Below are 144,179 nucleotides of genomic sequence, written 5' to 3' on the forward strand. Positions count from 1 at the left end.
CCATGATTAGCTCCTTCGGGGTCTCACCTAATGATTACCTTTAAGGATAAAAATTAAGGTAACCAAGCCAGGCATGGTGGCTCACGCTTGTAATCCCAGTACTTTGGGAGGCCAAGGTGGGTGGATGATTTGAGGTCAGAAGTCTGAGACCAGCCTGGTCAACATGGTGAAACCCCTTGTTTACTAAAAATACTGAAAATTAGCTGGCTGTAATCCCAGTTACTTGGAAGGCTGAGGCAGGAGAATCGCTTGAACCCGGGAGGTGGAGGTAGCAGTGAGCCAAGATCGTGCCATTGCACTCCAGCCTGGGCTGAGGCAGGAGAATCGCTTGAACCCGGGAGGTGGAGGTAGCAGTGAGCCAAGATCATGCCATTGCACTCCAGCCTGGGCTGAGGCAGGAGAATCGCTTGAACCCGGGAGGTGGAGGTAGCAGTGAGCTGAGATCATGCCATTGCCTCCAGCCTGGGCTGAGGCAGGAGAATCGCTTGAACCCGGGAGGTGGAGGTAGCAGTGAGCCGAGATGGTGCCATTGCCTCCAGCCTGGGCTGGAGTGAGTGAGACTTCATCTCAAAAAAAAAAAAAAAAAAAAAAAGATCATAAATGCCTTGAAGCAGGCCTGCATAGCAAAAAGACATGAGACCTTTTTACATTTTTATAATTCATGTAATGTTGTCATTTAACTGCATTTGCTCACAATTTCATGTTCTCTTCCAGGGAACAAGGCTCCTTTGTCTTTGATTTTCCAATCAAACAAGAATGTTTGCGTTCCAAACCAGAATGCCTCTTCTCCTCCAAAGGATCACAACTCCTTGCCAGCAAAGGAGAAAAACTGGACAGAGAACAAATTTAACGAATTGACAGAAGTAGGCTTCAGAAGGTGGATAATAACAAACTACTTCGAACTAAAGGAGCATGTTCTAACCTAATGCAAGGAAGCTAAGAACCTTGACAAAAGGTTAGAGAAATTGCTAACTAGAATAACCAGTTTAGAGGGGAACATAAATGACCTGATGGAGCTGAAAAACACAGCACAAGAGCTGGTGAAGCATACACAAGTATCAATAGCCAAATGGATCAAGCAGAAGAAAGGATATCACAGATTGAAGATCAACTTAATGGAATAAAGCATGAATACAAGATTAGAGAAAAAAGAATGAAAAGGAATGAAAAAAGCCTCCAAGAAATATGGAACTATGCAAAAAGACCAAACCTGAGTTTGATTGGTATACCTGAAAGTGACGCAGAAAATGGAACCAAGTTGGAAAACATTCTTCAGGATATTATCCAGGAGAACTTCCCCAACCTAGCAAGACATGCCAACACTCAAATTCAGGAAATACAGAGAACACCACAAAGATACTCCTTGAGAAGAGCAACCCCAATACAGCAAGCACTTAATAAATGTCTTTTGAAGGAATACTCGTAACAGGATAGAATGGAGACGAGGAACCAATTTAAAATAAAAGTACCTGTCTGTGATTCCCAGCGTGTTTCCCAAGACCATGGTTTCTCATTCTATATCCAGACCCTTCCAGGGACAGGACTATTCTCAAAGCAAAGAGTCATTTTTCTCTAGCTTCTTTTCAGTGATGGATAAAAGCCACTGTGGAACTCATTCTATACTCTCAGTAGTGAAGAAATGTCACTAGAAATGTAAGACACATAACTGGCTAGATTTTTCTATAAACTCAACTAAAATTTTCTCTCATCCTCCTATTCAGTGGAAGAGATTTAAACCCAGTCAATTCCAGTTTTCTTCTTTCTTTCTTGCTCCGTCATTGTGTCTACAGCATTGTGGGAGCTGGGGTTCATCTAGTCCTTGGATATCACATTTCCAAGCCACATCCCTGAGAGACCCATCATCTTGCCTAGCCTTGGCCACCAGGTGCACAGTCCATGTGTGCCGTGCTCCATTGCCATCTGGGCAATTCCCTCTGATGCAGTGCTCTTTCTGCTCTGTCCCTCCTCCCTCCAGGCACCCAGAATCGACTCCGTCCTCTATGTTCCGCCATCTTCCCTTCCGTGAAGCAGTAGGCATGACTGTCCTAGGTGCTTTATGACATCCTAAACATGTGAATGAAACTAGTTAATATTCCAGAATTATTCTGCTACATAGATTATTCAAATTCAGATTAACTGGCCAGGTGCTGTGACTCACTTCTATAATCCCAGCACTTTGGGAGGCTGAGGTGCGCGGATCACTTGAGGTCAGGAGTTCAAGACAAGCCTGGGCAAAATGACAAAACCCCTTCTCTACCAAAAATACAAAAATCAGCTGGGTGTGGTGGTGCATGCCTGGAATCCCAAATACTCATGAGGCTGAGGCAGGAGAATAGCTTGAATGCAGGAGGCAGAAGTGACAGTAAACTGAGATCACGCCATCACATTCCAGCCTGGGTGACAGAGTGAAACTCCATCTCAAAAAATTAACATAATTAGTTAATTAAGATTAACTGGGCAAGGGGAATGTACACCTGTGTACAAACAGCCTATGTGACTCCCAGACACAATTTTGGGCCAAAGGATAGAAGACATTGGGACATAGATTGGGCTTGCCAGATAAAACAAACAAACAAATAGCCAAAACAAAAGAACTTGAAGCAATTAAAGTTGTCCAGAAATAAAAGTAGCTGCCTCTTTAGCTAGTGGTTTACTGGGCAGAAAATATTCAGCTGCAGTTTAGTGCTTGCTTACGCAGATGCTAGAGAAGACATTTATGGCTAAGGGTTGGAATAAATTATCTTTAATACTTTCTCAAATATAGAAGTTCTGCGATTTCTTAGGAAGGGTGTGTGTGTGTATACTGAGAGAAAGAGAGACAAATTGACTCGTGCAATCATGGAGGCTTAGTAAACTCAAAATCTTCAGAGAAGGCTAGCAGGCTGGAGACACAGGGAAGAATTGCTGCTGAAGTTCAAAGGCAGAACTCCCATCTTGCCTTGGGAGAGGTCAGTCTCTTATTCCATTCTGGCTTTTCACTGACTGGATGAGCCCTACCCACATCACAGAGGGTAATCTGCTATACTCAAAGTCCGCCAATTTAAATGTTGATCTAGGCCAGGTGCGGTGGCTAACGCCTGTAATCCTGGCACTTTGCCAGGCCAAGATGGGTGGAGCCCTTGAGGTCAGGAGTTTGAGACCAGCCTGGCCAACATGGTGAAACCCCATCTCTACTAAAAATACAAAAATCAGCCAGGCGTGGTGGCGAGTGCCTGTAATCCCAGCTACTTAGGAGGCTGAGGCAAGAGAATTGCTTGAACCCGGGAGGTAGAGGTTGCAGTGAGCAGAGGTCACGCCACTCACTTCAGCCTGGGCAACAGAAGGAGACTGCCTCAAAAGAAAAAAAAAATATTGATCTTATCCAAAAAACACCTTCACAGAAGAAACATCCAGGATGACATTTGACCAAATACCCGCGTGCCCCACAGTCCAGCCAAACTGATATATAAAATTAACCATCACCCTGTGGCTCTCCACCATAACTCATTCCAGGTCCTACTTAGTTTTCCATGTCCTATCCACCCAGTAATGTTCAATGAGTCTGATCCAGAAAACAGCTTTTGAGATTCTGAGATAAAAGGTGCTGTATCATTACCCAGGCTTTCTGCTTCCTTCTTCTCCACTCTCCCCATGCCCACTTTCTTTCCTTCTTTTTTTCTCTCCACCTCCCTTTTTGCTGGGCAGAGAAAGAGGTTAGAGAAAGAAAGATAAGTTTCAACAGCAATAGTTTTGCAACAGTGATACGGTAGCATGTTGCAACACTATTATGCCTGAGGCAAGTGTATCTAAAAGACAAGCTTTATTTTTAGATGCATGTTAACTATATAATAAATCAGCACTTATGGATCTTAGAACTTTGATGTCTTTATAGAGATTTCTCCCTTCTCAGGTAGGCAATTTTTAAAATGAAGTCGAGTTTGATGTATTAAAGTTTGGCTCCCAATTTCCTATAGGTAAAGTTTAAAAACCTTTTGCATATGATTACTTACATCATAGCTTTATTGCAAAAGGGACTACTGGATCTCAGGCAATTGTCCTGCTCTCTTCTGAGCCCTTCGGCTAAGAACAGCTTTGCTGGTTCAGATGTGGACAAGAACCAGGGTTCTCTTCTCTACATGGAAAGTCACAGGCCTGGAATGACAAGTGCAGAAAGAGGGACACCTTTTGGAACATCTAGGACAAGGGCTGTCCTCGTAATGAGTGTATTTTAGAATGAAGGCATTAGCTGAAAGGGCAGAAGAAAATTCTTTAATTTCAAATCAAACTAAGAGCGCAATTGCTAACTCTTACATGAGTAAGTTTTGATATGTTGCTTGATAAAACAAGGTTGATTTAATTTAACAACAACAAAAAAACACTTTCAAAGTAAATTTTTGTTTTAAATTGCCAAACCCCATGAACAACTCAGCTGTCCACCAGTTGGCAAATGGATAAACAAATTTGTTTCATCCACATGAAGAAAATACCATGTAACAATAAAAAGGAGCCAGGTGCGGTGGCTCATGCCTGTAATCCCAGCACTTTGGGAGGCCAAGGCAGGTGGATCACTCGAGGTCAGGAGTTCAAGACCAGCCTAGCCAACTCGGTGAACCCTGTCTTTACTAAGAATACAAAAATTAGCCGGGCATGGTGGCATGCACCTGTAATCCCAGCTAATGAGGAGGCTGAGGCAGGAGAATCACTTGAACCTGGGGGGCGGAGGTTGCAGTCAGCCGAGATCGCGCCATTACACTCTAGCCTGGGTGACAAGAGCAAAACTCTGTCTCAAAAAAATTAAAATTGAAACAATAAAAAGAAACAAAGCATGACTACTTGTAACAACTGGATAAATTTCAAAAGCCTTATGCTAGGTGAAAGAAGCCGGACTTAAAATACTACACATCACGTGACTCTATTTATATAACTTTTTGGAAGAAGCAAAACCGTAGGAACAGAAATCAGACCAGCAATTGCCAGGGACTTGTGACGGCAGGATGGGGTTGTCTACAAGGGGTATGAGGGATTTTTTAGGGGTTATGAGAATATTCTGTATTTTGATTGTGGTGGTGGTTACATGACTGCTTGTTTGTCAAAATTTATAAAACAGTAACATCTAAAAGGATAAATTTACTGAATATGAATTATACCTCAATAAAGGTGACCTCTGAAACATGATATAGGATGATGCAAAAGTCTGCAAAGAGAGACAATGATTTCTAGCAAATGGTTTCAGCAGGGAAAAGATGACAATTATGAATTACCAACCCCTCATGCTCTCCTGGGACTCCATTCAACAAGGAAGGGCGCTGAGCAACTGGAAGTAACAGAGCACAACCCTGTTCTCTGTGCAATTCTAGACCCTTCTGCTAAGATTTGCTTGTGCTGCTGTTTCTTCATCAAACACTTACCCTATCTTTTTTTGCTCTGTCACCCAGGCTGGAGTGCAATGGTATGATCTCCGCTCACTGTAACCTCTGCCTCCCGGGTTCAAGCGATTCTCCGGTCTCAGCGTCCCTAGTAGCTGGGATTATAGGCATGTGCCAGTACACCTGGCTAACTTTTGTATTTTTAGTAGAGACATGGTTTTGCCATGTTGGCCAGGCTGGTCTTGAACCCCTGAGCTCAAGTGATTCACCCGCCTTAGCCTCCCAAAGTGTTGAGATTACAGACGTGAGCCACCACGCCTGGCCTCACTTGCCCTATTTGAAGGTTGAAAACATATGCAACAATTTAAAGCTTATTGGTGTATGAAGGTGATGGAGAGGTGATCCCCCGAGAAGAGAAGCCGCGTTCTGTTCCAGTTGGTGCACTTTCTTCATGGGTGTATTAAGTGGAGTTAGTTGTGTTTCCTTCTTTCTGTTTCTGGACTGTGCCTTTTGGTGGCATATAAGAAAAAAGAAAAAAGAAAAAAATATATATATATATATATTTTTGAGTCGGAGTCTCACTCTGTCGCCCAGGCTGGAGTGCAGTGGCTGGATCTCAGCTCACTGCAAGCTCCGCCTCCCGGGTTCACGCCATTCTCCTGCCTCAGCCTCCCCAGTAGCTGGGACTACAGGCGCCCGCCACCTTGCCCGGCTAGTTTTTCATATTTTTTAGTAGAGACGGGGTTTCACCGTGTTAGCCAGGATGGTCTCGATCTCCTGACCTAGTGATCGGCCCGTCTCGGCCTCCCAAAGTGCTGGGATTACAGGCTTGAGCCACCGTGCCTGGCCTATATATGTATATATTTTAAAGGAGTCTTTTATTTGCCTTGAAGAGCTAACCAAAAATAGGGGGAGGGTGCCAGAATAAGTCAGCACAGGAATTTCGGAGCAGTGCTGTGCCACTAAAAGTGCCAGCTGGTGTTTCCTGTGAACTCAAAGCCAGCGACAGATAGCAGAAAGAGCATGACTGAATCCTAACTGTCATCAGAAGGGGAGGAGTAGTGAAACAGAAGCTTTGATGGGTGAGAAGAGAGAGTTAAAAGAAAAAGAGGGCCAGGCACAGTGGCTCCCACCTGTAATCCCAGCACTTTGGAAGGCCGAGGCAGGCAGATCACCCGAGGTCAGGAATTCGAGAACAGCCTGGCTAACATGGTGAGGACCCCGTCTCTACTAAAAATCCAAAAATTAGCCAGGCGTGGTGGTGCACGCCTGTAATCCCAGCTACTTGGGAGGCTGAAGCAGGAGAATTGCTTGAGCCATGGAGGCGGGGGTTGCAGTGAGCAGAGATAATGCCACCGCACTCCAGCCTGGGAGACAGAAAAAAAGAGAGAGAGAGAGAGAGAGAAGAGAATGTAGGTCTTAATAGATTGAAGTAGGCATCTCAAATTGCATCCACCAGTGACTTGAACTACTGAGCTATCTCCAAGGTATACTGTATCATTTAAACATCTCCTTTCCTAGTGCCATATGCCCTGATTTCCTAGAGCCTTAAATCTGTTTTCTTCTCTGCAAAATACGGTCATTAATGCATGCTCTGCATTCTCCCCACAGGGGAATGTTGGAAAGCCATTTGTGCCGCCCAGACATACTGCTGACTTGCACTGGAATTGGTGTCTGTACCTTAGCTCAAGATCCTCTGAAAGATACACCACATCATTACTGCCAGCTTGCTTATCAGCTCCGTCTTGCATTGGGCATAAGCTGCAGATCTCTGCCTTCTGCAAGCTCTGTGCTTTTTCTCTTCCCTCACCTGAGACCACTCATTGTGCACACCTGTGTTAATCAGACAGCGAGCATTCGAGCCCTGTGCTAGATGCTGCAGGAGAGATGGAAACATTATCAGAGTAACCGACAGAGAATAACCCCAGGTGAAGAAATCAGTTGGGGCCATGGAGAGTTCTACTGTTATCAGTAAGTCTAGCTTCCCAGGAATTGTCTGCTTGTCCTGCCTCTCCTTTCCTAGGATGCTTCCCCATAACTTGACTCTTCAGGAATATCTTTTGAGCCCACCAGCAACCTTCGGTGTAGAGACATAAAGAATATATACTCTTCATAATAGCTAAAACTTACTTGCTATGTTCATATGGTGCTAGGTGCTTTCCATGTATTATTTTATTTACTATTAAAAACAGTCCTGGCCTGGCGCAGTGGTTCACACCTATAATCCTAGCACTTTGGGAGGCCGAGGTGGGCAGATCACCTGAGGTCAGGAGTTTGAGACCAGCCTGGCCAACATGGAGAAACCCCGTCTCTCCTAAAGACATAAAAATTAGCTGGGCATGGTGGCACGCGCCTGTAGTCCCAGCTACTTCATAGGCTGAGGCAGGAGAATCACTTCAACCTGGGAGGCGGTGATTGCAGTGAGCCGAAATTGCACCACTGCACTCCAGCCTGGGCAACGGAGCGAGACTCTGTCTCAAAATATAAAAAAATAAAAAATAAAAACAGTCCTGTAAGGAAGGTGCTATTAGCACTTCCGTTTTCCCAATAAGAACACAGAGACCTAGAGAAGTGAAGGTATTTATTGAAAGGCATTCAGCTACTTAGAGGGCAGAGCTGATATTTAGCCTGTGCATTGACAAGACTAGAGTTCTTATCCATTCAGCAAAGACTACTCCATCCTTGTAAAGTCAAGCTGGTTTTTTTTTTTTTCTCTGAAGTCATGGGCATCTCTAAACTTGGCCTTTTATCTTTCAAAATATGAAGGATTTATGATTAGGGGCTATAAGATCCTGCGAGAAAGGGATATAGCATCACTTTGGCCTAGATTCAAATCCTGGCTCAACAACTTAATGGTTGTGTAAACACAAGTGAGTTGCTTGTTCTTCCAGCTGTATCAACTGTAAAATTAGAATAACAATGCTTATCTCATAGAATCATTTAAGAGTTTGATTGTGGTAGTATGTGTGAAATTAACTCAACAAATGGTACTTTTTCTCCCAAGAATAATACCATTCCCTAAAAGTCAAATTATTTTCTACTCCCAGTCATTGTACATAGACATGCCTGGACATGTGTAAAGCAACGCATGTTTTTCAAACTTTTAAAGGTTGCAGAATGCCTAAAACCCTGGTGTATGTATTGAGTTGTGCATTGGATGTGAAGGCAGCAACAAAATTAGTATTGTATTGTCTTCTGCATGGCTACCATCTTTTCAGAAAGAATTCCTAGAATGAAGACATCAAGACTGATTGGGAGCAAGACTTTCCCCTTCCCATACACAGACCCGCAAATCCTGCCCTTGTATAAAATCTTGATTCATCTGAAGCTGGAATTCTATTTGTTTACAGCTGCCATATCTCATGAAAGATATAAATGAATTGGAAATCATCACAGGTTTAAAGAACCTTGGAGTCAGATTAATTTATGTGTGTCATTAGGGAGCGTTTAAGTTTTAGTTACATGCAATGTAGGAATCTCTTCCATTATATCTCAATTAATTATCTGAACTCAAATCTTTATATCTTAGTAGAGTTGGAGCTCACTCGCTGTGTTCCTTCAGTAATAAGGAACAGCTCCTTCAATTTTTAAACACGTTGAGGCTTTCTGTAACCTACCCTTACGAGTTCTAGCTTTCATATAAACTAAGTCTCACTTCCACGTGGGTGGATGAAAATGCAAGGTCCAGCCGGGTGCGGTGGCTCCCACCTGTAATCCCAGCACTTTGGGAGGCCGAGGCGGGTGGATCACGAGGTCAGGAGATCGAGACCATCCTGGCTAACACGGTGAAACCCCATCTCTACTAAAAAATACGAAAAAAGTAGCCGGGCGTGGTGGCGGCACCTGTAGCCCCAGCTACTCTGGAGGCTGAGGCAGGAGAATGGCGTGAACCCGGGAGGCGGAGCTTGCAGTGAGCTGAGATCCAGCCACCGCACTCCAGCCTGGGCGACAGAGCGAGACTCTGTCTCAAAAAAAAAAAAAAAAAAAGAAAAAAGAAAATACAAGGTCCATCTCCATCTCCAGCCATCTTTTCTGGGTGAAACAGCTTCCAGTTCCTTACTGCTTCCTACCAACAGTGTCCAGTCTCCTGGCTATATCCATTACCTCATCCATCAGCTCGACACCCAACATTATAATGAGGCTAAGATTGTATTCACTTATTTTAGGTACCCATCACCTTGTTGTTGGCTTACCGCTGAGCCTGTAATGATAGAAATTGCATCAAAACAAAAAATATGGTCCCGTGACTCAGAAAAGTGGTGATGAGAGCCTGGTGTGTGTGGTGAGTCTGACTAAGACAGAGGACCCAGACTGTATTGGCACTCTGAAGGTCAGGAATGCTGTCGGTGGGAGGATGAGCCTGTGAGACTCATACAGTCTACAAAAATCAGTTAGCAATGAGTAATAACCAGCTGCTTCAGCCAGAAATGGCTCCAATTCAACACAAATATTTATTTTCCCTTCTATCACACAAAGTTAAAATGAAATTCTTGGTCTATGCCTCCGTGAAATCTGTCAATGTTCTATATAACGCATCATTTTCACCCACCAACATGATCATCCATTGAACTCCTTTCCTGCAACTTCATACTGAAACAACCAGCTTCCATAGTTATCTCACATGTCCTTGTGTGCACAAACAGCAATACAAGTGATCCGAGTGGGAAATGAACTTGACAAGAGGATCAACTTGAACTCAATGTCTTGACAAAGATTGACAGGGAAACATCAAAGAGTAATACGTGGCCCGTTGTGCAGCTCACCTCTACAGGTTAAAAGGGACACAAAATGAGTTGTAAATCAGGATTTCTGACCTCTGGGCTCTTATTGTTGAGACAAGAGCGAGAGAGAAACCTGTAAAATGGTTATGAACAATAAAAGAAGGTAGACAAGTAAACATTACAGAATCAATGTAGGCTGGGTGCGGTGGCTCACGCCTGTAATCCCAGCACTTTGGGAGGCCAGGGCGGGTGGATCACCTGAGGTCGGGAGTTCGAGACCAGCCTGGCCAACATGGAGAAACCCCGTCTCTACTAAAAATAGAAAATTAGCCAGGCGTGGTGGCATACACTTGTAATCCCAACTACTCAGGAGGCTGAGGTAGAAGAATGGTTTGAACTTGGGAGGAGGAGGTTGCAGTGAGCCAAGATCAGGCCACTGCACTCCAGCCTGGGCAACAAGACTGACACTCCGTCTAAAAAAACAATTAATTAATTAATTAATGTAAATGGTATAAACGTTCAGAATGCATTGGGCCAAGGGGGAAAGAAGGGGAAGAAAGGACCTAAGATGAACTTTGAAGGATGAATAAAATTAAGTGGGATGGTGTGTGTGTGTGTGTGTGTGTGTGTGTGAAAATAACTCTAAAGGTAGAACTGACTAAAATAGAAAATGTGGAAGAAATACCCATTGGTGAGGGTAAATGCATTCCGTCAATGGTGATGGGTTTAAGGGGGTGTTATTAGAATGTAGTGAAACTTAGAAGAGAACAAGAGAGATTTGAGGAAATCTTACAGAAGCAGTCAGAGAATATGAGTTGCTTCCCTGGACCCCAAAGAGGAAGCAGGATTACCCTTTGAAGGTTGAAAAAGACAGCATTTGGATTAAGTAAAATTCAATAATACTTTGCAAAGTAGGTGGAAACCTTATAGTACTTCTTAACCTATTTATTTTCTTTTTATTACTATGATTCTTTTTCTTTTCTTTTTGTTTTTGTTTTTTGTTTTTTTTTCTCCGTCGCCCAGGCTGGAGTGCAGTGGCATAATCTTGGCTCACTGCAACCTCCACCTCCCGGGTCAAGCAATTCTCCTGTCTCAGCCTCCCGAGTAGCTGTGACTACAGGCGTGCACCACCACGCCCAGCAAATTTTTGTATTTTTAGTAGAGATGGGGTTTCTCCATGTTGGCAAGGCTGGTCTCAAACTCCTGACCTCAGTTGATCCACCTGCCTCGGCCTCCCAAAGTGCTGGGATTACAGGTGTGAGCCACCGTTTATGGCCTTTTTTTCTTTTTTATTAGGCTGTAAATTCTAAAAGCTTCTTAACCTTAAAAGATACAGACTACATATTTATTTTTCCAAAAAGTATAAATATAAACTCATGGTTCATACACACCTGATAGTATACCCTGACTCATGTAAGCATCACAAAGATTAGCAACACCTTTTCTTAAATTACCCCTGGAGGTTACTAACCCCAGTGAGAAGACCCCATGGAGTCATTCTTGAGTTATGTCTTAAACTAGGGTTCCATGGAACAGAGATTGCATTTCTGAAAAGAAAGGTTTTCTAATGGCCTAGCACCCAAAAAGGGTCACTTGATCCTTCAAAAGTGCCCAGTTTTCTTTGAAGTAATTTGTGTACCAATGCAAACTGACCGTATTGCCTCTCTTTATATATATATATATGTTTTTTTTTTTTTTTTAATACGGAGTCTCACTCTGTCGCCCACCGCAAGCTCCGCCTCCCGGATTTTACGCCATTCTCCTGCCTCAGCCTCCGGAGTAGCTGGGACTACAGGCGCCCGCCACCTCGCCCGGCTAGTTTTTTGTATTTTTTAGTAGAGACAGGGTTTCACTGTGTTAGCCAGGATGGTCTCGATCTCCTGACCTCGTGATCCACCCGCCTCAGCCTCCCAAAGTGCTGGGATTATAGGCGTGAGCCACCGCGCCCAGCCCCCTTGTTGTCTCTCTTGATTGCCTTGTAAATCTCACTTTCTAATCTGTACATTTCTACACTAGTGAGACAGAGCCTCGCTCTGTCACCCAGGCTGGAGTGCAGTGGTGTGATCTCAGCTCACTGCAACCTCTGCCTCCTGGGTTCAAGCAATTCTCCTGCCTCAGCCTCCCGAGTAGCTGGCATTACAGGTATGAATCACCATACTCGGCTAATTTTGTATGTTTAGTAGAGACAGGGTTTTACCATGTTAGCCAGGCTGGTCTCGAACTCCTGACCTCAGGTAATCCGGAAGCTTCGGCCTCCCAAAGTGCTGGGATGACAGGTGTGAGCCACCGTGCCAGGCCTAGAAAAGTCTTAAACAATAGAATTTGGGATAAGTGTTGAAAAGATTGTTTTACTGTAGATTTGGCTAAAAATAAGTGTACCATTAATATGCTGTCCTTTTAGATAATTTACCCTTCTATGTAGTAGCATATCAGAGTATCTTAATTTTGGTTACTTGCTTTCTATTTCTTCTCCACTAACTTTCGCTTTCAACAGCAAGAGCCCAAGGGCTGTCACTATTTATCACTAATAAGAGGATTCAATGTGACTCGCGAGCCTCTATTCCACTGAAAAAGTGGATTCCACATTTTTAAACTTTTGTTTTATCAAATGAGGGATTTTATGTTGATGTTGATGTTTGGACTTTCTGGTGTTGAGGATACCAACATTTTATGCAGAAAATATTTAAATTCCAATAGAACTTCAAAGCACAATTTTTACCATGATTCCTTTCTTCTAATAGAAAACCGGAGATTAAAAACTCCGGGGCCCTTAATACCTCATTTAACTGGCAACACATTTAAATTCTTTACAAAAGCATTAACAGAAAACTTGTGTGCGGGTGGCAGAGGCTGGCAGGAAAACACATGCTGGCATGAAGAACGGTGTCTTTGGTCGCTATGGCTTAGGGATTAAGGAAATGCCAAAAGGCCTTCGGGAAAAGTATATTTGTTTTGTATCTGGAGCAGCCAGAAGAAGATTTGGCACAAGTCATAAAAGGGCAAGACATTGTCTGGTATCCTGGAGCCCCTAATTTCAGCCAGGTGACTGAACTTGCTGTATGGCCTTGGTGCAAAGCGAATGGTTTATTTGCTTCGTGTTTTTGCCAAGCTCTTACCTATAGGCTCAAAACAATAACATGGAAATGCTTAAGGGAATGGCGCTCAGCAGAGCACCTCCATCGCGGCTGCTTTTGGAGCTGCAAGGATATTAGAGCTAATGACTCAGAACGGTTTTGAACTCTCGGAGGTGTTCAGGTCTCCATGGCTTGGCCTGCACTTGGCACAGATAATGAAACATTGGCTGAAATAAGCATTATAATGATAGGGCGGAGAAGTCCCATGTTTCTCCTAGCAATTGCCCTTACAGCAGGATGGTGACAGAATGCTTTACTGGTGGTGGCTCTGACATGGATTTTAATGTTCTAGAAATGATTAAATTGGACATATTCCAAAGGGAAAAGACTATGGAGAAAATTAAGGATTTTTTCTCTTATTTTATCCTTTATGTTTCTTTCTTTCCTTCCTCTCTTACTTTACCTTTCTTTCTCTCTTTCTCTTCTTTTTTCTTTTCTTCTGTTGAGGAGGTACTATTCCATAATATTATGCTTTATTTAGACCTGAGACAGAGTTTCACTCTTGTTACCCAGGCTGGAGTGCAGTGGCCCGATCTCGGCTCACCTCAACCTCCGCCTCCCGGGTTCAAGCAATTCTCCTGCCTCAGCCTCCTGAGTAGGTGGGATGACAGGCATGCGCCACCACACCCGGTGAATTTTGTATTTTTAGTAGAGAGACGGGGTTTCTCTATGTTGGTCAGGCTGGTCTCGAACTCCCGACCTCAGGTGATCCACCTACCTCGGCCTCCCAAAGTGCTGGGATTACAGGTGTGAGCCACCGTGCCCAGCCAGCAGTTGTTCTCTTAAAGCTTTCCGTTTTACAGACCAGCCATGTGGTATAGTCAGGAGACCTAGAATAAACAGGCCTAGATTTTAGTCTAAGTGTCACCGCCTACTAGGTGTATATCTTGGGTAAATACACAATCTTTGTGAACTCGTTTTTTTTTTTTTTTTTTTTTTTTTTTTGTTTGTTTGTTTGTTTGTTTGTTTCATCTGTAAAATAGGAATGCTAGCCAGGGACAGAATTCTGCTCTCCTGACTCTCAGCCCAGTGCCCCTTGGCCACTTTGCTCCACTATTCCACCGGCATCTTCCTACTTACCTCCATAGTCCTCCAGCCACGTGTCCTCCCCGCAGACCCCTAACCTTCTCCCTGGTGCTGTCTGTGTCCCCTCCAAACCCATCCCTGTGATGCCAGAGGATATCTACTCACATACTAGAAAAAGCACTGGAATTCAGTTCTTCCAAGTTCACGGGCATCAATATTTTGATCCTCTAGGAGTATGAAATTAACAGACCAGACACCCTTGCCCATTTTCTGCTTCTTTCCCATGTCTCATCCTCCAAGGGGTCAACTCTGATTTTTCGAATCTCAACTCCAATGTCCATTGATAGGGAAAACTGCCTTGACTTCCTAGAATACAAAGCCCCCTGGTCTATGACCTTATAGTGCACTGGCCTTTCGGAGCACCTGTCACAATGTGTCATCAGATATGCATGGGTGGCCAGGTGCGATGACTTGCACCTGTAATCCCAGCACTTTGGGAGGTCAAGGCCAGTGGATCACCTGAGGTCAGGAGTTCGAGACCAGCCTGGCCAACATGGTGAAACCCTGTCTCTACTAAAAATACAAAAATTAGCTGGGCGTGGTGGCACACGCCTGTGATTCCAGCTACTCGGGAGGCTGAGCCAGGAGAATGGCTTGAACCTGGGAGGCAGAGGTTGCAGTGAGCCGAGATAGTGCCATTACATTGCAGCCTGGGAGACAGAGCAAGACTCCATCTCAAAACAAAACAAAAACAAAAAAGAAATGCACAGGGGCATCTGGCTCTGTCCCTATCTCTCGCTATGCTGTCCCATTCAGAAAATCAGGAAGCATATCTGTTGGGCTTGTCACCGCATCATTGAGGCTTTGCTCAGAGCCTGGCACAAGGTGTTTCCTGGATCAAAGGCTGCTGGTAAGTGAAGGAATGGATTTCACTTTCTGATGAATGCCCTAACACCATCATTTATTGAGAGCACAGGATATGCCAGGTTCTGAACTGGGCACTTTACATAACTTAGCTTATGTAACTTCCAAAACAATCCTCTAACGAAGGCGTCACTAACTGCATTTTATATAAAAGGAAACTGAAGCTAACGACAGCACCAAGAAAAAGCATCCGGCCAGGTTTGTTGGCTCATGCCTCTAATCCCAGCACTTTGGGAAGCCGAGGCTAGCAGATCACTTGAGCCCAGGAGTTCAAGGCCAGCCTCTGCAACATAATGAAATCTCGTCTCTTCCAAAAAAATTTTTTAAATTATCCAAATGTGGCGTTGCATGCCTGTAGTCCTAGCTCCTTGGGAGGCTGAGGTGGGAGGTTCACGGAGCCCAGGAGGTCGGGGTTGCAGTGATCCGTGATTGTACCACTGCACTTCAACCTGGGCAACAGAGAAAGACAAGAAAGAGAGAGAGACAGAGAGAGCAAGAAAGGGAGAAGGGGAGAAGGAGAGAGAGAAAGGAAAGAAAGAAGAAAGAAAAAGAAAGAAAGAAAAAGAAAGAAAGAAAGAAAGAAAGGAAAGGAAAGGAAAGGAAAGGAAAGGAAAGGAAAGGAAAGGAAAGGAAAGGAAAGGCAAGACAAAAGAAAAGAAAAATCAAAAGAAAAGGAAAAGCATCCAACTCAGTTTCCAGAGTCAGGAAGGCGTTTCAAAGGAGGTGACAGTGATGACACCTTTGCCTAATTCCTTCCAAGTCCTGCTGAAATAAAATTCAAGTGTTCACCTTATCTGGTAACGAAGCTATCTCAGTGGGAATTTAATATATATAAACTGATCACACAATTGCTATTTACCAAGGCTCTATTCGCTGTGGGAAATATCAATGAATACGAGACATAGCCATCTGGAATGGATCTGGTCTAAGCTGATTGACCATGGGAGGTATGGGGATTTTTTTTCTTTGCTCCCTCACTTCCACCCCAACCAAACATAGCTCCTTGGAACCAAGAACTATGCCCTCTGGCTCTCTTAAGATACTGATGCCAATCTGTCGAGCACAGATTTCACCGTTTTAGAGCCCCAGAGATGTGTATCTCTTGTAGTACAATAGCATTGTAATGCCTGTTCTTTAACTGAATTGCAAACAAAGCAACACTGTGCGTTGATATGAAAAGTCACATTCATTTTCATTTTCGGACACCAGCTCTGTGGAATCTCGCAAGTGAATGTTGCTGTCATCCCCACTAGGGCTTAATCAGCTGAGCTGGAAGAGATTTTGTGTTTGTTTTATTTATTTATTTATTTTAAAAAGAAGGGAGATTAGTGAATACATGTCTGTTTGAAAGCAAATTCCATTTTGATCAAAACACCAGCTCCATGCCCTGGCAATGAGTCCTCTTTCATGCATCTTGTGATGCTGACCTAGGGTTGAGAATATTAGATAATGAAAGAGTCATTTAAAGGAGACTCCTGAGATAAAACCAAATGCACATTTTTCTTTTCCTTTTATGCTCTTGTGCTACATCTTTTTGGAAGCTGTTTTCTCATTCATACAACCCCTACTGGGTAAGCCTGTCCGCAAGAGCCGCAGGTGTCCCCGCAGCCCAGCTTACAAAGCCTGTTTGTCAATCAGTCCCATCACATGTCTTTTGACCGCCTTCCTACCCAGCTTTCTCCATCTCTCTCTCCCAGCCAACCACTGCTACTACTTCTAAAAGAGAAAAAACCAAACAGCCAGTCAAAAGGGCTATTATCCTAAAGACTCCTTAACAAGGCCTGTGGCTTTCCAGTAAATTAGTTCAAGTTTTGCTCCCCTCCTCCTTACTCGACACGGTGCCCCCTACTCCCATTCATTGGTGGCTGCAAAACTTGTTGACCCTGCTATGTTCTGTGACCACTGGACATGCTACCAAGTCTCCCTCCGGAAGCCTCTCAGCCGCCATTATTGTATGGTGTGGCCATGCGATCATGTATGGCCATTATTGTACGGCTTCCCCAGCAGAACCAGTTAGGAATATAAATCCACAAGATCATCCTTTGACTAAACAAAGCCCAACAGTCGTGACACTTTGCAGTGCCTTTACGGAGTTTCAATAGGAGATCTGGAAGACAAATAAGTCGCTTTCTTCTAATCTTCTATGTTTGATAACTGACTGGTTTGACTCTATTTGTCTTCCCGCCTCAGTTTCCTGAGATGCAAAATGAGAATGTTAATTCTATGCACCGTGACTGGGGAAGAAGTAATTTGCTAATAAGAGCCAGTGTTTGTAGAAGGCTCTGGGGTTGGCATAGGTAGGGTCATAACTAATCTATGTCAATTAGGTACTGTGGATCTGAAATTGAAGGAAGACTGCATATATTCACAGGCCCTAAAGGGGGGGTTTATTTGTTCCCCTCTATCACCTCGTCCCACTCCACCCCATGTGGATCAGACACCTGTCTCGTGACTGAATTAGTGCTCTCAGAAACTCAAAAAGAGGAAGCAAGGAAGCAAATTATGTCTTTTGGGGGGTTTTGCCATGTGGTGTACTATGCAGAGAAATAAGTTTTCTCAGAGTTACTTGTGCTGGATCAAAATGGGATTTCCTCAATGCTTTTTATTAGCAAAATGCTCCAAGAGTCCAAAAGATTGTCTTAAAATCCTTTCATGGCCTGTAATCCCAGCACTTTGGGAGGCGAAGTGGGTGGATCATCTGAGCTCAGGAGTTTGAGATCACCCTGGGCAACATGGTGAAACCCCGTCTCTACTAAAATACAAAAAACTAGGTGGTTGTGGTGGCGTGTGCCTGTAGTTCCCACTACTTAGGAGGCTGAGGCACAAGAATCGCTTGAGCCCCGGAGGCGGAGGTTGCAGTGAGCCGAGATTGCACCACTGCACTCCAGGTTGGGCTACAGAGTGAGACCCTATCTCAAAAAAAAAAAAAAAAAATTTTTGTTTTATGGCTATATTTTTTATAAGAACCATAAGGGGGAAAAAAGGGAAAGAGAGAAGGCCACTCCATTTCAAGGATGAATAGGTCAAAGAAACACCATTTTTCAACAGGTTTATAAAACTATTAAAAATGGCAAATGACACATTCTTTTTAGATAAATAGAAACTTTCCTTTTCCTGCCACTGAACAGGCCTCAGGAAAACTTGATTTAGAGCATCGGTTTACCTTTGCAAGTAAAACACTCTAAGAGATGGCCCATGTCATGACATTTTCACAGCTGGATTTTGGCACATGTGGGTCTCAGAGGTAACATCACACAGAAGCCTTCTGGTAGAAGTCAACAAAAACCACCCAGAGGTCAGGACGGACTGAAGCCTACTGACCTAGTACAACCAAAAATACACAGCTGCCTCCGGAGGGACAGATGAAAAAGCAACATTCAGGGATGGGACTGTGGAGCCACAAGAAAACATGTGACAATTTTTCATCCAGGGTTTATCAAGCAGCCATAGGTCTCAACTTTAAAAATTTCACTGAGAGAAAACATATGTGGCCACTCTCTCTGCAATTATAGTTCAATTGTATTAACTACAATTATAACTAATTATAATTATGTGTGCATGCATGTGTATATAATATAATAAAATTCATCATTTTAACCATTTAAGTGCACAGTACATTGGTGCATTCATTAGTACATGCAACCATCACCAGAACACTTATCATCTTCTCAAACGGCAATTCTAGTACCCACTAAACATGAACCCCCCACTCACCATTCACCTCTCCTCCAGCCTCTGGCTACCAACATTCTGTCTCTATACATTTGTCAACTCTAGGTCCTTCCTTTAGGTGGAATTATACAGTATGTGTTCTTTTGTGACTGACTTATTTCACTTGGCATATTCTTAAGGTTCATCCATGTTGTAGCATATTAAGCATGAATAATATTCCTTTTCCTTCCTTCTTTCCTTCCTTCCTTCCTTCCTTCCTTCCTTCCTTCCTTCCTTCCTTCCTTCCTTCCTTCCTTCCTTCTTTCCTTCCTCCCTTCTCCCCTCCCCTCCCCTCCCTCTTCCCTTCCCTCCCCTCCCCTTCCTCTTCGTTTCCCTTCCCTTCCCTTCCCTTCCCTTCCCTTCCCTTCCCTTCCCTTCCCTTCCCTCCCCTCCCCTCCTCTCCCCTCCATGGTCACCCCTGTTGCCAGGCTGGAGTACAGTGTTATAATCAGGGCTCACTGCAGCTGGGCTCAAGCGATCCTCCCACCTCAGTCTCCCAAGTAGCTGAGACTATAGGTGAGCACCATCACTCTAGGCTAATTTTTGCATTTTTTGTAGAGACGGCGTTTCATCATGTTGCCCAGGATGGGTGCAAGCGATCCTCCCACCTTGGATTCCCAAAGTGCTGGGATTACAGGCATGAGCCACTGTGCCTGGCCCCATTCTCTCTCTTTTTATAAACAGTGTTATTGAAATATAATTTACATATAAACTAAGTACAACCATTTTAAGTGTACAATTCAATACTTTTTAGTAAGTTTGCCAAGTTCTGTAATCATTGTCACAATCCAGTTTTAGGACATTTTTATTCTCCAGTAGGATCCCTTATGTTCATCTCCAGCCCCATATCCCTTTACCACTGCCAGCCCTAGGAAACCACTACTCTACTTTCTAGATTTGTCTTTTCTGGATATTTCATATAAATGGAATAATACCATAAGTAGTCTTTTGTGTCTGGTTTCATTTATTTATTTATTTATTTATTTATTTATTTATTTATTTATTTTGAGATGAAGTTTCACTCTTGTTGCCCAGGCTGGAGTGCAATGGCACGATCTCGGCTCACTGCAGTCTCCGCCTCCCGGGTTCAAGCAATTCTCCTGCCTCAACCTCCCAAGTAGCTGGGATTACAGGCATGTGCCACCATGCCCGGCTAATTTTGTATTTTTAGTGGAGACGGGGTTTCTCCATGTTGGTCGGGCTGGTCTCGAACTCCTGACCTCAGGTGATCTGCGCGCCTCAGCCTCCCAAAGTGCTGGGAGTACAGACATGAGCCACCGTGCCCGGCTGTGTCTGGCTTCTTTCACTTAGCGTAAGGCTTTTGAGGTTTATCTATGCTGTAGCATGGATCAGTATTTCATTATTTGCTATTGCTGAACAGCATTCCATTGTGTGCGTACATCACATATTGTTTATTCATTCACACCAATCGATGGACATTTGGATTGCTTCCATTCTTTGGCTATTATAAATAATGTGGCACGAATATTTGTGTGCAAGTCTCAGTGTGGACATGCTTTCATTTCTCTTAGGTAGATACCCAGGAGTGGGGTTGCAGGGTCAGACCACAAATTTCTCTTTAACCTTTACGAAACTGTCCAACTGCTTTTCCAAAATGGCTGTACCATGGAGAGGTTTCCTTTGGGGTAACTGAACAGATTCTTCAGATGGATTAGTTTTTCCCTTTGGGACCCTTCCTAAGGTGAAATACTTTGCTTCTTTTAGACTCTGACCTCAGCTCAGTCAGAAAGCCAAGCAGTGGGAGTCATGAATTAATTCCTCAAATATTTCTTATTTTCATATTCTTAACTCATTGCTGAGTTCATATTAAAACCAAACAACCTTGAAAGCTCTGAAGAACAGTGTTGTGAAGGTGAAGGATCAGGGCCAGGCACCGTGGCTCATGCCTGTAATCCCAGCACTTTGGGAGGCCAAGGCAGGGAGATCACCTGAGGTCAGGAGTTCAAGACCAGCCTGGCCAACATGGCGAAACCCCTGTCTCCACTAAAAAGAAAATACAAAAATTAGCTGGCAGTGGTGGTGGGAACCTGTAATCCCAGGTATTCAGGAGGCTGAGGCAGGAGAATCACTTGAACCTAGGAGGCAGAGGTTGCAGTGAGCCAAGATCACGCCACTGCACTCCAGCCTGGGTGACAGAGCAAGACTCTATCTCACAAACACATTTAAATTTAAATTTAAAAATAAAAAAGTGAAGGATCAGACCTAGATGATCCCTAATGTTCCCACCATCCATTAATGCATCTCTAGTAGTGTCTCTAGAAGTGTTTGTGAACCAAGAGTAGTCTCTTGATGGGCTTTGAGCTATGTCTCACTCCATACTCTCTGAATGTAGAGGTAGAGTTTCTAATCACGCACATGTCCATTCAGCTAAGGAACCAGCCCTTTCTCCTGACCATAGACCCTAAAATTTGAGAAGGAGGGAGCTGTAGATAAAAGGATGACCATTCTCATTGTAGGCCAGATCAAAGTCCCCATAGAGAGAATGAAGGGACATCCCACCTTCCTACTGCAGTGAACTGCCTGGCATTGCATCCACAGCAGTCACTAACATGTCTCCTGTATGCTACATTCTTATGAGTTGATTTTTGGAAAAATACTAACTTTCTAACTAAGAGCATTGGTGTATATCAATCATTGGCATACTTTAATTTTTTTTTTTTTTTTTTTTTTAGGCGGAGTCTTGCTCTGTCGCCCAGGGTGGAGTGCAGTGGTGCAATCTCAGCTCACTGCAAACTCTGCCTCCTGGGTTCACACCATTTTCCTGCCTCAGCCTCCAGAGTAGCTGGGACTACAGGCACCCGCCACCATGCCTGGCTAATTTTTTTGTATTTTTTGGTAGGGACGGAGTTTTGCCGTGTTAGCCAGGATGGTCTCGATCTCCTGACCTCGTGATCCACCCGCCCCAACCTCCCAAAGTGCTGGGATTACAGGTGTGAGCCACCGTGCCCGGCTGGCATACTTTAGTTTTAGTATCTTTACTCCTTTACTAGGTTTTTTTTTTTTTTTTTCTTAAACAAGGTCTCACTCTATTGTCCAGGCTGGAGTGTAGTGGTGCGATCTCAGCTCCCTGAAACCTCCACCTTCTCAACTCCCTGCAACCTCCACCTCCCTGGCTCAAGTGATTCTCCTACTTCAGCCTACCAAGTAGCTGGGACCACAGGCAGTGCCACCACGCCTGGTTGGCTAACTTTTTTTTGGATTTTTGGTAGAGATGGGGTTTCACCATGTTGCCCAGGCTGGTCTCAAACTCCTGGACTCAAGCAATCCACCTGCTTCAGCCTCCCAAAGCACTGAAATTATAGGCATGAGCCACTATGCCCAGACCCCTTTATTAGTTTTTTAGGGCTACCATAACAATGTACCAAAAACTGCGTGGCTTAAAACAAGATAAATTGTCTTGGAGTTCTGCGGATTAAAAGTCCCAGATCAATGTGTCAGCGGGGCCAGGCTCCCTTTGCCGACCCTAGAGGAGAAGCCTTCCTTGCCTCTCCTAGCTTTTGGTGTTTGCTGGCAGTCCTTGGTGCTCCTTGGCTTGTAGCTGCATCACTCCCCTCACATGGCTGTCTTCATCTCTCTCTACAGATGAACACCAGTCATTGGATTAGGGCCCATCCTAATGACCTCATTTCAACCTGATTACATCTGTAAAGACCCTACTTCTAAGAGGTCGCATTCTGTAGCATTAGGGGTTAGGACTTCAAGATATATTTTTGGGGGGATTACACAGGGGGAGCCACACAATTTAGCCCATAACAGTAACATTTTGAAAAAATGAGGTTTGCAAAAATTTAACAATGTATCTGTCACTGAACGCACACCTACCTATAGCTATATATTGATATGACTTGGCTGTGTTCCCATCCAAGTCTCATCCTGAATTGTTTCTCCCATAATTCCCACATGTCGTGGGAGGGACCCAGTGGGAGGTAATCGAATCACGGGGATGGGTCTTTCTCATGCTGTTCTCCTGATAGTGAATAAGTCTCATGAGATCCGATGACTTTTCTTTGTTTTTCAGACTGAGGATTCTTGCTCTGTCACCCAGGCTGGAATGCAGTGGCGCAATCTCAGCTCACTGCAACCTCTGCCTCCCAGGTTCAAATGATTCTCCTGTCTCAGCCTCCTGAGTAGCTGGGATTATAGGCGCCCACCAGAACGCCTGGTGTTTTAGTAGAGACAAGGTTTCATCATGTTGGCCAGGCTGGTCTCGAACTCCCGGCCTCAGGTGATCCACCCACCTCGGCCTCCCAAAGTGCTGGAATTACAGGCGTGAGTCACCGGGCCTGGCCCTGATGGTTTCATAAAGGGGAGCTTCCTACACAAGCTCTCTTTGCCTGCTGCCATGTAAGTTATGACTTTGCTCCTCATTTGCCTTCTGCCATGATTATGAGGGCTCCCCAGCCCCATGCGGAACTGTGAGTCCATGAAACCTCTCCTTTTTAAATCGCCCAGTCTCAGGCATGTCTTTATTAGCAGTGAGAGAGCAGACTAATACATATATCAAAGGAGAGAGCAGACTAATACATGTATCAAAGGGGAAAGAAGTGTTTTCCTTCTTCAGCACTGACATCTGTGCTCTGTTGTGCTTGAGCACAACAGAAAGATCATAACAACCTCGAACCTTTGGCTCTCAGTCCTGTGTGGTTTGAGATTCTGACATCTGCAGTTATTATTTAAATAATAGCTTTCAGTTTGGGCAAAAAAATAATCTATTCAGTGCTTGGAATATGATACTCTAAATTATTTAGAATGTTTTATCTTGTGTAGTGCTGCCTAGAACTAACGTCTGAGAAGAATGGGATGTTGGATATGTTTTTCTTAGAAAAGGTGGGACACGAGGATGTGATCCCGTAATCACAGGACAGGGATTAACTGATAAGATATGTGAATTTCCACACCTCAAAGAAGAAAGAGATAGCTTTGCGGTGGCAAATGAAAGAGCCGATTATCACTCTGAGAGGAAAGAGAGGAGTGGGGCTGTGCGCGTTTGTTAGACCAAGCTCTAACTGGCTTACTGAGAATGTTATCTTCTAGCAGGACAGAAGGAAGCCAGAAGGACTCATCACAGCAAGTTTTTGAAAGATCTTTTTCCTTTTCTTCCTACCCAGTCCTCTCCATGGTGGTTTTGGGACCCAAATTGCCACAAGGGCAGGCTCAGCTTCAAGCCTGGTTTTCAGGGAGCAGATGCCCAGGACTTCCAGGGCACCAACCTCTCCCAGCTGCAGTGACTCTCCTCCCCTTGTGAAATACTCCCTTTTGTTTTGTTTTGCTTTGTTTTTTGGAGTCAGGGTCTCACCCTTGCCCAGGTTGCAGTGCAGAGGCACAATCATAGCTCACTGCAGCCTCAACCTCCCAGGCTCAAGCAACTCTCCTGCCTCAGCCTCCTGAATAGCTGGGACTACAGGCACACGCCACCACACCTGGCTAATTTTTTAATTTAATGGAGACAGGGTCTCACCGTGTTGACCAGGCTGGTCTTGAACTCCTGAGCTCAAGCAATCCTTCCACCTTGTCCTCCCAAAGTGCTGGGATTCCAGACATGAGCCACGGCACCTGGCCAGAATACTTTTATCTATCGGCATCCCTATCAAGCTTACCTTATCCATTCCATTTGTCCTCCCATCTAATTCTTTTCTTCCGTGGGGTCCTTTGGAACCTCCTGCTGCTATAAACAAAGTCACTAAGAGCTTAAGCTTGTCTCAGACACTCCCTGGCTCATGCAATTAACTGGAAGGTGGAATTCCTGCGATAACATCTCTTTCCTTTTTGTCCTGCCCAAGAGATCTCTCTTTAGACTGCTCTGCGTTTTAAAAAGTCTGGAAGCGAAGGGCCATGCTTCTTCTTTTTTTATTTTTTTATTTTCCTCATGGCCTCTTTTATATTCCTATATTCTATATTCTTCTACATTCCTGGGTCCCCCAATTCTTCACCTCTTCCTATCGCTTTTGCTCCTTCTTCACAATACTCCTCCAACTCCTTCATTTGTTCTGGGGGCTCCAAACACCACTTCTGGCAGGATGACTTCATTCACCAAATGGTGGCTACACACTTCCAACCCAAGAGACCACAAAGTGAATTCTGTGACTTTCCTGTTTGTAAGAATGATACCATTGTGCCACAGGTCTCTAGGGGTTAAAATTCTACTGGTCACCTTTGATTCCTTCCTGTCCCTCAGTAATAGCACCTACCCCAGTGTTTCTGTGAGGCTTACATGAGAAAAGCCAGGTACATCATTGAGCACACAGGGCCTGATGCTGAGTAAGTGCTCCATAATGTAAGCCATTGTTCGTTAATAGATTATTGCCCACAGTGAATCCGTGAAGTAACCAATCCTCATTTCTCCCTCTTCATGTCTCTCAAAACTACACACACGATCCATTCTTTCTGTTTCCCTTGCCATGTTCCTTATCAAAACACATCAACTGCCATCTGGACCAGGGATAGGAATGCTAAGCCAGACTCCTCGTCTCCGATCTCTTCTCCCACTTCCTAATCCATCTGGGATACAAGATCCAGAGAAAGCTAATGAAAAACTGCCTTCGTGATATCATTCTGCTGCTCGGAAATGTCAACACTTTCTTGATGGCTCACCTGGAAACCAAGTTCTTCCCTTCTAGTGCCACACTCCGTTTCCAGGCCTGTCTCCAATAACCATGATCCAGCCAGGCTAGAATGCAAAACCTCTGAAAAGTCTTCCGCCTCTCCCACGTCCATTCCTTTGCAGATACCATTGTCTCAGTCTGGAAAGTCCCCATCGTCCACAGATTGAAATCATTCTCATCTTTTAAAGCTCCCCTCCTCTGTAAAGTCACTTTCTGTGTTTCTTCTGTCTGTTTCTCCCTTGAACCCCCACTGCCCCGGCTTATCTTCCTCTCATAGAGCTTATTTTCCTTGGCTCTTACTTGTCTTTCTTTTCCCAATAGGACCTCATGCAGTGCTTATAAGTAGAAGGTACTCAATACATATTCATTGAGAAAACCGAACATCTTTCTCACTTTTAGGTAAGATGCACGTCTCTATTATTTGAGATGTATTCTCTGGCTGGGGAGATAACATGTGTGGGATTTCTTCAGCTCCATCTTCATACTCTCTGACCCCTCTCGAAAACCCCAGCTTGTATTTTTGCAGTATAATGTAATGGCATGCCCTTCCTAATCCTGCCATTTTGCCTAATTCCAAACTACCTTGCTTTACTCACCCCAAAGCACTCCCAGCCTTAACCTCTTGTCCCAATTTCCTAAAATATAACTGCTCTTGTACAGAATGGTGCTGCTGGACTAAAACGCTGACAGGGAATTGCTCTTCTTCAAGGTCTGGTCTGTATCAAGGAACCCACGCCATGCAGTTAAAAGTGTCATGAAAATGGACTGATAAGTAGCTAGAAGCAGAATGCTGTGTCTACACAAATTACACTGCATTGCAGGGTACAGTTTGGAAGTTCAAGCAAGAATTGTTTATGAAAATGCATGAGCTTACCGTAGCTTGACTGAGGATATCATATACTTAACACTCACTGGTAGAGCACTGCATAAGAGTATGGGTATTTTATGTGCATCTCAGTGGCTCCTTTGAAGTGTTTTTTGATTCTTTTCATTAGGCAAGATGAAGCCGTCTCTATGGCCATGTTGCTGGCTTTTAAGAAGATGCACATTATATGTCAGCAACTACAGTATAATGCATTTATTTTGTGTGAGCACAGCAAACCACTTGAGAACAGAGTTTATTTTGTAGACACAGTGAATTAACCCTTCAAGTACTGCCCCATGCCACAGAACTACAAGTCTTGCCACAATATGGCTTTCTCTTCTTAAAATTATGCTCTCTAGCCTGTTCATATATTAAGAATAAATCCGGGGTTGGGCGCGGTGGCTCACACTTGTAATCCTAGCACTTTGGGAGGCCGAGGCAGGCAGATCACTTGAGGTCAGGAGTTCAAGACCAGCCCGGCCAACATGGTGAAACCCTGTCTCTACTAAAAACAGAAAAATTAGCAAGGCATGGTGGTGGGCGCCCATAATCCCAGCTACTCAGGAGGCTGAGGCAGGAGAAAGGCTTGAACCCGGGGAGTGGAGGCTGCAGTGAACCAAGATCTTGCCACTTCACTCCAGCATGATTGAAAGAGTGAAACTCCATCTCAAAAAAAAAAAAAAAAAAGAATAAATTAGGTAAAGAGAAGAAAATAAAGTGCAAAAGTAAGTGCCTCTTTTATGTATTCAGCATGGCCTTTATTCTGTGAGGTCAGTGTCTCTCTTACAGAGGAAGAAGTGAAACATTTAGCCTGAATCCTGAGAACCAGGAGCTTCTCAAACATCTTAGTTTGCCCTCTCCCAGTGTAAATGAATTGTACACTTTCTGAAGTCACTTTTGTATTTCTCCAGTGCAGACCACTTTGTACCTACCTTTTATCAACACCTTCCCCTCTGAGTCTTGGTAGGGTCTGGATCCTTCAGCTCTATCGGATGCTGATGAAGTGTAACCAAAGTTTTCCTTTTCTTTTTTTTGGGGGGGGACAGGATCTTGCTCTGTCACCCAAGCTGGAGTATAGTGGCGTGATCTCGGCTCATTGCAACCTCCACCTCCTGGGTTCAAGCGAGTCTCCTGGCTCAGCCTCCCAAATAGCCAGGATTACAGGCACTCATCACCACACTAGACTAATTTTTGTATTTTTAATAGAGATGGGGTTTCACTATGTTGCCCAGGCTAGTCTTGAACTCCTGACCTCAGGTGATCTGCCCACCTTGGCCTCCCAAAGTGCTGGGATTACAGGTGTGAGCCACCGCGCCTGGCCAGTATTTGCTCAAATGATTTCTCTTCACTTAGGAAGAGAGAAAAATAGGGCTGGACTACCTGCACTTGGCGAGGGTGGAGTGGCAGAGTAGACTTGCCTACCAGCGAAGCCAGACAGGCTTTGGTTCCAATCTTAGTACTACTACTTTTCAACTGAGGAACCCTGGCAAATTGTGCGGCCTCCTGAGCCTGTTTTCCTGTCTATAGAATGGGGATAATGATGCTCTCCTCATAGGGTTGCTTAGCACTGGGTAGGTCCCTAAGGAATGTCTATTGCATTCCCATCCCTCTACAGCTTCCCCCAGATTCTATCCTCTTAGGAGGAATGGATGTCACTGGAACATGAGGAAGCATTCCCTGGATCTTTTTTTCCCTTTCCTCACACAGAAGCCAAACCTCAAATACACATCTTCCCTCTCTGTCCACATCCACTGCAGCAAAGAGGAGAGCCAGGGATCTGGGGGTGGGGGCTCATCTTCTTCCTCTCAGCAGGTGAAGGCTCGCAGGCTGACTGGCAGAGGACCTTCATTAGAGTCACAATAAACTGCCTTTCTGGGGAGGGGTGAAAGGGCGAGAGAAGCCGCTGGTGTTGCGTTTTTTGGGGGAGGTGGGGTCCTCTTCCTGTTCCATTTCACTGAATTCTACCCACCCGGCATGGCCCTGGGAGGTGACCGTAGCCCTGGCTCCCCGAGTAAACACTCAGGTCAAGCTACAGGACTGACTGGGTCTTAAGCTATTATACTCCCAGTTAAAAGATTTTTTAGCTCGCAGACTATCTCGAACTCGTTCTATCTCAGTCTCACTTACTGGAAACGGTGTAAACACAGGTGTATTACTGGGCTGCGGAAGACTTGGATGTCCCAGCATGGTAGAAGGCCAGCTCCCTGCAGTGCAGCGCTTGCATTCTACATCCAGAAAACTAAAGTTCAAAGAGGTCAAGCAATTTGCCAGAGGCCTGCAGTCCAGGGACTGAGCGGAACCTGGAACCCGCTACCAGGACTCCCAGCCCTGCTCCCTCCAGCGCCACCCTCTTCCCAGGAGTAGGGGGAGCTGAGGCTCGCTGTGGTCACGTGGCTTTCAGAGCCCGCCTCGGACCCTGACCTGGTATTCCACTCCCGACCCCTCACTTCCTCGTTTCGCCTTCCTTCTCCCTCTCTTCCCAGGGTCCCGCAGGGCCGGCTGAATGAAGCGATGCCGGGCACCTATACATGCATGGTGGCAAAAGGAGGATTGGAACGCTAGAGCTCGCCTCTGCAGGGCTGTGCAGGGTCCCCACTGAGGAGCGGGTGCAAACGGGTGCTGGGCTCGGGGGTCAGCCAGCACCAAGTCTGGGGCTGGGGCGGAGCCTGTCGGTCGGGGGCTGGAGGGTGGGCAAGAGAGGGAGGCCCGGGGCGTGGAGACTTTGAAGGAGTCGGGGCCCTGGGGGTAGGAGCCCGCCGGGTGGAAGCGGCGGGCGCGAGCCGAGCGGCGGGGCGCGCGGGCCAGGCGGGGCCGGGCGGCGGCAGGGACGGCGGAGGTGCGGCGAGAGCCGGGGCGGGCGGCGTCACCGGAGGCGGAGGGGGCGGAGCCGCGCTCGCAGCTGCCACCCGGCCGCCGGGCCCAGGCAGACGCCACCCGCCAGCGGCCGGGCACGCACCGCGCGCAGACCTTCAGCGAACAATGCTCCGGCCGGGCGGCGGGCGGCTTGGAGATCGACGGAGGGGCCGAGGAAGCGCAGCCCCGAGGTGAGCCCGCCACGCGCTCTCCAAATTCGGCCTCTTTTTGTCTGGCGAGCGTGGTCGCAGAGGGGAGCTTTGGAGGGGCGCTGCGATCGGCGAGCAGGCGACCCCTGGGGTGACAGGCGGCCGCTCGGGGAGTGGGTAGCGCCGGGGCCGCGTGAGCCCGGGGTGGTGCCCCCGGTGCAGGGAGGCGCCCGGCCGGGAGGACGGAGGAGCTGGAGGGTGTTTTCGATCCATTCGAGAATCGCGCTCTTGAAAACGGGGAAACTTTCCTGCGAGTTCCAGGAGGGAGGACCGACTTGTTAGGATGGTTTCTCTGGTCTCGCTGCTCTGTTTGCGGCGGGAGACTGAAGCGCTTTGAGGACTGCTTTCCACCGATAGAGTATTGTCAAGGGGCAGAGACGGAAGGCCGCCTGGCTGCTGGGACCAGGACCCGGGGGGATGGTTTGGGGGTCCAGGGTAGCTCCCAGGTATGCAGCAGCGGGGCTCCAGAGGCAACGAGATGATGCCCTTTCCCTCAAGCCCTGGCTGAGCCCTCCGAACGCATGCTGTGAGCACGTTCTCAACCTTTGCTGGTATCCGGGGACATACACACTTAGAACGCAGAATCCTCTGCTGGGCATGGAGGCGGCCGGGCATTCGCAGCGGAGAGCGCCAGCTCACGGTGTGTGCGTTTCTCTCAAGTAAGCTCACCCTGCTCATGGTTTTGCAGAGCCGACAGCAAAACCCAATGGTCTAGGGACGAGGAGTTTTGCGATGCCTTCAGTCCGGAGTCAGGTTCAGAAGCCTTTCCTGATCACTGGCCTGAACTATCCTGAACAACTTCTCTCCCCCTTCCCTTTCTGAGAAGGAAATTTGACAGGAAGCCCTAGGGAATTCCGCAGTTACTTTGCTCTCCTGAGGTCTGGTTGGTTTGGACTGTAGTGGGTGCAAAACCGCATTCTTCCCTCTGAGATTAGATTCCACAGCACTGGAGGAAGAAAAAAGAAAAGGAAAAGTTGGGTGAATATCATAATTTGCCCTCTGTGTGAGTGGGGAGGCAGGGGGCTAGCGGGTGGTAAAGTTGTCACTTTCTCCTTTCTGCCTGGCCAACCCTGGCCAGTGGAGTGTGCTGAAGTTCAGACACTTTCCACATACATTTCTTTCCTTTTTCTGGTGTTGCATTCATTTAACTGTAAATACAGAAAAAAAAAATTTAGGTGAATGTTTTCTGGAATTCTGTCACTCCAGGATAAGGCATAAGCAACTTCTGATGTAAGTCTGAGCAGGTATTTTGGGCCAAAATATTTAATCTTATAGATCTGGCCACCTTGATTCTTCAGATTCTTTTTTGAAATGAGGTGGGAGTGTATCTGACAGCTTCAGTCTTGCAAACTGTAGCCACAAATCTAGTGCAGAAGTTTGCAGAGGCAAAGACATTTTTTTCATGACTTGGATCAGAAAGAATGCTGAGCTCTTTTTTCTAATCTGACACTGCAGCCTCCTACTGAAATGGGGGGATTTGCATAATTCTGGGGATCGCCTCCCCTCAGAGGTAAGGAATGTGGGCTGGGAAGTGCCTTCCCCACGCTGTGGAGAGCTGGCACTGCTGCACCAGGCAAGGCGAGGCAAGGCTTTGTGGGTGCCACTTGTGTTTCTCACCATCTTTTACTTAAAACAAATAGGGGATAATTCCAAGCAAGCACAGAAGTGCAACGGTCTTTTTTTTTTTTTTTTTTTTTTTGACTGCATGCAGTGGTAAATTCTGTTTGCTATGACTGAGAAACCAGTTTTAACAGGATGCAGTGAGTCAATGACAGTGGGAAGCCCAGGGCTTCGTTTGTTCTCTTCTTATTCAATGACTTCCCTTTAAAAATCTTTGCGTCTGTCCCCAGCAGTCGTGTGATGAAAGTTGCGTGTCTAAACATCCAAGAGTTTCAGAGCTGAGGATGGGAGCAAAGAGTGCTCGTAAACTGGTGAGACATTCTCAAGGAAACTTCCCCCATGCTAGCAATCCAGATCCTTCCACACTCCCAGGGCTGTGCAAAGGTTGGGGAAACTTAGAAAGTAGGGCCTGTGGTACCAATGTCACCCCTTCCCCAATAACAAGTTTGTGTTCTTACTTGCCTGTTGAGAAGGCAACATGTCGCCAAGCAAAACTGCTGCTTTGTGAATCTGTGGTAGCCCCTGAGGAAGTGGTTGGGCACCCCCCTCCTCAGATAGCCCTGTGTCAGGAGGAGCTGTGGGAACTTGCAGAGCCCACACAGGGCTGGTTTCCAAGCTGTCTTCCTCCATCCCATGGAGCAGGCATGGGAGCCTCTGCCTGCAGTGGAGGTGGGCTGGACAGTGTCCTTTCTGTGGCCTGGAAGGTGTAGGCAGCCTTCACTCATCAGCTTCCCAGGAAGGAACCTACTGCCTGCCTGTTCCTGAAGGCCAGAATACTTCCTCTGCTTTTTCCCCCTCCCAAAACTTAGCAACAAGCCTATAGTTCTCTGTGGCCTGAGATTATAAAACCTGGCTGTTTCCTCAGCTTGTTGAAGCCCAGTGACCTCTTCTGGAGAACTTGGCAAAGAAGGAATCTGCTACTTGGGCGTGTTCAGAGGAGGAGAAGAACCTAGCTAACAGTCTTCTTAAAGAAAAGAACCTGTGAGACCCTAACAATGATTGCTAAAAGATACTTTTCTTTTATTTCAGATGATGTATTTAGCTTAAAGATGCAGCGGGCTTTATTCTTAACTTTTGTTTTGTGTTTTAGACAGGGTCTCACTCTTGTCACCCAGGCCGGAGTACAGTGGTGTGATCAGGGCTCACTGCAGCCTTGACCTCCTGGGCTCAGGCAATCCTCCTACTTCAGTCTCCCTAGTAACTGGGACCATAGGCATGCACTCCAACACCTGGATAATTTTTTTTTATAATTATTATTTTTGTAAAGACAGAGTATCTCTGTGTTGCCCAGGCTGGTCTCAAACTCCTGGGCTCAAGCGATCCTCCTGCCTCAGCCTCCTAAAGTGGTGGGGTTATAGGTGTGAGCCACCACTTCCAACCCATTTTTTTTTTTTTTTTTTTTGAGACAGAGGTTTCACTCTTGTTGTCCAGGCTGGAGTGCAGTGGCGCAATCTTGGCTCACGACGACCTCTGCCTCCTGAGTTCAAGCGATTCTCCTGCCTTGATTCTCCTGCCTCAACCTCCCGAGTAGCTGAGATTACAGGCATGCGCCACTACGCCCAGCATTTTTAGTAGAGATGGGGTTTCTCCATGTAGGTCAGGCTGGTCTTGAACTTCTGACCTCAGGTGATCCGCCCACCTTGGCCTCCCAAAGTGCTGGGATTACAGGCGTGAGCCACCACGCCCGGCCCCAACCCATTTTTCACTTTGGAGGGAAAAGAGGCACATATAGCTTCAGCACTTGTTGAATGAACACCCCCGTGTGTGAGCGTGGAGATAAGAGAGAACACTTCCCACAAACACTCTGGAATGACTTTGGGGTTACCAGGCTCATTCCACTTGCTTAGTCCTGTTGACAGTTTAGAGATTATCAAACTTCAGGCAGATCCTTATGGGAGGAAAGTGGAGAGCAAACCCTGAGGCAAAATGCTCCCTATTTAATGAGAAACTATTTAACTTATGTTCTTAAGGAGGATTTTTCTCTTGAACATTCTCCTTACGGGAAGTCAGTTCATTTTAAATAGGCTAAGAAGAGCCAGGAGCAACGCGCAGATCACCACTGCAGTGAGGAGTCGCCTGCAAAGTTGGCTTCTGTTTCCAGAACAGGCAAACTCTCTGTGTCTATGGGCTGGTGCAAGTTCTTGTTTTTGTCATCGTTTCCCCACCTGTAAAATGGGGACAACAACTGCCTGATGGGATGATTTCAAGGTAATCGGTTAATGGCTGCAACCCTTTGAGCTCCTTCTCAATGGTGGATTTACAGGGGACCATGGTGCAAACCGGCACTTGCAGTTTTACTCTCAGAAGCAATGAACTCTTTGAGCAAGGCAATCGCCTTCTCTCCAAAGCCATCACTGGGAAATAGCTCTTCGTTAATCTCTTCTCTCTCTTATCATCTATCCAGTCACCTTTGACCATGAGTGTGTCTTGCTATTGGTTTGCTCCTTTGGCCTATAGCACCCAGCGTTGTGGACCTCAGCAGCACAGGGTCAAGTAATGTATATGAAGCAAGGGATATTTCTCAAGATGCCAGACTTCTCCACAAGGTCTGGAGGACAGGCCAGCACCCCACTTCTCCCCTTTCCCAACCTTTCCTATCTCCACCTGGTTGGAAGTCTGGATTACAATGCATATTTCAGGGCCTAGACCTGCCTCCCCTCTCACACAGTTCTTGTTCAAAAATTGTGGGTTATTTTCCATAAGCCATTGTTTTTATTTGCTGTACTACTTGATAGTTCTTGTTTCTCTGGGTCAGCGTCCCAGACTCTAGGCCCCTGGTGGCAGGGGAATACATGGATGAGGTACCAGCTTCTCATCTTAAACCCTATGTGATTTCTTCCCATAACTGCCCCAAACCTCCAAGGATGTTAGGGGACTACTCACCCAGGATTTTAGGGGACTGAAATGTCTTTTATGTACTCTTTTAAAGCAACAAGGCTGTGTTTAGTTTTTACAGCTTCTGATGAGGCTACACCACCAGAGAATGTCTAAGAGCCTTGTGACAGATGGGTAAGGGCCACAAAATAAATGGATCCTAATCTTTACCCTTTTCTCCTCCTTCTCCTCCCTGATCAAATAATGAGACTCTAATCGATAATGCACCCATTGTCTGACATGGCAAATCTCTAATCAGGAAAGTGTCCTGCCTTTCTAGGAAGCCACTCTGTGACCCACCTCTGAATCCCACAACACCACACCAGAGAGCCGGGCGCAAGATGAACCAGCACCCTGTCGGCTCAAGATGCACCAGACCCTCCGCCTGAAACCCGAGAGCCTGAAAATGTCTGCGTGCAGTGACTTTGTGGAGCACATCTGGAAACCCGGGTCCTGCAAGAACTGCTTCTGCCTGCGGAGCGACCACCAGCTGGTGGCCGGCCCTCCCCAGCCTAGAGCGGGCAGCCTGCCGCCTCCACCTCGCCTGCCTCCCAGGCCTGAGAACTGCCGCCTGGAAGATGAAGGTGTGAACAGCTCACCTTACTCCAAGCCCACCATTGCCGTGAAGCCCACCATGATGAGCTCCGAGGCCTCTGATGTGTGGACAGAGGCCAGCCTGAGTGCCGAAGTCTCCCAGGTGAGGCTGACTAACACTTGTGGTATTTTTACAGGGGCTGCTCCTGTTTAAACGCTTGGTGACTGGCTGGCAGCCAGGGAGGGCTGTTCCAGCAACAAACCTGCAGGATGGCTTCCTGTCAGCTTGCCCTGAGATGGCTTTTGCCTGGGATTCGCTGTAGCTGCGCTCCTTTCTCTCTGTCCCTTTAGGCTCAGAACCATTAATCCAGTCCCCCAGAATTTCCTCCTGTGATTTGCAGATTGCGTAGGGTAGACAAAAAATGAAGCTTTTTAAAAAAAGTTTTAAATTTTCTTAATTGATCATTTTAAATATGTACACAAGTAGCGGTTATTGCAAAGTGAATCACAGGCACTCAATACCCTTCAATATGAACTTCAGCAACCATCAACTCATGACCAATATCATTTCACCTCCCCCGCACTGATCCCTCTTCCTTATGATTTTAAAGCAAACCCCAGATATCACATCATTTCAATACATACCTTTCAAAGATAAAGTCTTTATGAAAAGCATAACCACAATACCATCATCACACTTAATTTTTTTTTTTTGTTTTTGAGATGGAGTCTTGCTCTGTCACCCAGGCTGGAGTGTAGTGGCGTGATCTCTGCTCACCGCAACTTCCAACTCCCTAGTTCAAGCGATTCTCCTGCCTCAGCCTCCTGAGTAGCTAGGATTACAGGTGCCTGCCACCATGCCCTGCTAATTTTTGTGTTTTTAGTAGAGCTAGGTTTCACCATGTTGGCCTCGATCTCTTGACCTCGTGATCTGCCCACCTCGGCCTCCCAAAGTGCTGTAATTATAGACGTGAGTCTATAATCCACTAATTTTTTTCTGTCACCCAGGTTGGAATGCAATGATGTGATCTCAGCTCACTGCACCTTCCACCTCTAGATTTCAAGCGATTCTCCTGCCTCACCCTCCCAAGCAACTGGGGCTATGGGCGCATACCTCCATGCCCAACTAATTTTTGTATTTTTAGTAGAAACGAGGTTTCACCATGTTGGTTAGTTGGTTAGACTGGTGTCTAACTCCTGACCTCAAGTGATCCACCCACCTCGGACTCCCAAAGTGTTGCGATTACAGGCATGAGCTGCCACACCTGGCCTGTTTTTTTTAGTTTTTAATTTTTATTTTATTATTATTATTTTTTTGAGACAGTCTCACTGTTGCTCAGGCTGAAGTGCAGCATTGAGATCTTGGGTCACTGCAATCTCCACCTCCCAGGCTCAAGTGATCCTCCTGCCTCAGCCTCCTAGAAAGCTGAGACTAGAGGTGCATGCCACCATGCTTGGCTACTTTTTTTTTTTTTTTGGTGGAGATCGGGTCTTGCTATGTTGCCCAGGCTGGTCTTAAATTCCTGGTCTCGAACTCCTAGGCTCAAGTAATCCATCTGCCTCAGCCTACCATAGTGCTGGGATTATAGGCATAAGCCACCATACCTGGCCCCACACTTCGAAATATTAGCAGTAATTCCTTAATATTATCTAATACCCAGCCAGTACTCCTGTTTCCCATTTTGAAGCTTGGATTTTACCAGTTTTTTTTCCTAGGGTCAGAGGGCACATAAGCCAGGGATGCTGGCATCTGCTGTCTTTAGACACATTTAGGAAGCTATGTGGCTAAGACATGTTCTAGGAATTGCTTGCTACCTGTTTCACCTCTTTGCCTGTTCTAGTTTTCTTGACCAATATGGTGAGCAGGTCAGGAAGGCTGTGTGAGTGTAGATGAAAGCTAATGTCAATCCTAAATCAGGAGACGCTTCATTAAGGAAAGACATTTCCTTTGGTTGCAATGAACTTGATGTCCCCTTCCAGGCTGCTCTGTTTTTTCCTAAACTGATGACACCCATTTTCCAGGCCATTCTCAATACCTTCACCCTTCACCAACTGAAGCCAAGGACTCTTTAAGCTCAGAACCACCTGGGAAAGAAGCCAGAGGCAGGCCCTGCTTGGAGGTTGCTTCTAAAAGTGGGGGTGAGGGAGGACTTTAGACCAGAAGGAGGAAAAGGTGACTTCAGCGGTGGTATGGACCAGTCCACATCTTTGTCTCATAGCCCAATGAGTCCAACCACTCGCACAGGCTCAGGCTGAGGTCACTGCTGTAGGTGGGAGAAAGAGGACCTCTGGCATAGTTGGAAGCAAAGCACAGAAAGAAGCGAGGAAGCCCAGATCCAGTTCAGAAGCCACCCCTCACCCGGATCCAGTTCAGAAATCACCCCTCACTCTCCTGTCCTGCACACACACACACCCCCAATGTGTTTCTTTTTTCCTTTTTTTTTTTTTTTTTTGAGACAGAGTCTGGCTCTGTCGCCCAGGCTGGCATGTGGTGGCGTGATTTGGGTCACTGCAACCTCCACCTCCTGGGCTCAAGCCATCCTTCCGCCTCAGCCTCCAAAGTAGCTGGGACTACAGGCACACACCACCACGCCCGGCAAGTTTTTGTATTTTTTTTGTAGAGATGGGATTTTGCCATGTTGCCCAGGCTCATCTTGAACTCCTGGGCTCAAGCAATCTGCCCTCCTCAGCCTCCCATAGTGCTGGGATTACAGGTGTGAGCCACGGCGCCTGGCTCCAGTGTGTTCCGCGTGTTTTAAAAACACTTAATGACTTCGATTTCTTCAGGCATGCACTGTGATTGGGTTATCAAAAAACTCACACACTCAAAGCAAAAATTAAACAAAACCCCAAGCTCCATTTTCCAATCCTGTGGAACAACTTCTCTCACCCAGTGAGAGAAGTTGCAAGGGAGGAAGAAGGCAAAGTGTTCTTTTTCAAAGTTATATTTTTCTTTTCCTACTTCACAGACTTAAGCCAAAAGCATTACAATCCATGGGTGGGAAGCACAGCTCAGTGTCTGGGAAGACAAATGGCTCAGCTGGTGCCCCAGCAATGATCACAGGGCCCTGGAGAGATCAGAAGGTGGGCGTGCATTGAGTCCCTGGCCCCAGCGCCCCTGCACTGCACTACAGAAGACAATCTACAGTATCATTGCCCTTCCCTCTCACTTTTCCTCTCTCTCTTTTTTCTATGACAAGTTCTAATGTAAGTCTTTTTGCGTTGGGCTTGTGTGTAGGTCATCTGGAGACGAGCGCCCGGCAAGCTCCCCCTCCCGAAGCAGGAGGATGCCCCCGTCGTCTACCTGGGCAGCTTCCGAGGTGTACAGAAGCCTGCTGGTCCCTCTGCCTCCCCCGATGGCAACTCCCCTCGCTGTCCCCCAGCTTACACCATGGTTGGCCTGCACAACCTTGAGCCCCGTGGCGAGAGGAACATTGCTTTCCACCCAGTGAGCTTCCCTGACGAGAAGGCTGGGCACAAAGAAAAACCCTCATTTCCTTACCAAGACCGGCCCTCCACCCAGGAGAGCTTCCGCCAGAAACTGGCTGCCTTTGCTGGGACCACATCTGGCTGTCATCAGGGTCCTGGGCCCCTGCGGGAATCCCTGCCCTCGGAGGATGACAGTGATCAAAGGTGCTCACCCTCCGGGGACAGCGAGGGTGGAGAGTACTGCTCCATCCTGGATTGCTGCCCTGGGAGCCCTGTTGCCAAGGCTGCCTCCCAGGCTGCAGGCTCCCGGGGCAGGCATAGTGGCAGGGATGGCTCACCCACGTGCTGGGAGCAGGGGAAGTGTGCAGGGCCCACAGAGCAGGAGAAGCGGGGCCTGAGCTTCCCCAAGGAGTGCTGTAGCCAGGGCCCCACTGCCCACCCATCCTGCCTGGGCCCCAAGAAAGCATCCTTCACCTCGGAGGCTGCCACTTCTTCTGACGGCCTCTCTTGTGGCAGTGGCAGCGGCGCCAGCAAACCCTTCGTCCCCCATCTCGAGAGTGATTACTGCTCCCTCATGAAGGAACCTGCCCCAGAGAAGCAGCAGGACCTTGGCTGCCCAGGGGTGGCCTCTAGCAGATGCCTTGGGCTGACGGGGGAGCCGCAGCCCCCAGCCCACCCCAGGGAGGCTACACAGCCTGAACCCATCTATGCTGAGAGTACCAAGAGGAAGAAGGCAGCTCTGGTGCCTTCCAAGCCACAGGCCAAGACAGAACATGCAGCAGCTGCCCAGGGCCAAGGTCACAGTCAAGGCCAGGGCCAGGTATGGACAGGTAATGCCTGGACCCAGAAAACAGCATCTGGCTGGGGCCAGGACAGCCCAGACCCAACTCCCCAGGTGGCAGCCACCATCACAGTCATGGCGGCCCACCCAGAAGAGGACCATCGGACAATCTACCTGAGCAGCCCTGACTCTGCAGTGGGGGTGCAGTGGCCACGAGGGCCTGTGAGCCAGAATTCCGAGGTGGGTGAAGAGGAGACTTTGGCTAGGCAGGGGCTGAGCTCCAGGGAAAGCCATGCTCACAGTGCCAACGAGAGCAAGCCCAAGGAGAGGCCCGCCATTCCCCCCAAGTTGTCCAAGAGTAGCCCTGGAGGGTCCCCGGTGTCATCATCTGCCGGAGGGCCCCCAGTATCGCCGCTGGCTGACCTCAGTGATGGGAGTTCTGGCAGCAGTGGCATTGGGCACCAGCCTCCATCCCGAGGCCCTGCTGACCCCGTTCCTCCCTGCCGGACCAACGGTGTCACTCTCAGTGACCCATCCAGGTGTCCCCAGCCTGTGACCTCCTCAGCCTTGGATCAGAGGCGGCCCAGGTTCCAGGCAGGCACCTGGAGTCGTCAGTGCCGGATAGAGGAAGAAGAGGAGGTGGAGCAGGAATTGCTGAGTCACAGCTGGGGAAGAGAGACCAAAAATGGCCCCACGGACCATTCAAACTCCACCACCTGGCACCGTCTCCCCCCCACAGATGGCTCCTCCGGGCAGAACAGCAAAGTTGGGACTGGGATGAGCAAATCGGCCTCTTTTGCCTTTGAGTTCCCCAAGGACAGAAGTGGGATTGAGACATTCTCACCTCCTCCTCCGCCTCCAAAGTCGAGGTGAGTACCATTGTCTGCCTGGGACTCTCTCTGCAGGGCAAAGGGCTCCTTTATGTAAATTTCCCCAGGGTCCCAGTGCAGCCCTCGGAGAGCAGGAGTTGTGGCCCTCTTTGTATCCAGCAAAAAAACCTACATGTGGGGCCCTGCTTGGGATTGGTGATTTGAAATCAATCTTTCCAAGAAGCACCACCAAGCTGTTGCCATTTGTTTAGTGCCTGCATTTTTATAGTCTGGTCCTCTTTTTATTGCCCAGTTCTCTGAAGTGTCTTCAGTAGGCTTTTTTCCCAGGAAGTCCTGAATATTTTCATTTAATTTAAACATGCAAAAGCACGAAAGGAGGTTATGCTATAAGATTTAGGGAGGGCTGGATATGATGGCTCATGTCTGTAATCCTAACACTTTGGGAGGCCAAAGTGGGAGGATTACTTGAGCCCAGGAGTTTGAGACCAGCCTAGGTAACATAGTGAGATCCCGTCTCTATTTTCTTTAAGTAATAAAAATTTTAAAGTTAAAGTTAAAAAAAAATTGTTTTAAAGATTTGGGGAGGGAAGGCCGGGCACGGTGGCTCACGCCTGTAATCCCAGCACTTTGGGAGGCCAAGGCAGGTGAATCACAAGGTCAGGAGATCGAGACCATCCTGGCTAACACGGTGAAACCTTGTCTCTACTTAAAATACAAAGAAAATTAGCCGGGCGCGGTGGCGGGCGCCTATAGTCCCAGCTACTCAGGAGGCTGAGGCAGGAGAATGGTGTGAACCTGGGAGGTGGAGCTTGCAGTGAGCAGAGATCCCGCCACTATACTCCAGCCTGGGCGACAGAGCGAGACTCCATCTCAAAAAAAAAAAAAAAAAAAAAAAAAAGATGTGGGGCAGCAAACAGTTAATGCCAAATAAATGTATGTCCAATAAACTGTTACCACAATGGTGATTAGGTCTTGGGGCCAAAAGCAGAAAACAGGAAGCTTTACACGTGGTTAGGAACCCTCAGACGTTGGTTTTTAAAGAAAAAAATTGTAGTTTCGTGTTAGCATGCTGACACTCAGTTTTCTCTACTGCTTCCCTGCTATCTCCTACCAGTTTAAAGTGCCTTTTAAAGGCTCAAGAAAAATAAATGGTCTTTTTTTTTTAAGCTATTGAGCTGTGGATGGGACTTAAATGCTGGGGAAAAAAAATTTCTTTCGATTAGAACAAAACTGATTCCTGTTAGGAAAAGGAGAAACCTACTGTTTTTCAAAAAATTACAGCCTTTCTGAACAGACTTGCTTGAGTCATGTCATTTCCAGTGGTTCTGTTTCAGCTGATGTGCCTCTGGGCTGATGTCAGAAACAAGGAAATTGACCACAGAGAGAAGCAGTCAGGACACTTGACTTTGAACATCAAGGAGTCTCAGGCACTGATGTGATCTAACGTGGGTTTTCTTCTCATGACCACTACTTTGTTCTGGAATTGCGTTGGCCGCCCACCATGCAGAACAGACATCTTCCAGATCCTGAGGTGATTGCAGACTCTTTGGCAGCCACGTGAACTCCCCGAATGAATGAGGGATTCAGCAGCTAAGATGAGCTTCCGTTTATATGGCACTCACTATGGGCCAGGCATGGATTTAAAAGAGTTAGACATAACAACTCATTTCATCCTCAGAACAGCCCTAACAGGTAGGAATTGCCAGCCCCAATTTACAGATGACAAAGCAGAGATGGAGAGCTAGAGTAACCAGCCCAAGGTTCCTGCCATACCCGCAAGAATTCTAAGTCTACGCCCCTCCTGAACCAATAGGACATCAAGGAGCATGGAAATTGAGCAGGGCATGAGAGTAAAACGTCTAAATTGTATCTGCCTGCCTCAGTCCTGGGTAAATTAGTGGAAAGCACAGGTATTGGCACTAGACCAAGTTCCTATTCCCTCTCTCTCACTTACACATGGAGAGACCTTGTATAAGCCACCCACTGTGACTGCGTCTCCAGTCTCTACTCTAGAAGAGTCGGTCTCTAAACTGAGAGTGTGGAGTCTCTTCTCTAAAATGAGATGATAATAGTACTTTGATAACACCCTGCTATTGAAAGCCTCTAATGAGACAAACAATGGAATCCAATGCAAAGGTTAGTTATGATGTAGCCAAAAGCCACCCGGGCTGTTGATTGCACAATGACACCCACACCCTATAGGAACTAGCATGGCTCAATCCCAGGAACTCCACCCTAAGCCTTGGAGAAGTAACTAAAATTTACTCCTTTAAGAATCTCAGGGCTTGGAGAAATCCCAGTAACCATAGCAACATGACTCAGGTAGGGTTTTAATTAGCATCTGGGTTGAGATCAGAGTTTTTTCTGCCCAGTTTGTTATGATAAAACCCTTAGATTACATATAACTCAAGCTCGGTGGGAATCTTGGAGGTTCAAGATTTCAGCTCGTAAAAAATAAACAAGTTAGAGGAGAAAAAAGAAATAAAAAGAAGGGCTGGAGTTAGTGGCTCTTGCCTATAATCATAGCACTTTGGGAGGCCAAGGCGGGCGGACCACTTGAGCCCAGGAGTTCCAGATCAACCTGGGCAACATGGTGAAATACAGTCTGCACCAAAAAAGATACGAAAATTAGCCAGGAATGGTGGCACACACCTGTCATCCCAAATTCTCTGGGGGCTGAGGTGGGAGGATGGCTTGAGCCCAGGAAGCAGAGCTTGCAGTGAGCTGTGATTGTGCCGCTGTACCCCAGCCTGAGCAGCAGAGGAAGGCCCTATCTCAAAAAAAAAAAAAAAAAAAAAAAAAAAAAAAAAAAAAACTAGAAAATAAAATTATCTTAAGAGAATACAGAAAAAGAACAGCATCTTACATTATTTAAAATAAGCTAGAATATATTTTCATTTGGGGAGGCATTTTCATTTCTCCAGCATTACTGACATTATCTTTGGAATCTCCCTGTGAGAAGATAAGAGGGCAGGCTTGGGAACATATGCTGACTTTTAATTCTGGAACTCAGTACCTCCCCTGGGGATAGTGCCAGGAATCCCCAGAGTCTTCCAACCTAGTAGGTCAGGGTGTTGGCAAATCAGAGTGTCAGTGAGAATGCAGCCAACAGTTGATCCGGCACCAATTCCAGTACACACTGGTAATTATGGCAGGCTGATGTCAGTTTTCCAAAATAGAAAAACAGTGGAAGGTCTTCAGGCAACATATAAGGTCAACTTGATTTCTTCACATGGGTCCATTTGTGAAATAGATCCTATTTCTAATGATCAGCTTCATTATGTGTGTTACCTATGCTTAAACCTCTAGAAAAGGGGTTGCTTCATATGGGACACTGTTCCTTTCCTCTTACATGGTGTGAGAGAGACAGATTGTCGGCTTCCTTAGGCCATTATGGAAGAACAGGGAATGATTTTCTCTTTTGCCTGTTGTTCTGTTTATCGCCCTATTTTGCAAAACTGATTCTGACCTGGAGGAAAAAAAATAGATGTTAAGAATGACTTGGCTTTCCTGGAGTCCTGTTTTGAATGTTTGGCAGTAGCTCATCTGTCTTTTTGAGATACTGTCCTCTGTAAACTCCCATTCGTGTTCCTGAGAAACCTCTTGCTGGAGTGTCCTGCAGGACAAAGGCTCTCCATGCTCATTTTGTGCACAGAACAGTTCTTCTTTGGAGGAGTTTAAGTGCGTGCCCAACCCTCCTCCCCAGGCAGGTATGGCAAGGCCTGGATATTTCCTTCCTGTTGCTGTCAAGGCAAGATTTTATACCCGCAAAGTCACACTTACTGAGAACGATGGATCTCACAGAGTCTCTGGGTCACCCCTGGCCCAGTATAAGGCAGAATTATAAGATGAGGATCAACAAGTACTGCTGGTTAGGAAACAAAAATACTTCAGGAAAGAAAGGTGGACTCTTAGTTTAAATGTCATGCTTAAGACTTAATGGCTATTTGGTCAGGCATGATGGCTCACGCCTATAACCCTAGCACTTAGGGAGGCCAAGGCAGGTGGATCACTTGGGGTAAGGAGTTCGAGACCAGCCTGGCCAACATTAACAAGAACAGCAGAGCTGGGGAAACAATTAAGATGAGAAAGAACCAAATTGCTTTCTGCCTTTTGCTTTTTCACAGATGCAAACCCAGTTTTAAATGACTTAACGACTTTTGGGTGACCAGGTCAGTTGAAAGAGAATCATCTGGTTAGTGCAGACAAGCGTTTCACAGAGAAACCTCAAATTAGGAGAAGAGGCCTGAGCCCAGGTGGAATTAAGGATGACAGGCGACTAAGAAATAAGACACATTCATGTGGTTTCAGTGTCTAAATGGTCTGGCCCCAGGTGAGACTAATCAAAAGAAAAGTTTCCCCAAGAAAGTGAGCCATGTCTTTGTTTTTTGTGTGTTGTTTTGTTTTGAGACAGAGTCTCACTCTGCTGCCCAGGCTGGAGTGCAGTGGTGCCATCTCAGTGCAGACCCCTTTTGCCAGACTCAGGTGATCCTCTCACCCCAGCCTCCTGAGTAACTGGGACTACCAGTGCATGCCACCATGCCCCGCTAATTTTTATATTTTTGTAGAGACGGTTTTTCACCATGTTTCCCAGGCTGGTCTTAAACTCCTGGGCTCAAATGATCCACCTGCCTCAGCCTCCCAAAGTGTTAGGATTACAGACATGAGCGACCACACCCAGCTGATGTCTTTGTTTTAAAGTTATCACTCATGCCAATTTGAATTTTAACCGACTACTTGCTAAATTCACCCCTTCTTCTGTGGGGCTGCTGGGGAGCAGAGGTTAAATCTATTCTTGGGCTTTTGCTCACTTCACTTTTTTTTTTTTAGACAGAATCTCTGTTGCTCAGGCTAGAGGGCAGTGGTGGTACGTTGCCTTACTGCAACCTCGACCTCCTGGGTTCAAGTTATTTGCCTGCCTCAGCCTCCCAAGTAGCTGGGATTATAGGCACGCCACCACGCATGGCTAATTTTTGTATTTTAGTAGAGATGGGGTTTCACCATGTTGCCCAGGCTGATCTCGAACTCCTGACTTCAAGTGATCCACCTGCCTTGGCCTCCCAAAGTGCTTGGATTACAGGTGTGAGCCACCGTGCCTGGTCTTGTGTGCCTGGTCTTGTGCTCACTCTTAATTCTCCTCCTGAGCTGCTTCTCAGTAGACAAGTAGTGACAGTGTCATGAGTGGAGTTCGTTTCTATCCACAGAGATGGCCGCATCACTGACCAGAGGAACTGACATGACTTCACTGTGTCACGTCAGTTTTCCAAAATAGAAAAACGTGGAAGGTCTTCAGGCAACATATAAGGTCAACTTGATTTCTTCACATGGGTCCATTTGTGAAATAGATCCTATTTCTAATGATCAGCTTCATTATGTGTGTTACCTATGCATTATGTGTTACCTTCATTATGTGTGTTTCCGGTCCCTCCGGAAACATGGTCTCTGGGTACGAACCAGGAGGATGGGCGTAGGACGAGTGAGAAGGGTGTTTGTCTCTAGTCTCCACATCCAATCTGATTAGAGCTTCCAATGTTTTCTTCTACAGACCCTTTCTACTATAATGGATGACAGTTGGGTGGCAATGTTTTACTAGGAAATCCCATACTCTTGATACATAACTGCCTTTTCTGGGTGGCATTTTGAAAATCACAGTTTGTATTAGGAAGCACTGTATTTAGAGAATCTTCATGGACTGTGTTTAGCCTTTTTGACAAAACTTAAATAAGTAGGCTGGAGGTCAAGTTGGTCAGGGGAGAATAAATACTGGCCGTATTTCAGTAGCCCCCACAGATACACAGAGTATGGCAAACAGAACAAAACATATGTACCAACAATGCATGTTTATATTTTGTCCCATGCCAGGGGCAAATTCATAGTTGGCCTGTTCCCATAAGTATGGGGATGGAACTTTGAAACACAGGACATGTAATGATACTGTAAGCAGGGACCATTGAAATTGATTCCTAGAGTCTTGTTCTACAATTTCTTTAAAAATTACTGATTTGACAACGATATGTATTCAGCATATAAGACTTTCTGTCTAAGTTTGAGCATACATTCTTGACTAAGGCTGGCAATGAGAGATTCTTTATTTAATTTATCAGCTATCTATTAATTGTCTACTTTTGATTAGGCTCTGTGCAAGGCGCTAAAAAGCCAGTTACTGGGGTTCTGTTCCTTAACGATCCTCAGGATTGAGTTGGTAAGAATTAAATCAGCAGCTGTGCAATATGACTGTCAAAGCTCGACCCCTGCTTTGATTCCCTTTGTTGAGACAGGCTCTTATAGGACCTGGATTCTCACCACATCCTCTGTTCTGTTTAGGGAACACAAATGTAAGCTCAGCTCTGTGTCCAGGAGTGCCTTATAGTCCTCTCCCTTAACTGTGTTTGTTTCAACTTGATCCAAGATCAGGATTAGTATAAGCTTGTAAAAAACAAACAAACCAAAAAAAAAAAAAAAACTTTTATTTTTTACAAAATAGGCCAGATACACTTTAAAGGTAAAGAGCTTGCTTAACCATCTGCAACTCCTAAGGTGGAACTCAAAGCATCACATGTAGTAGATGCTCAAGAAATGTTTGTTAAATGGACAGTTGTAGACAGAGACAATGCCATGTTTACTTCATTTTCCAGAAAGGCACCTGACTCCTTGCTTTGCACATAACAAGTGCTCAAGAAATGTTGAAGAAAAAAGCAAATTGCTTTGAATGCAGTGTATCCTAAAACCAGATTTCCAGGTTGCCCGTGTACTCTGTTCAGGCCTCTGGTTTGGCTGTTAACACAGTGTATCTTTTATTACATTAAAATGGGTTCACGTTTGCATCTCCTCAATAAATTATAAACTCCTGGGAGTGCAGGGATGTGTCTCATACATTCTTCCTTGACTTCTCCATAGCATACCTTAGCACAGAGTTGGATATGTAGTAGATATTCAATGGCGAATTACTGATTTTTCTAAAAAAAAAAAAGCAAGCCAGAGTGAACTACAAATGTAATAGTTCTTAGCCTGATACTTCACTGGGGACCCATCGTAATTCTGCAACTATTCTCACTCAATAGAACATTACCACCTTGAGTTAAAGAGGCTAAGAGGCTAAGGTTAATCATTATTAATGATTCAAGGTGGGCAAACACCATGTGGGCACAATGCATCCTTTCATGGATGAATTGCTCTCCAATGATTATACATTTCACTCTTGCTACTGGTCTCTATTACCCTGCTTTTTTTTTTTTTTTTTTTTTTCCAACCTGAGCAGGTGTGTAGAACCAGCATTCTCTTGCCAAAATAATGTTCTCAGGTAGTAATCATCTAAACACCTTTTTTTCCACCAGAGAGTTACAAGGAATTCTAGGGTGTGGCTTTGCTTCTCTGAGAATAGATTTTCCATGCTTTCTCAGGTGCATTGCAAAATACAAGCTTAGGCAGTGTGGTCAGTCCCCCTCTGTCCCTCACGTTGTCAGAGGAACTCTGTTCCTAGAATGGCCAGCCTACATTTGATCTGCATAATTGGTTGTGAAACTCACCAACTGGTAGGAAATTTTTTCTGTTAGTGGCACAAGGAATTTTTTGTTGTTGTTTTGGGATTGTTAATGTCCTCATTAAAGATCTTACATTTCCTTTGATCAGGGTTGATAGACCAACTACAAAGAATACCCTGTGTCCCTTTCTGCAGTAATAAGTTTCAGAGTTTAAAGATCAGGGTCTGCATCCTCTGTGCTTGCATTGCTCATTATTTCTTTCTATTGACTTTTGGGCAGAGCCCTAAAAATGTTGGGCGTTAGGAGTGTTTATACTGTTCCCATACAACTCTGTAAAATTCCCTGCTTTAATTAGCTTCAGTCCGATGCACCGGACGGCTTCTTCTCTGTGCTTCTGACAGGCAGACTTATATAAACAGCTGTTCTTTGTTGGATGAAGAGGGGAGCTTCCAGGCCAAAGGCTACTTTAAAATTTTTTATTCTCAGATATTTTCTCTCCAGTAGTACCTATCACGGTTAAATGTTCCCCCCAACTTCCCAGTAGTTTGGCTTTTAGCCATTTCATAGCAATTTATACGTGTGCTATGAAAAGTTTTCTAAAGTCTAAAACCTAAACACATAGCTGGTGGTGATATTACTTGATGTCCTGAGTTGTAGAAAGCTCTTCAGAATAGCTTCTGCTCTTCGTGAGCTCCACATGGCAGTCAAAATTAATGAAATTAAAAAACACTAGATATAGCCAGGCGCGATGGCGCACGCCTCTAATCCCAGCATTTTGGGAGGCTGAGGCAAGTGGGTTACAAGGTCAGGAGATCGAGACCATCCTGGCTAACATGGTGAGACCCCGTCTCTACTAAAAATACAAAAAAATTAGCTGGGCATGGTGGCGGGCGCCTGTAGTCCCAGCTACTTGGGAGGCTGAGGCAGGAGAATCGGTTGAACTCAGGAGGCGGAGGTTGCAGTGAGCTGAGATGGCGCCACTGCACTCCAGCCTGGGCGACAGAGCGAGACTCCATCTCAAAACAAACAAACAGAAAAAACCCACTAGATACATACAAGAATAGTTGAGATAAATTGACATAGTAGTAAGTAATATGACCTTATGACCTTGAAGGTCAAGAAGAAAAGGAGGGAGAGTCTAATTTTAAAAGCAGTCAGAGTGGTGGCGTCACTTAACATAATTCTGTTTTTTTTGTTTTTGTTTTTGAGATGGAGTCTTGCTCCTTTCACCCAGGCTGGAGGGCAGTGGCGTGACCTCAGCTCACTGCAACCTCCGCCTCCCAGGTTCGAGTAATTCCCCTGCCTCGGCCTCACGAGTAGCTGGGATTACAGGTGACTGCCACCACGCCTGGCTGATTTTTGTATTATTAGTAGAGATGGGGTTCACCATGTTGGCCAGACTGGTCTTGAACTCCTGACCTCAGGTGATCCACCTGTAATTCTTGTAATACGTACAGATGAAAAGGATGGTAAGATTTTATGACTGCATATTCTTGAACCATGAGGACACTTGATTGCATCCTCCATGCCAGTTCTGATCATTTGGAACCCATCCATCAGGAAAGCTGGCCATGATCTATTTGTGGTGTCTGCAGGTTGTAGGGAGGTGGGGGTGCAGATACATGTCATGTGCTGGATATTTGCTGATTCCACCATAAAACTTAAAATTTATCTTCTAAAATGCATAATGTGGCTGGGCACGGTGGCTCATACCTATAATCCTAGCCATTTAGGGAAGCGGCAGAATCACTTGCACCCAGGAGATCAAGACCAGCCTGGGCAACATAGTGAGACACTACCTCTAAAACAAAATACAAAAATGAGTAGGGCTTGGTGGCACATACCTGTGGTCACAGCTACTTGGAAGGCTGAGGTGGGAGAATTGCTTGAGTCAGGAGGTCAAGGCTGCAGTCAGCCATGATCACACCACTGCACTCCATCCTGGGTGACAAGATCAGATCTTGTCTCAAAAAAAAAAAAAGATAAAAATAAAATGCAAAATCTCCAGTGGTTGATAGCCATTTTTGTTAGTAATTCAAGAGTTTAAGAATTCCCAGCCAGGCTCAGTGGCTTTCGTCTCTAATCCCAGCACTTTAGAAGACCAAGGCAGGAGGATCATCTGAGGTCAGGAGTTCAAGACCAGCCTGGCCAACATGGTGAAACCCTGTCTCTACTAAAAATACAAAAATTAGCTGGACATTGTGCCAGGTGCCTGTAATCTCAGCTACTCAGGAGGCTGAGGCAGGAGAATCGCTTGAACCCGGGAGTCGGAGGTTGCAGTGAGCCGAGATCATGCCAGTTGCACTCCAGCCTGGGCAATAAGAGCGAAACTCCGTCTCAAAAAAAAAAAAGAACTCCTATACCTTTGGGTGGTGGGGGGACACTGTGCCACTCCTGTTTGGCAGATGATGGCCATTCTCTTTGAATACAGACTCTGATTTTAGACTGAAATGCCAAAATGTCTTGTTTCCTCTTAGTGAGTGATTATGAACGTCCCATGAATTTTAACCATTTTTGGAACTCTGCATTTTAGTAAGTAACAGTTACTGTTAAGTTTATTACCCGTTATTTAAAGGATTATTTTCTTTTATAGACCTTCAATTTGCTGTTTCTGTCCTTAAATCTTATTAAGCAATGTGTTTTCACTTAGCCTTATTTTGTTTGTTTGTTTGTTTTGAGACAGGGTCTCACTCTGTTGCCCAGGCTGGAGTGCAGTGGCGTGATCTCAGCTCACTGCAACCTCTGCCTCTTGGGTTCAAGAGATTCTCCTGCCTCAGCCTCCCAGGTAACTGGGATTACAGGGGGCATGCCATGTCCAGCTAATTTTTGTATATATATGTGTGTGTGTGTGTATATTTATATATAGGGTTTCACCACATTGACCAGGCTGATCTCAAACTCCTGACCTCAGGTGATCCGCCCTCCTTGGCCTCCCAAAGTGCTGGGATTACAGGTGTGAGCCACTGCACCCAGCCCACTTAGCCTTATTCTCTTTGCCTTGTTGCATTATTTGTTTATTTATTTATTTATTTATTTTTGAGATGGAGTTTCACCATTATTGCCCAGGCTGGAGTGCAGTAGCATGATCTCTGCTCACCACAACCTCAAACTCCTGGGTTCAAGTGATTCTCCTGCCTCAGCCTGCCAAGTAGCTGGGATTACAGGCACCTGCCACCATGCCGGGCTAATTTTTTTTGTTTTCAGTAGAGACGGGATTTCTCCATGTTGGTCAGGCGGTCTCGAGCTCCTGACCTCAGGTGATCCATCTGCTTTGGCCTCCCAGAGTGTTGGGATTACAGGTGTGAGCCACCGTGCCCAGTGTGTTGATTTTCATTGATTTGTATTGATTTTCAGTGTCCAGGATTGGGGAGTGAGGTGGCAGATGCGGGATCTGTGTCAGAATCTTTGGGAGGGATAGTTTAACAATGAAAATTCAGTGATGTAACATAAATTTAAATTGGGAAAATGAAAACAAAACTATTGTTTTCATAACATAGGCTACTTCTAGTTTTTCTGAATCTTCTCCACTGGTGAAAAGATAGACCATCGTTTTTATAGAGATGCTTGATTGAAAACAGATCATGTCTCCCTAGGAGAAAATAGAAGTAAGCCAGGACAGAGCTATTTGTTGATCTGTCATATTTCCTTGGTATCCTTTCTTTAAATCTTTCAAAATATCTTCTCTATATTCATGTCATCTTCAAGATGTGAAGATCTCAAACACTCCTGATGCTTGTCTGTGTTTCCTACAAAAAGCAGAAACCTGAGAAAGATAAGGAGTACTTTGCATGCAGAATAGACAAGATCCTTACAGTTCAGGGTCTGAGATTCCATCTTGACATTCATTTGATCGCTAAATATTGAAGACTTGTTGCAGGTGGAGCCATGACCATATATTGGTAGGAAAAGTACAGATTGCTTATGAGATGATTTTGACACACTGGTTGACCATATGGGGAAAACAAAACAAAACAAAACAAAAACAAAATTGAAATCCTACCATACAGTGTCATATAGTGTAGTAAAAGTGGACTGCAGATGGAACTGTGATCCAAATAAGAAAAATAAGACCAAAGAGCAAATTTAAAAACATTCACAGCATTTTTAAGACCCTAGAAGAGTAAGCAATAAAATGATGGCTTTGACTTCATCAAATTAAGAATTTCTGTTAAACGGAGGATGCCATCGGCAGTCAATAGATGGGTGAGAAATTAAAGCAGTGTATCAAAGACTGAGACGGGATTAACATGTAAGGTGCTCTCGTAATTCAAGCAGAACAACATGCGGAAACTAGTAGCAAAACAGGCAAAAAACATGAATAGGCGGTTAACAGGAGAGAAAAGCTAAATGCAGGGCAAGAATTTGAAGAGCTACTTAACTTCATTAATAATCAGAGAAGCATAAAGTTAACAGTAAAAGAGCACATTATGTTAATCAGATTGATGAAAATTACAAAGTGGGATAATACCAAATTTCAGCAAAAATACAGGAAAATGGCTATTAAACAGTTATTAAATTAAGTATGAGACTACATCATGTCCCCACAACCTTCATTCCTGAGTATATATTCACACAGGTCAGTAAGGGGACACAAGGAAGTTCGTCACAACATTATAGTAGCAGAGAGTTAGAGCAAGTCCAGGTATTCATCTCTAGAGAAATAGGTAAGTAAAATGTTATGATTATGACATAAACTATTTAATAGCAGTCAGAAGCAATGAACTAGAAATATGTCCAGAAACACGGGTGAACCTCATACTGGTATTGACTGAAATAACTGCGAGAATGAAATCTATAGCACAATATAGTTAATATAAATTAAATATAAACAGATTCATAAAATAACACTATGTCTCTTTTTAAGGAAAGCTGCATTCTTAACCTTTTATGTAGTTTTTAAAAGCAAACATATGCATAAAATATGTATGTATGTTACATATAACATAAAATTCACCATCACAACCATCTTAAAGTATAAAGTTTAGTAGTATTTTCCATTTGTTGTATATTAAATCAGTCTCCATATATCTTTTCATTTTGCAAAACTGAAACTCTCCACCTTTAAACAACTTCCTATTTCTCCCTTCCCTTTGCCTCTGGGAACCACCATTACTTTCTGTGTCTGAATTTGACTACTCTAGGTATCTCATATAAATGGAATCATGCAGTACGTGTCTTTTTGTCCTTGCTTGTTTCACTTAGCATAATGTTCTCAAGGTTCATCCATCTTGTAGCATGTGTCAGAATTTCCTTGCTTTTAAAAGTTGAGTGATATTCCATTGTATGTATATACTGTTGTACTACTCTGAAATACATATTTGGTCTTCTTCCACTGTCCTGGCAAACAACTCCTAAAATTTTTGGAATCTTCAAAGTTGTGAAAAGTAAAAAGTTCCTCTTCAAAGTTTCCTTTTTATTAAGGAATAAATCCTAAGTGTTAGAACTAATAGTTTCTCTTAAAGACTAGCTTTTTGCAATAACTCTTCATTAAACCTTATATAGTCATTAGGTATAAAAGGATAAGCGTATTATATATATGTGTGTGTGTATATATATAAAAACACATATATATCTTTATACTTTAACTACAATATTAGTTTTGGCTTGCTCAGGCATGTCCCAGCTCACAGCTTATGTCCCTTCCTTATTTGGAAATGTTATTGCTTCTATAAGCCTTTACATAAGCAACTTCCTCTTTTCCTTTGTTCCGCATTGTCTTTACCTATTTAGGAAAGTTTTAGATTGTTAGTCAGTCAGGCTAAGCTTAGACTGTGAAGTCCAACTCCAGCCAATGGAGATAGGACACAGTAATAGAGACTTTACATGTAAGGGATAAATATTCCTGTGTCTCTTTGTTCAGTGTGCTCTCATGGCAGGATTGCTGATGGGCAGCACCCTTTCTGCAGAAAGTACTGAGAAAACTTTTTGTCTGAATGCCGATTCTTCTTTGTGGCACTGAAGAGTAAGCATTTATTTCCAACAGTTTGGGGGCTCATCCAGGGTCACCCATTCTCCTCTGGGGCAGGGTCTCTGATCTTTCCCCCAAGGGAGGTGCCCCAGTGCCTTGCTGAGGTGACCTCAGGGGTTGGGAATCAGAACTCACCTGTTGTAATGAATAAACCTAGACTCTCAGCAACCCAGGAAAGGATGGACAGGCTTGCACTGCTGTGGCAACCAGGTAAACTCTGTGCACAGAACAAGGTAAGAAACGTCACAAGGGCATGACAAAGTACTTTCTTGGTGGTCCAGATATTCTGGAAGTTGAAAGTGTGTGTGAATTGTCACAAACCATGTGGTGTTGCTTGTGTGGATGGTGGCAAGTCCTGCTGGACGGAGTGGGTGGGTCCTACCTGTGGTTTCATGGCTGCCTCATAAGTTTAGGGTGGATACCGCTGTGGGGTTTCTATTGGCATGCCAATGCTAAGAGGAGCCTAAATTCCCATGAGGGAAGCAGTCAGGTAGGACAGAGTGAAGAGTGTAAGAAACCTCCGGGGGTGGGGGAAGAGGAGTTAAGATCCTTCCCAGGGAAAATGAAACCTCTAGTGTGTGAGGTTAAGAATTTAAGCAAGCCAGGGTAAAACAGGATAGACAAGAAGTCTCCAGAATTAAGAAGTTGAGTCTACCCAGTATTCAATATGGGAAATGTTTCTAGTAAATCGGGAGTGAAGAAAGATGCAAGTGATCAGATTCCCCCTGGTAGTTCTTGAGGGCTTACGTTAAAGATTGGAAAGATAATGAAATAACTAAATTCAAAAAGAAGCAGTAGATGATTAAGTGTTGTTGCTTCATTCGGACTAAAGAGCCAATCCTCAAGCCAGCAGTTTTTTGGCCAAAATTTGGGTCAGATGAAGATTGGGTCTGTCAACTTTTAATAATGTATGTTAATGACAAGAGTCCTGTATCACAAGAAGAAATTGATTATGCTCTATGCTGGTGGCAAGGACCTGTTCTTTACCCTCTGAAAACAGGTGAAGGGGGACGGGAGAGCAAGAAAGAGTCAGAGATTGCTTCATCCGATAAGAAATGGGACCCTCTAGACTACCTTCCCCCATTTCTTAATAACCCACCACCACCTCCCCAGGCAGCTGCTGCTGCCCTGGACTCCCTTCTGGACCTGATCCCCGACCCGACTGCCACTCCAGGCCCTTCCATGTTATTTCTCCCCTACCATGTAACCCAGATTCTTGGGAATTCCAGGAATCTGGGCATTCTAAATACACTTCTTTAAAGAAAGGACTTCAGTGGGAGATAGAGCAATGTAAAAAGGATATTCAGAATCTTCACTTTCCTCCCCCACTAAGGAGTCAACTTCAGCGTTCTTTCCTTTGAGGGAAGCTCCTCAGTGAGGGGGACATTGACTTTGTAAATGCTCAATGTCCATCCTGGGTATATCCTCTTTTCAGGGGAAGAAAGAAATATAATCCACAAAGCTGCTATGGCAATTTGGGAATGTGAACATCCTCCAGGTCAAAATATTCTGGCAGCAGATTACAAATTCCCCACTCAGGATGCACAGTGGGATAACAATAATGCCGCCCACTGAGATAACATGAAAGATTTAAGGGAAATAATAATTAGGGGGATTCGGGAATCAGCACCCAAAATCTTTCCAAGGTATTTAACATACAACAAGAAAAGGATGAAGGACCTATGAGATTCTTAGATAGACTAAGAGAACAAATGAGAAAATATACAGATTTAGACCCAGAAAGCCCCCTTGGGCAAGGAATGTTAAAACTGCACTTGGTTACTAACAGTTGGCTAGACATTGCTAAGAAGTTACAAAAATTAGAGAATGGGAAGAATAAGTCAATAGAGGAACTGTTAGGAGAAGCTCAGAAGGTATATGGGAGGCGAGATGAGGAAAGGCAAAGGCAGAAAGCGGAAAATCTTTTGACAGAATTCACCAGGACAGATGATGTAGGCGGCTAAGTCTAGACCTGTGCCTGTAAGATTTTCTAGAGGAGGCAAGAGGAGAAAGTTTGGTAATTCAGGATGCAGAGAGAAAGAAGGCAAGGTCAGTATTTTAGAGGAGAAGGTAAAAGTAAGTGCCATAGGGGCTGTGGATGTGAAAATAAAGAGGAGAAGAAAAAGTGCCCTGGGCTTGGAAGGGGGCGGGGGGCAAGACAGATGTTACAGATGTGGGAGACCAGATCATTTTAAGAGGGAATGTCCTGAATTGGAAAAAGCAGAGGAAGTTCTCCCACTTGTGACCACTTATTGCTCTGCGTTGAGTTGTAAGAATTCTTCATAAGTTTTAGACATGAACCCCTTATCAGATACGTGGTTTTCAAACGTTTTTTCCCAGTTCCTAAGTTGCCTTTTCACTTCGTTGACTGTTTCCTTTGCTGTGCAGAAGGTTTTCAGTTTGATATAGTCCCATTTATTTATTTTTGCTTTTGTAGTCTGAGCTTTTGGTGTGATATTCAAAAAACCATTGTCAAGGCCAATGTCAAAGAGATTTTCCCCTATTTTTTTCTTGTAGTTTTATGATTTCAAGTCCTACATTTAGGCCTTTTATCCATTTTGAGTTCATTTTTGTGTATGATATAAGGTAAGCGTTCAGTTTCATTCTTTTCCATGTGGAAATACAGTTTTCCCAGACCCATTTCTTAAAGAGACTATCCTTTTTCCATTGTGCCCCTTTGATGTTCTTGTCAAAAACTAGTTGACCGTATATGTCTGGATCAATTTCTGATCTCTCTATTCTGTTTCATTGCTTTATGATTCTGGTTTTATGCCACTACCATACTCTTTTTGATTACTATAGCCTTGTAATATAGTTTAAAATCAGGAAGTATGAAGGCTCCAAATTCATCTTTTCTTTTTTGTTTCTCAATACTGCTTTGACTATTTGAAGGCTTTTTTTGTGGTTCCATATGAATTTTAGGATTGTTTTTTCTATTTCTGTGAAGAATGCCATTGGAATTTTGATAGAGATTGCATTAAATCTGTATATCACTTTTGGTGGTGTGGGCATTTCAACAATATTAATTCTTCTGATCCATGAACATGGTATATCTTTGCATTTAATTATGTCCTCTTCAATTTCTTGCATTTAATGTTTTATAGTTTTCAGTATACAAATCTTTCACCTCATTGGTTAAGTTTATTCCTAATTTTTTTTTTGTTTTGTTTTGTTTTGTTTTGTTTTTTTGTTTTTTTTTTTTTTGAGACGGAGTCTCGCTCTGTCACCCAGGCTGGAGTGCAGTGGCCGGATCTCAGCTCACTGCAAGCTCCGCCTCCCGGGTTTACGCCATTCTCCTGCCTCAGCCTCCCGAGTAGCTGGGACTACAGGCGCCTGCCACCTCACCCGGCTAGTTTTTTTTAAATGTATTTTTTTAGTAGAGACGGGGTTTCACCATGTTAGCCAGGATGGTCTCGATCTCCTGACCTCGTGATCCGCCCGTCTCGGCCTCCCAAAGTGCTGGGATTACAGGCTTGAGCCACCGCGCCCGGCCAGTTTATTCCTAATTTTTTATGCCATTGTAAGTTGGATTGTTTTCTTGATTTTTTATTTTCACCTAGATTGTTATTTGTGTGTAGAAATGCTACTGGTTTTCGTATGTAGATCTTCTATCCTGCAACTTTACTGAATTCATTTTAGTTCTTTTTTTGGTGGAATTCTTGGGATTTTCTACAAACAAGATTATGTCATCTGTAAATAGAGATAATTTTACTTCTTCCTTTTTTATTTGGATGCCTTTTATTTATTTTTTTTTCTTGTCTGATTACTCTTGTTAGTACCTCCAATACAATGATGAATATGAAGTGGTAGAAGTGGGTGTATTTGCCTACTACTGGATCTTAATGGAAAAACGTCTAGTTGTTCCCCATTGCTTATTATATTAGCTGTGAGTTTTTCATAAATGGCTTTTATTATGTTGAGGAACTTTTCTTTTATATCCAAGCTGTTAAGAGTTTTTTTTTCAAGAAAAGATGCTGGACTTTGTCAAATGCTTTTTCTGTGTCAATTTAGGTGTGGTTTTTATCCTTCTTTCTGTTAATGTGACATATCGCAATGATTTATTTGTATATGCCAAACCAGCCTTGCATGCCAGGGATAAATCCCACTTGGTCACATTGCATAATCTTTTGAATGTATTGTTGAATTCAGTCTGCAATACTTTATTGAGAATTGAATTACTATTCATCAGCAATATTGGCCTGTACTTTTTCTTTTCTTGTGATACCTTTGTCAAGCTTCAGTATCAAGGTGATGCAGGCCTCATAAAGTGTGTTTAGAAGTATTCCCTCTAGCTTTATTTATTTTATTTTTTTGGAAGAATTTAAGAAGTATTGGTAATAATTGTTCTTTGAATGTTTGGCAGAATTCAACTGTGAAGCCATCTGGTCCTGGGGTTTTCTTCGTTGGAAGGTTTTTAATTACTTCTTCAATCTCTTTATTTGTTATTGGTCTGTTCAACCTTTTTATTTCTTCCTGATTCAATATTGAATCTAGGAATTTATCCATTTTCTCTCTGTCATCCAATTTGTTGGCATATAATTGTTCATAATAGTCCCTTATGATCTTTTTTATTTCTGAGACATCTGTTACAATGTCGCCGCTTTCATTTCTGATTTTATTTATTTGAGTCTTCGCTCCTTATTTTCTTAGTCTATCTAGGGGTTTGTTGATTTTGCCTGTTTTTTTTCAAAGAAGCAATTCTCAGTTCTATTGACTTTTTTCCTTATGTGGCTTTTCTATTCTTTATTTTATTTATTTTTGTTCTAATCTTTATTATTTCCTTCCTTGTGCAATGGGTGGTCTTCTTCCTCTTCCACTACTACTACTACTACTTCTTCTTCTTCTTCTTCTTCTTCTTCTGCTTCTTCTTCTTCTTCTTCTTCTTCTCCTCCTCCTCCTCCTCCTCCTCCTCCTCCTCCTCCTCTTCTTCCCCTTCTTCTCTTTTGAAACAGGGCCTCACTCTGTCACTCAGGCTAGACTGCAGTGGATCAGTCATAGCTTACTGCAGACTCAAACTCCTAGGCTCAAACAGTCTTTCAGCTTTGGCCTCCCAAAGTTCTGGAATTACAGGCATAAGCCACAACACTGGTTTTGTCCTTTTTCTACTTCCTTGAGTTATATAATGTTACACTATTAATTTGGGATCTTTCTCTCTCTCTCTCTTTTTTTTTTTTTTTTTTTTGAGACGGAATCTCACTCTGTCTCCCAGGCTGGAGTGCGGTGGTGCAATCTCGGCTCACTGCAAGCTCCACCTCCCGGGTTCACGCCATTCTCCTGCCTCAGCCTCCCAAGTAGCTGGGACTACAGGCGCCTGTCACCACGCCTGGCTAATTTGTTGTATTTTTAGTAGACGGGGTTTGACCATGTTAGCCAGGATGGTCTCGATCTTCTGACCTCGTGATCCGCCCGCCTCAGCCTCCCAAAGTGCTGGGATTACAGGCATGAGACTCCGCGCCTGGCCTTTTCTCTCTTTTTTAACAAAGGCATTTATTGCTATAAAATTTCCTCTTAGAACTACCTTTTCTGCATCCTATACATTTTGATATATTGTGTTTCTATTGTAATTTTTCTCAAGATAATTTTTTAATTTCTGTGATTTTTTTCTTTAACTACTGGTTGTTGTGGGAGCGTGTTGTTTAATTCGCACATATCTGTGAATTTTGCAAAATTCCTCATGTTATTGTGTTCTAATTTCACACTGTTGTGGTTGGAAACAATACTAGATATGATTTCAATTTTCCTGAATTTGATAAGACTTGTTTTACGGCCGAACATGTGGTCTATCCTAGAAAATGTTCCCTGTGTGTTAGAGAAGAATGCTGCTGTTATATGCAAAGTTCGATACATGCCTTTTAGTTCCATTTGGTCTAAAGTTTAATTCCAGTTCAGTATTTCTTTATTAATTTTCTGTCTGGTTGATCTATAACATTGTTGAAAATGAGGTGTTGAAGTCTCCTACTATAATTATATTGCTATCTATTTCTTCCTTTATGTTCATTAATATTTGCCTTTTATATTTAGATACTATAATGTTTGTAAATATGTATTTACAAGTGTTATGTCCTCTTGATAAATTACCCCCTTTATTATTAAATGATCCCCTTCTTTGTCTCTTGTAACCATTTTTGACTTGGAGTCTATTTTATCTCGTATAAATATAGCCACCTCTGCTCTCTTTTGGTTATTATTTGTATGGAATATCTTCTTCCATCCTTTCACCTTCAGCTTATGTATGCCCTTAAAGCTAAAATGGATTTTTTGTAAGCAGGTCCAAAATCTTTATTCAAAGAAAAACTCAAGATATACAACAAATATACAGGTATACCAAATGTAGTGTGTATACCTAAAAGTGAGATATTGGGAAAGTGGGTAATTAGAGTAGGGCTAGAGATGAAGGGAAAAACTAAAATAATGCAGACCAATGTAAAAATGTATCATTAATTAGATATATGATCATCTCACTTCTCTGCACTTAAGAACTAACAGGAAAAGAAACTGTGAGTCATGGAGAGATAGAGAGAGGACTTACTGGAGAGGTGAGTATGGTGACTAAGAAGATGAATAAAAGTGACGAATGCTTGGAACAGCTGATTTGGGTCAAGTACAAGCATTGCCAGGGAGCCCTGAGAGCTAGTATGAATTAATTGTGGCCCCAATCTGCATAGTTGTGGACTTTCCTGGAGAAGCACTGGGCTGCCTGGTACGGGAATGAGGATGGAAAATGCTTGGGGATATCCAGAATGGGGAGGTCAACTGAGTCTGGGAGCTGGACCTGTTGAGATACAGATAAGAGAGTGAAGAATTGATTAGGGAGTGTGGAGAGAACCTGTGATGGTGCCTGGTCCTTATTGGGCAAAAGTCTGCCCCAGCATGAAGAATAACAAAGTAGCTCATCCTAAGAGCTTTGGTCCAAATAACCTCCCAAGGTAGGCGGGTAGAAATGAAGTCTAGTATAAAATACACTGAAGCTGGGTCAACAAAGTGAATTTGAAATATTTACCAAATCAAGAAAAGTGGGGTCTGAGAATTCTGAAAGCAAGGTCACCAAAACCATTAGTCTAGAAACACAAAGATTCTGGTCAAGCACAGTAGATCTTGGTGGGATTTCAATAGGAATCGATCAGGTCCAGAACTGCGGTGATTCACAAGTGGGTAACAACTCACTAGTGTTTTCGTTTAACTAAACACCAGAGGTAGGTGTGTGCTGGGGGATGAGGAGATGGTGTGAAGGGAGAAAGGAAAATTCTAGGAGGCTAAGGATACTCATGGGAGATTCTTTTTTGCAAGGGGAAGGCAGGCTGATGTAATTAAATAGGTTGTTCTCTTTCTAGATTTTCATATACTGAAAGGGAAGTGATAGAGCTAAACAACCTGATTAGCTGAGGAATATGTCAACTCCTGGATCTAGAGCTATACTATAAATTATCTAGTTCTTGAACACACAAATTCAAAACGAGGTCTAGTCAATGGACAAATCAACTCTTTCTTGTGATTTTAGAATAATGCATGTCCTCAAAGCATTACTCCATTTATCTTTCCTTGCAGATCTTTTAAATGTTGCAGTGAAACTAGAGACATCAAGGTAGGGTGAACCTCTAGACTATCTGAAGATTTCTGCTTCTGTCGATAGCGAAAAGACTATTCAGTCCTATGGTTTGGATGTGTGTCCCCACCTAAACCTCATGTTGAATTATCATCCCCAGTATTGGAGGTGGGGTCTGGCGGGAGGTGATTTGATCATGGGAGCAGATTTCCCCCTTTAGTGCTGTTCTCATGGTAGGGTTCTCATGAGATCCAGTTGTTCAAAAGAGTGTGTGGCACCTCCCTTACTCTCTTCCTCCTACTCTTGCCATGTGAAGTGCTCACTCCGCATTTGCCTTCTGCCATGTTTGTAAGTTTCATGAGGCCTCCCCAGAAGCCCACCATATGCCAACATCGTGCTTCCTGTGCAGCCTGTGGAACCATGAGCCAATTAACCTGTTTTCTTTATACATTACCCGGTCCCAGGTATTTTTTATAGCAATATGAGAACAAACTAATACACTCAGTTTACTGGAGACTGCAGAAGTCCTCTGTCTGCCTGTTTATCCATCCATTGATCTATTCATCCATCCATCCATCCATCCATCCATCCATCCATCCATCCATCCATCCATTTAACCAGCACTCTCTATAAACATGGTGCTGTTTTTAGCAGTTTATAAATATGAACTCATTGAATCTTTCTTATAACTGCATGAGGTATGTATTGTCATTATCCACATTTTATAGATGGGAAGCTGAAACAGAGAGAGATTAAGGGCCTTTTCCAAAACACACAGCCAGTAAGCAGTGAGTCAGGACCCGAACCCAGGCAGTGAAGCAGCAGTGTTCATGCTCTTAACCACCACACCATTGGCCATCCTTGGTGACTTTGAAATCCGTCCAGGAAGTTATTCAACTGCTAGCATCATTGTTCTTCCTAGTAGCTCCTGAGGGCCCTGGGACACTGTGCTTGCCTATAGGCAAGGCAGCTGGTAGGAGAGGCCCTTTTGTGGATTGCAGTTACTCTGTCTTTAGTTCCCACTTTTTCTCTTTTCATCTCCTTCTCTTCCCATCTGCTCCTCTTGTGTGAACAGATGTGAGTTTCCTCCTTGACTTTCCAGGCCATGAGCTGGAACACGTTGTTCTTAGGTGATCATTTTAGAGATGAAAGTGTACTGTACAAGGGTGATGGAGCCAAGCTATGAGTTCTTCATCACTCTCTTACCTGCTCATCAGCAGCTCCATCTCCCTGTCTGCAGCCTCAGCTGAAACTTCCGCACTTGTATACCCCTAAACATCTGCCATCCTCACTCCTGCAGCAGGCAGCCCAGCGCTTCTTTGGAAAAGTCCACAACTGTGTAGGCTGGGGTCACAAATAAAAGACTTGCTTTTCTGAAATCTGAATAGTCATCTTTAAAAAATGTTTGTATCTCTCATCCTAAAGTATATCTGTATATAGTCAGGGCAGACTTCATCTGACCAATTTAAGAATTTTTATCCTTGACTGAAACCAACTAGTAACCTAAATGTGTGTGTGCATGTATGTGTGTTTGTGTGGTGTGTGTTTGTGTGTGTGTGTGTATTTTCCTATCTTTTAATGTAACTATGACTTTATTCCTGTGTTAAATGGTTTCTACTGAATGTGAAGTTGAAACAAAGGGCTTTTAAACTTGTCGAGCTCCAGAAGAGTCACTAGTGCATTAACTGAAAATACAAATGAACAGGCCTGCACCATGGGGACCACAGAGGTCATCTGACCAAAGATGAAACTGATTTCCTATTTTTATGCATGCTAATAAATCAGCAGGCAGAAAACATGCCCCCAGAGCAGATTGGCCCTATTCATTTTTTCAGGTGGCATTTAGGCATTTACAAAATAGCTCCCTTAGCATCTTCATCAAAAATCTCCAATGATAGAAATAATAGAAACTGCCCAGGCGCGGTGGGTCACGCCTGTAATCTCAGCACTTTGGGAGGCTGAGGCAGGTGGATCACGAGGTCAGGAGATCGAGACCATCCTGGCTAACACGGTGAAACCCCATCTCTACTAAAAATACAAAAAAATAGCCGGACGTGGTGACAGGTGCCTGTAGTACCAGCTACTCATGAGGCTGAGGCATGAGAATGGTGTGAACCCAGGAGGTAGAGCCGAGATTGCGCCACTGCACTCCAGCCTGGGTGACAGAGCAAGACTCTGTCTCAAAAAAATAAATAAATAAAATAATAATTAATAATAATAATAGCAACCTCCCCAGCTTAGTTATCTGCCTTTCTCATCCTCTCTTCTGGATAAAAAAGCATTTAAAAACTACAAGATTTGTGAAAATTCAGAATATGTTAGAACGGGTGTTTTTGTAGTAATGGCAAAAAACACAATTACTTTTGCACCAACCAAGTAGATATGAGAAAGTTTCAGCTGTTGAATCCAGTATTCTTGATGGTTATCAGTTGCTCTGTGTTCCTGCCTTTTGCAAGTTTTGCTGGGCAAGTGTAATTCTTTCTTAAAGGAAACATTCTCCCAGATGTCACCACGGCCTCAAAACAGAGGCAGATAAACTTAATCAAGAACTATTTAATAATGACTCTGTGTTCCAGCACGTCTCAACTGTGACACAGCTCCTCAAACCATTTATAATTTTGGGATGGTTACAAGTCTATTTCACATCAAACAATTAGAATAATTTAACCAGGATTATAACCAAATGCTCAGTGATGTGATTCAGACTCAGTGCAGTGTGAGTTCCAGAAGGATGAGAAGGGTCAGAGAAGACTGAAATAGTTTGGGAGGAATTTGTAGGTAAGTGAAACTGATGCTGGGTCTTGAGGATGGAGATGGTTTGAAAGGCAGAGAGGAACATTTCCTCTGAGCCACGTTTAGGATTCTCTAAAAGAGAAGGAGCACTTTGGTGGTTTGGAGACAATCAAAAGACAAAGACGAGCCTGCTTGGAACAGAGGATTTAGGAGGGGAAGTAGCAGTATGTTAACCAAAATGGTGATACTTTGTTTTCTAAACCAGAAATCTAGGAATGTGTTGGAATGCGTACAATTGGATGAATAGACTATAGGGGGAATATTTGAAATTGAGATTGTCAAGGAAAATCTGAGATGTGTGTTTCTGTCACTACAGAGGACCTGAGTCAATCCAACACGGTGGCCAAGCTAGAGAGAATCCTTATAGGAGTGCCCAGGTACGACTCTTACAGGATCGTCCATCATCATGAGAACAGTATTTTACAAAGATTTTGAGTCAGGGTGCTTTTACCAAGGTTGCAAATATTCTCTGAAGATGTGGATTGCCGGGCGCGGTGGCTCATGCCTGTAATCCCAGCACTTTGAAAACCTGAGGCAGGTAGATTACTTCAGCTCAGAAGTTCAAGACCAGCCTAGCCAACATGGAGAAACCGTCTCTATTAAAAATACAAAACTTAGCCGGGTATGGTGGCGTGCACCTGTAGTCCCAGCCACACGGGAGGCTGAAGCATGAGAATCTCTTGAACCTGGGAGGCAGAAGTTGTAGTGAACCAAGATCATGCCACTGCACTCCAGCCTGGGTGACAGAGGTTGCAGTGAGCTGAGATCATGCCACTGTACTCCAGCCTGGGTGACAGAGTGAGACTGCCTCAAAAAATAGAAATTAAAAATTAAAAAGAAGATGTTAATTGGTCTCTCACTAGAGGAGCTTGGTAAATATTTCTCTTCTAGGTCTGTAGGTTTGTTCAAGCACAGGGATCTTGTCAGTTCTGTTAACCATTGTATCCCCAACACCTAACAGTACTTGGCACAAAGTAGACTTAATGCTGAAAAGCCTGGGAAAGGTATTGAGGATAGACAAGGAGGAAGATCCACTGCAGGTAATACAGGCATATAATAAGTTAAAAACAGGGTGTTCTTATCCACCAAGAAAACTTGATTTGCTTAATGATTTTGACTTTAGTGAGTGGCTAAACAGTAGAGAATAAATGGAGAGAAACTTAATGTATTCTAGAGCATATTTGAATTGCTTTGAATCATGGAGCCAAATAAGACAATTGGAGATTGAAAGCTGCAGGTCAGAGAGGCAGAGCCGTCTCTGTTTTCCTGTGCTTTTGCAGGAAGTGCATTTTATAGAAAAGTCAGAGAGGAACTGAAGGGAAACAGAGAGCTCTGAGCTGGTGAATTCACAGCAGCCTGGAGAAGCATTCCAGCTGCCTCTGAAGCTGGCTCCTCACACCCAAGGGCTGCCCCTTGGGACCCTGAAGTCACTATCCCAGCTGGTCACGAGGCCGGGGAGGCCTCACTGATGAGGACGGCACCACGGCCCGAGTCTAGAATGGTAAGAGGTTCTCAAGTCTTTGATTAAGACAATTATTGGTTGTTTGAGTTTAAAACCAGTCTTTTCCTTTCTTCTTTTTAATTGAAGAAACGTGTATAGACTTTTTAAAAACTTGTTCATGCTTTCAGAGCATTCATTTGATTCTCTGAAACTTTACTTTAGATCTTCTCCAGATCCTTTGGCTAAACTTATTAGTACATCTGACCCATCCCAAGAGCCAGTGGTGTAAATGCATGCTGGGATTTAGAGAGCCCGTCTGAAACTGCACGCTGGCACTATGTGGGTTTTCAAAGGTTCCACTCCAGTGGCAGAAAGCTCTCGGCCAAATGTATGTGAACCGAACAAAAGTCAGGGGCAGTGAGAATGAAAATCGGCCGCAATCACACTTTGAATATCGCTGTCATATGAGGATTCTAGCAGCCATGGAAAGTCTGAGATTCACTCTCTGCTGCACACTGGGGCATCCGTTAAGGATTGTGGGCATTCTGAAAGCTCTCATTCTGAAAGCTTCAGGGGTATTTTTAGATGAGGCTTGTTCCTACAAATGAGGAAGTCTAGCAGATGGCTCTTCCGGCTGGAGTCTTTTTTTCCAGCTTTCCACCAGCATAGTATGGAGACCACTCTGGCAAGACCTCTCTCTCTAAGGACAATGGAGGGAAAAGCTATTCTCAAAACACTGGGCAGCAGCTGCAAGGCTGGGGCTCTGAGGACGCTGTGCCACTGGCCTGTACATTTCACCCTGCCCGCCTGGACTGTATGTAATCAACAGTGGGAGGCAGAAAGGAAGTTTGAGGTTAAGCACAAGGCGTCTTTTATCACACTACGTGAGTGAAGACATCTGTGGAGACTGTACTCTCACTGTAGCTGATAAGAATGTTATTCACTAACCAGAGAGAAAAGATTGGAGTATGAGGTTTTTGTCCGTGGAAGTATTTTGCAGATGGTTTGCACCAGTTTTGTGAAAGACAGATCAAAGTATTATTAATGAGGGAAAAGTGCCTTGAAAAAAACGAAGTCGTCTTGCTATACCGTGTTGAGTACACTCATTGTCATTTGGCTTCACGTCTGATAGAACAATCCATTAGGGCTCAGAGAAGTCACCTTTGCAATAGTAAGCCTTTTCCAGGGATTCTTAAGAAGTCTATCTGACACACAGTGTAAAGACACAAAAACAACTTGATTGTAAGTCTGTGCTTTGATGGTAAGCTTCCTTTTCATTTTTAAATTTGATGTGGTTTTGCTCATGCCCTAATTAAAGTGGCAATTCTCAAAAAGTACAGATTGTACAGGTTTCCAGGGTGGATGCTTTTTAATGCAGTTCATAGGAAAGAGTCATCCATTGTAAGGTTTTATTTTATTTTATTTTATTTTATTTTATTTTAATTTATTTTATTTATTTTTGAGACAGAGTCTCACTCTGTCACCCAGGCTGGAGTGCAGTGGCACCATCTCAGCTCACTGCAAACTCCACCTCCTGGATTCGAGCGATTCTCCTGCCTTAGTCTCCTGAGTAGCTGGGACTACAGACATGCACCACCATGCCCAGCTAATTTTTTGGTTTGTTTTTAGTGGAGATGGGGTTTTACCATGTTGGCCGGGGTGGTCTCAAACTCCTGGCCTCAAGTGATCCACCTGCCTCTGCCTCCCAAAATGCTGGGATTACAGGTGTGAGCCATTGTGTCCAGCCTTAAGATTTTGCTATTAAGCAAAAGGGTCACCTACATGTGTATTAGAAGACATATTATATCCCCATTTACAACAGAGCATTCCAAATGCCTACTGATTTCTGATTTTCTTTTTCTTTCTTTCTTTTTTTTTTTTTTCTTTTTTTATAGAGACAGGGTCTCACTATGTTGCTTAGGCTGGTCTCAAACTTCCAGGCTCAAGTGATCCTCCCACCTCAGCCTCCTAACGTGCTGGGATTACAGGCTTGGGCCACCATGCCTGGTCACCTATTCGGTTTTAGTGACCTGGCAGGATACCTGGATTTCTCAAGCTTTTCCAGTAAAGAAGCAGCGGTTAGATCCCAAAAGCCATGAAAATTCCACTTGTGGCTTAGAAACTGAAATTTACCAAAGTCCACTTGGGGAGGCTTCCTTCCTCCCTAACACACACACACACACACACACACACACACACACACACACACACACACCCTGCGGATAATTTATCCTGTAATTACAGGGATAGACTAATTTTGTCTGCATTCACTTGATGAGAGTTTTGACAGCAGTGACTTCTGCCTCACAGTAACTATAGACAGAAGCGTTAACTCCCAAGTCTTCAAAGAGTAGTTAGGTCTATGATGCAACTGTTTCCAGCCACAGCGGTGCTCTGTACCAACCCTCGTTGAGACTACCTGTTGCCGCTCAGGGGTCTGATAGAAATCCCACTGTGTTATTTTGTGTATTCCTTGCCTCCCAGAGGCACAACAACAGATCAACAGGAGCAGTCACCCCCTGCCCTCATTCAGGCCCTGTGATTTGCTTTCTCACTAGAAATTTTCATTTTTAGTGTATCAAATATTCCAAGCATGCAATTAAGTTCAGATAATAATTTAACTGACCTGCAGGTGTTCCCTAAGATTTTTCAAATATTAACATTTTGCCATTTGCTTTAGAATTTTTAAAAATAAACTATTACTGCTACTGTGGAAGATCCCTCCCTATCGAATTCCCATTTCAACCTCCCATTGCTACCCAGAGCAATCACTGTCTTGAAGTTGATGAGTACTATTTACATTTTATTACGTGCTCTATAAAATCTGTATATATCCTTACATGTTTTTAATCTGTATACAAATGGCATCACACTTTACTTGAGCCTTTTAAAAGTAAATTACTTTTAATACTCAGCATTTTAAGATATTCTTTCATATTGCTACCCTAAAATCCAGTTCATTTTTTTTTGATGGCTATAAAGCATCCCACTAAAAGACTATACCACAATGTTTTCATTCTTTTGTTGAAGCACAGTTTAACAGTTTACAAGGTTATTTGCTATTTGTAACATTGTGAACACCTTTCTCCACTTATAAGAGTTTCTCTTGCTCTGTACTGCACAGTATGGTAGCCACTAGTTTAAAATGTGGTTAGTCAGAATTGCAATGTATGTAAACAAAAAATGCATGCCACATTTTAAAGACTTAGAATGAAAAAAATATATGGAATATCTCATTAATAATTGATATAGGTTATACTGATTACAGATTAAAATGACAATATTTTGAATGCATTATGTTAAAATATATTACTAAAATTATTTTTTCCCATTTATTTTATATTTTTTAAATGAGGCTACTAGAAAATTTTAAATTACATATTATGGCTTGCATTATAATTCTACTGGACAAGGCTGGTCAAGACCAACCAGTAACTGATTGCCCACATGCCAGCCATCTGTTTTTGTAAATAAAGCTTTATTAGAAAACATGCCACTAATTTCTATGGTGGCTTTCCAGCTACAACAGCAGAGTTCTGTAGTTGCAACAGAGTCCTTATGGTTTATGAGCCTAAAATATTTACCATCTGGCCCTTTAAGGAAGACATTGTCGACTCATTTTCTAGAGCAGTAATTTTTAACCTTTTTTAAAAACCATGACCAACAGTAAGAAACATATTTAATGTCATGGCCCAACAAACACACACATCTGAAACAAAAGTTTTACAAAATGAAGTTTCACAAATCCTTTCTATATATTTTCATATTTTCTGTTCTGTTCTATTTTGTTAAAATAAACTGCTGGCCAATAAACTGCTAGTGACCCATTCAAGTGACTTAGCCATTCATTCATTCCTAGTTATTTAAATGACATTGCTCAAGAATATATATACCCAAAAACAGAGTGATTGGATTATACGAATGTGTGTATTTAACTTCACAAGATTCATCACATTGTCGTCCTGTGTGGGAGCTTACCAATCAATCTACAGTCTCAGAAACAGTGTGAGAGAGTTCCTAGTTCTCTAGATCTTTAACAAAATCTGGTGTTGCCAGTCCAATCTGATGGGTATGAAATGAAATCCTGTTTTATTTATAATCTGATCATTCATAAATTTAATCATCTTTTCATGTGTTGAATGGCCTTTCATGTTTCATTTGTGAGTTGCCTGTTCATTTCCACTTTAAAAATGGGGTCATTTGTCTGTTTCTTAGATTTATAGGCACTCTTTTTCTATTCTGCATACCAATACTTTATTAGTTATGTGGGTTGCAAAGATGTGAGTTGGCTACTCCAAGGTTTGTTTTTTGTTTTTTGTTTTTTCACTTTTTAATGGTGAAAAACCATTTTATGTTATCAGGCAGGAGTTTTAAGTTTTAAAGTAGTCAGATTTATCTTTTTCTTTATATTGCTGTTTTTAGCCCTTATTTTTAAAGTTATCTCCTACCCCAAGTTCATAAAGTTTTCTCTGTTATTTTTTCTGATGAATTTAAAATTTAATGGGTGTTTCTTTTCTGTTGAAAAGCCATGTTTCTATATGGTATGAGATATGGCTCTACTTTCTTTCTTTACATCATAAACAGCTGGTGTGAGTACCATGAATTGACTTGTTAATCCTCCAGTCTGTTTCTTGGGCCTCTGTCTTGAAAATGTTGGTCCTAGATTTATCAGAACCAGATCCTTTTTTTTTTTTTGAGGCGGAGTCTCGCTCTGTCGCCCAGGCTGGAGTGCAGTGGCCGGATCTCAGCTCACTGCAAGCTCCGCCTCCCGGGTTCCCGCCATTCTCCTGCCTCAGCCTCCCAAGTAGCTGGGACTACAGGCGCCCACCACGTCGCCCGGCTAGTTTTTTGTATTTTTAGTAGAGACGGGGTTTCACCGTGTTAGCCAGGATGGTCTCGAACTCCTGACCTCGTGATCCGCCCGTCTCGGCCTCCCAAAGTGCTGGGATTACAGGCTTGAGCCACCGCGCCCTGCCCAGAACCAGATCTTTACTGATCTCACTTATACAGCAACTGGTCCTTGATGGTTTTATAGGCAAGTTTTCACAAACTTCCAGAGAACACATCATGCTTATCTTACAAAAATTACATGAGATGAGGCCCAGTGCGGTGGCTCACGGCTGTAATCCCAGCACTTTGGGAGGCCGAGACGGGCGGATCACGAGGTCAGGAGATGGAGACCATCCTGGCTAACACGGTGAAACCCCGTCTCTACTAACAAAAATACAAAAAACTAGCCGGGCGAGGTGGCGGCGCCTGTAGTCCCAGCTACTCGGGAGGCTGAGGCAGGAGAATGGCGTAAACCCGGGAGGCGGAGCTTGCAGTGGGCTGAGATCTGACCACTGCACTCCAGCCCGGGTGACAGAGCGAGACTCCGTCTCAAGAAAAAAAACAAAAAACAACAAAAAAAAAACTACATGAGATAATTGAAAAAGTGAAAGTTACTCAATTCATTTTATAATTCTTTTTTTTTTTTTTTTTTTTAGACACAGTTTCACTCTGTCACCCAGGCCGGAGTGCAGTGGCTCCATCTTGGCTCACTGCAACCTCCGCCTCCTGGGTTCAAGCGATTCTACTGCCTCAGTCTCCTGAGTAGCTGGGATTACAGGCACACGCCACTATGCCTGGCTAAGTTTTTGTGTTATTAGTAGAGATGGGGTTGGCCTATTGACCAGGCTGGTCTTGAACTCCTGAACTCAAATGATCTGCCCGCCTTGGCCTCCCAAAGTGCTGCGATTACAGGAGGAAGCCACCGCACCCAGCCATCATTTTATAATTCTAATTTAACCTTTATATCCAAATTGGACAAGGACAGGACAAGAAAGAAAAATTATGGGCTAGCCTCTATTTGAATGTAAATGTAAAAATCCTAAACTAAATATTAATAAAACTGAATCCAGCAATGTGTAGTAAAATAAGTTCATACAACATGTGCAAGCATTGCTTAATTAAGAAAAGCTATTAACGTAACTCATCACATTCACAAAGTAAAGGAGAAACATAATACATTTTTTTCCCATAGATGTAGAAAAGACATTTAATAAACCCTAATAGCCAAAAATGATTTTGAAATACAAAACCGTAGAAAACTTGAAATAGACATAGACATCCTTAGCCTAATAAACAGCGTCTACTGAAACCTATAGTAAACATACACTTAGTATTGAAGTATCCCTTGTACTGCCTGTGTGTGGAGTTCCCTCTGTATCTGGCACCTGAGAATTGTTCTTTCTTTTAATCTTGGCTGTTACTTTAAATAAGTGTGTGTGTGTGTGTGTGTGTGTGTGTGTGTGTGTGTGTGTGTGTGTGTATGAATATATATGCTCGTACATACACATATCTATGTATTTTTTAGTTTTGTCTATTTACGTCCATTTCATGAAGTTTGTGGCGTGGGAAGCTGTGCCAGCTCCGTAGCCATGGTGCTGGAGTTTCTCTCTTAGTGATTTTCTGGGCCTGAAGACCAAGAAACTCCAGAGACCCCTTTGGAGGGAGCAATGTAGTGGGATAGCCACAGAGCTGACTTCTCTCCTAGACTGAGGAGTTGTTATGCATGACTTCATATCCTGGCTTCCCTTGGAGAAAACTAGTAGTGGTGGATCTGATGTGGATATAAGAATATTGTATGAAACTGTCTTTGATTTTATTTTGCCAGCAGGTTAGATAAAGATCAGCTACTGCCATAGCATTTCCTAAGGAACTGATATTTCCAAGGTTCCCACAGTGGTACTGAGATACAAAGATGAAGATTACTTGTAACGTTGCCGTCGTGACGTTGCCATCACTGTCACACTTTATTTGACAGCTTTAACACATTTTTAAAACGCAATTCTAAGGATTGGGAGTGGGGAGAAGGACGTGTTTTCTAAGGAGCACTTTTTGTGGTAACAAACAAACTTTAAACCCTCCTGTTAATAAACAAGGGGTTCCTGTGCCTATGAAAATTAAAACAAGGCCTGGCAATGTTGAACGCAAAGAACAGCCAATAAATTCTTGACTGTAAGGTCATGTGCATTAAATAAGCCCGTTCTTGTGTCAAATCAATACTGTATTGTGTATTTCCCATAGCAGATATTGAGATATGGATCTGCCGTAGTAGGAACAGGAATGTCATCAGGAAATATCAGTTCAGACGAATGTAGGTTTCCACCAACAGGGAAAGAACTGGACCTGGTGTGGTCTGACTCCCTTCTTGATGAAAGTGTCAGATCAGAAATGAATACTCATGTGGCCCTTGGAAAGTGGGAAGGAGAAATCAATAAGCTAAACATCCAACCTAATAATAGAACTGTTTTCTCCAATGCGAGTGTTTTTCTCTTGAAGCTGGTATTTCTGTCCTTGATCTGTCGGTGATGCTATTTAGAGATGCAACAAAAGATTTTATAGAAAAGCAAAGGCTGGTTCCATTGTTCTGGAATAAGGGTTATGTCAACTTGGTTCTATCTAAGCATGTCACTGGAAGTCTGGTTCACATTTAAAGTTTTCCTTAATTCCAAGAAACAATCTAGACCCTTTGAAGCTTTAGCAAAAGAGTACTAGGAAAAAAAGAAATCCCACTTGTAAAGGCCTAGTTTGCAATTCATTTGTCCTGGCATCTTGCAAAAACAACCCAATCTCTGTATATCTCTACACATTGGTGTGTATGATAATATCTTTATTTTTCTTTGTAGAGATTTTACACAGGATATAATAGGTGACACAAATGTTTTGGCAGATGGGGTCAGAATATGAAGGCAATTCCTTCCATGTAAGAATTTTGGTGCTTGTTTAAATTTAATAGACTCGCTTCTCCTAACCACACTCAGGAAGTCTCCTGCCATTCATGCACATAAGGACTCAGAAGAGAACCTCTACTGTCTCCCCAAAACCTTTTTTTTTTTTTTTTTTTTTAATAAACTTGCTGACATTGGCCAGTTTCAAGAGCATGGTAGATTCATGATCCATCAGCCTGGTTTCTGAATGGAAACCGAATGAGTTATTTGTATTGTTTGTTCCTACCTTTTCCAGGCACCTTTTAAAAATGAACAAGAGCAGCTCTGATTTGGAAAAAGTGAGCCAGGGCTCTGCAGAGAGCCTCAGCCCATCCTTCAGGGGTGTCCACGTCAGCTTCACCGCCGGCTCCACGGACAGCCTGGCCTCAGACTCCAGGACCTGCAGCGATGGAGGTAACAAACTTGACCTTGATGGAGAGGCTTAGATTCTCCTGGACCTTCCAGACCAGTCATGGGTTACTTGCAGGATTTGGAAGGGCTGAGCAAGGACTACTGTCTTGGTCCTGCTTTCTCAATGAAGTAGACTCTTCCAGGGAGCTGTTGAAGTAAATTATCTACTGAATATATCGCAAGCCAACCCATCCATATTGTCCTCTCCAAATTTTAAGTGTGTGGATGTGGCAACATGGCGGGAGGAAGATGAGGTTGAAAGGCTCCTGTTTCCTTGTGTAATGAGCCATAATGAGCCATCTATGTACAGGCCTGCTTTCTACTTCTGTCCTCAGGATTAGTCCTAAACTACACATCCTCTCTCTCTCTCTCTCTCCCTCTCTCTCTCTCTCTCTGTCTCTCTCTGTCTCTCTCTTTTGCATCTACATGTGCATGTATGCACATGCACACACTTACTGGACACAGCAGATGTTTACATAATGTTTGCTGAATTAAGCATGAAGACTTCATTAGGCCACCATCTAGCCTGCTTTTTGGATTAAGCTCTAAAGCCTGTGGGTGGGTCTGTCCTCCATCGGGCATATTCCTAAAAAGGAACTCTTGCTTTTCCACAGTTGTGGCCTGGATGGATCATATTTAAACTTTCTCACCCTTTCAGCATTCTTTGTGTGTGTGTCCTCTCCTGTGTTTCTCTTAGGCATGTGTTAGCATGTTGGATTTAGACTTGTGCTCACATGACTTCCTTTTTCACTTCTATGGAAGTATTTCTTCTCAGTAGGCAATGAGACAGGAGAGGGTTCTATTGCAGATTTACTGTCAGCAACATTTTTCCGCCTAAACGATAGGTACTGCCTGAGACAAAAGTGTGTGTTGTAAGTCAGTCTGTGCTGTGTTCTGATGAGAAACCTCTGACAGTTCTTACTTAAAAACAGGAAATATCTTAGTCTTGATTTGGGAGGAATGTAGCAACAACAGATTTTCTTTTTCTGTAGATTTTTCTAGGCTCTTATCTTCTTCCTTTCCCCAGCCCATTGTACAACAAATTCAACAGGCAGATTGTTCCGTAGAGGGCAGGGCACCTCGACCATGAGCCCCTGGGCTGGTCAGCTCTGATCCACTCTCTTGGGGTATTGTAATCACTTCTGGGGAGTGACCTACAATGAACCATCAGCCACCAGCCAGCGGGTGTCAGACGAACTGGACTTCATGGCTTCACCACTTTGTTTCTCAGAGTCAGTAAATCATGATGTCCGCTCGCAGGATTCCTAAGAACTAACTAGAAAAGATAAGGTTAAAACACATGGCACATGGGTGGATGGGATACGGTAGGAAATTGGGCAGCCCAGAACTTGAGTGCTTCTTATAAACGCTTCCAGAAGAGAGAGAAATCAATGAAGGCTGATGGAGGGTTTAGGGAAGACTTTATGAGAACATGGGACTTAGAGATCATATCTGAAATGTGGCCAGAACTGGGGAGATAGGGGGTGACGAGGAGAGGACTTTCCAGGTTCAGAAAACAATAAAAGAGAAACAAAGCTGCAGGAATGGCAGCGCACATGGGAGAAGGGTGAGACCAGTCTGACGTGCTTCAATAGACACTGGCAAGGGGAAATGGGACATGAGCTTGGTGGGAAGCAGGGGCTGAATTGTACATGACTCTCACAGCAATCTGTGCAGGTGGGAGACAGAGAGCTGCTGGAGGTTTGTGAGTTCAGTGCTGGAGGTTTGTGAGTTCAATGGGGAAACCTGTTCAGACATTTTCTCATGTTCATTTCTGAATAACATGAATGAAAATGAATGCATTGCCATGGTATTCCTTTATCACAAGCTAAGTTGTTCAGTGGAAATGCACTTCAAAACTTGGACTCCCAGGTCAACAAGAAGATATGTACCTTGTCACTGAACTCTGGCCCCTGAGAGCCAACCATTCTATCTTCTGCCCCTGGGCATGGCTCTGTACCCGGAACCATGTTTTGAAACTGGCAAAAGACCAAAGGCATGACATTCTCTCTCTCTCTCTCTTCTTTTTGATGTCTTTTAAACATTAATCATTAATCTGGAGAATATACAGAACTACTGGTCCTGTAATATGAGAAATCCTTCATTCACTTCTCACCGCTTACCAAGTCAGCTTAGATCTGTTATTGCACAATTATCTTCCAGTCCCATGAGTCCTTAACTCACTTTTATCTTGTAACTGAAATATTTATCCATTGCAACTTTAGTTACTATTTGGCGTATAGTACCTAAGCTGAGAGATTAGATCCAAATAGAAGCAGAAGCAGTTCACACTGAAGTTCTTTGAAACTTGAATGTAGTGTCTGCCTTTCTAATATTATACATTAAGCCAAAAGATACCATTAGACTCTACATTTATTTTGTCAGTAAGAATCCACTAGTGAAAACTTTGCGTTTCATTGACTTTTTCCATCCACAGTATAGGCTGGCCTGAATGAGTGGAGGAAAAAGTCATTCCAGGGCATATCATGATAGTAGTTTGTGTAAACTTCTTGGAAATGTAATAGCGTTAATGGCTAAAGTTAGTGATTCAGGTTTTATGGCGGGAGGAGCGAAGGAGTGGAGGGTGGGGGTGGTGGCAGGGCGAGGAAGGTTTTAGTTATATAAGGAAAACCTAATCGAAATCTCTATCTTTGTTACATTTTTAAAACAGGTGTTTATTCTAAATGTTTCAGTGGCAAAATGCCACTTTTGTGTCAGTGTTAATTTTGCCTCTTTATACTTGCATCAGGGTTAATGGCTAAAGTTAGTGATTCAAGTTTTATCGGGGGGGGATGGTTTTAGTTGTGTAAGGAAAAGCTAATCAAAATCTCTAACTTTGTTACATTTTTAAAACAGGTGTTTGTTCTAAATGTTACAGTGGCAAAATGCCACTTTTGTATCAATGTTAATTTCACCTCTTTATACTTGTATCAGATTTCATATTCCTCCAGTGCATCTGTCATCCCATTTGTCCAAGTCAATTGAACAGCCAGTCAACTCAGTGCAAGCAAAATTTGTCGAAGCAGTTGTTTGGTTTATGCTTGGTTTAGGAGGGACAGACTGCATGTGTCAGGACAGATCCATGAAGGCTGCCAAGGGGAGGGTTTTTGTAGGGAATGGATGGTTGGATGTGTGAGGGAAATGATGATCAGAAATGGTCATCAGGAGACCCTTCTGCTTTAAGTGGTTACTTGTAAATATGCAAACCTAATGTCTCATTGAGATAATTTCCCTCTTTGATGTAGGATAACATTAAAATTCAGTTCAGCAAACATTTCTGAATGCCAGGAGATTAGAGGAGATTAGAGAGTTCTCTGTTGAACTGAAACCATTGGCACCAGCAGTAGATAAGACGTCTGAAAATACAGTTCATATAGATATTCTCACTTGCATGAATACATGAACCAGGGCAGTGACATCATTCTTATTTTTATAGCTGGCAAACCAGAGATAGAGAACACTAATTAAATATATTGACGGTAGTCAGCTTGTTTTTCTCAATAAGCTGACTACTACTGGCAAATTTCTTAAAAATGTATATTAATTCAGTCATTCATTTGGCAGATATTGTTGAGTGCAAACTCTGTGCTGGGTACAATTTTAGATGCTGAAGTTTCAGTGATGGAAAGGATTCCGTCCCTTCAAGGGGTTTACATTCTGGTAGGAGAGACAGACAAGAAGAAAGATAAGATGTAAAGTAGCTGCTGGTCAGAGGGACGGGGAGTGCTGGGAGAAAAATCAAGCCCGGAACAGGGTGGGGAGGGATGGGAGTGCCCCAAAGGAAAAACACATTTATTTTTTAAAAATTTTCTGTGGCCTAAGCCATAATATCACTGAAGTAAAGCTTCAACCTAATTTAAACCTTCCCCATTAAACTGAATTTTAAGTCATATATTATTGCTCCAATAAAGTTAATAGATTTTTTATAAAAATTCAAACAATGGAGAAAGGTTAAAATGAAAAGTCAGTTTTCTGACACCCCATCCCAGCTCCGACCATCACTTTTAAGATTGTTTTCTGTATCATCCCAAAAATGTGTATCCATATGTCAAATATAAAATTCAGTTCTACACATGTTTGCACTTCACATATCTTGAGGCCTCTCAGATCAGAACCCCTAGGACTGCCTCATTTTTCAAAATTGCTGCTTATTTTTTCATTGTATGAATTGGCTATAAATCCCTCTCTTGCTGATGCATGTCTAGGCTGATTTTTGCAAGACTTACAGTAAGACTCTGTGCCATACATTGGCATAATTTGGTGAGCAAATCTATAAGATAAATCCTTAGAAGAAATGGAACTGACATATCAAACTGTATGTGTATTTTAAATAGATATTACCAAAGTATCCTCTAAAAATGTCAGTTTACTTTTCCATCATCACAGCATCTGAAAAGTGCTTTTTTTTTTTTTTTTTTCCTGACAGAGTCTTGCTCTATTGCCCAGGCTGGAGTGGCACAATCTCTGCTCACTGCAAGCCCCACCTCCAGGGTTCAAACAGTTCTCCTGCCTCAGCAGCTAGGACTGCAGGCATGCCACCATGCCTGGCTAATTTTTGTATTTCTAGTAGTGATGGAGTTTTGTCATGTTGGCCAGGTTGGTCTCAAACTCCTGACCTCAAGTGATCCGCTCACCTCGGCCTCCCAAAGTGCTGGGATTACAGGCATGAGCCACTGCGCCCAGCATGGAAAGTGCTTTGAATTAACTTTTAATTTGACTAACTCGGAAGAAAACCCTTAATGATTATAACAGGAGATTGAAAGATCAGAATTCCAGGACCACATGTGAGCTGTAGGCAGGGCATTCCAGGTACCTAGAGCCTGTTTTCCAAAGTGAGGCAGAGCGTTCTCTTCTTTTGCATGTAAATCACATTCACATCTTGATTATTGTTTCCTGGGATGATTAAGTGGTCTGGAGAGACTCCTCACAAATGCCACATTTTCCATCCAGTTGTAAAATGCTAATAACCTGCTTCCAGTTTCAGAACACGTTTAGCTTCTTGAAAAAAGCAAAGGTTTCTTTTAAAGAAATGCTTTTGTGTGTGTGTGTGAGATGGAGTCTCACTCAGTCACCAAGGCTGGAGTGCAGTGGCGCAATCTCAGCTCACTGCAACCTCCACTTCCAGGCTCAAGTGATTCTTTGCCTCAGCCTCCTGAGTAGCTGGGATTACAGGCCCACACACCACTATACCCAGCTAATTTTTGTATTTTTAGTAGAGACGGGGTTTCACCATGTTGGCCAGGCTGTTCTCAAACTCCTGACCTCAGGTGATCTGCCTGCCTCAGCCCCCAAAATACTGGGATTGCAGGCGTGAGTCACCGAGCCAGGCCTGATTTGCTTTTTGTTTTTGTTTTTTTCTGTATTTAATGTTGAGCCTGCTCTGATTGTGGAACCAAACAAGAGGCTGCAACACTTGCCTTCAGAGGAACAAGTCCATGTAAAGCCAAAGCATCCCTCTGCCCCACCCTTCATACTCTCTGATGCAGGAATAGTTAATGGGGGTTGGCAGAAACCTGCATGACAGCCACTTCCTGGGTGATATTGGCAAGGTGCCCGTGCAGATGGCTTTAGTTTTCTCACCTCTCACATGAGGGAATTGCACTAGGGCCACAGGGCACAGGGTATGGGTGAGGTTTTCTCCATCTATATTCCACTTGCTTTACCTTACTTAAAGTTGGAGAATGGTCAAACACAAAAGCTAAAGGTTTGGGGAAACTTAGTTGGGACACTGCTCTTTGCTTCTGCATTTGTTCCGACGCAGCTGCTATCAGACAGCAGAGCTGTGCACAGAAAGAGCCAAAACAGGACTGACCACTTCCTCTGTCAACTCAGCTCTCATTTTGGCTGCAGAGAATAATGAAAGTGCCTATTAAAACCCAGCAAGAAGACAGCACTCTATAATAAGGAAAACCTCAGAGTACCATGTTTGAACTTCTGGCCTGCATTTCTGCAGAGAGGTTAAGCTGTTCTTCCCAACCACTGAAATCCTGATTTCTCATCTCTGCTTTCTAAATATAATGACACCAAACTAGTGCACCTTACCTTGGTCTTTTTAAGATCCCATCCAGTGCAGCATACGTGATATGTAGCTTCCCACTAGAAACGCTTTCTCTTCCCTGAAGCACATTCACTAAAGGCATGGAGCGTGTTGTACTGTATAGCCAGGAACTTCCTTTATATGAAGAATTGGAAATTGGAAGGAAAACTTAGGACCTGGGGTTTGGAGCCCTCTGGCCCAATTAGCATGCACAATTATTAAAAACCTACAAACGAGGCAACTGAGACATAGGCCAAGGTCCCAGAAAAATGTTCTCCCCTCTCACCCATTTTACACCCTTAATTGTAAGGCAGAATTTGGAAACAGCAATCCAACACCAGCATCAAACCAGGATGTGTTTGAATTAGTCTCATGTCCCATGGGACATCCAAGACTATGGGCTGTTGGCTAAAGTTGTGGATGGATTTTTTAGGCAGACTTTTCTGAACCAGTGGTTTGCCTGTGAATTTGGAACTACTTTAGGTGTCAGGGTATATTTGTTCCCTGTTCTTTCTGGCTTTCCTAATCCAGAATGTGGCAGCTGCTGCAAACAGTAAGAACATAGCTGCTGTGTTGCCTAAGGCCGTGTTTATGGAGAGATCGTTCCCCAGGTACGAGTCAAGATAATTAGCCAGAGGAGGTCTTTAGGAGTGCCTTCAGAGTCCATTGAAGACAGCTACCATTTGCCATGTCGTGGAGAAATCAGTTTCATCTACAAGGGCTGCATGTTAGCATCTATTTCAAAGTATCCCCAAGAATATTAACACCTGAGAAACTATAGGATCCTCAGAGGCCTAGAGTGGCCTGGAGGCAGTGAGGCAGGGGTGGGAGCTCCAAGAGTGAATTCTGACCTCTCACCAGCTGTAATTCCACCCCTGGAGAGCTTTAAGGATCTGTAAGCTCAGAGGAAGAATGCATTAGGTTGGAATGTAGTATGCTTGTCATAGAACCAGGCACATCTTTTCTGAATACAAAAATCATAATAGGCCGGGCACAGTGGCTCATGCCTGGAATCCCAGCACTTCAGGGGGCCAAGGTGGATGGATCACCTGAAGGTCAGGAGTTCAAGACCAGCCTGGCCAACATGTTGAAATCCTGTTTCCACTAAAAATACAAAAAATTAGCTGGGCATGGTGGTGGGTGCTTGTAATCCCAGCTACTTGGGAGGCTGATGCAGGAGAATCACTTGAACTCGGGAGGCGGAGTTTGCAGTGAGCTGAGATCCACCATTGCACTCCAGCCTGGGCAACAAGAGCAACACTTCATCAAAAAAAAAAAATTATAATATGTGTAGATAATGCCCAGTTATCCCTGTAAAGTCCACATTTCAGGGAGCTGTATTTCATCTGATGAGGTTTGTGTCGCTACATGCCTTTACTTCTGCTGGGCAAGGGAATGGGTAGGGAATGTTTGGGTATGCAGTGCTAGCCTCTGATGAGTATGTGCATAATGCAGCAAGTACTACTGAGTGTGGTGCCCCAAACTCATAGCCATCTAAGAAATAAAGAAAAATTAATCAGCGCGTGTGCTAATCCTTGAAGTCAAGCTTCCCTCCTAATACATAGTATCCCTTGTCAGATTTACCCAGTAAATGATAGGTAAGTAGTGATAGGGTGTAGATCTGATCAAAGTCACTGACTAACAGCTCCCACAGGAAAGCAAGAGAAAACAGAAGGAAGGAGAAAATCGCTTCCTTCCAGCTGCCTGAACACACGAAGTGTTTTTGTGCTGAGACCTACCATACAGTCTCAAGCAGAACCTCTTGATTCTCTTTGGTCATCTAGGGAATTAGAAGTGTTACCGATTATGTTGCTAAAAGATCCCTGGTCTCCTCACAGATTGGAAAATGTACCAGTGGCAATTTGTGGGAACTAGAGATAGAAGGAAGAACAATTGAAGCAAGATAACGATCTGCCTAGAGCTATTTGATTTCAGGGGCAGCTTTGAGATAAAATGCATGTTTAGAGAGGTTGAAAATGGAGAGAGTAGCTGAAATTATAGACTATTAGCGCTGCAAGGGGCCTTCACAATGATGTCATTGGCCATTTTCTAAAGGAGGAAACTCAGGCGGAGCAGGCTGACAGCTGGTGAAGTGTTCACTCCACTGCTCATCCTCCAATTGGAGCAGAAGCAAAAAGGGGCATACTGGTGGCATCAGGAGACCCTTGTAGTAAAGACAAGGAAGACAGAAACAATAGACATGGGGAAATAAGCCTAAGGTTTAAAGAAGAGACTAGCCAGGAAACCGATCTGTTATGAACCTCCCTGACCGACTGGACTTGGGATGGGAAGGAGTCCTGAACGTAGGCAGGTTGTCCTTGTCTCTGAGGGTACTGATGAAAGCATTGACCAGGGCTCTGATCACATCCCACTCCCTTCCCCCAGCCTCAGCTTCTGTCGTGTTGATGATAAATTGAGAATCAAACACCATGCTGGTGACGGTTTCTGCTGCCCAGAATGCAGAAAGGTCAGGAAGTGGATGTGTGCTCATGGCTCCCTTTTCTCCTGCTCATCAGGCTGGGAGTTTGGTGGCTGAGGCTTACAGTAGCCCCATAAGTAGGTGGTCTTGCCCTCCCTTTTTTTTATCCAGGAGACGGCAAGTGATCCTCCTCCTCCTCTCAGCCTCTTCTGCCAGAGGGAGGAGGGAGAGGAAGTGAATCATCTGCCCTAGCCTCCGTCTGTCCCCGTTGCTTTCCTGGGGAGCGTGGGATGGGGAGACCTGTGGACTGCAGGGTTTCAGCACCTGCTGAAATCACTGCCATCTGGATCTTCCTTCCTCTGGCTTGCTGTTTCTTGTGCACCCTCCATTCTGACTACTGAGGGGAAAATTCGTGGGCATATAAAAGTGACTGGTCCAGACTGCACCATCACTGCTTGATTTATTATTAACTTTAGCCCTCCTGGAAGGGGTGTAAATCATTCACTCAGCCTTGCTGCCAGGGGCCCCACCTGTCATTAGCAAATGGGAAGGACAACTCCCTATGATCTTGATGAACCACAGGGAAACAAAGATTGCTTACTGCAGATGGGAAAGTGGGCAAGGGGAGCTTAAGAAACACAGTGCTCCCCTCTTGAATTTCTTTTTCACTTGCGACAGTCTCACTCTGTAGCCTAGGTGGGAGTGTGGCGGCACAATCTCGGCTCCCTGCAATTTCTGCCTCCTGGGTTCAAGCGATCCTCTCCCCTCAGCCTCCTGAGTAGCTGGGATTATAGGTGTGCACCACCACGCCCAGCTAATTTTTGTATGTTTTGTAGAGTTGGGGGTTCGCCATGTTGCCCAGGCTGGTCTCGAATTCCTGAGCTCAAGTGGTCCTCCTGCCTTGGCCTCCCAAAGTGCTGAGATTACAGGCATAAGCCACCGTGCCCATTTCCTCTTGAGTTTATGATAGATGATGGAGCCCAGGAGGATATTGGTGCAGAGACCCCACAGTCTTGTTCAGCTACCCAGCGCTTTTCTTTGCATGAACCCATTGGTTCTCAGCTCCTGTGTTCAACAGGTTGCATGTGCTGAGTTTGTCCTCCTGTGAGCGTTGCGTTCAAGGTTTTGCCCTGCTGTCGCTCACTAATGCAGCCTCGGTCACTGAGGCTGGGGCACGAATGTCAGCCCATGGCCATCCATCTTGCTCCCTAGAGAGGCCCTCCTCCCTGTGGAGCAGCAGAAATAGGGAGACCCAGTCTTGATCTGAACGGCTTGCAACTGGTGTGTGAGCCTCAGGGGTCTATTCTGCTCCCTCTTGGGTTGGAGACAGCAGAGAAGGGCTCAGTGTGAGCTAGAAGATTATTAACTGTTCAGGAGAAGCCCTGGAAATGTCCTGTGCACCTGAGTGAGGTGACACAAGACTCATAATTTGCTTCCTTTGGGGCCTTCTACCCCTTGTCTGCTCCTATGCATTTGTTCTGCCTTTTGGTTTGTTTTCTGGTCCCACTGCCGAGGTGTGGAAAGGCATAGAGACACTCCATGCTCTGCCGTTAGGGTGATGTGGCACGGAGAACTCAATGAGGGGTACACATCCTAAGTACACATTTTCTTAGGGCTGCAACCTATTATTATCATTATTGTTTTTAGATGACGTTTCACTCTGTCCCCCAGGCTGAAGTGTAGTGGCGCAATCTTGGCTCACTGCAACCTCCGTCTCCCAGGCTCAAGCGATTCTCCTGCCTCAGACTTCTTAGTAGCTGGGATTACAGGCACGCACCACCATGCCCAGCTAATTTTTGTATTTTTAGTAGATATGGGATTTCACCATGTTGGCCAGGCTGGTCTCACTCTCCTGACCTCAAGTGATCCATCCACCTCAGCCTCCCAAAGTGCTGGGATTAGAGGTGTGAGCCACCACATCCAGTCTGCAAGTCATATTTCTTTCATATTTTAACCCTCAAGATAATAGGATGCATTTTACAGACTATGAATATGATTTATTATGTCTTTTATCCCCCTAAAAGCTGCTATTAAAATAGCAGATAACACCTTAGAGCTGTCCTGAGAATACAGGAAATGAGTATTATTTCAGTTTGCCCTTTGCTCTAATAGTGTATATCTCATATATATATATTTTTTAACTTAAACTCTTCTTTCATTGTGAAGCCACTATTTTATATCTTGATGCCAAGAGTGAGGTCAGCCCTCACCTTTGTAGAGACTGGACCTTCATCTCACCATTCTGTGCACTACCTAGAAAGGTTTTCTGATTGTCCCCATGCCCTGCAGACACCTGTGACCCTGAGTGAGCCTTTGCCCAGGCAGACTCTTTATCCACATGCACCACTTCGGAAACTGTGGGGCCTTGGGAAGACTCACTTTTCTTTAAGATCCATTTTCTTTTTCTAAAATCGTGACCTTCCTGCTTTCTACAATCTCTGTGGGCCTGCCTTACCCACTAAGCCGGCGGGGTATGCGTGAAATCTCCAGGGACCGCATACGAAAAAGGGAGAATTTCTTTTTTTTTTTTTGAGATGGAGTCTCCCTCTTGTTTTCCAGGCTAGATTACAGTGATGCAATCTCGGCTCACTGCAACTTCGTCCTCCCAGGTTCAAGTGATTCTCCTGCCTCAGCCTCCTGAGTAGCTGGGATTACAGGCATCTGCCACCACGCCCGGCTAGTTTTTGTATTTTTAATAGAGATGGGGGTTTTGCCATGTTGACCAGGCTGGTCTCGAACTCCTGATCTCAGGTGATCTGCCCACCTCGGACTCCTGGGATTGCAAGCATGAGCCGCCATGCCCAGCCAAAAGGGAGAATTTTACCATTGGCCAATGACACCCTCTATAAACCTGACTTTTAAAAAATTCCACTGCAACCACATGTGTTCAAGTTTGTTATTGCTGTTGCAACATTGTTTGCAAAATATTGGAAGCAATTTAAGTGTCCATCAAAAAGGGATGGTTAAATGAATGATGATACTTGCATATGATGATATATTATGGTAAGACTATTTAAAATAATTAAATAGATCTGCATATTTGATTAAAAAGTCTCTCCAAGATGTGAAAGAAAAGCATTATTCCAAGCAGCAGCCGCTGTTTGCTCTTTTCTATGTAATTGTGTGTGTGTGTGTGTGCGCGTGCGCGCGTGTGCACGTTTGTTTGGATTGTTGGAGGGATGCATGAAACACTACTGGCAGTGGTTTCCTCTGATAAGAGAGGCTGGGTGCTGAGGGACATGCTAGGAGGAAGACTTAATTGTCAATCTATACCTTTTTTGCATTTTCACTTTTTCCATTGTGCATATATTGTCTATTCGAGAAATAGAAAAGAAGTAAAATAAAATTAATTGCTTTGACCAAATAAATAAATAAAGGAAAAAAAGTCTGCAGGATCCTGGAATTGAGTGGCATTGCTTGGCCTGATGGTTTCTGTCTCTCCTCTTCAGGTCCCTCGTCAGAGCTGGCTCACTCGCCCACCAACAGTGGGAAGAAGCTCTTTGCTCCTGTTCCATTTCCTTCAGGCTCCACTGAGGATGTGTCCCCTAGTGGACCCCTGCAACCCCCTCCACTCCCCCAGAAAAAGATAGTGAGCCGGGCAGCCTCTTCGCCGGATGGCTTCTTCTGGACCCAAGGCTCCCCTAAGCCCCAAACAGCAAGCCCCAAACTGAATCTAAGCCACTCAGAAACCAACGTCCACGACGAGTCTCACTTTAGCTACTCGTTGAGCCCCGGGAACCGCCACCATGCTGTCTTCTCCTCTTCTGATCCTCTGGAGAAAGCTTTCAAAGGCAGTGGCCACTGGGTTCCAGTAGCAGGGCTGGCGGGCAACAGAGGTGGCTGTGGGAGCCCTGGCCTCCAGTGCAAAGGGACCCCATCCGCCTCGTGCTCCCAGCTGAGTGTGTCCAGTCAAGCCTCCACCGGGAGCACCCAGTTTCAGCTGCACGGTCTCCTAAGCAACATCAGCAGCAAGGAGGGCACCTACGCCAAGCTGGGGGGACTCTACACCCAGTCCCTGGCCCGCCTTGTAGCCAAATGTGAGGACCTCTTCATGGGCGGCCAGAAAAAGGAGCTCCACTTCAATGAGAATAACTGGTCACTCTTCAAGCTGACTTGTAACAAACCCTGCTGTGACTCGGGGGATGCCATTTATTACTGTGCCACCTGCTCTGAGGACCCCGGCAGCACCTATGCTGTGAAAGTAGGTACCACTCCCTCTTTCCATTCTGCTGTGCCACTGGCTGGTGCTGGCTTGGGTAGAATTGTGGCTTGAGCAAGTCATTTCTCCTGTCTGGGCATCAGGAGGGGAGTTGATTCCTAAGCATTCTTTTTTCTTTTTTTTCTTTTTAAGATGGAGTCTCACTTTGTGGCCCAGGCTGGAGTGCAGTTGCACAATCTTGGCTCACTGCAGCCTCCGCCTCCCACATTAAAGCGATTCTCCTGCCTCAGCCTCCTGAGTAGCTGGGATTATCTGTGTGCACCACCATGCCCAGCTAATTTTTGTATATTTAGTAGAAATGGGGTTTCGTCATGTTGGCCAGACTGGTCTCGAACTCCTGACCTCAGATGATCCACCCACCTCGGCCTCCCAAAGTGCTGGGATTCCAGGTGTGAGCCACCATCCCTGACCCCTAAGCATTCTTTTAACACTTAGTGCTCAACAACTTCACTCACTCTCTGCCCCAGGACATGGGGCAATGAGATTTGTAGTATGAATATAAGACACATTCTGTGCTTTAGCTGAGTTAAGAAAACAGTTGCCTTTCAGTGCAACAGAGAGTTTATTCATGTATTGACCAGGTTTTTATTGAGTGTCTACTATATGCCAGGTACTTTGCCACAGTCTGAGTATGTAGGGGTGAACATAAGCTTCCTTATAGAGCTATGATGTAGTGAGGGAGATGGATAAAGAGGTCATTCTTCTAATGTTAGATCCAGAAGGAGCATTCGACCTAGGAATCATCTTGAACAATAATAGTAATAATATCATTTGTGTGAGCCTTCACTCTACAACTAGACTCTTACCTCTAATCCTAGCAGTAATCCTACAGGTTAGGTAGGTTTTACAGATGGGGGATCTGAGGCTCAAAGTAGTTAAATAATTTGTCCATAGCTAGTTGGTGACTAAAAGGATTTGAGCTCTGGTGTGTCTGTCTCCAAAGCCTAAGTTATATCCCTACCAGTTAAGATAAATGAAGCTCAGAGACATTAAGTGACTAGCTGAGGGTAGCACAGCTCTTTAACCTTTGATGCTGGTTCAGGCCTCTTGCTACCCACACGGCGTTGCCCTGTCAGAGTGCAGCTCTGTGTGAGCCAGTTGAGCCATCTGCACCCATTTGGGCCACTGGGGTCTCTAGCATGAACTCCAGTCCTTCCTGTGGCCCTATTCTCATCTTTTGCTCTTCCTTGATTACCTATTGAGCCCCTGGCCCTTCTATAAATGTAGGCTTTTACTGGGAGTCAGCAGGGAGACCCTGAGCTGTCTTCTCTCATCCCCTGTCCTAAGACATCCTTTTCCTTCCAGTTAGAAAAGTGCAAAGATAGCATGAAATAATATTTAGGTAATAATATTGCTACTATTAATAATATTATTCAGTATACATAAATAATATATAGTAATTACAATTAATAGTAATCATACTAATGTTCATTATATATTATAATTATTTATTATTTATATATACTGAATATTATCAATAGTAGTAGTAATAGTATTATTATAAATAATATGTACTGAATAATATTATTCAGTATCAAGAGACAGCTGGCCTTTCTATTTGGAAGAGGAAAAAGCCTGGTGGAAGAGATTGAATCGCTCTTGCTCATGGGATAGAAAATGAGGTGATCCTTCTGTAAGAAGGGGCCCTTGGGACAAACGGTTTTGTTTTTATTTTTTTATTATTTATTTATTTATTTAGAGAGAGAGTCTCGCTCTGTGCCCAGGCTGGAGTGCGTGTGTGATCTTGGCTCACTGCAACCTCCACCACCCGGGTTCAAGCGATTTTCCTGCCTCAGACTCCTGAGTAACTGGGACTACAGGTGCCCCCCACCAAGCCTGGCTAATTTTTGCATTTTCAGTAGAGATGGGGGTTTCACAGTATTGGCCAGATTGGTCTCGATCTCCTGACCTTGTGATCCACCTGCCTCAGCCTCCCAAAGTGCTGGGATTACAGGCGTGAGCCACCGCGCCCGCCAGTTTTGTTTTTCACATCCATAAGTAATTGTGCTGTGCAGCTTGGATTCTAGGACCCCATATATTCATGCAGAATTAGCCGTATTCTCTAATAAACAACACAAAAGAAATTTAATTTTCCTTAAGAATGTTCAAAACAAGTGTTGCTCCTTATTTCATGAGCAATAGAAGCCACACAGAAACCAAAAGATAAGCCTTAGGCCGCTAAACAAGAGCCGCAGGGGTTTCCTATTTGAATTTGCTGGAGACTGGTAGCGCAAGGACCATCTCTGTGCCACGTGAGAAAGGAAATTTGGAGACTAGCATCCAATATGCAGAGGATGGTAATTCTTGGAACGAGGTTACCAGGAACAATATCAATTTGCAAATGTGCCTGGCCCGGTCACTGGGGGGTGGGCCGTGGGGGCCTGGAGCATCATTTCGCACGGGCAGCTGTTCCACTTCATTAGCTCTCCAGTCTAGACGAAATACAGTCATCTGGGGATCCGCAAGAGGGGGAGTGGGTCTCCCTTCCCAGCCAGCGAGCTGCCTGTCTGAGACTGAGCGCATTTCATCTGCGCATGTTAAGCAGGGAGCCGGCACTGAGGGCAGACGGAGCCTCATTTGCGGTTGCGGAGTTCCAGTTAACAATAGCAGGCTCACACCTGCTCCTTGCTGATGCTGGAACCTACTACCTTGGGCTCAGCGCCCTGCAGCAGTGAGGAGATAAAACTGGTTCTTGTAGCTCCACCGCATGAATAGGTGACAGGAAAAAAAAAAAAAAAAAAACCATTAGCTGTGTGCGTTTTCGAAGCAGTTTCATTTCTCAGCCATCTAGACAGTCATTCTAGTTTGGTGATTAGGGACCCATTTTAAGCTGCTGGGCCTTTTTTATTTCACAGACATGATTTAGCCCAGACTTTCGCCTGTGAATGAGGCCCTGACTCCAAAGTTTAAATGAGTCCTGGCTCAGCAAAACGTTTGAAACTTGAGCTGAACCAAGGGTCTACGTAAAGTTCTAGAGCTAAAAATCCGAGTGCAGGGCCCCCTGAAAATGAAACGAGGGTGGGGGCGGGGAGTAGGGAGATGGAGATGGAGAAGAAGCCACTCCCTGCCCCACCGCCTCTTCCCCCATCCAGTACTGCAGAATGATCTCCAGCGAGGGCCCAGAGCTCACTCACGGGGCTGGTTAGCATGCGCCCTAAGCAGCCCTCTCGGTTGCTGGGCTTTGAGGAAGCTGCGGAGTCTTGCCAAAGGCCCACTGCACTGATTTTGAAATGCATCCAACCCAGTTGCCATTTACTCTGCTCCTTCATTTACATCTCTGTGCAAAATGTCAGCAGCCTGACTGGAGCTCCAGGCCTCAAGTGTTTGCTGGGCCCGGGCCTTTCATACCGCTGAGAAAAAGGGGCCTTGGAAACTCTTCCCAGGCCCCTGGGCAGCTGTGCTCTTCGGGTTTGCACAATACCTGCAAGCCAGCTCTGGATGCCTCCGCACCACCAGAGGGCTATAGCCGAGATGGCAAGAGCAGTCACCATAGCAACCCTTCCCATTGTGCTGGCCCTGGGCTGGGCCTGGCGCTGAGAGCCATGCCTGCATCATTTCATCTGATCCTCACAATGGCCCTACGAGGAAGTACTATCCCTGCCCCTGTCGTTCAGAGGAGAAAACATGCTTTGAGATAAATACCGTCCATCTTCATTATTTATGGATTCTGTATTTGCAAAATCATCTACCCACTCAAATTTATTTGTAATTCCAAAATCAATACTCGAAGCACTTTCCAGTGATTTATGGATATGTGTAAGGCAAGGAAAAATGTGAGTGACCTGATGTTTTAGTTTGTTCTCACGCTGCTAATAAAGACATACCTGAGACTGGGTAATTTACAAAGGAAAGAGGTTTAATTGACTCACAGTTCAGCATGGCTGGGGAGGCCTCAGGAAACTTACAATCATGGTGGAAGGGGAAGCAAACACGTCCTTCTTCATATGGCAGCAGCAAGGAGAAGCCAAGCCAAAGGGGGAAAAGCAGCCAGGTGCGGTGGCTCATACCTGTAATCCCAGCACTTTGGGAGGCTGAGGCAAGTGGATCATGAGGTCAGGAGTTCAAGACCAGCCTGACCAACATGGTGAAACCCTATGTCTACTAAAAAATAACATACAAAAATTAGCCAGGTGTGGTGGCAGGCACCTGTAATCCCAGCTACTCGGGAAGCTGAGGCAGGAGAATCACATGAAACTAGGAGGAGGAGGTTGCAGTGAGCCAAGATGTGCCACTGCACTCCAGCCTGGGCAACAGAGCAAGACTCCGTCTCAAAAAAAAAAAAAAAAAAAAAAAAAGTGGGGGGTGGGTAGCGGAGAAAGCACCTTATAAAGCCATCAGATCTTATGAGAACTCACTCACTATCATGAGGACAGCACCAGGTTCCTCCCACCACACGTGGGGATTATGAGAACTACAAGATGAGATTCGTGTGGGGACACGGCCAAACTGTATCACCCAACGTGCATGTTTCCAGCTGAAGGGGAATGAGGTGACAGTCTCCCATCTTGTTTCAGCCCTCATCCAGGAAGCAAGGGTGTTTTTCTGCAGTCTACTTAGTGTCTTGTTTTTCACATTTATGTGCTTTTTGTTTGTCAATGAAAAGAGTCCAACTCCGTAAAACATTTGAAGAGATTTATTCTGAGCCAAATATAAGTCACCTGTGGCCCATGACACAGCCCTCAGGAGATCCTGAGACCATGTGCCCAAAGTGGTCGGGCCACAACTTGGTTTTGTACATTTTAGGGAGACATAGGTATCAATCAATACATGTATGATGTACATTGAAGTTGAGGGGGCCAGGGGAAGATTCCAAGTCATAGGTGGATTCAAAGATTTTCTGATTGGCACTTGGTTGAGTTATTATCCTTAGAAAGGAATGTCTGGGTTATGAGAAGGGGTTATGGAGATCAAGCCTTTATCATACAGATGAAGCCTCCAGGTGGCAGGCTGCAGTGAGAACAGATTTTATCAGACTTGAAAAGTCTGCTCTGTCAGTAATTCCAACAGGGAGGAGGGTAGCAGGAGGCATGTCCAGCTCCCCCTTCCCATCATGGCCTGAACTCATTTTTTTAGATTAACTTTGGAATGCCTTTGGCTGAGAGGAAGGGTCCATTTCAGATTGTTGGAAGGCCTGAGAATTTTATTTTTGGGTTTACATGTTGTTGATTTTGCTGTTTAAAATGGCCGAAGCTGGATCATCTGAGGTCAGGAGTTCGAGACCAGCCTGACCAACATGGTGAAACCCTGTCTCAACTAAAAATACAAAAAAAATTAGTCGAGTGTGGTGGCAGGCACCTGTACTCCCAGCTACTCAGGAGGCTGAGGCAGGAGAATCGCTTGAACCTGGGAGGCAGAGGTTGCGGTGAGCCGAGATCGTGCCACTGCACTCCAGCCTGGATGACAGACAGACTCCATCTCAAAATATATATAATAAAATAAAGTAAAATGGTCCCAGCATAGGGCTGAAGTGCTGTCCAGTGTTCCCAGCCACCACAAGGCTGGGATGTGCCTCATGGATAAAAACATGTGTGTTAGATAAGCTTTGTTCAGGGATGAGCTCTAGTGCTGTTGCCTGTGAATTCATGTTAATGAATATTAACATGTTAATGTACATGTAACGTGTTAATGTATTTTAAACATGTAATGTATATTAAACAAGGTATCTCTAAACAGAAGCACACGTGAAACAAGGTTGAACACTGGTGGGTTAATGAAAAATTGTGGCCAGAAGTTCCCAGGAAACTTACCTTGTATTTCCCCTAAGCAATGGTTCTCTATTCACTAATTCAGTGTTTATGGCTTCTTCATAGAACACAACTCCTGCAAATAATGAAAATCCCCTGTAACTTGCCAACGGTTACAGAGCTAATACTTAAACCCAGGCCTTTTTTCACTCCAGAGCCCGTGCTTTTGACCTCTGGAACACTTCTCTGTTGTATAGTCCGGAGCAAATGATTTAACTGCTGGAAGCCCCAGTTTCCTCCTCTGTAATAGCATCTTCCTCCTTGGATTTAATGAGATTGAATGGGATGCTGCATGGAGCCCTCACCGTTGGCACAGTCCTTGCATATGCAAGAGCCCGATCTATATGTGTTAGGGGTGAGACAATAACAGTGATGTCCTTCCCACATCTCCATTGACAACACAGCTGCGTACATGCAAGACGCTTTCTTTGAGGACCCCCTCCATTGCCGCAAATTTCCTTTAGTTTAATAGTGCTCCAGAAGCCTGCATTTAAAAACCAAGTGCAGGCCAGGCACCGTGGCTCATGCTTGTAATCCCAGCACTTTGGGAGGCTGAGGCGGGAAGATCACTTGAACCCAGGAGTTCAAGACAAGCCTGGGCAACATGGGATAACCTTGTCTGTACAAAAATTTCCAAAAATTAGTTGGACATGGTGGTGCACACCTCTAATCCCAGCTACTCAGGAGCCTGAGGCAGGAGAATTGCTTAAAACTGGGAGGTCAAAACTGCAGTGAGCTGTGATTGCACCACTGAACTCCCGCCAGTCTCAAAAAGTGAAAAATAAATAAAAACCGAGTACTGTTGAGTAGGCCAGAATAAGAAAGAGCCTGAACAATGCCTTTTAGACATGTATTTCAAAATCGTTTTTGTTAGTGTAATAGGAAGCAATGTCTGGGGTAAATGTCTTCCCCTTTTATTACCATTCTGCTTTTATAATAGATTACTAAATTAATGTGTTACCCACCATTCCCCACAATTAGCTTTGAAAACGTCTCTTGGAGGCTGAGCTCTTGTATGCCAGGTTTCATGCTGAGAAGGTTTGTACAGCTGCAATATAAATAAATCTCCGTGAAAAGGTGCTTGCAATAGAACTTCTAAAAGTATCGCCTGTAAGCATTGAGGCACTTCAAAAACACTGCTTCATCATCATTCCAACACTGCAGCCTGAAGGCAGGGTTATTTTGGGAGTGTTTGCAGGATAATATTTTATGGGTAGATGTGAGATGCCTTTCTTCTCACATCTGATCTTTGTCTTTCTACAAAGCCTGGGTGAGTTGCACAATAATATTTATTTGAGAGAGGAGACTTCAGTCCCTTTCAGGGTAATGATAGGGAGATTGAGGCCTGACAGAGGGCCATTACGGCTGGTTCAAGACTCGCTAGTTGAGTGGCAGCCAGATGTGAACTAGGATTGCTAGAGGTCCCCAGGTGGCTGGCACTGTCATTTGTGTAAGAAGAGATGGAGGAGGCGAGAAAGACAGTTGTGTGGATCCCCAGCTACCCTTCCCACAGAGGAGCTTGAGATCTTCCATCTTGTTTTTCCTACCTTCATCTCAGAGGGTACCCTGGGGTTCCTCTGAGGGTTCCTTCTGGTCCCCTCTTCCCTGGAGAACTTTCTGGTTTCTTTCAGCTGCTGTGACTCACCTTGGAGGAAAAGTGTCTGGGAAGTGAGGCTGCTTTCTTACAAACGCTATTCAGCTTCGTGAGAATTTGTCCACACTGTGCACAGAGGGATGTCTTCCTACCAGTACCTCCCTACCACGCTGTGTGTTGCTCAGCAGGGACCCCACTCACTGGGTCGTACGGTCATTTTATGTTTAACTTTTTAAGAAATTGACAAACTGCTCCAAAGGGTCTGCCCCATTTTGCATTCCCACCAGCAATGTGTGAGGATTCCCATTTCTGCTCATCCTCATAGACGCTTGGAACTGTCTTTTATTAGAACTCATTCTAGTGGGCATGGACTGATATCTCATTGTGGTTTTGATTTGCAGTTCCCTGATGACTAATGATGTCCAACATCTTATCACATGCTTGTGGCCATTTACAAATTTTTTTGGTGAATTGCCTATTCATATCTCTTGCCCATGTTTTTTGTTGTTTTTTTTTTCTTTTTTCTCTATGCCATGATTCTGTATCCTTTTTTGTTTGTATTATTGAGTTGTAAAAGAGTGGTTTTTATATATATAAATTCCGGAAACAAGTCCCTTATCAGATACATTTTGGCAGATATTTTCTCCCAGTCTGTTACTTGTCTTTCCACTTTCTTAATGGTGCCTTTTGAAGCACAAAAGTTTAGAACTTTGAGGTTAAGTTTGTGATTTTTTTTTCTTTTGTGAACGATGCTATTGGTGTGGTATTTAAGAAATATTTGCCCAACCCAAGGCCCCAAAGTTTCTGTCCCATGTTTTCTTCTAGCATGTGTACGGATTGCTCTTACCCTCAAGCCTATGTGGATAGGTTTATTGCACGTAGATACTCAAATGTTTCCACACTCTTTGTTGGGCAGAACCATGGGCCCCACTCTTGATTTCACTTCTCCTTCTCCCCACAGATCTGCAAAACCCCTGAGCCCAAAACAGTCTCCTACTGCAGCCCGTCCGTGCCCGTGCACTTTAACATCCAGCAGGACTGCGGCCACTTCGTCGCCTCGGTGCCCTCTAGCATGCTCACCTCCCCCGACGCGCCCAAGGACCCCGTGCCTGCCCTACCCGCACACCCCCCTGCCCAGGAGCAGGACTGCGTGGTCGTCATCACCCCGAGAGGTGCCGCATCAGACCGCCTCCGACTTCGTGCGGGATTCGACGGCCAGCCACCAGGCGCAACCCGAGGCCTACGAGCGGCGCGTGTGCTTCCTGCTTCTGCAACTCTGCAACGGGCTGGAGCACCTGAAGGAGCACGGCATCATCCACCGGGACCTGTGCCTGGAGAACCTGCTGCTGGTGCACTGCACCCCCGCGGCCGCCCCCGGGCCCACCCCCGCCACCGCCGCGCCTCCCTGCTCCTCTGCCGCCCTGCCTGCTGGTGGCACTCTCGGCCCCGCAGCCGGCCCCGCCTCCCCAGAAGGGCCCCGGGAGAAGCAGCTGCCCAGACTCATCATCAGCAACTTTTTGAAGGCCAAGCAGAAGTCGGGCGGCACTCCAAACCTGCAGCAGAAGAAGAGCCAGGCCCGGCTGGCCCCCGAGATCGTGTCTGCCTCCCAGTACCGCAAGTTCGATGAGTTCCAGACAGGCATCCTCATCTACGAGCTGCTGCACCAGCCCAACCCGTTCGAGGTGCGCGCCCAGCTGCGGGAGCGGGACTACCGGCAGGAGGACCTGCCGCCGCTGCCTGCGCTGTCCCTCTACTCACCCGGCCTGCAGCAGCTGGCACATCTGCTGCTGGAGGCCGACCCCATCAAGCGTATCCGCATCGGCGAGGCCAAGTGTGTGTTGCAGTGCCTGCTGTGGGGGCCCCGGCGCGAGCTGGTGCAGCAGCCGGGCACCTCGGAGGAGGCGCTGTGCGGCACGCTGCACAACTGGATCGACATGAAGCGGGCCCTGATGATGATGAAGTTTGCGGAGAAGGCGGTGGATCGCAGGCGGGGCGTGGAGCTGGAGGACTGGCTTTGCTGCCAGTACCTGGCGTCCGCGGAGCCCAGGGCCCTTTTACAGTCGCTAAAGCTCCTGCAGCTTTTGTGAGCCAAGCCCCAGCCTGCACTGTCGCTGCCCCTTCCCTGCCTAACCCTTTCCTGTCTTGCCTTGGAAGCGCCCATGTCTCCCTAGGAAATGGTACAGATGACTGGTATACCTGGATGTAAAATATATAAATATATAGAGAGGAAATACATATACCATATATAAATACGAAAGACTAAGGATGCTGTCGCCCGTCCACACTGGTCTACTCTCTGCACCAAGTCCTCCCTGTTTTCTTCTGTAATTATGTACATTTCTAGCTCCATGCAACGTCCTGAGGACAGTTCTGTGAACAGAATGCAGCCTGGACACTGGCCTTGATACCTTGTTTAGGATTTCTTCACCCTTTTGTCAAATTGTTATTTAAAGAAAAAAAAAAAGAAGAAAACTTCATTAAAATTTTTTTTTGGTTGAGTCATGAGCAAAGCCCTTTATCCTTAAGTGCCTGAGTGCATTAATATGCTTGGTGAGTAAAACGGACCTGCCTTTGGTCTTACGCTTTTCAGGAGATAGAGCAGCAGTCTACAAAGGACCAGGCAAGTGGGTACCAATTAATCTTCCCTGTTTCTCTTCCCACCTGGAAGCCTCCTGGAAAGAATCCAGACACAGCCGCTGTGATCCCAGTGGTTTGGAATTCAAACCCATTTCCAGTTTGCTAAAGCTGGTTGCCATTTGTATCATTCAGAGGCGTGCCTGAAAACAGAGAAACAGAGTCCACCCCAGATGGCTCAGATGAAAAGACCTTAAAGGGACTACTTAGCTAGGTGTGATCAGGGTTATGAGAACAAAGAGTGACAAGGACAAAAGCAAGGGCCAGAACAGCGGGACAGGGGAACATACAGGAGGTATTTGCACTGAGATCTCTACAGCCAGAGATGGGAGTCTCTATTTCCCATCTGTCATCTCCAACCTAATAGGATGCCAGACAGCAAGGGACCTTGGGTGATGCAATCTGAAGGATCAGCCTCCAGGGGCAGAGAGGAGGTAGAGAATGCATGGGATGCCAGGTGGCAAACAGCCCACTGTTCCTACTGTACTAGATACTGGCAGGGTAAGAATAGAATTCACGTGTTTCAACTCCCAGGCCAGTACTCCCTCTGCTGTTCGGGCTTCCTTCAAGTCTCCTTTTCTAAAACCTCATTTAACACATCTATTGGCACCTACTACTTACTATAGTTAATACTTGTTACTATGCCTTTAAAGACACACAAAGAAAATTAGGAGACATCATATCTTTCCTCCTCAAAACTAGACACATGCACAAAAGTCAAAAATTACCTATTTGAAGAGAAATAGCCCCAAGACTCTTGTATTTCTACCTAATGGGTAATCTTCCAACTAGATAACTAATTAATTTCAAAATCTTGTTAATAACTCTGGACAAATTAAAACAAATACAAAGATCTGAATGGATGTTTTAGAAACCTGGGGATGCACTTAGCAGGAAGGATAGGGAACTCTCCCAGGCCCTCTTCTGCATATTAATTTCAGTCCTTTTGTGAGTTCCACCTTCCAGCCCCTGACTACATGTAAACACATTCATACTTCCATGCATCGGTGGTGAAGACAGCACCTGGGGCACATTTGTAATTTCAATTGTTTCCTGAGTATTGAGGAACGAACTGAACCAAAACCAGCTCCCAACCCATTTGTACAAGAGAAAGAGAGTCTGCAAATGTGGAAATCATATTTCTCCCTAGGACCTATCTCTTTCAGGGGGTCATTATTTGCCAGTTCTTTCTTTGTCCCTCGGAATTTTCCAGGCAAACCTTCCGCCCTCAATTTGCTGTCTTTTGCTTTTTTGTCCTTTTTCACTTCAAGTAAATAAACAATGGAGAGGGAGGAGCAAATATTCTGCCATGGGAATGCAGTGCCATTAGAAAATAAGGCCCGGTGTGGTGGCTCACACCTGTAATCCCAGCACTTTGGGAGGCCAAGACAGGTGGATCACCTAAGGTCAGGAGCTCAAGACTAGCCTGGCCAACATGGAGAAACCCACGTCTCTACCAAAAATGCAAAAATTAGCTGGTGTCATGGCACATGCCTGTAATCCCAGCTACTTGGGAGGATGAGGCAGGAGAATCGCTTGAACCCAGGAGGTGGAGGTTGCAGTGAGCCAAGATCATACCACTGCACTCCAGTCTGGGTGACAGAGTGAGACGTCATCAAAAAAAAAAAGAAAGAAGAAGGAAGGAAGGAAGGGGGGAGAGAGAGAGAGAAAGAAAGAAAAGAGAAAGAAAGAGAAGGAAGGAAGGAAGGAAGGAAGGAAGGAAGGAAGGAAGGAAGGAAGGAAGGAAGGAAGGAAGGAAGAAAAGAAAGAAAAGAAAGGAAAGAAAGAAAAGAAAGAAAAGAAAAGAAAAGAAAAGAAGGAAAGAAAGTCTTAGGAGCCACATTTTTAATTCCTGAATTAATTGCAACTTTTTTTTTATGCCACCTACTTGAGAAAAAAAAAACGAGGTTGTAAAAACAGTTTTAAGAACCATCATGAACCGAAAAGTAAAGGATAAAGAAGAAACATTAGCAGTAAATTCTGAATGAGAGGAATAAGAGCAATTAAACATAAAACTTACTTCTGAGCTGCCCACCAACCTAGAAAAAGAAAACTGGTTGCAGAATTTTTTTGTGTGTGCAATTTTAGGAAAGAGTTCATTAGGAGGAAGAAATTTTTGCCCAGTGCTTGGTTCTGAAGGAAATTTGTCAAGGATTCTTTGTTTGAAGACATTGAATAATGCCCCAATAGCAGTTTTAAAAAGAAAAAAAAAAAAGCGTTTTTTGAAGATAGATGTCATGAGCGATGCCAGGTTAAAAATAACGAGGTCCACACATGCTTGTGTCTTTCCACAATGTCAGGCTTTCGTTGATGCTAATTCAGTCACAAAAGCCAGGAGTTACATGGAATTCCCAAGGAGGCAATTCTCTTTAGTACCTCCTGTTCTCTTGGTAGTCAGAGCCGCAGGCACACAGGCTTGAGCCACTCCACAAGCCAGTCAATATGGCGAATCATACATAATAGTATGCTTAATCGATATACACGTTACAGATTAAACATTCCACAATGAACAAAGTAGCATTGAACCTCAAGAGGAGAAAGAGATACGAGAAAGGGTTAAGGAACCAGTCCAGCGGAAGCAGGTCGGTTTTGCAAGGAAGAGTGTTTGAGGTGGCAGAGGCAGATGCTAAGTTCATATGGTGAGTGACTGCAAGACAGTGTTAGTTAAGGCCGCTGCATTTTGAGCTGCTGAAAGCCTGACATTTTAAAGTCACAGAGTCCTCTGGTGAGAACTGATCATGGACGAGTGTGCTTGTTTGTGTCTTTATCTGATTGGATGCAGTCTTTATCTTTTTATTTATTAAACAAAACATCCTTGTTGGCAGAGTGCCCTGTGAAACATAAAATGGAGTCTTATTCTAAGATGGAGTTAGTTATGTCAAGGGTACTCTATACAATAGGGCGTTTTTTAATCTCTACCATTGGTGAAATTTAAATACGGAGTGTTAAAACCTAGTTTCCTCAAATTCTCTGGAAATGATTGCCACTCATTTCTCTCCATGGATTGGCCTTTTCCATAAACGATTAGTCATGTGGCTATAAATACTAGGTTTAGCAAACAACTTCAGTTGCACTAAATTCAGAGGTTCAATATAACTGGTTTTTTGTTAATTCAAAATACACCTAGGCTGCATGGCTTTATCTCGCAGAAGGCTCTAGCATGAAATCCATTATGCCCAGAAACAATAGCTTGTTCTGCAGGACTGAGGTTCAGAAATAATCAGGGACTTTTGTACAAGGGCAGTTGCAGGGCATCTGGCAATTTAATACTCCTGTTATCAGTGAGTTCATCTCCCATTTTTCTTGGCTCTAAACCCAACTACTGGTATTTAAATCTCCAGTTTTTCTTCTCTCCCACTCTGAGTGGAGTCGCCCGCGTTATGCTTTCCACATATGTAGTTTTTGTTGTATGTAAACCATTCTCATTTTCATGCCAAGATGTGGAATCATTTTTCTTCCGATTTTTTTAAATGTAGGCATTATAAAGCCTCATATCTAAATAGTTATATCCTTGCCAGAAGCCAGATAAGCACTTTAGGGATTATTTATTTATCATAACATATGGCTCAGATCTGAAAAGACTGGATCTGGGGAGCTGTAGTTACCACTTTATATAACACTTCATGGTTTCCAACAGCTTAGGGCTGAAAAAACTCTTTTGAGATGTACGCATGTACACAAAATAATTATAAAGATTTTTTAAAGAGAAGACACATGTTACTTTAGTGAGTTCTAAATTTGCTCTTAAAATACAGTCAATAAATGAGGCAGCCCTTTTCCGCTCTGTTGAATATCTGAAAAGCTTTGAAGATCTAAAGATTAGCTTACCAAATCTCACTAAAAGTAGTAGATTTGTAACATAAAAACCAACTTGCCATTTTTAAGAGAGGGTGATGTGAATGGAATTTATTTATTAGAAATCAAAGTTTAACCCAGCTGGTGTCATTGCTGAAAATTAAAAAAAAAAAAAAAAAAATTAAAGGCAAGAATAAAATGGTTGGAACAAGTACCGCGGGATGATTGTCTTGACAAATTACCCTTTCTTTCTTTTTTCCAGTGCTAATTAATGCAGGCAATGGGGCAACCTCCTTGTAAAATACGTCCTCGGGGGAGGAATTGCACCCCGGGAAGGTGGTCAGGAGGTAGCCCGATAGATTCTAGGGTTTCAGAAAAAGAGTCCAAATTCACTCAAAATTGATATTGTTGGTTTAGGGGACTCTGGGGTTGGGCCAGAACATCTGTGACCAATCTGGATCCTTACCAGATCCAGGATACTCAGTCTTGTCTGATCTGGATCTTTTCTCCCAGAACTTGACTACATCCATGCCAAGCTTATGGAACTGGGGAAGGAAAGTCACGTTTACTCGAGATTTTTCTGCATGTCAACAGGCTGACTTTGTATTGGATTATCCTAGCGGGGTTTGAACATAGATATTGATCACATATTCTAAATGTTAGATTTGAATATTTCCAGCTCCTATACCAGAGGTGATTACAGCTATTCCCTAAAAAAATACTGCTCTAGACACCAGATGGGCTTAGATTGTTAAGATGTTTGTGCACTGTAACGAACTTAAAGGTTACTCTGCAGACTTCTGCTTTACTACCTTATCAGGGCAGAATAGACCTGGAGACAGGTTGAGAGAATTGAATGTGGAGGTCTAAGGAGAGAAGACAAGGCAGGAATTGAGAACACAAGATTCAGAGACAAACTACCTGCTCTATTAGGTTGGTGCAAAAGTTACTGTGGCTTTTGCCATTACTTTTTAATTAATTTTAATGGAAAAAACAGCAATAGCTTTTGCACCAATTTAATATCGTATGCATGGATCCAGCCCTGATGACTTTCCACAATCCTTAAAGGATAACGATGCCTTCATTCCTTTACTAGGATTACACAGACATTTGTATGTCTACTCTCTTCTCAAAGATTTCCAGGAATGAGGAAGCTATAACCATTTCCTCTTTTCTAGATTGTGTAGAGTTCAGTTTCAGAACTTATAGCAGATTCCTTAAAAAGTCAAAAAGACTTTAACAATTGAGGCTTTTATTTAAATCCTTTCTTTACTGGCCATTCCCATCACCACGATGACATAAGCAAGTTCTGGTTTTCCTAAAAGAGAAACAGATTTTCTTTTTCCTACCCCTCAGCTTTGTTGGTTTCATTTAGTTGAGTAGGCAAACCCTAACATGCACTGAAAGAGAAAACTATCCAACAGGTATACTCTGGGCTGGGCACAGTGGCTCATGTCTGTAACAGCATTTTTGAAGGCCAAAGCTATAATCCCAACACTTTGGGTGGCCAAGAATTGCTTGAGGCCAGGAGTTGGAGACCAGCCTGGGGCAACATTGAGAGACTCTGTCTCTACAAAAAAATAAAAAGCGAAAAAATTAGCCAGGCATGGTGGCACAAACCTATAGTCCTGGCTACTCAGGAGGCTGAGGTGAGAGGATCACTGGATCCTGAATGATCAAAGCTGCAGTGATGCTACTGCACTCCAGCTTGGGCAACAGAGACACAGAAAGAGCCTGTCTCAAAAAAAAAAAAAAAAAAGAAAAAGAAAAACAGGATACTCAGGGCAGGTATCAATCCTCCATGCTTTCTACTCCATGCCATTCTCCCTTCCTTTCCCCTGTGAGCCGCCACCCACCGTGGTCATCAAACTCACCAATTTCTGCTTGATCCTTCCTGTGTTTGTGCACAAATGAGCAGATACAAGTGTATCCTTCTTTCTTACACAGAAGTTACCTTGCCTAAGATGCGAGAGCAGTTTGTTTTCCTCACTTAGCAGTATGTCAAGAGGAATTTTCTTTCTTTTCTTTTTTTTTTTTTTTTTTTTTTTTGAGATGGAGTTTTACTCTTGTTGTCCAGGCTGCAGTGCAATGGTGCAATCTCGGCTCACCGCAACCTCCCTCTCCAGGGTTCAAGCAATAGTCCTGCCTTAGCCTCCCGAGTAGCTGGGATTACAGACATGTGCCACCACACCCAGCTTATTTTGTATTTTTAGCAGAAATGGGTTTCTCCATTTTGATCAGGCTGGTCTCGAACTCCCAACCTCAGGTAATCCGTCTGCCTCAGCCTGCCAAAGTGCTGGTATTACAGGTGTGAGCCACGGCACCTAGCTGGAACTTTCTTAAAGAGAAGAAGTGACTTGATTTCTCCCTCAAGTCAGAGAATTGACAGGTTTCATCACCTTTTACCCAGGTGTTAAAATATCATTTGCACTGCTTGGAGAGCATTAATTCATCAACATTTTAATGATCCCTTATTTTTGGTCCTTGTTTATTGGTCTTAGGACAACTCATTTAATTCCCATTGGGAGATACAGACTGTTATTCTTCCCAGGTGGAAATCCTGAGGCTTGCTCTAAAATGCAGTTAGCATTCACAGCAGATCCCTGAGTTAATGATAAAATTCACCCTTAGGCCCTTACTAGTCCCTGGAGTGACTCTGCCAGTCTTTGCGCTTGCAACTCAACACTTCCTTGACAAGCTCTGTATTGGTCCCTTGCAGCAAACCCAACCTGGTGGCTACGGCCGGTTCTCCAAGGAAAAGGCTTCAGGATGATCTTCCAGAGATAGTGTTTAAGGAAGAGCAAGGTTGTGCTACTCTGTGCCTTGGCTTTTCTGTGGCTCCAGTGTGGTCATTTCTTTCCATGACTTTAGAGAGCAGCAATGTAAGCAACAAGGACTCCACTCATTGAAATCGTTCATGGAACTTGGAGTCAGCTCTTGAACAATAAAAGCCTGATGCTGTTAGTCTTGGCTGAGTACAACATGAGTCATGTGCTGTTTCGAGTACCCATCTGAACATGGGTAGAAAAAGGGGCTCCCTGGGTGACAGCCAGTGGAACAATTCCATGTGGAGATAGGGTTGGGGGAATGAGGTGGGGTGGGGGCTGCGATCCTAGCACAGGAAGCAGACGAGGGTGCAGATCAGCATGCCTTCCCAGCCAGTGCCGACTGTGCCCTGCAGCCGGGGTTGGCAGCCGACTCCCAACTATGAGTCACACATTTGATCGCAGCCTTCATCCTGCAGACAGGTCTCGCTGGAGCCAGCTGCTGGGCCCTGCCTTATTACCCAGCAACCCTTTGTTTTAGCTCTGAAAAGGCAACAGTTCATTGGAGAAAGAGTCAAAATGAAGAAAACCAAGGGCAACGTGAAATGGCAATGGCAGCCATTTATTCGTTTGGTAGGATAATCATTTCTTTTTTTTTTTTTCTCAGAGATAGAGCCTTGCTCCACTGCCCAGATGGAGTGCAATGATATGATCATAGCTCACTGCAGCCTCGACTTCCTGGGCTCAAGTGATCCTCCGACTTCAGCCTCCCAAGTAGCTGGGGCTACAGGTTCATGCCACCATACCAGACTAATTTTTTGTAGAGCTGGGGGGGTCTCACTATGTTGCCCAGGCTGGTCTCGAACTCCTGGTTTCAAGTCATCCTCCCACCTCCATCTCCCAAAGTGCTGGGATTGGAGGTGTGAGCATCCAGCCCAAGATAACCATTTCTAAATAACACCCGTCACAGGTGCTCCCATAAACTGGCTTTTCACTGGGGCACAGGCTTCTGGTAGCAGTTTGATGGAGGGCTGGAATCATGACCTTCAGTAGGACAGGCCCGGTGAGGTCTGGAGTGTTTCCTTTGTGGTAACTCTAAGGTTATCTGGAAAGGAAAGAAATAATGCAGGAGACAGACAGTGAATATTCCTGCAGTGATGTTAAGAGCATAATACAAGCCCTGATAATCGCCACAGCTTGGCTCTGCGTGGTATCTGTGTTTCTGTAAATGGACACTACTCAGTTTAGCAAACAGAGACTGGCATTACATCCGGGTCCTCTGTCTCATTTTCATTCACAGATTCTTGTGGTCTGAGCACTGAGAAAGGAATTCATTAATGCCACTGACCTGTCATTCAAAGACTCCCTGGGTTTCTTGAATAGAAGATTTTAGTTTGGTGTCTGATGACAATGTTGGAAAACTGTGAATGACAGAATAAGAGTGTCTTTGTTTACCTGACTTCTCTGCTCCAAGATTTAAACTCTTGTTGTTTGAAATATTATTTTACCTTCTTAAAACATTCCTCTGATATATGGAGAAATCTAGACAGATAATCTCTATTTTAAGAGAAATTAAGGTGTAGAAAAGTGAATTGATAAGTGAAGTGTAAATTCAGGACTAGAGTCTAGGCTGTATGCCTTCCATTCTCTACTAAGTACACTGTACCTCCATGTGTATACCCCAGTGTTTACTGGGTACCCATCAGCATCTTGCCTGTCCTTCAATTTTTTTTTTTTTTTTTTTTTTTTTTTTTTTTTTTTTTTTTTTTTTTTTTTTTTGAGATGGAGTCTCACTCTGCCGCCTAGGCTGGAGTGCTGTGTCATGATCTCGACTTGCTGCAACCTCCACCTCCCGGCTTCAAGCAATTCTCCTGCTTCAGCCTCCCAAGTAGCTGGAATTATAGGTGCCCACCACCATGGCCGGTTAATTTTGTATTTTTAGTAGAGATGGGGTTTTGCCATGTTGGCCAGGCTAGTCTCGAACTCCTGACCTTAGGTGATCCACCCACCTTGACCTCCCAAAGTGCTGAGATTACAGGCATGACTTATCACACCCAGCCAGTCTTTCAATGTTTGACTCAAGCCACACCTAACTCAAGAATATAGAGAGTAGAAGGATGGTTACCAGTGGCTGGGAAGGGTATCAGGGGGCTTAATGTAGCGGGGAGGTGAAGATGGTTAAAGGGAACAAAAAAACAAAAGTCAGAAAGAATAAAATCTACTATTTGATAGTACAACAGGTGACTATAGTCAATAATAACTTAATTGTACATTTTTAAATAGGGAGTGTCACTGGATTGTTTGTAACTTTAAGGATAAATGCTTGAGGGGATGGATACCTCATTTTCCATGATGTGCTTATGCTTATTTCACATTGCACATAAAATTTATCTCATGTACTCCATAAATATATACACTTACTATGTAGTCCCCAAAATTAAAAATAATAAAAAAGAATAACTAATAAAAATTTTTTTAAAAGTCCTCCCCTGCTTATGAAAGCTAGTGTCCCTTTCTCCTCTGCAATCATCCACTACTGCATCCCTCCGAACCTGGGAGGCAGGCAGATTTTTTAAGATTTGAACATAAGTATATTCTTTCTCACTGAGTAGACTGTAGGGCGATTGAGAGCAGTGACAATGTCCTACACCGCTTGCTTCCTTAATCCCTAGTCCCCTGCATTGTATGCAGTAGGTGCTTAATAAGTGTGTTGAGGACATTTATGATGATAGCTGTTTTTTAGTTAATGACTGTGTCAACCACTTAAGAAGAATGATGTTCCACAAATGATACAGAGCTTTACAGTTGGCAAAACACTTTCATGTTCCTTATCGCCCGACAACCCTCTAAAGTCATACAGCATCCTCACCTGTACAGCAAGACAGGGAGCCTCTGAGAGACAAAGCATCTTGCCAGACAGTCCTTATGACTGGCTAGTGACAGGACTCAGATTGCAACCAAGGTCTTCTGTATTCAAACCCAATGTTCAGTCTACCCCAGCTCAGCTTCGCCTCTGTTTCTGATGAATGGTGCCCTGGTCATCACCCCAGGATCCACACAGCCTCTGTCTTTTGCACTAAAGCTGGTATTTAGTTTTCCTATATTGAGTGGCTTCCACTGCAAGAGTGACTATGTAGTGAGTGCTCTATTGGTGACATTAAAACTTAGGTTCACGGAGACATTTTCTATTTTCTTGGGCATGTCATCCAAACACTATCTACCTCTCTGCAATATGTAGCAATGAGGTGCGTCACAGATGCACACAAACTTTGTTAAAACCATTTTCAGTTGCAATACCTTAAAGGCAGTCCCAGGGTGATGAAGCCCTTCCAGTATCCTGGAGGGAGAATATGGATGATCTGCTCCATCCAAGCCTGGACTATGCCAAGCTGCCCCACTGCTTAGAGGCCTTGTGGGGCTAGTCAGGTGGGCATGTGGGGGATTCCGAGGTGCTTACCCAGTTTAGCCCCTGCCAGGCCCTGCCACAGGCTCTGCTCCTGCCCACCTGCCGCACCCCCAATCCTCCCAGGCAGCAAAGCTGCAGGCAGGTGGCTGTGCCTCCACAGTCACCTTCCCAAGTGACCCCCACCTCAGGCTTGTCAGTTTGGTGTCCAGTTTCTAGCAGGACATGTGGACAAAAGGCATAGTACCGTTCCGCTGCCAGACTGCTACAAAACATCACATTCCATTTTCTACACCAAACTACCAGGACAGAAAGGGAGCGAGTCCTCAAACCTCCCAAGCTGCTTATTTTTCCATCTGTATTAAAAGATTTTTCTCCTTAAAACTGAGGCTGGCCGAGTGTGGTGGTTCACACCTGTAATCCCAGCACTTTGGGAGGCCAAGGTGGACAGATCACCTGAGTCAGGAGTTCGAGACCAGCCTGGCCAACATGGCGAAAACCCATCTCTACTAAAAATACAAAAATTAGCCAGGCATGGTGGCACGTGCCTGTAGCCCCAGCTACTCAAGAGACTGAGGCAGGGCAATTGCTTGAACCCAGAAGGCAGAGGTTGCAGTGAGCTGAGATTGCACCATTGCACACTAGCCTGGGCAACAGAGCTAGACTCCATCTCAAAAAAAACAAAAACTGAGGCTGAGTGTTAATGAAACGCCACCCTGGTGAGCCACCTCAGGTTTATGCTGAGGCTGTCCCTACACTACTAGGAACTGAACCTCTTATAGGGGTCCCAGGTTAGCAAGATTTGGTGCTGAAAGCCATTGATATGGTCAGGCTTTGTGTCCCCCCTGCCAAATCTCATCATGACTTGTAATATCCAGGTGTTGAGGGAGAGACCTGGTGGGAGGAGATTGGATCATGGGGTTGATTTCCCCCATACTGTTCTCATGACAGTGAGTGAATGCTCATGAGATCTGACCGTTTTGTAAGCATCGGGCATTTCCCCTGCTTACACTTCTCTCTCCTGCCACCATGTGAAGAAGGTCCTTACTTCCCCTTCGCCTTCTGCCATGATTGTAAGTTTCCTGAGGCCTCCCCAGCCATGTGGAAGTGTGAGTCAATTAAACCTCTTTCCACTATCGATTATCCAGTTTCAAGAAGTATCTTTACAGCAGTGTGAAAATGAGCTAACACAGGTATGCTAGACACACACAGATAACTTAAAAGTTTGTCAGTAATTCTTAGGGAATAGTGACACAAGTCCATGAGCAAAATATTCCATGTATGTAGGGTTAAACGCTCTCTGGGTTTCCCCAAATTTGGATTGGCTTTAAAAGACACACTTCTATTTCTTGGCCACAGATCATGGATGTCTTCTTTTTGAGATGTTTCCTAATGTTATGTTTTTATAGCAGGAATTCGGTTTTCCAAAATAATTCCTGAAAACTTACGGAACCTACTCGAGTATTCCTGACAGCTACAGTTGGCAGGGCCCAGACCTTGACCTAGTTTCTTTCTTAATTCTGGTCGGAAGGGTCTATCAGAAAGAACTATACCCTGGGCTGATTATTTCATCAGCTCCAATAAAGGCATGTCTGAGTTCTGCCAGGAAGAATCTGGTTTCTGAAGCAACTTTCCTGTTAAAGTGCCAGGGTAATCGCTTCTGCCCAGACTCATGAAGCTTGCATTGCAGGAAGTAAAAACATGATAGCACAGCATCTTGGCAGAGAAGCTTTTCCCTGTCTCCTCAGCCTCCAAACAAATAGCTCTCTGGGGGAGTGATGTCTACATCAAAAGCTACTTGTCGTTCAGTGGGGCTCCCAGATGGAGAACTGTTTATTTTGGCTGTAACTGACAATATTTTCTATGTCCAGAGCTGGGGGCTGCCTGCAATGGACTCTTTCTGGCAGCAACAGGGCAGATTTGTGGTTGCCATGCCTTTTCCCTGGCTCCCATTATCCAGAAAGATCAGAGGGAGTTAAGACAACAAATCCAACCATCTCTCCAAGGGCCATCGACAAGAACTAAAAATCTCTGAGAACGGGCTGAGGCTACTGGGTATGGCAAAAGGCCATAGAACCTCTTATTAGGCCTCTGGCTAAGTTGGTAATATCTAGTTCTGGGTAAAATCTAGGATCTTGAGGTCGGCTAAAATTCGATTTTTTTTTTTTTTTTTTTTTTTTTTGAGACGGAGTCTCACTCTGTCCGAGTGCAGTGGCCGAATCTCAGCTCACTGCAAGCTCCGCCTCCCGGGTTCACGCCATTCTCCTGCCTCAGCCTCCCAAGTAGCTGGGACTACAGGCGCCCGCCACCTCGCCCGGCTAGTTTTTTGTATTTTCTAGTAGAGACGGGGTTTCACAGTGTTAGCCAGGATGGTCTCAATCTCCTGACCTCGTGATCCGCCCGTCTCGGCCTCCCAAAGTGCTGGGATTACAGGCTTGAGCCACCGCGCCCGGCCCAAATTCGATGTTTTAAAAGTAGCACATAAGAGGTAGAAATATGTAAGTCTTACTATTTGACTTGTTCTCATATCCATAATCCTCCTCAGGAAATTAGTCTGCATTCAAAAGTAAGTGAAACATGACAAGCCAGAATCCTGGAGTGAGAAGTCAAGCTTTCTCTTTGTTAATTACTGAGCTATAATGTGATCACTGTTTAATGTCCCCAACTATAAACAATGTCCTCAGTCACTGCTTTTTTCATTGATAGAAATTTGTAACCTTGTGCAGCTATTAAGAGCTATGATAACCTCAGAAAGATTTCCCAAATCACTTTTTACAGCCAGGTAAAACTCTCAGTCTCAGTTTGTGTACCACCTGTCCAGTCTCCTTAAAAAGGAACAGGGTAGCCTGTTAGTCCATTCATCAGTTGATGGACATCTGGGTTGTCCACCCTTGGTTGTCATGAATAAAATTGCTTTGAACATTCACATACTAGTGTTTGTATGAACATCTATTTTCGGCCAGGCATGGTGGCTATACCTGTAATTCCAGCACTTTGGGAGGCCAAGATGGGCAGATTGCTTAAGGCTAGGAGTTTGAGACACGCTTGCCCAAAATGGTGACACCCCATCCCTACAAAAAATACAAAAATTAGCTGGGCGTGGTGGTAGGTGCCTATAGTCCCAGCTACTCAGGAGGCTGAGGCACAAGAATCGCTTGAACCCGGGAGGCAGAGTTTGCAGTGAGCCGAGATCACACCACTGTGCTCCAGCCTGGGTGACAGAGTGAAACTCTGTCTCTAAAACACAACAAAAAAAAATCTATTTTCATCTCTTTTTGGTATATATCTAGGAGAGGAATTACTGGGGCATGCCTTACGTTTTTAAAGTATTTTCACCTTGTAATCCAGACAGTAAGTTCTGCTGTCCACATTTAAAAGATGAGGAAACTGAAGTTGATTTACCTGTATAAGGGGCGATGGTCTAGTCCTGTCTTTTGACTTTTAGTTCATTAGACTGGTAGATGGAATAATTGAAATAGAATAAGTTAGTTGGTCTTTCCAAAATCACCCAAAAGATTTAGATTAATGAAGAAAAAAAATGATCTCGGATTTACAATACTCTTTCTCCCAGTCCTAGAGTATAAGTGGAAGCCTCATAGAGTTCTTTGGCTTTTAGACTTAAGTCAGAAAATGAAGTGTTTCATAGCTTTCAATTTCTAATCAATGTTTGAAGTGTACAAGACAGTCTGAAGGGGAGCCACTTTTAAAGATAATCACAAAAAAAAAAAAAACAACAAGACAAGGTTTCTTTATTCCTTTTGCTGTTTTGCTAATTAAACTGCATGATTCCCTCTGCTTTCTGGCAGGCATTACAAAGATGTCTTGACGGTTGCCTTATCTTTAGTAAAACATTAGCTTTAAGCATTTCTTTAGGATTTATTTATGAGATTTCTATTGTACCTTTCTGCTTAAAAGCTTAAGGTGCTTGTATATAATCTTTAGGATGTTATTTTTATCATAAACTTTTCTAAGCATCTGAATGCTGAGGGGAACATCAACAGGAATTGGTTCCAGTGTAACTAAAAAGAAAAGGCAACAAAAAAAGTATTAGTGACTTAAATATGTGCTATAATGGAAATATGATCTAAGGTGCAAGGAGAGTACACAGGAAGAAAAAGCAAATTTTGGCTCATGAGGTGGATAAGAAGAGGAACTGGAAAGGTCACAGAGGGAATTGTATTGAAGGTGAATTTTGTTGTCTGTTGGTGGTGTTGTTTTTGAGACAAGGTCTGGCTCTATCGTCCAGGCTGGAATGCAGTGACACAATCTCTGCTCACTGTAACCTCCACCTCCTGGGCTCAAGCCGTCCTCACACCTCAGCCTCCCTCATGAGTAACTGGGACTACAGGCACTCACCATCATGCCTGGCTAATTTTTTTTTTCTTTTTTTGTAGAGACAGAGTTTTGTCATATTGCCCAAGCTGGTCTCAAACTTGTGAGCTCAAGCAATCCACCCACCTTGGCCTCCCAGAGTGCTGAGATTATAGCCATGAGCTACCGCACCCAGCCTTGAAGGTGAATTTTGAAGGATAATTCGAAGTCTACAAGATGGACAAGATTGGGAGGGACTTTTTATTTTTAACAGCTATTTTGAGGTATCATTGATTTCCATAATAAACAGCATATGTGTAAGTGTAAATAAACTTGATAAATAAAAAGTTGGTAAGTTTGGACATACATATACACCCATAAAATCTTTGCCATAATCAAGATGATGAACATTTTCTTCCTCTTCTTTTCTTCTTCTTCTTCCTCCTCCTCCTCCTCTTCCTCTTCCTCTTCCTCTTGTTCTTCTTCTTCTTCTTCTTTTCTTCTTCCTTCTCATCCTCCTCCTCCTCCTCCTTCTCATCCTCCTCCTCCTCCTCCTCCTCCTTCGTCGTCATCGTCGTCATGGAGTCTCATTCTTGACGCCCAGACTGGAGTGCAGTGGCGTGATCTCAGCTCACTGCAACCTCCACCTCCCCACCTCCAAATTCAATCGATTCTCCTGCCTCAGCCTCCCAAGTAGCTGGGATTACAGGTGCCCGCCACCACACCTGCCTAATTTTCATCATCCACAAAGGTTTCCTGTGGTTCTCTATAATTCCTCCCTCCTGCCTTGCTGCCAACCCATCCTCAGAAACCCACTGATATGTTTCCTTTCCCTATACATTAATTTGTATTTCTCTAGAATTTGATATAACTAGAATCATATAATATATATCCTTTTTGTCTGACTTCTCTCAGTTGGCATTAAACATTTGGAAACTGATCTGTGTTGTCATGTATATCTGAAGTTTATTCCCTTTTATTGTTGAATGGTATTCCACTATATGGATATACCATAGTTTACTGTATTCATCATTTCTTGGTGGATATTTGAATGCTGTCAGTTTGGGGCTACTATAAATAAAACCACTAGGGACACTTCCATACAAGTCTCTGTATAGGCATGCCTTGTTTTATTGCATTCTGCTTTATTGCTCTTCACATATTTAAGATTTGTGGCAACTTTGCATTGAGCAAGTCTGTTGATGCCATTCTTCCAACAGCACATGCTACCTTCATGCCTTGGTGTCACATTTTGGTAGTTCTTGCAATATTTCAAACTTTTTCATTATTATTATGTCTGCATTGAGGTCACAATAAAAATGTAGAGACAAATCTCTAAATTTAAAGTTTCATTGGGGAAGAAAAATATTACAGTTTAGGGCATACACACAGACTAGGTGGTCTCCAGGATGTCCACAAAACAAAGAGAAGGTTAGAAGTTTTATTAAAAAGAAGAAATGCTGCATATTGCTTTTTCACAAAGTTTATTGGTGCTAGTATGTGTTTGGGGAGATTGCAAACTCTGATTTGTGAGCATTGGCAGTGGGTGAAATTAGTCCTAGAGTTGCAGCAAGTTATCGCCAAAGGTATAGATAATACTGGTTTCAGGTTACCACAAACAGTTACAGCAGTCAGGCTTGCAGAGAATTGCATTCTTGGAACAATCTTTCGTACCCTGAGTGCCTTTTCCTCCCTGGTTTCTGGGCTCTGTTTTAGTTGGGTATGACAAGAATGATCCAATTCTTATGATCAACTTTCACATCTGTTACACTGATCCGTAATCACCGTGATCTTTGATGCTTTCAGTTGTAATCGTTTTGCAGCATAACAAATCATGCTTGTATTATATTATTAATGGATAAATGCTGCGTGTGTTCTGAGAGCTCCACTGACCAGCTGTTCCCCCGTCTCTCTCCCTCTCCTCAGGCCTCCCTATTCTCAAAGATGCAACAATATTAAAATTAAGCCAATTAATAATCCTACAATGACCTCTAAGTGTTCAAGTGAAAGAAACAGTCACATGTCTCTCACTTTAAATCAGAAGCTAGACATGAGGAAGCTTAGTTTCATAAAAAGAACTTTCAAGCCTTTTTATTTAAGAAATACATTTAATAAAACTATACTGCCATAGGTAGAAGAAGGTATGCTGAAAGCCAAGATAGGCCAAAACTGTGCCTCTTGCACCACACATCCAAGCTGTGAATGCAAAGAAAATGTTCCTGAAGAAAATTAAAAGTGCTATTCCTGTGAACACACAAATGATAAGAAGTGAAACAACCCTATTGCTGAGATGGAGAAAGTTTAGTGGTCTGGATGGAAGATCTAACTGGCCACAACATTTCCTTAAGCCAAAGCCTAATTCAAAGGAAGGCCCTCCCTCTCTTCAGTTCTATGGAGGCTGAAACAGATGAGCAATCCGCAGAAGAAAAGTTGAAAGCAGAGGCTGGTTCATAAGGTTTAAGGAACTAAAACATCTCCATAACATACAAGTCCAAAATGAAAGCAGCAAGGGCTGATATAGAAGCTACAACAAGTTATCCAGAAGATCTAGCTAAGATCATTGACGAAGGTGGCTTCACTAACAACAGATTTTTAATGTAGATGAAACAACCTTCTTTTGGAAGAAAATGCCATCTAGGACTTTTATAGCTAGAGAGAAAAAGCTGATGCCTGGCTTTCAAGCTTCAAAGGACAGGGTGGCTCTCTTGTTAGGGGCTAATGCAGCTGGAGTCTTCAAGTTGAAACCAATGCTTATTTACCATTGCAAAAATCCTAGGATCCTGAGAAATTATGCTAAATCTTCTCTGCCTGTGCTCTGCAAATGGAACAGCAAAGCCTGGTAACAACACATCTGTTTACAGCATGGTGTATTGAATATTTTAAGCTCACTACTGATATCTACTGCTCAGAAAAAGATTCCTTTCAAAATATTACTGTTCATTGACAATGCACCTGGTTACCCAAGAGCTCTGATGGAGATATCCAAGGAGATAAATGTTGTTTTCATGCCTTCTAACCCAACATCTGTCTGCAGCCCATGGATCAAGAAGTAATTCTGACTTTAAAGTTTTATTATTTAAGAAATACATTTCATAAGACTGTAACTGCCATGTATAGTGATTCCTCTGATGGATCTAGGCAAAGCCAGTTGAAAACCTTATGAAAAGGATTTACCATTCTAGATGCCATTAAGAACATTCTTATTCATGGGAACAGGTCAAAATATCAACATTAACAGGGGTTTTTGAAGAAGTTGATTCCAACCCTCATAGATGACTTTGAGGGGCTTAAGTCTACAGTGGGGAAGTAGCTGCAGAGGTGGTAGAAGCAATAAGAGAACCAGAATTAGAAATGAGCCTGAAGATGTGACTGAATTGCTGCAATCTCAAAATAAAACTTGAACAGATGAAAAGTTGCTTCTTACGGATGAGCAAAGAAAGCGGTTTCTTGAGGTGGAATCTACTGCTAGTGAAGACGCTGTGAACATTGTTGAAATGTCAACAAAATATTTCAAATATTACATAAACTTGGTTGATAAAGCAGGGGCAGGATTTGAGAGAGTTGACTGCCATTTTGAAAGTGCTACTGTAGACAAAATGCCACACAACATTCTTACAGGCTACAGATAAATCTTTCACGAAAAGAAGAGTCAATCAATGGTGCAAACTGCGGTGTTGTCTTATTTAAAGAAATTGCCATAGCCACCCTCACTTTCAGCAACCACCATCCTGATCAGTCAGCAGCCATCAACATCAAAGCAAGACCCCCCCACCAGAAAAAGATTACACCTCCCTGAAGACTCAGATGATCGTTAGCACTTTTTAGCAACAAAATATTTTAAAATTAAGGTGTGTATTTTTTTCAGACATAATGCTACTACACCCTTAAGAGAGTACAGCATAGTGTGAACATAACTTTTATATGCACTGGGAAACCAAAAAAACTTTTGACTTGCTTTAATGAGGTATTTGCTTTATTGAAGTGGTCTGGAACTGAACTCACAATATCTCGGTGGTATCTCTGTGTAGACATGCTTTCTTTTCTCTTGGGTAAACACATAGGAGTAGAATGACTGGGTCATAAAGTAGGTGTTAGCTTAACTTTTTAGAACCTGCCACATAGTTTTCCGAAGTGGTTGTGCTATTATATATACTTGCTTGCTGCCTATGAGAGTTCCAGTTCTTCTATGTGACTCGGCATGACCAGTCTTTATCATTTTAATTTTACACATTTGTGTGTGTGTTTTGTGTGTGGGGTTGGGGGAAGGATTTCTTGTGATTCTTTTGGGAGAGAGTCACTGAGGTGATAGGAACATTTTAAATATTTTGTTTCATGTCGTAAATTGTTTTTTACAAAATTCTGCTTTCTGTTTACTTTCCCACCAAATATTTCATCTTATTGGCCTTTGCATCTAAAATCCCCTTCATTTCCCTCTAAATTCCTATACTGCAAGGCCCCATGTACCAACCTTCAGTTGGGGTAGCATGTGTGGAGAAGAAAGGCTTTAGGGGGTTTCTTGATATTATGGTTGGCCTCCACCGTGGTCCCCAGCTCTTCCTCGAATCTTTTCAGGGGTAAAGATTTCAAAGCATAAGGTAGGATGGAGTTGATGAGGTAGAGATCGAGGAAACACAGACTGTGGTGGGAATGGGAAGGTATTGTTATGAGCCTCCAAGGCTGATTTCCAGACTATGAACTGGCTTTTTGCCCAAGAGTAGGATTTAACTGGAGTTCCTAAAAGCCTGATTAAAACTGCAGCTTTTATTTTTTGTCTCTCGAGCACCACTTCAGTATTTGTAATCACGAATACACTTTTTAAAAATAATTGCTCCATCTATAATATCTTTTTGGAAAAATTCAGCCCAGGGGTTACATTAGAAGGTCATCTTTCATGTCATTTCCAGTTTTATGATTCTCCTAAGGCTATTTTCCCTTAAAAAAAAAAAAATCAATGACTACTGCATCTGTCTCTTTAGCAGTGAAGGTTCTGCCCTTGTGCAGATGTTAGAGAACTTTATCATGACTGTAGCCCCACCATCTTACCTGAGCACTGAGCTTGGGGATCCAAAGATTTATTTTTCCTGTCAAGTTTTAGCCCATTAGCATTCTTCATATGAGCAGTTTGGCAGAATGTGGAGGTTTATCTGCTTGGACAACTGGCTCAGCCCAACCTCTAAAGGACTGGATGGGATGACTCTTTTCAAACCCCAGCCAGACCCAGCCAAAGGCCTGCACCAAGGCTGATCCCTTCCCAGCCTGGCTAGCTCACAATGGGGTCTAGGCAGGCGGAGTCTGACATGCCTCCTTGTTTCCATGGTTACAGGGTGGCATCTGAGTTGGCTTTTTCTATGCTTTGTAGGCAATGTGAGGGCCTTGACTTGGGAAATATGGGAAGATACAGGACGAACTATTAATGACTGGATGCAACTGTTCTTTGAACTTACGATTAAAGTTATTTATTTATTTATTTATTTATTTATTTATTTATTTATTTTTAGAAATGTTGGTCTCCCTCTATCACCCAGGCTGGAATGCAGTGGTTCGATCACGGCTCACTGCAGCCTCAGACCCCTGTGCTCAAGTGATCCTCCCACCTCAGCCTCCTGAGTAGCTGGGACTACAGGCACCTGCTGCTACACCTGGCTAATTTTTAAAATTTTTTGTAGGGATGGGGTCTCACTATGTTGCCTGGACTGGTCTTGAACTTCTGGCTTCAAGAGATCCTATGGCCAAATAGATGAATTTGTAAGATCTTCAATAGTCACCACTAGTACTCAAGATTCCTGAAGTCTCTGTCATGTTCTCCTTACCAGCATCCTTCCGAAATATCTATGGGGTTATCTTAGTCTATTTAGTATTGCTATGAAGGAAGGCCTAAGGCTGCGTAATTTATAGAGAAAAGTTGTTTATTTGGCTCACAATGCTGGTGTCTGAAAAAGTCCAAGTCTGGGAACCTGCATCGGTCAGGGTCTCAGGCTGCTTCCACTCCTGCTGGAAGTTGGAGGGGAGCCAGCGGGTGCAGAAATCACATGGAAAGGGAAGAAGAGAGAGAGACAGAGGAAGTGCCAGGCTCTTTTTAACAACCAGTTCTTGCAGGAACTAATAGAGAACTCATTCACAACCCCCTGCAGGGAGGTTATCAATCTATTCATGAGGGGTCTGCCCCCGGGACTCAGAACCCGTTGGGCCCCACGCCCAACATTGGAGTTCAAATTTCAGCTTGAGGCTTGGACAAACATCCAGACTATACCAAGTCTTTGTATTTAGCTAATACTTTGCTTCCAGAGGCTAAGCCTTTCTCAAGATGGCCAAACAGCTTACTTTAGGAGGTTTTCTTGAATTTTAGCATGAGTTTTCCCTGACAACGAGCCCTCTGCTGTAGATAGTGGTCCTTTCTTCTTTCCTCTTCTCACATTATCTTTCTCTCTCATCCTCTTTGGCCTTCTCTTGATTTCCACCTGCTCTTCGTTTCAACCCATTATTCCATGAGTGGGGAGACATTTCCACTTATTAAAATCCCTCCCCCAGAGTTCCCCTCATCCAGAGGAATTTTATCTAGCTGAGTCAGCCGCCCTGTCTGGGTGGCCAGCTCTCAAACGGGGCTGTGCATTTTCTGAGCCTACTCACCTTCCTAAGTAAAGCTTCGAACCGGAAATCCTAACTCCAACAGCTAAAGTCTGGAGAGGAATTTATTTCCCACAGCTGGTCTTTCCCGGCCATTTATCAGGTCACTCCAAGTCTTGCTTTAGCAAACTGAACCCTTGTGACTTTTTTTACTATGATGCCACCACCACTTCAGTGTTTATATTTCCTCTGTTTCCTTCTGGGAGGTGGCAGGAGATACCATTAGCTCCACTTCAAATCAGAAAGAAACTGAAGGACATCAAAGTCCCCACATCATCTGGTTTACACGACTCAGAGGCTAAGGAAAGACCTAAGTTTTAAGTGTTCTATTCAAAGCATCATCTTAAATCAGTAGGCTTCATTGTGTTCTTTGAATCAATCTAACCTTTCCGTTGCCCGTGAGAGGGCTCTTTTTTCATATCTATACTGGGATTTTCAGCATGGACTCATGAACATGGAGAAGGTCCCCACCACCACCTTTGCTTTCCTGGTGTTCTTCCAAGCCTGGCTGAAGGCAGAGGCTCCTTTGGCAGCCTGTTTTCTCCACACAGAGGCCTGGGAGTGAGAAAATGTCCTGTTGCTCTACAGGGGACACAAACAGTGCGGCAGGATCCCCATAGCCTTGCTCCAGGGACCCACCCTTCCTGGTCTATGGGTGCCTCTGAGTAAGCTTTGTCTTGCTGCTCTGCAGAAGTCTCTGAGAAGGTACGACTTGCTGAGTTCCTAGGAAAACAGCCTACCCTTAGAAAGTGGGTGTGAGAAGGAAAGCAGCAAGCCGGGAGTGGCCATGCACTGGTGTCTCCAGTGCCCCTGTGGCCCAGGGCGGAGGTGACTGCTGAAGTCAGCCTCATGGAATGCCTCCGGGTAACCCCCCCACCCCCCGTCAAGGTCGATGAGTCAGAGGATAGGAGAGAAGCAGTGAGCAAAACTGCATACCAGGTGAAAGAAAGGGAGGAAAGCCTCATGGGTCCTCCACTCCCAGCAGAGAACAGGGGGTGAGTCACTCAGCTCCGCTCTAGGGCACAGGGCAGGACTCTTGGCGCAAGGCTTCATCCAGCGAGTCCAACATTCTCCTCTTCAAACAAATGGAAACTTTCTGCTGCTCTTTGATGGGTTCACTCTTTCTGGGCTCCTTGGGAGCAAGTGAGAAGAAACCCTTATCTGCACCGGCAGCCTCCATTAGGAAGGGAGCATCTGATCAGAGGTGGACAACGGGAGGCAGTGTCCTGCCCCTGGCACATGGGGTCAATCTACAAATATTGATTCAGGGACATGAAAAATGGGAGCTTTGCACTGGAAGCACTTTCCAGAGATCTTGCTTTCCAGTCTTTGCAAAGTCACGTTTTCTCAACAGAATAGGTTAGAACTTAAAAAAAAAAAAAAAAAAAAAAAAAAAAAGGTGCTGGCTCAGAAATGGCACCGATGGCTCAGCACTTCCATTTATTTTATTTTATTCTGTTTTTTGTTTTTCTTTGACCTCATCTTTCCTTTGAGGCACTTCCAAAAAGAAGACTCTGGCAGCTGAGAGAAGATGATGGTGACCCTGATGGTGGAATATGGTTTGTGACCCAAAAAAAGAGTAGTTTCCACAGAGGTGGCACAGCCCTTCCTAAGTGGGCTCCACGGCCATGGACCTGAGGCCACAGGCCAGGGTGAGGCTGTGGGGGTCCCACACTGCAGCTGAACAGTGAGGCTGCCTGGAGCCCTGGCATGGTGCCCAGGGTTCTAAAGCCACTGCTATGAGCAGGGCAGATCATCCAGGAGAGTGCCCAGAGGTGGGGAAACAGGCCTGCAGCAGGCAGGGACATCAGCTGGGCTTGCTGGCCTTTGATTCTCACAGTACTGCTTTTTGTTCAAATGTTATCTTATTTTTATTTTTTTAGGGATAGGATTTGTTGCCCAGGCTGGAGTGTAGTGGCACAATCTTAGTTCACTGCAGCCTCGAACTCCTAAGCTCAAGAGATCCCTCCATCTTGGCCTCCCAAGTGGCTACAACTACAGTCATGTGCCACCGCATGTGGTTAAGTTTTTTATTTTATTTTATTTTTTATTTTTAGTAGAGTTAAGGTCTCGTTATGTTGCCCAGGCTGGTCTCAAACTCCTGGGTTTAAGCGATCCTCCTGCCTTGGCCTCCCAAAGTGCTAGGATAACAGGCATGATCTACTGTGCCAGGCATGCTTTTACATACTTGGGTCCACACCATTCTCAGCACCCCTCATTCTACTGGGAGAGACCAATTGCACAGTCAGGAAGGGGTGAGTGGAGAGTGGTGGACTTGGTCTTAACCATGGTCAAGCCGTGGGGAGTTAGGTGGAGGAGGGCGCCAGCCAGGCAGAAATAGGTTCTCAGTGTAAGGCCCAGTCGAGTGTCTCATTTACAGGAGGAAAGCCATTGAATTCCGCCTTCCCATTGCCTCCTCCCACTCTCGCCTCTTACAGCATCGAGCCACTCACTACGCTGGAATTCACCAGCATCCCATTGCCCTTTCTTTTCACATTGGCAATCTCTCCTCTTGTCAAGTATCTCTTTATCTTTCTTCTTCTTTCACTGAATCCAGCATGTAATTACCGCTGAGCAAGTACCATGTCCCAAACCCTTTATTAGGACAGGGGTGCAAAGTCCCAGCCTGCATGCGCTCCCAGTGGCATTAGGGAAATATCCCCGCATCATCCCAAGAGCCCAAGGTAAGTTCTGTGCTCCTGATGAGAGGGGAGCACAGAGGGCCAAGAAACAGGGACCAGAGGGGGACATCGGGAAGGAGGGGGTACTTTTTAGGGGAGGATTAAGCCCAAGCTTTGAGCTGAGTCTTGAAAGGTGGAGTATGGTTTTCCCAAAGAGACAAGTGACGCTCAATCCAGGAAGAGGAAACAACCGCACAAAGGCCCAGAATTTGAGAAGCAAGCGGCGTTTGGAGAGCAACGGCAGCTGAGGGTGCCCAGAGCGCACTGAAGCCGAATCTGCGCGAGCTCGGCGCAGTGCTGGACTTCCCTTTCCGGGCTCTCCAAGGGGTGGTGAAAGCCTCATGCCATCCGTGAATCTGGAGGAGGCTGTGGGGAGCATCGAGAACTCTTTTTTTCAGCCTCCTCCTCTTCTTCTCTTCCAGGATCATTTATTTCTACATCCTCTCACCCGGATCCTGACTCACTCCTGCTCCTCCTCGATTTGACCCTGAAGCACCACCTACCCTCCCATTTGCCCAGAGCAGGGAGGAAAAACTGAATGAGATCAGCAGCTATGTGAACGGAGAAACCAACCATGTCAGGAATCCTAGCAAAAGTGCTCAACAAAAGCAGGAAGGATGAAAAAAAGAAAAAAATTCCTCACACAGGAAGTAGGGAGGCAAAAATTAGAAAGATAAAAATAAATTTAGGTCACCTGTGGAAACTACTAAGTTGTCTAATGAAATCCAGGATATGACAGCATGAATTAGAAAAAGCTGGGAAAATAATAATAGCTAATAATTACACAGTAGTTGCTATATAAATATAGTTCTAAGCATAAAACATTTGTTAACTCATTTAAGCCTCACAGAAGTCCTATGAGTTGAATACTATTATTATCCCTGCTTTCCAGATGGGGAGACTGAGGCACAGAGGAGCGAACCTGTAGCTATATGCAATGGATTAGAATCAGTAATCTGGCCGGACGTGGTGGCTTATGCCTGTAATCCCAGCACTTTGGGAGGTGAAGGCCAGAGGATTACCTGAGCCCAGGAGTTCGAGACCAGCCTGGGTGACACAGGCGGACCCTATCTATACAAAAAATAATTTTAAAAAGCTGGGCACAGTGGCTCATGCCTGTAATTCCAGCACTTTGGGAGGCCGAGGTGGGCAGATCACCTGAGTATAAACTTTATACCCAAACTTCTAGACCAGTTTAATGGAGCACAGCCCTCAAAGGGAGGCAAGAATTCTCTCCCACTTTTCCAAGGAATATTATGCAGCTCGGCATCTTCTCCCCAACCCTGAGGTTCCAGTATCTCTGCATCTGCTATATGGGATCTAGCGTGTCTGCAGTGAAAGCAGCTAGTTGGAGGCACTGATATCCAGCAGGGCCAGAGAGGGTGGCAGGGGCTGCAGCACCAGCAGCCAGGCGGTGCTCAGCTCGCGCATAGCCAGTGCACCCTGTGTAGCATCCAGGAGAGACAGCGCATCCCTACCAGAGCTGCGGAACCAAATACAAGCCACCTGGGTATCTGGAAGTGAGGGTGGGGCTTGGTAATAATTACTAAAGCATGCAGCATAGCAACAGCCAAAGAGAAGAAAGGGAAAACAGTGAAATATGTAATCTTATTCACAAATAAACATAAGAACAAATTCCACCGAATCCCTGAAAACAAAATGTGGGTCAAGGGCAGTAAAGGCAACTGATTACTGTAAATGCAACCTCACCTTAAAAGATTACCAACTAGCCAAGCATGGTGGCCCATGCCTGTAATTCAAGGACTTTGGGAGGCTGAGGTGGGCGGATCATTTGAGGTCAGGAGTTCAAGACCAGCCTGGTCAACATGGTGAAACCCCCATCTCTACTAAAAATACAAAAGTTAGCCAGGTGTGCTGGTGTACATCTGTAATCCCAGCTACTCAGGAGGCTGAGACAGGAGATATCGCCTGAATCCCGGCGGCAGAGTTTGCAGTGAGCTGAGATTTCACTACTGCACTCCAGCCTGGGTGACAGAGTGAGATCCCATTTCAAAAAAAAATTACCAACTACTAGCCTTATGGGGGAATATTTAAGTTGTTTTTCTTTTGACTTAGACTTTAGGCTAAATCTGTGTTTTAACAAAAGAAAAATGTGTTCATAAATAATTATATTCCTCAGAAGAAAGAACATATTTTATTTTATCATGATGCCAACCCAAAGGAGAGCTCATGTTTAAAAAATCACAGTGTTAGTTCATGACCACCCTAAGCAACACAGCAAGATCCTGGCTCTACCAAAAAAAAAAAAAAAAAAAAAAAAAAAATTTATTAGCCAAAGGCAGTGGCACATGCCTGTAGCCCCCACTACTCCTCAGGAAGCTGAGGTGGAAGGATCACTTGAACCCAGGAGCCCAAGGCTGCAGTGAACTATAACTATGATCATGCTACTGCACTCCAGCCTGGAAGACAAAGCAACAACAACAACAACAACAACAACAACAACAGCAACAAAAAGCAAAAATCATAGTGTGTCTTAGGACTCATGCCCATTTTCACTTTTTTAAAGCTTTGCTAATTGCTGATTAACCTTTTCTATTCCCTGTTGCTTAAACAACATTAGAATGTTTCTGTGGACAAAATCCAAGACTCAAAAATACAAAATAAAATCGGATGGCATTTAAGCAAAAATTTGTTACTCAACTTATTTTTCCCCTTGATTTGGATTCATTGTGATGTCGGAGGCATGACCTTACCTATTCGTCTGAATGAAATTTTGTTTCAACAAAAGGGCGGTGCTCTCAATGTCAAATAATAAGATAGAAATATGTAATCCCTTTAGTCCTTCTGTGTACCTAGGTCATTTCAGTTTAGAGTGTATGTGTACAGAGAGTGGACTCAACTAACCCTCATAGTAATTACACTGGTTATACCTAATGCAACAAATACTATTCAACTTTAACAAAATAAGAATTTTATACTGTCTGGCTTATTCTTAATTCTTCCCTAAGGGCCTATTTGGTTTAGCATCAAATATGAGATTAAGAGACTCTAAACTTTAGCTGAACAGCCACTCAAGGGATTTAGACATGATCTCTTTACACAAAAGAGTTAGCATACATCTGATATCTCCTGCATGGAGAACACATGTTTATACACACAACAAATCTCCTTTCCCTACGGTTGATTATTTATTTGCAAGCAAAATGAAAAACAACCCTATATCCTCAAAAAATCTACTCTGGTAGTTAAAAATTTGGGGCAAGGTAAATGTCTATTAATTTGCACTGAACAAAGCAAAAAAAAAGTAAATGAAGATTGTAGGAACTATATACTTCCATTAAAATATGTGTGTATATCTACAAGTGTTTATGTGTGTATTTATGAGTGTATTTACATGTACCTTAAAATTGTATGACACAAATGAAATGGGTAAGCATGGAAGAAATCCTTAGGAGGCTAACTGACTTGTCAAACCTAGTAATAGCCTCAATAGGCATTCAACCGTTGATCTTCTAAGATCAATTCCAGTGCCCATTGCATTACCCTGTGCTGTAACCCAAACGGCAATAGAAACTTTTAGGGCAGAGAAGAAAAAAATGCAGGGTAATATTTCTTAGTCCTACCAGGTGGCTAATGATTCAAACTTTTTGCACGTGTAGTGAACCACAATATGCATTTTCCTCGTATATTTAGATTTAATAAAATCATTTTTAAAGGTCTTAAAGAGAGGCTGGGCACAGTGGCTCAAGCCTGTAATCCCAGCACTTTGGGAGGCCGAGATGGGCGGATCATGAGGTCAGGAGATCGAGACCATCCTGGCTAACACGGTGAAACCCCGTCTCTACTAAAAAAATACAAAAAACTAGCCGGGCGAGGTGGCGGGTGCCTGTAGTCCCAGCTACTTGGGAGGCTGAGGCAGGAGAATGGTGTAAACCCGGGAGGCGGAGCTTGCAGTCAGCTGAGATCCGGCCACTGCACTCCAGCCTGGGCGACAGAGCGAGACTCTGTCTCAACCAAAAAAAAAAAAAAAAAAAAAAAAAAAAAGGTCTTAAAGAGATAGCAAGGGTAGAGAAACAGGAAAGGAGAGACAGATGGTAACAGAGATAAAGGGAACCTCTCTCCTTCTGTCTCTTTCTGTGGAGCAGCTTTTCTCCAGAGTTCCACAATTCCAAAATGTTACCCTATGAAGATAAAAACTGGAGAATCAGGCTTAGAAATAGACCAAGGAAAGGAGGAATGCGACAGGGAAGGTTCAGGAAGGCAGTGAAGGAGCAGGCAACAGCGTGCAACTTGGCCAGATCTGGCTGAGTTGGAAGAGTTCAAGTCACTGTCAGCGTGCCCCAGCAGAGCAAGCTCACTCTCCTAGTTTATTTGCATATGAGAGGAAATGTATTTTTTAAACATTTGGCTATTATTTTTGCTGGGTAAATGCAACTATTTGTATACATAAACACATTTAAACCATGCTGGTGTGATAGTTATGTTTTCTAGAATTCATTATTTCCATGTGCATAGTGCTTGGGTGCACATTGAATTGTCTGGTGGAGGGCGAGCACAGGAACAGTATACCAATCCTTCATTTCCAGAGGACGGAATGGATGTGGAAAACACATATGGTTTGCATATCTACAGCTTAAGTAAAGTTATATTTTTAAATGTGAGGGAGTTACTAAGCATTCAAAAATTATTTAGACTTTCTTGGCTTTCTTTGCTTCTCCAGAGCCCTAAGTGTTCTACAAATGGAATTAACGTGGTAGCCTTTGTTGCAACTTCATTTCCTCACCAGTGCATCAGCTCTTCCACTCAGCAGGCCTCTGGCCCTGGTAAGAAATGCTAATCCTATGGCAACAGCAACCAAATAAAAGATTAGGTGATGTGGGGGAATGAGTATTAGTCATGACTTGGTATACATCCTGTTAGTGATCCCTCCTGATGCATAGTGTGTGACCGGAAACAAGGACGTGATAAAACACCTGGACAACTCCACCTCCGTGGAGAAGGCAGGGCAGTTGAGTGATTGCACACCGGGCACCTTGCCACATGCATGCCACACAGGAGGGGCTGAGTTCATTCATCACAGACCCCGCTGCACACAGCCTCTGCTCCGTTATAAAGTGCAGGTCTAAAAGGGTTTGATATTCAGGTCTGAGTCAACGAGCCAAGAGTATAAACAGCCCAAAAGGAATGTCTTGTCGCAAGCCAAAATATTAGTTAAAAGATCAAGATGATAATTATGCAAGCAGAGAATACAGCATTGCTTACGCTCGAGGTCAGGAGTTTGAGACCAGCCTGGCCAACATGGCAAAACCCCATCTCTACTAAAAATACAAAAATTAGCTAGACGTGGTGGTGTGCGCCTGTAGTACTAGCTACTCGGGAGGCTGAGGCAGGAGAATCACTTGAACCCAGGAGGCAGAGGTTGCAGTGAGCTGAGATCACACCACTGCACTCGAGCCTGGGTGACAGAGTGAGCCTCCATCTCAAAAAAAAAAAAAAAAAAAAAAAGCATCCTTTGTTCATTCTCATTTTCCAGTTTATAAATATCAAGATCTAATCAATATACAAAAGTCTATTTTTCCATATCTCTGAGTTTGTTAATGGAGAGTAAATAACTTAATTTTAGAATTCTGGCCAACCCAGAATTGCAGGTATCCTGGTGGCCTTCACATCTAAGTTCTCACCCAATGAAGGGACACCCTCTCTAACGCCCCGGATCCAGTTACTCCCAGAACATCACCAGTATTGTGGGCAAACCATGACCCAACCAGCATGTAATTCTATGTTCAAACAGTTCTAATGATTAAAAAGGACTTCTATGATAGGATAGGCTGATTTTGAGTATTTCTAAAAGGTTACATCTCCTTCATCAGGTATCTATGTGAATGAAGTGATATCATTGGAAGGTCTGTTTTGATCAAAAGGGGGAAGAGAAATGGGAGACAGAGAACAGAGGCTACATGGTTTCTTATCTAGTCCTTTGGCCTGGTTGGAACCCCAGTGGAAATAAGGATTAAGGGCCAGCAAATGAAGGACTCTGAGCACAGGCACAGGCATGCTGCCGTGGGACTCAGTAACAAACTGGCCAAGAGAGTCCTTCCCTGCAGCTGTCCCTGGAGGCCAGCTCTGCCCCACTCCATTGAGGAAGGGCGGCTTTGGGAGAACTGGGTGAGGGTACCTTTGCGCAGACATTGGGCTTGATTTGGGATTCCATCCGCTACAGCAAGAATGTGGCTCCTTCAAGTAGGCAGCTGACATGGGAAGAGGGGAGAGTGGGAAGTGAAGCATGTAGCTAATGTCTTGGGGGTACTGATGTAGTCAGGCTTGTTTGGTAGAAAAGTGAATGTCTGGAAATTCCCAGAAATATTTTGGTCGGGAAGGAGAGGGACAGGAGCACTTTATGCAGGGAACTGCGTGTGTGGAGCAACGTGGGCGGAACAGGCTCCCGAGTCACTGATGTTAAAGTATATCCAGGCTGGGGAAGAAGAGAAGCATTTGGGCTACTTCCTTTGCAACAGAGGCTAATTAAATTATTCCTCACATCTCCAGATGGGGATCAAATGTGTTACTAACTCCCCGAATAATTTTTCTTCCAAGTCACAAATTGTTTTTTTAATAAAAATAGTGACTTCTATTTTTTTCCATAAGATACTCTCTAGTCTTAAGCCAGATAAGCAGGGAGAGGCACTGCCGTAAAGGCAAAAGCTGTCACTTAAAGGAAGAGTGACCGTATCATCCATCATCCAAACCAGGACAAGATAATTATGCAAGCAGAGAATATAGCATTGCTTACACTCGAGGTCAGGAGTTTGAGACCAGCCTGGCCAACATGGCAAAACCCCATCTCTACTAAAACTACAAAAATTAGCTGGATGTGGGGGTGTGCACCTGTAGTGTGCACTGAGAGTGAAAGGGGATGTTATTACTCATTATGCTGGGACAAAAGGCAATAATAGGGACTGTTCTGGGTAAATGAGAACATCCAGTTACCCCACCTGAAGATGATGAGTGATTAGTACAACTGAAATCAACTGGCCATACTTGTATTTATCCAACAACGTGGAATGCAGCCTGAATAGAGGCGGGCTGACCTGAAGCCAACCTCTGCCTGCTACAGCCAGCCTTCCCAGTCAACAAGAATAACAAAGAAAGAAGAAAAAAATGCAGACTATTCCAGAAACCTCCAAGAGTAATGTAGATGTTTCTTTGAGGTTTTCTTGAAAGGGATTTAAATGAGTGCATTACACCTACAGCCAAACATCCCAAAGTTCTTCTTTTCTGCTCCTGCTCCCCAAAGTCTCCATTGCAACAGCCTGCCCTGTCCTCCCCATCCCCAAAGCCTTCCTTTTTCCCCACAGTTGTCTGTCTCGTTGTTGTCCCCTCGGATCTGTCCTCTCCCCTTCTGCCAGCCTCTCCCCGCCACGTAAAGGTGTGCGATGGGGGATAGACGGAGACTGTGAATATCATTGTGATCATGAATATGCATGCATTAACTTGTGCTGTGTGTTTGTCACATTTTTTAGATTCTTGTTACAATAAAAATTAAAAGTTATGTTAGAGAGCTTGGTGATCCCAATTTGAGACACAGGCAGCGGGGGCTGAAATTCAGATGGAAGAACAAGAAGCAAGAAAGCCGGTAGTTATGAAACAGTCCTGTGATGGGCGCTTCACTCACGCAGTGTGAAAATGGCACTTCCTGTCTGGGTTTGATTGAGGTGCGAGTACAATAGATGCCATGTTTCTCTCCTATGGAAACATTTTATTTGATTTTATTATTTTTTAGAGACAAGGTCTCACTCTCTCACCCAGGTTGGAGTTTAGAGGCACAATCATAGCTCACTGCAGCCTTGAACTCCTGGACTCAAGCAATCCTTCTGCCTTAGCCTCCTGGGTAGCTGGGACTACAGGCATGCACCACCATGCCTAATTTTTCTTTCTTTTTATTTTTATTTTTTGAAGAGATAGGGGCCTCCCCATGTAGCCCAGGATGGTCTCAAACTCCTGGTCTCAAATGATCTTCCTGCCCTGGCCTCCCAAAGCGCTAGGATTACAGGCATGAGCCACCACACCCGGCCACCTAGAAATTTGAAGCAAGTTAGAGATTCACCAACACCAAGGGTGAGAGGGATCGGGTTGCTGGAGACTGAAGAGGTTTGTGGAGATGATCTGGCAAAGGCTGCTGGAGTGTAATGAGACCCACCACGCCTGCTCCTTACTTCGAGCAGAGAGAGGGGCCTTCAAAGGAACCCTTGGAAAACTCACATCCCTGAATCTAGCTGGATGCAGCTGACTTGGATTTGACTCATGCCTGCGGATCTGAGATTCCAAACCGGCCGGCTAACTTGATGGCAAACTAAAGTGAATTCTCAGGAGAAGGATCAGCCAGATGCCCAGAGTCTTTGATTGGGGAGGCAAATAATTCATGAGAGTTTCCTGTAGAACTGATGTCATGAGCCCATGATGAAGAGAAGGAATGGGGATGTATTCCAGAACTTGTTCAAGTGGCCATTAGAAAAACACCAGGCTCCAGTGGGGGAGAAGCTAGAGCTGCTCTGTTCTTTCCCAAAGGGGTAAGGGGAGTTCAGCAACCACGAGCTAGATTCCATGAGCCCAAGCCAATGGACCTTGAACGCCCGAGACTGGATGGATCAGGGGTTGGCAAACTGTGGCCCCTGGGCTGGCTGTTACTGTAACTGCAGATTTATTGGAACACAGCCACACCCGTTCACTGGCGTTATAAGGTCAGAGTTGAGTATCTTCAACAGAAGCTGTGTGACCTGCAAAGCCTAAAATATTCACTCTCTGACCTTTTACAGAAGACATCTGCTGACCCTCAGGATAGGTTCTCGGAAAGCCCCACGAAAGTACTGGGGCAGCTGTGACAGATTTGGACTTAAAATAGTTTTCACACTAGGAGTGCATGAAGCCATCTCAAAACACTACATTCAAGTAGAAACTTTCCATCTCCTCCTATTTCTTGCTTCCCCTTCATCCGCCAAATACGGTGAGAAATGCTGTGGGAGGAGGAGCAAAGAAAGAAATGACCGGCCTTCCTTACCCACTGGAAGATTCCAGACCTCAGCAGACCCCCGTGTTGGGTGGATGAATGGGAGGAAGGACAGTGTGAGATTTTACTCTAAGTCAAATCTGAAACTTTGCTTATTCTATAGGCCTTGCCACTAATTACTACATTGAGAAGCATCTGATTAAAGTACATATATTTTTCATTCAGAGATCAGGAAACATCTTCCACCCCAGGAAAACATACAGGAATGGTGGGAGACGGAAAATAAACTTCGCTTTAAGATAACATCCCAAGACTCCTGCATGGTTTTTTGTTGTTGTTCTTGTTTCTGGTTTTGTTTTTTTGTTTTTGTTTTTTGAGATGGAGTTTCACTCTTATCTCCCAGGCTGGAGTGAAGTGGCACAATCTCGGCTCACTGCAACCTCCGCCCCCAGGTTCAAGCGATTCTCCTGCCTCAGCCTCTTAAGTAGCTGGGATTACAGGCGCTTGCCACCATGCCCGGCTAATTTTTATTTATTTATTTTTATTTTTAGTGAAGTCAGGGTTTCAACATGTTGGCCAGGCTGGTTTTGAACTCCTGACCTCATGTGATCCACCTGCCTCGGCTTTCCAAAATGCTAAGATTACAGGCGTGAGCCACCGTGCCCAGCCAAAGATCATCTTTTCTGGAGCTCAATTTTCTCCTCTGCAATGTGAGTGTTGGACCAGCACTAAATGATTCCTGTCAGCACTGATATTCTGTGATTCTGAAGCTCAGTGTCTGTCCTTCAAGATGGTTTGTGTCTCTGTGACTCTTGGAATTCTGCATGCCATTACTGCTGTAGCCTGTGTGTAGCTTGTACCCAAACATTAAAGAAATGATCCACCTAGGGGCCCCACTCTCATCTCCAAGGTAGTCCTTGAGTGCTTAGTTAGGAAGCTGCTCTCATTTGCATAGAGTACAAACAGCTGAGACAGGTCTTGAGCCTGAGCTTCTCTGTTGATTTGGCCAGGAGTTAGGCTGTGTTTACTGTTTGCTATAGCTGTGGTGTCAGCAGCTACCATTCCCTTAGTGTCCTTGCTTTTGTCTCCCCGGTGGTCTTTGTCTAGAGACTCCTTAAATGGGGTCTGAGGCTTGCAATTCTTTCAGATATATTCCCCTGCTATTATATAAAACCTCTATTGATGTGGTGGTGAGGTGTTGGGGGGAGAAGAGGCATTTATACTCCTAAGATTAGGTCTCAGTCCTTTCGTGAGCCTCACTTGGGTATTTTCCGTCTCCTTGATTGGTTAGACTCTGGTAAAACGTTTCTCTTGAGGAGGGAGGGCTTTTTAAAAAAGAACAGAAGGAGCCAGGTGCAGTGGTTCAGGCCTGTCATCCCAGCACTTTGGGAGGCTGAGGCGAATGGATCACCTGAGTCAGGAGTTCGAGACCAGCCTGGCCAACATGGCGAAACCCTGTCTCTACTAAAAATACAAAAATTAGCTGGGCGTGGTAGCGGGCACCTGTAGTCCCAGTGACTCAGGAGGCTGAGGCAGGAGAATCTCTTGAACCCAGGAGGCAGAGGATCTGGGTATATTTCAAATGGTTTTTATGTTCGTCCCAGCTGCAAGAAGCACAAGGGGATTTTTTCTTAATCTTCACAGTGACAACCTGTTAGGGGTCCTGGAGGTAAAACTCTTGAAAGTGTGCCCCTCCCAAGACTGGGCCCCCAGAAATGTTTCTCTCAGGCTGGTCCATTGAGCCGCCAGCAATTCAAAGATTAGCAGTACCAGCGTTCTGGCGGATACTGGCTCCAGCCACAGGCTTCTTGTGCTCCTGGGCTTCTGTTCCAGGAAGCTGTGATTCTCTGTCTGCCTTTCTCTCCAGTTGTAGGGCTTGCAGTTGACCCTGTGGCCTCAGTTCTCTGATGGAAATAAGAAGAGTTGATTTTCACTTCGTTCAGTTTTTTCCCTTGTTGTAAAGACAGGATTAATAACAGTCTTTCTTTCTCTCTTTTTTTTTTTTTTTTTTGAGACAGGGTCTCACTCTGTTCCCTAAGCTGGAGTGCAGCTGGAGTATGATCTCAGCTCACTGCAACCTCTGCATCCCAGGCTCAAATGATCCCCCCTGCCTTAGTCTCCCAAGTAGGTGGGACCACAGGCACGTGCCACCACACCCAGCTAAGGAGCAATAACTTTCAAGCTCTTTACATGTCAGACCAGAAACCAGAAGTCCTCTTATGTATACAGAAATTATCTTGTATATGAAATTGTATATAGTGTACAATATGTTTCAAATAAACTGGTAATTTCATCTATTCGGGCAAATAAAAATAATTCATAGAGTGCAGGGAAATGGTGACATTTGAGATTCAGAGCACATTTTCCAGGAGACTCTGGAATTATTTTAAAAATGTAATATAAAATTCTATTTTGGAAATTCAGTTATGTAAAACTCTAAAGCAATTTTTAACTATGACACCCCAGCACTGTTCCATACAGATTCTTACTGCAAGTCCTTTAAATAATATGTGACACATATTTTATTTAAAAATAATAATTACTTCCAGCACTTTACACAGATTTTCACATATGTTTCCTCAAAGATGGGTAGAAATCTGTGTGCTTTGCAGGTATCTTTGTCTCAAGACCTTCACAACTTCCTCTGACAATGGGGCCAGTATGGTGTGTGGCCAACCTGGGAATGGGTGTTGCTATTCTCTAACAGATATTTGTAGAGAATATGCATTTGCAAACCTAAATTCATATATAAAAGTAATGCAATGATTCCTATATTTTAACTTAAAGTAATTGTGATTTAGGATTCCTATTCTGAAAGGGACCAGCAGAAAATTCCACTTCTATCATTACAAAGGCCCCTGTCCTCTCTGAGATACAGAGAGCCTAGGAAGTCTATGGGGTACTCAAAAGGGAGGACCCACGTGTTCTTCAGCCCGGCAGAGTTGCCATGATCACATAATTCTCTGAGCCTGTGGTCCCTGGAAGTGAGCTATTCTCAGCCCGAGCAGAGTTACCTTTCTCCTTTGCCAAGAAGCCCAGGTGTCTAGCTATACATGGCAAAGTCCCCCTTAGAAGTGCTACCAAAGATTAGGGTATGGGTCTCCAGTGCACTTGGACTGCATTATCTCCCTCCAGAAAAACAGGAGAGAGAGAGAGAAACAGTAACAACAAAAAGTCCTTCCTTCCTTCCTTCCTCCCTCCCTCTTTCCCTTCCCTTCCCTTCCCTTCCCCTCCCCTCCCCTCCCCTCCCCTCCCCTCCCCTCCCTTCCCTTCCCTTCCTCTCTCCCTCCCTCCCTTCCTCCCTCCCTCCTTCCCTTTCTCTCTCTCTCTCTTTCTTTTCCTTTTTTTCTCCCTATGGGCACAGAGCATATTGTCCTCAGTGAGCTCCAATTTTTGAAAAAGAGAGGTAGCAATATTGTCCATTATTTTATGCTTTCTGCACTGCTAAAAGTGTCAAAGGCAAGGGATCGGCATCCATTATCGCTAAAAGCTAGGGGAGAAAGAGAAAGAAGAAATACATTTTAATGTTTCAGTGAATTATCCTGGCACACATTCAACACATCAGTTAAGAAATCAAAATTTGCCCAGAATAATTACATAATTTGATTTTATTCCTTAACAGTCTTTCCCTAATCTCCTAGATTGGAATATTAATTATAGAAGGCATGTGATGAAATGATGGAATGCAAATAAATCTGCAGAATAATACTTAATAAAACTCAAAGAAAAATTATAAATTTCTTCTGAATAAAGTCATCCAAAGACAAACACATTAGAACATGTGATTCAAGAAAGTGGAGAAAAGTTAACAAATATTTCCTTGAAATTAAGACAGAGCAGTACACATAGAATTATATTTTTAAAAACAGATGGCACCATTAGCTTGATAAGAAGACTCTGTTGTAGCTTTAGATGGAAAGTGACTGAAAATTAGAACATTGTGAAGAAACAGTAAGAAAATTCAGAGTAAGGAACAAAGCCTTAGATGTAAGTTAATTACTTTATTAAAGAAATTATCGCTATTTTGCTTTAATTGCCATTGAGTGTGGGTCTATAGGAATTGAGAGACGTTTCTTGAATATATGTAGCACGCCTAGACAGAAGATTCTTTTCATTACTTAAAGTGCACATCAAATGATCTTACATTGAGTGTAATTTTAGTTATCTAATATCTATCACAATCAATCATCAATGGTCAATAACCAAGTACACTACAAGACTTAACGATTTCTATGTTTTCGTTTACTGACATGTACTTACGTTTTCTTTCATGCCTTTATTTCTGTGTTTTGCACCATTCATTAGTTAGTATTATAAAATTATTCTGTATTCCAGAAATGCACTGAAGCATGTTATTCTAATTTTGCATGCCTACTGGAGAGCAGTCTCTGAATTCTTACTACAAGATATGCGAAAAATCAATCGATCTTAGAACACTTTCAGGGTATCAGAATAAGATAGAGGAGGGTGAGGCAGCCCAGCTGAGGCAGTGAGATGACTCACATGTTAAGATAAGGCACTGTGAAGGGCTGTGAATATTTCCTTGAGCAAATCAACAAGCTTTGTGCACATATGCACACACACACACACACACACACACGACCAGTTCAATTTCTAGTAATATGGCAGATAAGATATTCAAATAAACTTTTAAAAGTATATCTCACTTTAAAATGCTAAATGTATATTTACATAAATATATGTGTATGGATAGAGAGATGGATAGATAGATAGATAGACAGATGTATATTACATGACTTAGCTGGTGAAAAGTAAGGGATTTCGTGTTCAGAAATGACAAGAACTATTGAATCCAAGAGGCAACACTTGCACTGGAATTTTGCCTGGAGATATCTGCGTGGCCTGGTAACCTAGAGCCTTAGTCATAACAGGCCACGCGTGGGGACCAAGAGTTGAAGCCTCAAGCCTGAACATCATGAGAGGTCACCTATGAGACCCACTGCATAAGGTTGTACCTCTGTAGGTGACACACACAGTTTGAACTAAGAAAGAACTTGCCTTGAAGAGAAAAACAATGATCAGACATGCTTGTGTTAGTTTTGGTTGTGGTGAGACTAGAAGAAGGTAGGAGAAAACTCTCCCATGAAAATTTCTAACCACAAGATCATACTAACAAGTCTGCAAGGCCAGAACTTCTATTGTCTGTATGTTCTGGAAGACAGTAAGTTTAAACTTCTAGTAGTCCTGAACTGGTAGTGCCCATAAGGTGATAGTGTTCCCAGACCAATGGAAGAAAACTCACCATTTAAAGCAGACCTCCTGTCCACAAATGAGGAAGGAGCACATCGGCGTTAAGCGTGAGACTCAGCAGAAACAAGAAATTGTAGATTCAGATAGACAAAAACAATAGGTGTTGGAATCGCTAAAAATACAAAATAAGCATGTGTACTACATTTAAAGGAAAAAGACAAATTGAAAGAACGACCAACTAATAATAGATTATGAAAATTGACCAGATCAACTTGAAAAAGAACCGAGTGAATATCTAAAGATGAAAAACTGGAAACTAGAAACTCAATAACTGGATACATCATAGATTACGGAAAAACAGAGTTGGTGAAATTACTCAGACCATAGCACAGACAAACGTGGAAATGGAAAATCTGAGCAGTTAAGCTACATGGAGAGTAGAGTCAAATCAGTCAACATTAAAGCACGTCTAACGCTTCCTAAAGGAGAGAACAGAGAAAAAGGAGAAAAGGTAAGAATTTGAAAGATGATGATGATTGAGCTCTTTCTTGGACTGCTAGAAAAATCATGTCTTAGATTCTGGAAGCCCAAGCAATCCCAAGGAGAGTAAATTAAAAGAAATTCAACACCAAGACATACAATAAAATTGCAGAACACCAAAGTTTATTTAAAACAAAACAAAACAAAACAAAACAAAACAAAACAAAACACCTTAAAAGTATCCAGAGGGAAAGGATAAACTGCTTAACAATTGGTTAACTATATAATTTATTGGCTAAATTTATTGACCAAACCAGGATACCAGGATACTCTTATTTATTTATTTATTTATTTATTTATTTATTTATTTATTTATTTATTTATTTTTACAGAGTCTGTCACCCAGGCTGGAGTGCAGTGGCACAATCTTTTCTCACTGTAACCTCCGCATCCCAGGTCCAAGTGATTCTCTTGCCTCAGCCTCCCTAGTAGCTGGCACTACAGGCATGCACCACCATGCCCAGGTTATTTTTTTGTATTTGTAGTGGAGACAGGGTTTTGCCATGTTGGCCAGGCTGGTCTGGAACTCCTGACCTCACGTGATCTGCCCGCATCGGCTTCCCAAAGTGCTAGGATTACAGGCAGGAGCCACTGCACCCAGCCAAACCAGGATACTCTTGAGAATGAAAGGGGTGCTAACCAAACAGGGGGAGAGCATCACAGAAATAAATAGGAATTATGGCAGGCAAATTAGGGCATATGTCAAAATCTATAAAAAAATAACAATTCCATTGACAGCAAGGACAATGAAGGTCAGGAAGGCAATGCATAATATCTTCAAAGTACTGAAAATATATTCAGCTAGAACTGCATGTAACCAAACTCTCTTTTAGTAACAAGGGACAAAGAAAAACAAATTTAGAGAAGCAAAAACTGAGAGGTCATGATGAACAGACTCCTCCCAAAGTAATTTCTTCAGAAGAGAACAAAAGAATCTCAGAAAGAGTCTAAGATGCATGAATGTGAATAAACAAAATTTATATGACTGATAAGGTTATGATAAAAATGTTCACAAGACCACAAAAATTAAGATATATACATAAATTTATGTACAAGAAAAATAGCATAAGTGTCAGGAGGAGAAGAATATGGGAGAAAAAAAACTGAGGCTCTTTAATTTTGGGGAGGAGGGTAAAGATGTTGATTAACTTTACATTTTGTTAAACATGCATGTTATATTTTCTGGGTCATTACTAAAAACAGAAATAATTTATTGTTAAGAAAATACTAAGGAATGGAACAAAAACTTAATCCAAAGGAGAGCAAGAAAGGAGTAAAAGGGAGATAAACTTGGGAGAAAATTAGAAAATACAAAATAATAATAATCACATTAAGTATAAATGGACTAATATCTGCAATTCAAAACTAGATTTTAAGAAATCTAGTTATATTTTGTTTAGAAGATGTAAACTTAACACTTTAGAACACAGTAAGGTTTAATAGGAAAAGATATATTTACAAAGATGAAAGTAGGATAATTATTTTAATAATAGACAAAATAGACATCAGAAATAAAAACATTAATGACAATGAAGAAGATTACTACATGCTCATAGAAGTTTCAACTCACCAGAAAGATGTATCAATTCTAAATTTATACACATTCAATAAAATAGCTTCAAAATATATAAAGGTTAATTTGGGAGAATACAGGAAGAATTTTACATACCAACCATGATAGTGGGGGATTCCAATGTACTTCTTTAGCAATTGACAGATCAAGCAGGCAAGAAAACATAAGCTGGATCTAAAGGTCATTACATATAAAAATTATATTTTGGGCCACAAAGCAAATGTCAATGAATATTTGAAAAACCTATTTCATATAGACAACAATTTCTGGCCATAGCACAATTAAATTAGACACCACTAGCAAAATGGTCATTCTACGCACTCAAAAATCAAAGTTTTAAAAATTAAAAATAAGCTGAATTATCTATGGGTCAAAAGAAGTTCTAACTTCTTCTTCTTTTTTTTTTTCATTGAGACAGAGTCTCACTTATCACCCAGGTTATAGTTCAGTGGTGCAATCTCAGCCCACTGCAACCTCTGCCTCCTCGGTTCAAGCGATTCTGCTGCCTCAGCCTTCCAAGTAGCTGAGATTACAGGCATGTGCTGCCATCCCCGGCTAATTTTTGTATTTTTAGTAGAGACAGAGTTTCATTGTGTTGGCCAGGCTGGTCTCGAATTCCTGACCTCCGGTGATCTGCCTGCCTCAGCCTCCCAAAGTACTAGGATTGCAGGCATGAGCCACCGTGCCAAGCCTAGAAGTTCTAACTTCTTAGAAAATATTTGGAATTACAAAGTAAGGAAAATGCTGTACATGAACACTTGTGTATTGCAATGAAAGCCATACTTAGCAACAACAACAACAACAAACAAACAAAAAAAACCACCCATAGCCTTAAATTTTAAATTTTTGAGCTTAAAATGAACCCAAATAATACAGAAGAAAGAAAACATTAAATAAATACACCTCTCTTATTACTTTATGACATTGTTTTAACATTGTTATTCCTCTGTTTCTCTTCTTGTTTTTGTTGGTCTGCTTGTGTTGCTATATATCGTATCTTTATCTTGTTGATTGAGGAGTTCTATAATAATATTCCATTCAGTTAATGACCTGGCTTTCTCCTGTTCTCTAAATCAGACCAAATGACCCTACTGTCCTATTATTTCAATGCTATGTCTCCTTTTGAGTTCCACTGTCTCTTCTACTGATTTCTTCTTGATTCCTTTATATTTTGCTCACCACCTAAGGGAATGAAATCTTCAGAATTCTTCATTTTCCCCGTTTCTGTCTTCTCTCATATCCCTCAGCCCTTAATTAAACTTTGAGATGATTTTACTTCCTCTTGCATTCTTAATTCCAATGTATTGCTAAAATAGTTTAATACATCAGATTTTCACTTACTATCTTTTTGTTCTGAGGGTCCACATTTGGGACTTAGGTAACACATTGTGTCTTTATCCGTGAACATTTAATGACATATTTATAGAGCCAACACGTTGTTCATCTCCCATTCTTTCCTGCTCACCTTCCCCCTTCCGATGCCTCTGATCCAGTTCATTTGGTCCTTGGAAAGCTCCTTTTCTCAAGTATTTACCTCAGGTGAGGGACTCAATGATTTATTCTCTGAATTAAGGCATGTTCTCAAATATCTTTGTTTTTGTATGTTTTGTGTTGCTATAACAGAATACCTGAGGCTGGGTAATTTATAAAGAGGTTTATTTAGCTCACAATTCTACAGACTTGGAAGTTCAAGAGCATGACCCTGGCTCCTGGTGAGGGCTTTTGTGCTGTGCACAATATGGTGGAGAAGGTAAAAGGGGCAGCAGATACATGAGAAGAGGCAAAACCTGAGGGGCACCCTGTTCTTATAGCAATCCACTCTTCAGTAATTAATCCATTCCTATAACTAATCCAGTCTCACTAGAGCAAGAACTCACTCAATACCTAGATAATGGCACCAAGCCATTCATGAGGGATCCACCTCCATGATTCAAACACCTCCCACTAGCCCCCACCTCCCAACATTACCACTTTGAAAATCAAATTTCAACTTGCATTTTGGAGGGTACAAACCATAGCCAAATCATAGTCCTTTCTCTCACCTTAACAGATGAACAACTGCCTAGTATAGAATTCTTGGGGGTTTCTCTCAGCTGCATGAATTTACAAATTCACAGTCTTCTAGTTTTCCAAGTCGCAGTTAAGAAGTCCAATGACAGTTTTATTTTTTTTCTTCCAAAAAAGAAAAACACCTGGAAATTTATTTGACCAAGATATGCCCACCTGTGTGTTTTTCTTATGAATTCAGCTAGGAGTTCTGAGCCTTTCTACTTTGAAGACAGGCTTAGGAAAACTTTCTCCTACATTGTGTAAAATTATTTCTTCTACTCCATGCGTTCGTTCTTCCTCTTTTACAATGTCTGTTATTCAAATGATAGGTATCCTGCTTCCATTTTCCAAATCTCTTACCTTTTCCATTATGATTTCTACCTCTGTATTTTGCTCTGTGATTTGTGATGCTGATTGTACTTGGCCTTCCAGGCCACTCATTCCATTCTCATCAATCACCATCCATTTTCTTAATCCCTCCACTGAAATGGTAAGGGTTTCAAAAGCTCTAGGAAGCCTTTTTCTTTTACCTGTTGTTCTGTTGTTTTGTTCTTAAGGGTTCTTTTTAACTTTTTATTTAGGAACCTATTTGCGCCACCAGGTCTGTGCCACTGTTTGTGTTATCTGATGGTTGTATCGATTTGTCCTCTCTTTGGCTTCTGAACAAACTTAAATATACTATTATTTTTCTCTGTTGGCCTATTTGAGCTCAGGCTTTTTTTTTTTTTTTTTTTTTTTTTTAGTACCCTAAAAATCAGGAAACTTTCAGGCAAAGGGATCTCCTTCCTGTGAGCCTGGGTGTAGAAAATGACACAACTGGGGACACATCCTCTCAATGGCTCAGGTGTCTCAGAGGCATTTAGAGGAAGCCTCCTTGCTCCCAGGATTATCTTAGGCTCTCCCAGTGCTAAGGGCAGGAAAAACTTGTCCAAATCTTTGTGTCCCTTGGGGAATCCTGGCACACTCAGGTAGGACAGGGTGGACAATCTCCCCCAAGAAGTGTGCACATGGCTTGGCAAGCCTTGCTCTTGTCTCCAGCTCATTCGGCTCAACACCACCTCTTTCTGTGAGGGAGGGGAGCTCCTGAGAGCACAGGGTCCTGTCTATATCCACTGTGGGTCCTGACTCTTGAAAAGCAAATGGATTTGGGTGTGGAAGGGAAGAGAATTTCACTCAGAGGACCGTTTTCTGAAAATTACCTGCCCAGATGTTTCTCCTGTAAAAATAGAAAATTTAGACTAGTGTTAGATAATACGCAAGAGCTCTTTCGGCTCCAAAAAATCTATACATTAGACAAAATAAATATTCACAGCTACAGTAATTGATGGGATTAGAACATGTCACGAAAGGAACATTTTAGGGCAGGCTTTTTTTACGAAGAGAAGAGTTTTGGGGCTGTAATGGTGATAGGAAAAACCGGGAGACAAGAAACTGAGCTTGAGACTGGATGAAAAATGCCTCCAGTTTTTATATCTTCAAATTCTGATCAGATACAAAATATAAAATATTTTCTTCCCATAACCTAGAGAAGAGACGGAATCTCACTCTGTCGCCTAGGCTGGAGTGCAGTGGCGCAACCTCGGCTCACTGCAACCTCTGTTTCCTGGGTTCAAGCAATTTTCCTGCCTCAGCCTCCCCCAGTAGCTGAGATGGGGTTTCACCATTTTGGCCAGGCTGGTCTTGAACTCTTGACCTCAGATGATCCACCCAGGCTCAGATGGTCTCAGCCTCCCAAAGTGCTGGGATTACAGATGTGAGCCACCACGCCCAGACTGGAAGTTCTCAAATTTTAATGTGCACATGAATTCCCTGGAATCACATCGCTGCAGGTTCTGATTCAGCAGGTCTGGGGTCAGGCTGGAGATTCTGTTTCTTACCAGTGAGGATACCCACACTGCTTACCTGTAATTGCATTTCAGTAGTGAGGCCTGGAGTATTTGTAATGGTGCATAGCCCTCTGGTGGCCATAGCAAGAATGTACAACCATTTTGTTACACACTGGTATGTTCTTTTTCTGCGAATGTTAAAAAAAAAATATCCCTCCCCAAAGCCAGCAACTGATGTAGCTCTAACCAGCATAATATTGGCAAAGCCAACATAGTTTATTAATTTGGACTCTATTAGTTGGGAATTTGGAGTCATTCCAGGCAGACCACACTGCCAGTGATGATTAACGAAGCGACATGTTTAGTCTACCTAAATGCTAAGGCAAATGCCTTTTTTCCAAAACAACATGAGAAACCAACCTCGTAGTAGCCTTTATATACAAACAATAAGTGAGTTACAAATGATTCATTTTTATTAGTTTTTTAAAAATTCTCTAAGGCTTTTAATTTGATTCCCCTATCCCATCAAGTTCTGCCATAAATCGCATTTTTTATACAGGGTTCTCCAATTCAGGCCTGTCTCTATGAATCAGACTAGCCTACTCTTTAATTAAGAAAAATGAGGGCAGTTTTATAGTAATTTTAAATTTCTCAGACTTTTGGCCCCTCTCAGTCTGTGCTTCTCAAACAGAAAATTTTAAAAGGGCTATGCCACTTGACTAACCATTGTCAGTGGTTCAGGTTAAATAAAGAACCCATAAATGTTTGAAAGGTATTCAATTTAGGAAACACTGCTTTTTTCTGTTTTTTTTTTTTTTCTAGCTACAAATATGCTTTTTATTTTGAATGTTAATAGACACATTTCCTGGTTTTGCCATGGTAAACAGATAAATGTTCCAGAAATCATTCAATTTTTTGAGGTAACAAAATTATTATCATTCTAGGATGGAAAGTGAACATCCTACCCAAAGCATGTGCCTACTCTCAAACTTGAAGGCCACCTCATTGAAATAAACTTGCAAACTAATGTCAATATCAACTTGACGCTGACATAAACCTCTCACCTCATGTACCACCCGTTATCACTGGACCGTAGCCCTGAGCAGATACTGGAAAATCGTTCATTGGCTCATGGGAATTTTCCTGAGAATACTCATGACAGTGTCCCTGTTTGTATGTGGATATTAAATGAGCTCCCAAAATGAGTCTGTTTCCTTTGCTCGTTTTCTGTAGTATCATTATATCCCTTTATGTTATAAGAGTTACACAGATCTTATACATTCTAGGAAGTTTTGTGTGTTGATTCAAACCTTTTATTTATCAGCCTTATAAAAACAACTGGAGTAATTACTACTAATGATCTGGGCTTGACAATTATTGAGAGAACTGTCTGCATAAATAATTTCAAAGGCTCTTGTTTGGGGGTTTAGGAGTTGGGGTGACTTTTTCTGTAAAGGCTTGGTGGGAACTACAGAAAAATGGTTATTTATAGATGTTTCCATATTGTTAGAGCCTCTCAATTCAAACAAAAGTTTATATGCATTTCTGACTCAGGTTCGTGTGGTTCATGTATATAACCAGACGTCATCTATTAATGGCCTTGATAGTTTATTAAGCTTGATAGTTTCATTACATTTTAAAATGTCTATCACAGAGGTAAAGTAGGTGAATATTCCCCATACCGAGCAGCTGGTTTTGCTTATCTGCGGTTCATAAATGTTCATCACATCAAGGTATAAGGAAGGAACAGGACCTAGATTGATACCTAAAATTCAAGACATCAGTCACTTTCTACTTTAAAATCTAATTGGTCCCTTTCTTAAGGCTAATTTTATTTTATTTTTTGTTTGTTTTTGGTTTTGTTGTTGTTGTTGCTGTTCTTGTTTTTTTTGAGGTAGGGTCTCACTCCGTCACTCAGGCTGCGGTGCAGTGGTGCAGTCTCAGCTCTCTGCAACCTCTGCCTCCTGAGTTCAAGTGATTCTTCTGCCTCAGCCTGCCGCATAGCTGGGACTACAGGCACTCACCACCATGCCTGGCTAACTTTTGTATTTTAGCAGAGGCAGGGTTTCACATGTTGGCCAGGCTGGTCTTGAACTCCTGGCCTCAAGTGATCCACCCATCTCAGCCTCCCAAAGTGCAGGGATTACAGGCGGGAGCCACCGTGCCCTGCTTAAATCTAATTTTATTTCCCTCCATGTCTTTCATTCTGTGGAGTTTTTCTACTGAGTGAAGCTGAGAAAACAAAAGTAGTAATTGCAGGGATGTTTAAGCTAGAATTCAAAGCCAATAGTTCCATATGCCAGCTTTTTGCAACAACTTAAAAGAAATAGTGAAGAAGCAACGTTGGTTAGAACAATTTCACTACCCAAACCCTCAAATCACACAAGAAATGGGACACCCATGTTCTTCCATACCTTTGATGCCCACTATGATAACCACAAAAGCCACTGAAAAAAAAAATTAAACATGTATGGGATCTGTGTATCCAGAAGTTGAGTAAGGAAAGAGGTGGGGACAAGACACAGTTCCCAGTGGATGTGAGGAGTTTCCATCTCCCAGGAAGGAGTGACTAACATCAGCTTGGGGCTTCTTGCACCCCAAATATTAAATATTTCATTCTGTATTGTTACATTTCCTGACTTCTAAAACCCAAACATATATTTAAGATATAACTTGAAGTGTTAAGTGGGTAACGGGTATCAGTAATTCCCATAGGAGATGGAATCGGTTCACTCCGATGGTCTCTCTCCTGCCTCTGTAAGGCACTTAAGGAACAGCAACTTTTACAAAGGAGAAAGAAAGGAGGAATGATTGTTGATTATGGACTCATCTGTGCCTCAGAGGAGCCTGGCCACAGTGCACACTCAGTCTGTGGGTAGGGTGGGCCAGAGGAAGGAGGTATTTCTCTCTGGGAGTCGTGGTGCAATGTACAGACAGGTAAATACTGAAAATCAAGTCCCTGGAAGAATGCAAAGTCAGGGCCAAAATAAACATTTCAAACTGGGACAGCAATCCCAGGAGCCAAACAGTGAATGGGAACTAAGGTAAGGTGCCAAATGGGTTAGAAAAACAAGGCAGAAGAGAACTGCTGAGAGAGAGGATTGGGCAAGACCCAAAGAGGGGGCCATCCATGGCTTTGAAGTCATGCAGACCACATTTAGGAGAACTAAAATGGTTCAGAACTAACACCCACCCCCCACGCCTTCCACACCAGGCTTTCTCCTTTAGAATTTCCCTAGGTTTGCCTGGGAGAAGTTTCTAAAGAATTCTGGAGCTTGCATTTCGAAGAAGGAAGGTGGGCTCATTGTCGCAGCGGATCAGTCACTGGAGCGCCTGTTGGGTCCCTGGCGGGTGCTCTTGGTGTCGCAGGGAGCTATGCAGCGTGGTGTGGATGTTTTCAAAAGAGGGAAGCTAGAGGCAGAAAGCCATAGGGTTGGTGGCCTCAGATACCCTGAAGGGCCCAAGAGGCCCTCTGGTTTCTGGAATGTCAGCTCCGTAACAATCTGAAGGAGACCCAGGTGTCTTCCATTAAAACGTGTTCCCTGGGGGACGGACAGCTACCAGATGATGATTTCTTCTGACCTTAGCACACCACAGGGTTGACTAGGGATCTTTCAAAGTGGAACCCCCCATCTCCCAGTACCCATCAACTGCCAGGCCTATTGTTACAGAATGGGACATTCTTGGGGAGGTACACGGGACATTGTGACAGCCAAGGCCACGACGTGGGGATGGTGCACTCGTCATTTTGGTCCCTGTAGAGGTGCAGAAGCTTCCTTTGAGTTTGCCCTTTTACCAAGCTAATGATTAATTATGTATATAAGTCAAGCACAGTAATAAGCAATTTATGAGCAATTCCCACTGAATCTATAGCAGACCCTCCCCAGCATCCACGACCCTGTTTTTCTCTCTACAGCACCCAATTCTGTTTGGTTCTCCACCTCCCCCGACCTTGTACCCCAGAAGCAGGTTGCCTCCTTCTCTGCTGTACAATGGCTCTGGTTTGTCTGAGGGTCCTCCCATTCCTTTGGCCAATTTCTCTTTCAGGAACAAGCACATGACAAACTTTTGGCTAGCAGGACCTTGAGGGGATGTGTACCAGAGATCCAGGATGCGTTCTTAGGAGAGAGCTGTGAGAAGGGGGAGCTTCTCTTCTTTCCCTGTTGCACACTGTGCCTAAATCTAATTTTTATAGCTGCCATCTTGCTACTTGCCTGAGGTTGAAACCTACACTTTGTGTAGAAAGATGGACCAAGAGAGCCACAGAGCAGCCAGGGATCTGCTATTCCATCCCTGGGGTAGATTACGTTTTCTATAAGATAATGCATCTCTTTATTTTTTAACCAATTTAAATGTAGGTTTCTGCTTGCTGCAGTCAAATCATCCACAATATGAGGCACACTTTTTTTCCCTCCCTACTCTATAGATGAGGAAATTGCAGCTTAGAGAAGTTAAGCAATGTTTCCAAGGTTATACAGCTTCCTAGGTGGGGTCAAGACTTGAAGCCAAGGTGGCTCAACTCCTAAGCCTGTTTTCTTAACATGCAATTCTGAACCCACATTATATCACACCTGGGTGATATGATTCATCTGATTCTGAGTCAGAAGGTCGTAGGCTATGGAGACGGATGCAAAGGGCTTTGAGTATGCTGGGGGCTCCCAACTCAGTGTCGCTGACTCCTTGTCAGTGTGCTGGTCCTGGAGCTGGCCCAGTGGGGATGGTGACGATAGAGGCCCAGGACAGCTGGAACCAGGGGGTCACATGTGAATGAGAGGAGTTCATATGGATCAACAGGAATCTCGCTATGTTATACAAAGACTTTCATTCATCCTTCATGAGTCATCTTAAATGCCATTTCATCAGAGATGGTTTCCTTCTACACCCAAGACTTGGCCAATCCTGGCATCACATGCCTTTGGAGC

At 43.8% G+C, this 144,179-nt stretch overlaps 1 protein-coding gene across 1 annotated transcript; it reads left to right on the forward strand.

The window, feature by feature from the left end:
- Window positions 1-29,215: 29,215 nt before the first annotated feature.
- On the forward strand, window positions 29,216-95,385 carry PRAG1 (PEAK1 related, kinase-activating pseudokinase 1). The gene is given in 7 exon segments (XM_010380101.2): window positions 29,216-29,393; window positions 34,186-34,602; window positions 37,678-39,518; window positions 72,713-72,870; window positions 84,773-85,524; window positions 93,842-94,045; window positions 94,047-95,385. Coding segments are annotated over 6 exon segments (4,206 nt in total). The 5' UTR covers window positions 29,216-29,393; window positions 34,186-34,272; the 3' UTR covers window positions 94,968-95,385.
- The last annotated feature ends 48,794 nt before the right edge of the window (window positions 95,386-144,179 follow it).

This window comes from Rhinopithecus roxellana, chromosome 9 (assembly GCF_007565055.1).
Source record: "Rhinopithecus roxellana isolate Shanxi Qingling chromosome 9, ASM756505v1, whole genome shotgun sequence".
Classification (NCBI taxonomy): Eukaryota; Metazoa; Chordata; class Mammalia; order Primates; family Cercopithecidae; genus Rhinopithecus; species Rhinopithecus roxellana.